Source organism: Phoenix dactylifera, chromosome 8 (genome assembly GCF_051530095.1).
Source record: "Phoenix dactylifera cultivar Ajwa chromosome 8, Ajwa_hap1_PhDact_Kaust_v1.1, whole genome shotgun sequence".
NCBI lineage: Eukaryota > Viridiplantae > Streptophyta > Magnoliopsida > Arecales > Arecaceae > Phoenix > Phoenix dactylifera.
In genome coordinates, this window is record NC_143197.1 from 20,274,289 (window position 1) to 20,418,467 (window position 144,179).

General features: G+C 40.2%; 4 protein-coding genes and 1 long non-coding RNA gene across 12 annotated transcripts; 4 read left to right on the forward strand and 1 right to left on the reverse strand.

Moving 5' to 3' along the window:
- Window positions 1–8,191: 8,191 nt before the first annotated feature.
- LOC120110103 (uncharacterized) lies at window positions 8,192–41,518 on the forward strand. Its single transcript, XM_089924941.1, has 6 exons — window positions 8,192–8,286; window positions 37,830–39,445; window positions 39,590–40,130; window positions 40,212–40,523; window positions 40,609–40,708; window positions 40,790–41,518. The coding sequence occupies exons 1-6, from the start codon at window positions 8,192–8,194 to the stop codon at window positions 41,516–41,518; spliced, it is 3,393 nt and encodes a 1,130-aa protein (XP_089781067.1).
- LOC120110104 (uncharacterized) lies at window positions 41,298–42,534 on the forward strand. The gene is made up of 3 exons (XM_089924942.1): window positions 41,298–42,045; window positions 42,147–42,270; window positions 42,367–42,534. The coding sequence occupies exons 1-3, from the start codon at window positions 41,699–41,701 to the stop codon at window positions 42,532–42,534; spliced, it is 639 nt and encodes a 212-aa protein (XP_089781068.1). The 5' UTR covers window positions 41,298–41,698.
- Window positions 42,535–54,690: 12,156 nt separating this feature from the next.
- Window positions 54,691–55,106, forward strand: LOC149753019 (uncharacterized). The gene is made up of 2 exons (XR_016396199.1): window positions 54,691–54,723; window positions 54,830–55,106. It is a non-coding gene; the product is annotated as an uncharacterized LOC149753019 (long non-coding RNA).
- Window positions 55,107–74,856: 19,750 nt separating this feature from the next.
- LOC103700489 (tyrosyl-DNA phosphodiesterase 1-like) lies at window positions 74,857–79,212 on the reverse strand. 8 transcript variants are annotated; one of them, XM_039116423.3, is made up of 8 exons: window positions 78,788–78,928; window positions 78,637–78,700; window positions 78,034–78,114; window positions 77,776–77,926; window positions 77,495–77,665; window positions 77,203–77,335; window positions 75,734–75,906; window positions 74,857–75,332 (listed from the first exon to the last, which is right to left on the reverse strand). In XM_039116423.3, exons 5-8 carry the CDS (start codon window positions 77,624–77,626, stop codon window positions 75,033–75,035), a joined length of 738 nt encoding a protein of 245 aa, XP_038972351.3. In that variant the 5' UTR covers window positions 77,627–77,665; window positions 77,776–77,926; window positions 78,034–78,114; window positions 78,637–78,700; window positions 78,788–78,928; the 3' UTR covers window positions 74,857–75,032. The 8 variants fall into 8 exon arrangements, with proteins under 8 accessions (XP_038972351.3, XP_038972350.3, XP_038972348.3 ...); XM_039116422.3 differs by having other exon boundaries at window positions 78,631–78,700; XM_039116420.3 differs by having other exon boundaries at window positions 78,631–79,115.
- Window positions 79,213–112,159: 32,947 nt separating this feature from the next.
- LOC103724206 (cytochrome P450 71A1-like) lies at window positions 112,160–115,144 on the forward strand. Its single transcript, XM_088703013.2, has 2 exons — window positions 112,160–113,077; window positions 114,349–115,144. Exons 1-2 carry the CDS (start codon window positions 112,196–112,198, stop codon window positions 114,964–114,966), a joined length of 1,500 nt encoding a protein of 499 aa, XP_088559139.2. The 5' UTR covers window positions 112,160–112,195; the 3' UTR covers window positions 114,967–115,144.
- The last annotated feature ends 29,035 nt before the right edge of the window (window positions 115,145–144,179 follow it).

Here is a 144,179-nt window from a genome sequence, read left to right on the forward strand (position 1 = left end):
GCTATGCATCAAAGATTTTAGGATCCTACAACCATGACCAGATTCCATTATTCAAATTCCTCACTTTAGTATCCAAAATAAAAAAAAAATCCAAAAGAAATTGACAAATCAATGATGATTTCAGGTTGGCCCAACAACGATAGAACTTTAGAGTTTAGATGGATGAGGTCTGGAGAAGAGCGTGGAGGGATCGAGGGGAAAAGGGGAATCAAAGGGGCTATGAGGAGACTAGGGTTTGATGGAGGGGATTATGGTCCCCAATGGGTCACTAGGGATTTAAGTAAAAAAAAAAAAAAACACTAGGGGCCTACGTACGTGTAGAGTACGTGTAGTATATAGTTTTTGGCTTTACGTACGCCTCGTGAAGTTTTCTTCTCATTACTTATTTTTTTCTCCGAGGAAACATCCACCTCGTCACAAAATTTGTTGTCACATCCGTATCTCATCATTACAGTTGTTGTGAATTGTCAGCTGGGTTTATTTGAAGTTTTTTCTATTTTCTTTCTCCCCGACAACACGTGCCGGCCCGTGGACTTAGTACGGACAGAACTGATTCTTCTTGGACCGGTTACTACGTGCAAGTAAACGAAATAGAATAGTGATTGTGGCAGAACGGGCCTGACGTTGGATCCATGGATTCATATTTAAAAGCTGAAACTATTTGCAGGAGAACCGGTCAAACCAATAAATTGGTATCGCAGTTTTCTTTAGAGTAAATTGCACCGGCCCTTTGGTAGTCACGGACAATTATACATTCCTATCCGATATTTTAGAAATATTCTATTATTTAAATTATACTATATACATAATATATAATTTCCTAATATTATCAATATGACGGATTACAATGAATTAAGAGATTACTTCTACAAGCTTGGCTACACAACCGCCACAATAAACAACTCTCCATGAGCTCCAATAATCTAGACTTATATATCAAATGATGAAACCTACCATCGAAACACATTGAATACGCCTCCAATAGCCTTTTTGACGACAAACACTTTAGAGCAACAGATCACCTCAAACCTCAAATCTCTTCTCTTCTTATGAATAATAGAGGAATTAGAGAATATTTTATTAAGCCCTCTCCAACGAAGTTTAATTTGTCCTCTCCAATAGTCTTTCATTCTCCATAAGATTTCTGGATTTGTAAAATACATAAATATTCATGGTACAACCCTCTTCCCGCTGAGCCCCCTTTTTCCTCGATCCACAGAGACAAAATGTAGGACTGGTGCCAACAGTTCATCACGGAAGAAAGGACTCACCGAGCCGGGATCACTAACTTTTTAGATTTCCTTTTGATAAACCAAGTTATGTGGCTGTAATTATCTAGAGACAAAATAAAGATTTTCATTTCATGATGGTTTTTGCGCCGGATCACATACACCTACATGCACTAAAGCAAATTGGTGTTTAGCCCTCCAATCTGTTATATAGCAAGTGATTGACGTCACAAAATTAGGTAAAAGAGGAAAGTTGGTAGTATCACATGATCATCATATAGAATTAACTCCATAATAATTTTCAAAGGATGCTGTCTAATCATGCAGTAGATTTTGGTGTAAATTAATATTCCTAACCGTACGGGCCAAAAATTGTGGGCTCTGAGACTAGGGGGTGCGACTCATGAGCTAGGGGGATTTGAGAAGGCAGACCATATACCCCAAAGAATACTACTTTGGTTGTACCAAAAAAGAATACTACTTTAGACTACCCAAGTTCTAGTTCTGTCCAGCTCAATCACCTACGAGAGTATCCACTTAAACTTTATGATGGTTGATTGAAGTGTGTAGCATGGGACAGGGTTTAGTTTTCTTTTTTCTTTTTTTCTTTTTCTCTTTTTTTTTTTTTTTGTCAAAATTTTCTCTTTTTTTTTTCAAGACACAGGGATGACCTGAGTCCTGTCCAGCTTGTTTATGAGCTATTTGGCTTCAATCCAAGCCGTAACAACCTCGCTGCCACAAAAGCTGTTTGGCTTTATACTTATTTCAAAAGATGGATTTCTCTCGTTCACACAAGGTATAAGCAATTTTCCCCTGCTTGTGCTGCATGTGTAAAGCATACCTTCACATCAACTGAATGAGAAACTAACCAGAAAAATCTTTCAGGATAAAAAGAAACTGGTAGCAGAAAAGCTACGTGTCACTGACATAATGGGATAGAGATTACGACGCACGATGAATCTACCTATGGCACTACGGGGAATGTCGGAGCTCATGGAAACCCAAGGGTTATGAAGAAAGTTCAAGATGAAGTTGAAGGACTCCTTGGAAACAGAAAAAAAAGTGGAAGAGAGTGACCTTCAACGACTTTATCATATATCTCAGGCTTGTAATAAAAGAAGTTTCTCAGTCGCACCCTCTAGCTGCACTATTAATCCCTCACGAATGTATGTATGATTGAAATATTAATGGATATGATATCCCTAAGAAATCAATGGTGTGCTAAATGCATAGGCTATTGGGAGAGACCCCAATCATTGGCAAGATGCCGAATCCCTTATGCCTGAGAGGTTTGAGGACAATGATCTCAGCTATAAGGGGCAAAACTTCGAACTTATACTATTTGGGAGTGGCCAAAGGATATGTCCCGGCATGCAGTTGGGATTGGTTGCTAGGGAGCTTACCCTTGCAAATCTTTTTTATTGGTTCAATTGGAACTTACCTGATGGAATGAGTAAAGAAGATGTTAGCATGGAAGAGCACTTTGGAATAGTTATTCATAGAAGATCATGTTAAAATCATATGATTGATTAGGACCTTGTCTGATTTATGATTGATTGTGCCAAACTTAATTGGCCTTACAAAATTTTACCTTGATTAATTTATGATTAATTGTGCCAAACTTAGTCGACCTTACCAAATTTTGTCAGCCTCCTACTGCTATAAAAAGGTTGCTCCTGTACATTGTAACAAACAATCAGAAATACAATTCTCTTCTCTCATTCTTCTTTTTCAACAGAATATCGGAGATAAGCGAGAAAAAAAACATCCTTCTCGTTGGTGGATTTTTTTTTTTCCATGAAGAGGACTGCGAGCAAGCTTGTCCAACCGGCGGCAACCCTGGCCAGATTTCATCCGCCACAATCTTTCTCCGGCCAACGCAATTCATCGGATCCCAGGCTTCCGCATTGAAAAAAAAAGAAAAAACTCGTCGCTGTAATCTAGATCTTGCATTCAACTTCTTCTCGTGTTCCGTGGCCTTGCCATTAAATTGTCCATACCCTTTTCTCTCTCTCTCTCTCTTCTATTAAATTGTCCTCTCTATATTAAAACCATACAGAACTCATCCTCTCGTTCTCTCTCACTAACTCTTCCGTCCTCTCTGTATTAAAACCATCTGTCTGCTTCCATTCCAACCCCTAACTCGGCCGGAATCCGTCGCCTCCTCTCCTCTTCATTCTCCTTCCTTTTCCTCGAGAAAGATGAGTGGTGGCGCCTCTCCCGCGCCAGAGCCCCCATGCTGCTTCCCCCTCTTCCTCCTTGCCCAATCTCGAGAGGGGAAGCTATCGCAATCGCCATGGCTCTCCTCGTAGAGAAGACCTCCTCCGAGTGCAAGTGCAAGGTGAAGGACCTCTCCCAGGCCTTTAGTTGCCTGGAGATCGCCACCACCTGGTATTGCCTTCGGTATTACTTTGGATAATATGTTGAATGGGAATTGGATTGTAAAATATGTTATATTACTTTGGATAATTGCAGCACAAATGATGCTGTAATGAAAAGGCTTCGAGATCACTTTTGTTATGCAATGTTGTTTAGTGAGGAGTATAGTCATATTAGATGTTGTGCACATATATTAAATATTATGGTTCAAGATGGAATGAAAATCATTCATGAAGCTATTGAATGTATAAGAGAAATTGTTAGATATGTCTCTGCATCCCCATTTCGAATGCAAGCATTTAATGAAATTGTACAACATATGAGACTTCCTGCTAGAAAAGGACTCACTTTGGATGTTCCTACAAGGTGGAATTCTACTTATGAAATGTTGCATGATGCACTTGGTTATAAAGATGCTCTTATTAGATATGCAAACCAATGACGCATAGAAAAAGGCTTCTATAATTCTTAAATTCTTAGAAGCCTTTCTTGATGCCACTAAAGTATTTTCTGGTTGTAAGTATCCTACATCCAATTTATACCTAAAAGAAGTTTGGGGAATTAGGGCTTTATTGATGGATGAAAGTATCGATACTGATAAAACAATGAAGCAATTAACAAATGAGATGCTAAAGAAGTTTAACAAATATTAGTCTCAGTGCAATAATTTGTTGGTAATTGCTTCTATTTTGGATCCCAGATCAAAGTTGATATTTGTAGAGTTTTATTATCAAAAGGCATTTGAGTTGGAGGAGTGCAAGAAAAAGATTGATGATATTCATGCTTGTCTTTTTAAATTGTATAATGAGTATGTAGATGCAACAAGGGTGCAGCCCTCTATGAGTTCAAGTGAGTGAATATCTAATTTTGGTGGACAAGATGATATAAGTTCCGTTTCTTCCAAAAAGAAATTTGGTATGGATTTTGCTCAATTTAGAAGTCAGAGTTTTTCAAAACGCCCAAAGAGATCTGAGCTAGATAGTTATTTGGATGATGATGTACTTCCTGATTTGGAAAATAAGGAGTTTGACATCTTGGCTTGGTGGAAGAGCAATGCAGCAGTCTATACTATACTATCAAGAATGACTCGAGATGTTCTAACTATTCCAGTCTCCACTGTTTCATCTGAGTCGACATTCAACACTGGTGATAGAGTTGCGGATCAGTATCGAAGCTCTTTGAGCCCATCTACCGAAGAAGCCTTAGTTTGTATCCAAGATTGGCTTTGTAAACAATATGATGAAGGTATATAAATCTTTTAAATTTATCTAATATTTTTTATTTGCTTATTGTACTTATAATTTAAATATTTATGATTGATTTATGTGTTAACAGCAAATTGCTCGAATTCTGTAACGTTGAATGTAGATGACGACACCCTGGAGTGAGCAATGTAGAAGAACTTTTCGATTTTTCTCTATCTGATTGTAAGAGATGCTGCCAACTTATCGCCTTTAAAATTTCTGTTTGCCATCTTGTACATGATATATTTTTCTTGACATCACTAATTGTTGTTTAGTGTTCCAATCATTATTATCTGCACTCTTATTCCTGAAAATTGTTATCACGATCAGGCTGTGTCGGCCTCTCTCCTCTAGCTGCAAATTACAGGTCAAGCATCACAGGTTAATATTTCTTGCATGTTTGCATTGAACTTTTTTTTTTGCTGATATTGACATTTTCTTTAGGCATCTGGCCTGCTATTGTGGTTAACCCTAACTCGTGAATTCATCTAATGGTTTGCTTGAACGTAATGTGCTTGTTAGAGAGCACTGTTTTTTGGGCAACATTCAAGCTGTGAAAGCTTGGAAATGGTAGCCAATAAAATTTGGTGCGTTGAATCCAGCATGGTGAACCAACGTTGAATCAAACGGGTGTGTGATTTTCCTGTGTGCGAACATGATAAATTTGTTAGCAAGCTTTATTCTGCACCCAAGGTTAAGGCAGTTGCAGTCAGAGAACATAGAGGAATGGAAGTGATCCGAGAGAAGTTGGATTGCTTTTATCTTCTGATCCTTGATAGCATTGTGGGTCCTGCGTACACGGCTCCAGACCTGTGAACAATGTTTTGGTTTATGAGACAAAATGGGCTCGGGCTGGGCCCGTGATCGGGCTGGGCCCGTGATCGGGCTGGCCCAATCGGGCTCGGGCCGGGCTCAGGCCGGGCTATGGGGACTAGGGGTTTGAGAAGGCAGACCATACACTCCAAAGATTGTGGGCTCTGAGACTAGGGGGTGCGACTCATGAGCTACGGGGATTTGAGAAGGCAGACGCTACACTCCAAAGAATACTACTTTGGTTGTACCAAAAAAGAATACTACTTTAGACAACCCAAGTTCTAGTTCTGTCTAGCTCAATCACCTACAAGAGTATCCACTTAAACTTTATGATGGTTGATTGAAGTGTGTGGCATGGGACAGGATTTAGTTTTCTTTTTTCTTTTTCTTTGTTTTTTTCAAGACACAGGGACGACCTGAGTCCTGTCCAGCTTGTTTATGAGCTATTTGGCTTCAATCCAAGCTGTAACAACCTCGCTGCCACAAAAGCTGTTTGGCTTTACACTTATTTCAAAAGATGGATTTCTCTTGTTCGCACAAGGTATAAGCAATTTTCACCTGCTTGAGCTGCATGTGTAAAGCACACCTTCACATCAACTGAATAAGAAACTAACCAGAAAAATCTTTCAGGGTAAAAAGAAACTAGCAGCAGAAAAGCTACGTGTCACTGACATAATGGGATAGAGATTATGACGCACAATGAATCTGCCCATGGCACTACGGGGAATGTCGGAGCTCATGGAAACCCAAGGGTTCCGAAGAAAGTTCAAGGTGAAGTTCGAGGACTCCTTGGAAACAGAAAAAAAAGTGGAAGAGAGTGACCTTCAACGACTTTATTATATATCTCAGGCTCGTAATAAAAGAAGTTTCTCAGTCGCACCCTCTAGCTGCACTATTAATCCCTCACGAATGTATGTATGATTGAAATATTAATGGATATGATATCCCTAAGAAATCAATGGTGTGCTAAATGCATAGGCTATTGGGAGAGACCCCAATCATTGGCAAGATGCCGAATCCCTTATGCCTAAGGGCTCGTTTGGTTCGCAGGAAAAGGAGGGGGGAAGGTGTGGTCAACGGAAAAGTAATGAAATGCCTCTTGTTTGGTTGGAGTTTTCAAAGGAGCGAGATGGAAAAGTTGTATTCCCATTGGAATATGATTCCCACATTTCATGGGAAAGTCTTTCCCATGAGAAACATGGGAAAGTTACTTTCCCATGAGGTGGGAATCACTCCTTTTTTATTTTTTTCCAAAAAAACCCTTCAGCATTAAAGAAGCATTAAAGAGGCATTAAAAATCTAATTTTTATTAAGGGCATAATAGGAATTATGCATAACTTTCCTAGGAAAGTGGATGGTCAACCAAACATAAGCACTTTGGAAATTTGTCACTTTCCCATGGTTAACCAAACATGCCAAAAGTATTTTCCTAGGTATCCTCTTCCTAGGAATCTGATTCCCAGGAATCATATTCCTAGGAGGGAAAATACTTCCCGCGAACCAAACGAACTCTAAGAGGTTTGAGGACAATGATCTCAGGGGCAACACTTCGAACTTATACTATTTGGGAGTGGCCAAAGGATATGTCCGGCATGCAGTTGGGATTGGTTGCTAGGGAGCTTACCCTTGCAAATCTTTTTTATTGGTTCAATTGGAACTTACCTGATGGAATGAGTAAAGAAGATGTTAGCATGGAAGAGCATTTTGGAATAGTTATTCACAGAAGATCATGTTAAAATCATGTGATTGATTAGAACCTTGACTGATTTATGATTGGTTGTGCCAAACTTAATTGGCCTTACAAAATTTTACCTTGATTAATTTATGATTAATTGTGCCAAACTTAGTCGGCCTTACCAAATTTTGTCACCCTCCTACTACTATATAAAGGTTACTCCTGTACATTGTAACAAACAATCAGAAATACAATTCTCTTCTCTCATTCTTCTTTTTCAACAGGATATCGGAGATAAGTGAGGAAAAAAACGTCTTCTCGTTGGTGGATTTTTTTTTTTTCGGTGAAGAGGAGGAGTGCAAGCAAGCTTGTCCACCCGGCGTCAACCCTGGCCACATTTCGTCCGCTACAATCTTTCTCCGGCCAACGCGATTCATTGGATCGCAGGCTTCCGCATTGAGAAAAAAAAGGAAAAACCCGTCGCCGTAATCCAGATCTTGCATTCAACTTCTTCTCGTGTTCCATAGCCTTGCCATTAAATTGTCCTGACCCTTTTCTCTCTCTCTCTCTCTTCCATTAAATTGTCCTCTCTATATTAAAACCATACAGAACTCATCCTCCCTTTCTCTCTTACTAACTCTTCTGTCCTCTCTATATTAAAACCATCTGTATGTTTCCTTTCCAACCCCTAACTCAGCCGGAATCTGTCGCCTCCTCTCCTCTTCATTCTCCTTCCTTTTCCTCGAGAAAGACGAGTGGTGGCGCCTCTCCAGCGCCGGAGCCCCCATGCTGCTTCCCCCTCTTCCTCCTTGCCCAATCTCGAGAGAGAAGGGGAAGCTATCACCATCGCCATGGCTCTCCTCATAGAGAAGACCTCCTCCGAGTGCAAGTGCAAGGTGAAGGACCTCTCCCAGGCCTTTAGTTGCCTGGAGATCGCCGCCGCCAGGTATCGCCTTCGGCACTCTTTATGCCCAGATCTCGGCCCAGAAGAACCATGATCCCCGATGGACCTTCATCTTTCCTGGTGCCAAGCCATCTCCCCACCGCAGCTTCTCGAAGGAGGTTGCAGTCCTTAATCAGTTCATTGGTGACCTCGGTTTGGGTGGTAAGGCTTATGTGATAGGCGATCCAGCAGTGCCCAACTGCAAGTGGCATTAATATTATGCAGCCCAGAAGCCTGAACTGCCCATGGTTACTCTTGAAATTTGCATGACTGGACTGAACAATGAGCGGGCATCGATCTTCTACAAAAATTCAAGGGATGGACATTCCTATTCTGCTAAGGAGATGACAAAGCTACAATTGCTATCATTGTGACATGCTGCAATTTCTTGACCTTGTTTTACATAGTTTTTGTTTCGCTCCACACGGTGCCAGTTTCTCCGAAGATGAGGAAGTTAAGCTTCTCGAGCACCCGCTTTCGGTGCTTATGTTCCTCCGGAGATGAGGGAGTTAAGCTCCTCGAGCGCCCACTTCGGATGCTTATGTTCCTTCAAAGATGAGGAAGTTAAGCTCCTCAAGCACCCGCTTCTGGCGCTCATGTTCCTCCGGAGATGAAGGAGTTGAAGTCCTCGAGCACCTGCTTTCAGTTATCCTATTCCTTTAGAGACGAGGGAGGTGCTCCTCGAGCACCTGCTTCCGATGCTCCTGCTCCTTCCGTTGCCCCATGTTCCTCCGGAGATGAGGGACTTAAACTCCTTGAGCACTAGCTTCCTGTGCTCCTATTCCTCCATGGAAGCGGTGGCGACGTGCGCCACACCGTACCGGTAAAAGCTTGGGGGATAAACATGGCAGGCACGGTTTCGCTCCAAACCTAAGCAGAAGCACGCTGAATCATGCCATTAGAAGTTTAGCGGGTAAACTTGGAAGGCGAGGTTCTACTCCAAACTCCAGCAGCAGTACGCCAAACCATACCGTCAGAAGCCTGGCAGGCAAATTTGGCAAGCACGATCGTGCTCCAAATTCCAGCAACAATGCACCAAACTATACCGTCAGAAGCTTGGCGGATAAATATGGCAAGCGCGGTCCTGCTCCAAACTCCAGCAGCAGCGCGCCATACCGAACCATCAGAAGCTTGACGAATTAACTTAACAGGCACGATCTAGCTCCAAACTTCAACAGCAGTGCACCACACCATACCGTCAGAAGCTTGGCGGATAAATTTGGCAGACGCGTTCCCTCTCTTGATCATAGAGGCGTACATCTACATGGCACCGCCCCAGTCCTCAATCTTTGGCTTTATTTGTTGCCCCTGGCTCCTTCATCATTCAGTTAGAGGTCTCTTCCTCTTTTTTTATGGTACTTTTGTCTACGAGCATCGTTGAGCTTCGATTGTCTTCTCTCTGAGATCTGTCCTCAATGCGGATATCTTCACCAAAGCTTATCCTCCTAGCATCTTTCAATTTTTTATTTCGAAACTTAAGTTGGTGTCTACTTTACCACGTTGAGTTTGAGAGGGATGTTAAAATCATATGATTGATTAGAAATTTGAATGATTTGTAATTGATTGTGCCAAATTTAATTCGCCTGACTAAATATCACCTTGATTAATTTGTGATTGATTGTGCCAAACTTAGTCAGTCTTACCAAATTTTTTCAGCCTTCTAGTACTATATAAAGGCTGCTCCTGTACATTGTAACAGACAGGCAGTAATATAATTCTCTTCTTTTATTCTTTTTTTTCAACAACCTCTTCTTCTGGTGGCAACCCTGTTAGATGTATGCCCTAGAAGCCAATCTGGCTGACACATTATTAATTCTAGGACATAAAATTTGTACATGACTTTATTATTATTGAATAATAAATGGGCATTCTTTTCATTCATATTGTTTATGTGTCTATGAATCATCCAAGGAATTAATAAGATGATGATACATATTCTCAAGAGTTGAGAATTTGAGCCATGTATCATTGGTGATTAATTTCTAAATGCTCCTGATCAATGGATCATCACGAGGACGGTGATCGATCCGATCAGTGCACACATCGCTTTCCTTATGGATGGACGAGACTCGAGTCCACAGTGTGGGGACACTGAAGTGATAGTGCAGGTGCTTGTTAGAGAACAAAGGTACTGAGCGTGATCAAGACAAGAAGTCACTTGGATGTCTATCCACTCGTCAGTGACTTGCTTGATGTTGCAGTAGTGTGACTGGTCCTTTGACCTGCGGTGCTTCGGCTATTCACAGTGAGGTTATTGTAGTTTGACTGCACATATACATGGTCTCTAGTCATATGGGTCCTTGTTGTGTAGATTGGTTGCAGTAGGTTCACTGTAGGAGTAGGGTATGCACTTACATGGAATCTATCGATCTTGATAGATGAGGAGAGATCCTATGTGATTTATAAGACTGAGTTCCAAGACCTTGGCCAAGACAGTAATATACAGTGGAGAAAGAGTTTTCCACTATCGAACTCAAGTCAAATAAATCTAGACATATGACAGACGACAGGGTTTGACGAGTTATCCGTGACCTCCGGTCTGTAGGGATCCACGATAGAAGGACTGTATCATATGATAACTGCACCTAGAGGTTCATCATTCTATTCTGCTGGGTAGCCACTACATACTGCTAGGTGTCACTGGTGGATGGTGAGACTCACAGGGATCATCTCGATGGTCGATAATCCCTAGTGAGTTGAGTTGGAATTGTTTCAACCCATTGAAAGAAGTTTTCAATGATATTGTGATAAAGATCGCAATATATCTCACTACCAATCAGAATAGAACCTATGGGGTCACACACATTAGAGGTATTGACCGATCCGATGGTTGAATGTTATTAGGAATCACAAATAATCAATTAGATTGATAAATGGATAACCCACTAAGAGTTAGTGGTTAGAAGAAGGAATAATTGCAATCGGATTGCAATTTAATTTAATTAATTGGACTTGATCATGAGTCCTACTTGGAGTGGGATTCATGGAGTCCTAATTGGATTAGAATTTCAAATTAAATTAGAGTCCTACTTGGAATAGGATTTCTAAAGTCCTAATTGTCTTAGGGCTGAAATTTGGACAAGTCCTAATTAGATTAGGATTTTCTTAAGTCCTAATTAATTTTAATTTTAATCTAATTAATTAAATGACTCCTAATTGGATTAGGATTGAAGAGTTCAATAGAGTCATGGTTTCATTAAATCCTAATTAGATTAGGATAAGGAGGAAATTGAAATGGGTTCATACAAATCCTATTTTGACTAGGATTGGACTCATGCAATGCACCCAAATTAAAATACCCTTTAATTGGTTTAAATGGCAGATTAATATGGACTTGAGGGATGGGCTTATGCCCCTCCTCTTGGGCATTGCGTGGGAGAAAAAGGAGGGGCGCACGCCCCTCCTAGGTGGCATGAAAAATGAGATAAGGATGAGCTCCTAAAAAATAGGAGCTCATCTTTATCTCTTAATATTTCAAAAGGGAAGCATGGGATTTCGGCCAAGGAAGAAGTTTTTCTCCTCATTCCAGCCGTGAGCACGCTCCTCCATCTTCCTCCTTTGAGCCACAATCAAGAGAAGAAAAAGAAAAGCCTAAGACGCCCTCTTCCTTCTTCATCTTGGTTCCAAAAGGAAGAAAAAGAAAAAGGCTGCAGGGCTTTGTTCTTGTTCCTTTGGTTCTTCCTTCTTCTTCCTCCTCTCAAGCCAATCAAAGGTTGATTCAAAGGAGAGGACTTCAGCCATCCATAGCCATCTCTGCAAGGGAGCTAGCACCCCGGTGAGATCCAAATGCTTCAATCGAGTCAGTACTTTGTGTGGATACCTGTAGAGGCCGGACGCGTGTGCGGCTTCCATTGAACCCTCATCAAATACCATGTAAATCAGATTTGCGGAGACCATCTACCCGCACAAGGTGAAGATCTGATCTTCTTAATGATTTTAAAATGGTTTAAAATAATTTAATTCTAATCTATCTACAAACGAAAGGTTTTTAAAATACATTCATGCGATGAACGGATCCCGCATATGTTTTTCCGCTGCAATCTGAAAATTATTTCAAAATTTTCATGGCATATGAGGGATGCTAATAGTGGTATCAGAGCCATGGTTATGTAGATTAAGATTAGAATTAAATTTTTCAAGGCATTTTAGATCTGAAATTTAAGGGATTATGCTTGCTGAAATTTATGGATGCAGAATTTTTAGCTTGCTGATTTTTCTGCATACTAATTATTGGATGCTTGGATTAATGATTCTAATGCTTTGATAATATGATTACAAATATTTAGAATCATATCTTGCATAATCAGCAAGTCATGAGATGAAATAATCAGTTAAATATCAGATCTGAAAAATAATTTTTATGCATGTGATGCGTATGGTGATGATTATGGATGGACCCTTTGAATGTGCTGAAATATTTTGCGATATTCTATGATGGATGTAATTTTAATTTTCAGATGTCTGCATGCATCTTACATTCATGTATTAGAGACCTGCGTGTCTCATGAAAAAGGGTTGTAATTTATTATTTTATTTTTATTTAATTTTTAAAGCAATCTGGGATGTAATCTGTGATGTGTGTTGCACGTCGATGGTTGATTGATATGTACATCAACAAGCTCAACATGCACGGATCGAGATCAAGGGTTGATTGAAGATGGATCAAGGAGTTGATCACAATTGGACCTAAGGGATCAAGATCGAGTCAAGAGTTGAAGACAATCAAATCGATTGACGTGCATGTGCTTTTAAAATGACCCCATCCTGGATCCATAATCATCACCATTTAATTTTATTTTGATAAATGCCTGGATGTTTAATGCTTATGTCTATGCGGGTAGACTTATATTTGCATGAGATGTGAATACGCGATCGAGTGAGACCTAAATCGAAACCTCCCTAATCAGTCGAGGGTGAACCAACATGAGTTACTCATATTAGATTAATTGATCTAATTGGTGTCTAGGCAAGCCTATAAGGTGGTTACTTAATTAGGACCTTACTCTCTGAGTAAGGGGAGCCTCCCACCTGCTTACCTGGCCAATTATTCGATTACCTCTTATGAAGAACTCAAGTTGCAAACACTAAGACTTGATTATGCAATATTAAGTCCATAGGTCTTCCACCGTAGTAGAGCTGCTAAGGTCTTTTCGGTGTTGATTTGTCTCGGCTGGACACAATGGGCAAGTTGCATCGGGGGACTGGACCTCTCTATTAGACATGAGATGTTGCGGGGTAAAGGTGGGGTTGGGCACCAATAACTGTTAGATGAGGACCCAATGACGACTTTATTTCTGCGGTTATACGGTGGGTCTGACTTAACTAAGTAATGGGATCAATAACTGTTAGGTGAGGTCTTCATCACTTAGAGACCAAGTACCACTGCAATTTGCTTGAGAAGCATTGTACCAAGAGTTGTATACTCATCCATTTATATGTCACCAATAACTGTTAGGTGAGGTGACATGTAAATCGGTGAGACCGCAGTACCCACTAGAAATCCTAGTCGCGTAGGATTTTCGTTTCTCCATCAGGAGAGTATGAGGGATTCGAGAAAATAGTGGAAGTATATTTGTTTTAAAAGTCCCTAGAACAAATTAAGTTCAAGTACAAAGTCTAACTAGAATCTTTACTCTCTACAGATAATAATGTCAGCTTCAAACCCTTTGACCCAAATCCTTGAGACCTACAGACTGACCGGAACCAACTATAAAGACTAGCTTAGGAACCTGAAAATTGTTCTGAATTGTGAGAAAATAGGGTATGTGCTCGAGAATGATATCCCTAGGCTACCAGCACGTCCTACTGATGATCAGCGTGAGACGCATCAGAAGTGGACTGATGACGACATTAGGATCAAGTGTTATATCATGGCATCCATGACTAACGAACTTCAATGCCAGCATGAGAACATAAAGACTGCTAGGGAAATACTGGCTCAGCTGCAAGAGTTGTATGGTGAGCAGAGTCGCACTGCACGCTTTGAAGTGTCCAAAAGGCTCTTCAAGGCAAAGATGCGCGAGGGGCAGTCTGTCCATGATCATTGTCTGACTATGATCAAGGACCTCGAGGAGCTTGAGAAGCTCGGTATGTCCTTGCATAAGGAACTGCAGATAGATCTGATCCTGCAATCCCTTTCTGATTCATTTGGTCAGTTTATAGTAAACTACCATATGAATAAAATTGAATGCACGAAGACCGAGTTGTTGAACATGTTGGTAACTACTGAAGGGGCCTTGAAAGGTTCAAGGGGCTCTGTTCTGGCTGCTGAGCTGATTTCTGGTTCCAAGAGAAAGTCTACTTGGAAGAAAAAGAAGCCTGCAAAGAAGCACAAGAAAGACAAAAAGCCTAAGAAGGAAGTTCATAAGAAAAAGGTTGATGACAAAGGAAAATGTTTCCACTACAACGTCAACGGCCACTGGAAAAGGAGCTGCCCTTCATACCTCGAGAGCCTGAAGAACAAAAAGGACACACCTTCTGAAGGTATGTTAGACTTGCTCGTAATTGAAACTAACCTTACGGTTTCTTTTACTTCTAGTTGGGTTATAGATTCTGGTTCTAGTGCTCATCTATGCACTACTATGCAGGGTCTAAAGCAAAGTAGGAGGCTGGCGGAAGGTGCAGTGACCCTTCGGGTTGGCAACGGGGCAAAAGTTGCTGCTGTAGCTATGGGCACCTATCCTCTGTGATTGCCGTCTGGATTTAGTTTATTACTTAGAGACTGTTATTATGTCCCTGCTGCTAGCAGAAATTTGATTTCTGTTTCATGTTTAGCACAGGATGGTCATATTATGACATTTGATAAAGACTGCTGTTCTATTTATTTCAGAAATAAATTAGTTGCACGTGGTTTCATGATTGACAGTCTCTATCACTTGCATATTGATGTGTCTGTGAATGTGTCTGAGCAAGTGGTGAATGCCATAGGATCTAAAAGATCCAGAGATGAGATAAACCAGAAGTATTTGTGGCACCTCAGGCTTGGCCATATTGGAGAGGACAGAATGAACAAAATGGAGAAAGATGGGCTTCTCGGCCCATTGACTTCTGAGTCATATCCAGTTTGTGAATCCTGTCTTCAAGAAAAAATGGCTAGATTACCTTTTGTAGGACATGGAGAGCGGACCACTGAAATACTTACCCTGGTACACACTGATGTGTGTGGCCCATTTGATGTGTCAGCTAGGGGTCGTTATTCGTACTTCATTATCTTTACCGATGACTATTCACGATATGGGTATGTGTATCTTATGAGATACAAATCTGAGTCTTTTGAAAAGTTCAAAGAGTTCAAAAATGAAGTAGAAAAACAGACTGGAAAAACCCTTAAGGTTCTTCGATCAGATCGAGGAGGAGAATACCTTAGTGGGGAATTCCGGGATTATCTCAAGGAAAATGGCATAGTCTCACAATGGACGCCTCCGAGTACACCTCAACTCAACGGGGTGTCAGAAAGGAGGAATCGGACTTTATTGGATATGGTTCGATCCATGATGAGCTTCACTGATCTACCTATGTTTCTTTGGAGAGATGCCTTATTATCCGCAATTTATTTATTGAATAGAGTTTCCTCTAAATCCGTTCCTACCACACCGTATGAGATATGGCATGGTAAGAAGCCGAGTCTTGGTCATCTCAAAATTTGTGGATGTCCGGTCCATGTCAAGCGACTACAGGCGGACAAGTTAGAGTCTAGGACCATAAGTGCTCGTTTTATTGGATATCCTAAAGAGTCATTAGGATACAATTTTTCCGTCTCAGAGGATCACAATGTGTTTGTGAGCCGACATGCCGTCTTCTTGGAAAAACAGTTTATCCTTGATAGAGGCAGTGGGAGAAAAATTGAGCTTGAAGAGAGAGTCTCTGAAAAACAACGAGTCATGGATCCTATAGAACCTATTCATACAGAGCTAGTACACATAGTACCTCCTCCACCTCGTAGATCTAGTAGGGTCTCCCATCCTCCCGATAGATACTTAGGTATACTAGAAGAGGACACCGAGGAAATGTTCCTCATGGGAGATAGGGAACATGTACAGGATCCCAATACCTACGATGAGGCGATATTTGATATCGATTCCGAGAAATGGCTGAAAGCCATGAAGTCAGAGATAGACTCCATGTATTCCAACCAAGTCTGGACCTTAGTAGATCCACCAGAAGGTATAGTACCTATTGGATGCAAATGGATCTACAAAAGAAAGATAGGTTCGGATGGAAAGGTAGATACCTATAAGGCAAGGCTAGTGGCGAAAGGGTATAGTCAGCGCGAAGGCATTGACTATCAGGAGACTTTTTCACCTGTAGCCATGCTAAAATCTATTCGAACATTGCTTGCCATTGCAGCGTTTCATGATTATGAAATATGGCAGATGGATGTGAAAACTGCTTTCCTGAATGGATATCTTGATGAAGATATCTATATGAAACAACCTTTGGTTTTCACTTCCAGTGATGGAGATCACAAGGTATGCAAGCTGCAAAGGTCCATTTATGGACTAAAGCAAGCATCTCGAAGCTGGAATACTCGTTTCAATGATGCAATCAAATCGTTTGATTTCATCAAGAACGAAGAGGAACTGTGTGTTTACAAGAAGGTTAGTGGAAGTGTTGTCGTGTTCCTCGTACTGTACGTGGATGACATCCTCTTGATTGGGAATGATGTTCCCATGCTAACCTCGGTCAAGATCTGGTTGTCAAAAGAGTTCTCCATGAAAGACCTTGAGGAAGCATCCTACATTTTGGGGATTAAGGTCTAGAAAGATAGATCTAAGAGGTTGCTTGGCCTATCACAGAAGATGTACATAGAGGAGGTACTGAAGAGGTTCAGTATGGAAAACTCCAAGAGGGGTCTATTACCTCTTAGTCATGGGATTCATCTCTCCAAAAAGATGTGCCCCAACACATCTGAAGAGATTCAATGCATGAGCAGGATTCCTTATGCTTCTGCAATAGGGAGCCTCATGTATGCCATGCTATGTACACGACCTGATATAGCCCTTACTGTGAGTGTCACTAGCAGATATCAGTCGAATCCAGGCGAAGAGCACTGGACAGCTATGAAGAACATTCTTAAGTACTGTTGCCCAGTAGATACAACCCAAGAGGGGGGGGTGAATTGGGTCTTTTAAAACTTTTAAACTACTTCTAGTACTTTTTGATTAATTATGCTAAGTTGTATATATGCGCAGTGAAAGTTAAACTTAGCAACAGTTTGATGTATAGAATGTGACTTGATTAAATATGCTTGCAACTAAAGGATGTCCAGATAAGAGTTAAGCAAGCAGTTTATCTGAGTAAGTGAGTGTGTTAGTTAGACAATAAGCAGAAGCATTACAAACACAACAAACATATAGTGGTTCGGTGCACCCCAGCACCTACATCCACTCTCCAAGACTTCTTGGGAATTTCACTATAATCCTACAGATTACAGCCGGTTGTTTTACAAGCTCACAACCCAACTTGTTGTTTTACGAGGTCACAACGAACTCGGTCGGTTTTCCCAGGCTCACCGACTAGAACCACCCCAGATTGTTTTCCCGGGATCACAATCGAACCCTTACACGTTGGTTTTACCCTCGGCTCACCAACAAACCTAAACCCCGTTGGTTTTCCCTTTGGCTCACCAACAAACCTTACACCGTTGGTTTTCCCTTTGGCTCACCAACAAACCTTTAACCCCTTGATTCAATCCCTTGATTGAATCAAGTTACAAGATATTAAAACAAAGAATAAAAATAAATCAAAGCTTCTTAAACAAGCAAATATAACAATATAAACAAATAGAGTAAAGAGAAGCCCTCAAACGAATTTTGAAGATGGAGGAGCTCGACTTCTTCTTTACTTGACCCTCTTCTGATTTGGCACGAAGTAGAGGATCACCGCGGCAGCACACGGATGGAGAGGAAGCTTTGGGATACACTTGGAAGCTCTTCTTCTCTCTATTTCACTTTGAATGGCCCTTATTGTGCTTATGGGAGATTTTCCTTGGAATCTCTTCCCTAAATGTTTTCTCCCACTTTCATGAGTTCTCCCCTAGCTCTCTTCTTGTTTTTATAGCTTTAGATGGCGTGGAAACAAGAATATAGCCGTTAGAGACAAGAAAAAGACCCGTTGGACACAGTCTGCATTTCCTGACAATGTTACCGTTGGGATCGGAGTCGACTCGCGCGATCAGGAGTCGGCTCGCCTGTTGCAGGAGTCGGCTCGTGCTTTACTGGAGACGACTCGGCCACTGTTCCAAATTTGAATTAAAGTGCATGCCTTGACTGGGAGTCGACTCGTCTTAACCCGGAGTCGACTCGCCAACTTCTGGAGCTGACTTGGCAATTTCGGAGTCGGCTCATCCACTGAAGTCCGTGGATCCAATTTTGAATTTTGTCCTCTCGAGTCGACTCGACTGTCCTGGGAGTCGACTCGAATCTCAGAGCCCGAACTCCCGATCCTCTGTCTTTTGGCTCGTCCAGTCTTGGAGTCGACTCGAACTTCCTTGGAGTCGACTCGGCTCTCAGTTTGCGAAACTTGGTCTTCTGCCTTTTTGATGTGAAGCTGTCTTGGAGTCGACTCGAGCTGTCTGGGAGTCGACTCGAATCTCAGAGGCAGTAACTTGGTTTTCTGTCTGTTGATGGTCGCGGAGTCTCGGAGTCGACTCGCGCAATGCGGGAGTCGACTCGAATCTCAGAGTCCCAAAAACGCTCTCTGACTTTTTCCTTGTGTTCCGCTGAGAGTCGACTCTTGCTTTCTTTGGAGTCGACCTACCAACCATCGGAGTCGATTCGCGTTCCACTGGAGTCGACTCGAATCTCAGACCCGAAAACTGCTCTCTGACTTTTCTGCCTGTGACTCCTAGGAGTCGACTCAAACTTCTCCGGAGTCGACTCGGTAGACATTGGAGTCGACTCGAAATCCTCAGGAGTCGACTCGAAGACTATTCTTTTGAATTTTTCCTTTGATTTTACTCTTCCAAATTGAATCCTTTGAACTTTAAGCTTGGGCCAATAAATTGTAGCTTTCTTCCAACTTGAGAGCTTTGGAGGCCTTCTTGTGTTCTTCCAACTTGCTATGTTCCTTGCAAAATAAATATCTTTCTCCTTGCAACATAAACATTAGTATCTATACTTCAAGGTTTTGTGATCATCAAAATCAATCTATGAATCAATCTTTGGGTCATCAATCTCCCCCTTTTTGATGATGACAAAACTTGGAGTATATGCAATATAAAAGATATTGATTTCTAGAAGTAATACATAGCTAAGTTGCATGAAGTAGAAAACATATATATTTAAAAACATACTTCATGATAATGCTTTAGATTTAATCAGCTTAACACAATCAACATATTTAAATTTTAAGCTGATTTGTATTCAATTCAAAGTAATAAAGCATTCTGAGTATATAGCATATACTTAGATATTTCTCCCCCTTTTTGACATCATCAAAAAGATAGTGAAACATTAAGTACAAAGATCAGAGCAGAACACATCGAGTGTGAATTCAAGAGATTTTTTTAATTTGATACCACAGATAGTTTTCTAATCAAGTGTAGGTGGAATCTTCCTTAGGTTAATTCAAGAAGTACCACAAATGATATTCAAGGAAAAATATGAGTGGAAATCTAACCTCTCTTCACTAAGTATGAAAGCTTGTTCATTTAAGACCTTTTGCCCAATCTATTAAGTATTTTATCAACATGAGAGCAATTTAATCAATTTTCAGCGTAAAAGATCAAAACTTATATATTTGGAAAAACATATCATCATGTTGGATCATTAATTCTTAATGACTTCAAAGTTCTTTTATGATAATAAGAGCATTAGGGCACAAATACCAACATATGAGTTTATGCAATTTTTGATACATCTTTGAGCTCTTTTAAAGACTTTCTTTTATTCCTTTAGAAAATAAGGACAATTTGATACATAAAATAATGAATTGGCACAAAATAGAAGTTCTAAAGAGCAAGCCAATTAAAACTCATTAGTGAGGTTCAAAATAGATTTTCTAAGAGATACTCAAGAAAATTTAATACATTGTTCTCCCCCTGTTTCATTAAATTAGAGGCGCTCAAGATTTGTAATTTGGTTTATGAGTGATGCATAAGATATACTAACCAAATAACACGCCTCAAGGTGTATCATAAAAATTTTCAGATTTAAGTTTCAGATGATACATATTGGAGAGTATTAGGATTACTTTTCATTTAGTATTCTTTCTCTCTCCTTTAGCTATAGATTTATGCAATTAAGTCCAATAAGACCTCTCCTTCTGAAATTTTCTTTCTCCCCCTCAATTGATCATTCCATTTAAGAGTTTAAAATCCTAAGATAATGTTCAATAAGATTGTCAATCTCAAAAATATATTTCAGCTTATTTTCATAAGACTCAAGGTTTGAGACAAGACAACCTTTATAGAACTCATCTCAAGGTATAAACTTATAATTAAAGCAAGTATTGTAACATAAGGAGGTTCATCAAAATCAATCCATAAAAATCAAGGTATGCATCAAAATAAAGTGTCTTTGGGATAGGATACTGAATATCTAAAGCTCCCCCTCAAAAGATGCATTCTTCTTTAATCATTTTAAATTGTTGAATTTCAGATTTTAGTGATAAACGTGAATAACACTGAAATTCTGTAATATCAAGAATGTAGAGTGATCTAGAATTATTCAGAATTTATAGTAATCACTCTTTCTAATCCTTTAAGAACAAGTTATGCTTTCTCCTAATCTTAGAGAAAATGTATAAAAGTATTAATCAGAAAATGATTCAATTGAAGCTCAATTTCTTTCAAAAGCATTTACATTTTCTTTCTTTTAGAGTCATTTGAGTGAACTGAAATATTTCTAGTTTTAAGATCATTCACTCTATTGATATTCTGATGGAAATCTTTTAGAATGTAGGAGAGAAAAACATATAGATGGTCATTGAGGTATATATATTTATAGAACTCAATTTCTTAATCATAGTTTTTCACCAATGTATTCATGAAACACAATAAATCTTTTTAATATCAAAATAAAATCATATATTTAGAAATTTTTGTTTGCAATCAAGATCATCGAAAGACACATCATTTGGACCAATATTAGTACACTTTGAAGATAAGAAATGATATGTTTTGGATGCGTATCGGAGCAATCAACCAAAGGCATCAGAATTAATTCTGTTTTTCTTACATTAAGATTTTATTTAGAAATCATATTGAGTTTAAGCTTGTATACAAAATCAGATTCTGAATTACATAGAATTTTCAATTGAGGCTTTCAAAATCATAATTTGAGATATGTATCTTCCACATTATAGCTCATTTTAAATCATTACGATTGAAAATACATATTTCAAACATATAAGAGCATATTCAGAATCTTTGTATTAAATGTTGAGTTTTGGTACGAATTTGAACATTATATACCAAATTTAGGCAAGTTGAAGGATAGAACAGAATCAATTTATTTTTCCTAAATAGAGATATCCTTCTCTTCTCCTTTATTCAACTTTCAGGTTTTAATGATGATTGTTAACAACCAATCTGAAAATTTCTTTTCAATAATGCCAAACAAAAATTTTATGTAATATTCCAAACATTCAATCAAGTTGTCCAAGCATGGAGCATTACAAAATATTGAGAACCCATAAATCAAGACATCATACATATGCAAAATATATCATGTGTTGAGTCATGCATTAAAATACTAAGAACAAGCATGTCAAGAATCAAAATCTATTCCTTTTCAAATAAACTCCTCCTATTTATATATAATCTTGCACTGATTTCATCCTTAAAGTATGTTTTCAAGTGTTTATAAAATTGACTTGATTCTTCTTATATACTTTTATTAACTTTGTCTTTCATTTTTACTTTCTTATGCTCTATACTCTATTTGCTCCCTATCCGGTGGAGTTGGGAAGGGGCACGAGGTACTACCACTAGCCTCCCTCTTGTGCCATCCCTAATATGCCCTACACCGAATAGTTGGGTCAAATAGTGCCGGGTACTACCACTAGCCTCCCCATTGGCACCATCCCTATGATGAGCAATATAGAAAGGTTAAACTATTTACTTTAAACTCTTCCTCTATTTAAGTGTAATTCATTACGGATTTTATCCCTTTCACAAGTCAAATATATTATGCTTGTTTTGCTTTTCCTTAAGATGAAGTATTTGCCTTTACTTAGATTTTACTTCTCTTGAATAATATCCATTTTCTTTTCTTTATCTCTCTCTCTTTTTGTTATTCTCAAGTAATTTACATGAAAGAGCAGAATAAAGAATTAATCTTATGTATCATATATATGTATATCATGCAAACAATATTTTCATTATGCTCATGGATTCATAACTTCTCACAAGTTATTTTACATCCAAAATTTTAAGCATATACTTGTGTATTTCATGGTTATGATATAGGCTAAGAAATTATTTAGTTTGGGCAAACCATGAAACAGTTTCTAAAAGTATAAGTCAGTCAATACACATATAGACATGATATCAAAAATTAATAATTAAAAAAAAATTTAATCATGCCATCATAAGATTTAAGTTATTGACTTTGCTCAATTAATTTGTGAGAAAGGTATCTAAAATTACCTATTCATTATATATATTCTTCAAGCCAAACTAGATTTCTTACGTGTGAACTTTTTGGCTGAAGAAGATCCTCTCTCTTGTTTGCATGTGAATGCTTAGTGTATCTTACATGAAGATATCCTTCAAGTTGAAATTTCTCATTTTTCTTTCTTGAAGGAAGGTCATTAGTTTCTTTAAGATACAAAGCATTCATCCAACATATATATATATTTTTAATTAGATGACTCAATATGAGATATGACAATAGTTGCATGTTGAGTCACTTTACTCAAGAAATTGCCTAAATATAAGCAAGCACATATCACTTGAACTAAAGAGATAAATTCATTAACCAAGATAGTTCAAGGACAAGCATGTGAGGCAATAGACAGATTTATCAAGGTCAAATCAATTTAGTTTAGATTCTATTTGCTTAAGATAATTATCAATAAGATGTGTTAACTAAGTTTTAATCAACTTATCTTAAACGTTTGTTTCTATCAAAATTTAGATTATGACGTATTTGTTATCAATAAAATATGATTAATTAAAGTTAGATTGAAGTCTTGCACAAGGTCACATAATGAGCATACAATCTGGTCTACTAGCTGTATGATAAAATAATTATTCTATCATGCTTCAATACAGCTTTAAACAATAGATCTACTTTGCTCATCCTTTACAAATTCTACAAGATGGGGTCATAGACATACCTTCTTCATGCCAATCTTCTATCAGAGTTTTCTTGTGGACTAATGTTGGTCAATGAAGATCCCCTTTCTTGTTTGTCTTAATTTGGAGTTTGAGAGAAGATGTTAATTCATTCATCATATATATTTCAAACTCACTTAACATGAGCTAAGTAAAATCTTCATATAACTTTTCATTAGTAGAACCAAAAATTATGTATACTTTGAGCAAATAAGACCTCACAGGTTCTTCTTTTTGATGCATAGATTTATCACGATTACTTTCTATCAAAAAGGTTACTTAAGCTATCATGCTTTTGATGCTTGTTCCAAATCACATATTGCTTTATCATATATGTAATGTGTAATCTTTAAATATGGTGGTTATTTTATTTAGATCTCCTTTTTAATGAAATAACCACATAGGAGTGAATTCTACACATTCATTTGACAGAATATAAAGCTCATGAGGCAAGCAAATGATAGTGGTGATCTTTACTTTTAATCATGCAAGAATCAAGATCTATTACATCTTTTCTTGATTTAGTCTTTTAGTAGTCATCAATTTTTCTTCATTAAGTGCATCTCTGAAAAGCTCAATTTGGTTCTAATTATTAACATGTTTTCAGATTGTTATATGTAAAAGATTAACCATATACATATATAATTTGATTTTAGTATCTTGATAATAAATCAATAGTCTCATAAAGAATAAAATGAATTGATATTTCTGCAACTAAAATCTTTTCATTGAATATTCTATATGCATTGCTTGATGAATGATATCCAAGGATAGACATATCTCTATTAGATTTGGCATTACTTTCAAGAAACCATATCAAGTATAACATATACTACTGATAAATATGAAAGATATGCAATAGTTCATTTTCTATTTTTCAGAAGATCAAAAAGAGTTTTCATCAAAAAAAAATAGATTTAATAGAAATCATATGTATGACAAGCAGTGATGATAGCTTTTAAAAATGACTAACATACACAATTGTCTTTTTCATTTCTTCAAGAAATCTATTAATCCTATTTTACTTATGGTGTCCTTGGTGCTGAAACAATTGTATTCAATATTATTTTCTATGCACAACTTGATAAAAAATTGGTTTTCAAGACTATCCCATGATACTTTTGCAAACCTTTTTCATTTGAACCCTTTTTGTGAGTTTGTGCCAATGCAGAAAATATTTCAATTTACGTGCCAAGAACAAAGCTAGTGTAAGCTTTTGAAAACTTAGTATTGGAAACAACATCATTAGATTTAGAAATTGATTTTGTTTGTTTCCTTAGTTAACATGCATAGCAAACTTTGACCTTTTAGAAGATAATCTAAGTAAGGCAATGACAAGGTCTTTTGAGATTAAGTACATACTAGCATGAGTTGATTTTATATGCCAAAGATGGTTTCTTTAATCTTGGTATTCATAGTGCATATATTCAAAAGCATACCAAGTACACATTATCATTTAAACAATAAAGCCATGGATAAAAACTCTCAATCAAGCATATAGAGAATTTATAGAGTTATTCTTAATAAATTGTTTAATCATTTAGCAACTTATCCAATAGTGAGTAAAGTATACTATAAAATGAAATGATTTGATTATATTTTCAAAAGTATTTTCTATATCACAAAATTGATCAATACTAGCAATTCATATCAAATACTAAAGCAAAAATAATGATGAGATGCAAGGATTACTGATTTCATTATTATTATTATTTCATTTAAAATTACTTTTCATAAGTATATTTTAAGTTTCATTTTTGATGTGTGTCTCGAGCACCCATTTGTATGAAAGTTCTATTTGTTCCATGGGTATCTTGGCACATCTATGTCTACATCCTCATATTTTCATTTTGGGTACCCAAGCTTGCTTGGGTTCTTGAGAGTTAGGACATATGGTTCCTTTTGGAACCCATATCTGTTTAATATTAATAACTTTACCATTTGATTTAATTGTGTTAGAACGATAGGTAAAGTTGTTATGCCCATTCTTTTCGTTTTTGAAATAAGTTATCTTATTTAATGGTTTGTTTGGTGAATTAATAACCTTTTTCTCTAGAGATTTATTGTTAAGTAAAGAAGTCAAGCCAAGTTTTGATTTATCATAAGTAACATATTGGCTTTCAAACATCATTTTTAATCTTTCTGAGCTTACGGTGAATTTGTTAATGCAAGATTTTAATTGATTAATTTCTTCGCTTAAGTTTTGATTTTCTTTAATTAAGCTATGATTTTTCTGAATCAATTCTTCTGAAAATGACCTTAAGCATTCATTTTCAGAATTTAGTTTCTCTTGTATTTCATCATTAGAATTTCTTTCTTTTGAAATTTTCAGATTTAGTTTCTTAAGATTTTTATTCTTTACAGCTAATTTTCTACATTCACCATACAAATCATGAAAAGCATTTAATAATTCATCATAAGAAAATTCTTCTTGAAAATTATTTGATGTAAGAGTAGATTCAGTTTTTACCTTGTCTTCTTGTGCCATAAAGCACAAGTTAGTTACCTCTTGTAGTTTCTTGGAGCTAATATCATCATTGTTGCTCCTAACCTTTATTTTTTGGCTTGACTCTTTCTTGGTCAAGGCTTTCTTCCTTTTTATCTCTTTCTTCCTTTCTTCTTGCTTCCTCTTTTTCCTTGTCTTTAGGAAGCTGATTTGCCTCGGAGTCGACTCGGACCTTATTGGAGTCGACTCGGCTAGCTTGGGAGTCGACTCGGAACTACTTGGAGTCGACTCGTTCACAGGGTCTTCAAGACTGTGTCTCTGCCTTTCAGACTGTTCTTCTCTAGGAGTCGACTCGGACAAACTGGGAGTCGACTCGGCTACTGTGGAGGATTCTGCAATCTCATTGTTAGTACGCAATTGAAGCACATGTGAGCTAATCTGAGATTTATCATAAATAGTTTCTAAAGTATCCCAGATCTCCTTAGCAGATAAGCATGCAGAAATTTCATTAAACTTCGTTTCATGAATAGCACAATATAATATGTTCATAGCATTAGCATTCAATTGTGCTAAGTCCTTTTCATTAATAGTTTTAGAGAGTGTATGAAGGTCATTTATTATGATTTTCCATAAATAATAGTTTTGTGATTGAATAAAAATGCGCATGCGTGCTTTCCAATATGTGTAGTCTATGCCATTAAACAGTGGAGGCCTATTAATTAACTGTCCCTCTCCTAGAAAACTATCTATTTGAGTTGTCATGATCTTTGGCTCTTGATCGTGAGATCAATAATTAATCTTGAGCACCTGCTCTGATACCACTTGTTGCCCAGTAGATACAACCCAAGAGGGGGGGTGAATTGGGTCTTTTAAAACTTTTAAACTACTTCTAGTACTTTTTGATTAATTATGCTAAGTTGTATATATGCGCAGTGAAAGTTAAACTTAGCAACAGTTTGATGTATAGAATGTGACTTGATTAAATATGCTTGCAACTAAAGGATGTCCAGATAAGAGTTAAGCAAGCAGTTTATCTAAGTAAGTGAGTGTGTTAGTTAGACAATAAGCAGAAGCATTACAAACACAACAAACATATAGTGGTTCGGTGCACCCCAGCACCTACATCCACTCTCCAAGACTTCTTGGAAATTTCACTATAATCCTACAGATTACAGCCGGTTGTTTTACAAGCTCACAACCCAACTTGTTGTTTTACGAGGTCACAACGAACTCGGTCGGTTTTCCCAGGCTCACCGACTAGAACCACCCCAGATTGTTTTTCCGGGATCACAATCGAACCCTTACACGTTGGTTTTACCCTCGGCTCACCAACAAACCTAAACCCCGTTGGTTTTCCCTTTGGCTCACCAACAAACCTTACACCGTTGGTTTTCCCTTTGGCTCACCAACAAACCTTTAACCCCTTGATTCAATCCCTTGATTGAATCAAGTTACAAGATATTAAAATAAAGAATAAAAACAAATCAAAGCTTCTTAAACAAGCAAATATAACAATATAAACAAATAGAGTAAAGAGAAGCCCTCAAACGAATTTTGAAGATGGAGGAGCTCGACTTCTTCTTTACTTGACCCTCTTCTGATTTGGCACGAAGTAGAGGATCACCGCGGCAGCACACGGATGGAGAGGAAGCTTTGGGATACACTTGGAAGCTCTTCTTCTCTCTATTTCACTTTGAATGGCCCTTATTGTGCTTATGGGAGATTTTTCTTGGAATCTCTTCCCTAAATGTTTTCTTCCACTTTCATGAGTTCTCCCCTAGCTCTCTTCTTGTTTTTATAGCTTTAGATGGCGTGGAAACAAGAATATAGCCGTTAGAGACAAGAAAAAGAGCCGTTGGACACAGTCTGCATTTCCTGACAATGTTACCGTTGGGATCGGAGTCGACTCGCGCGATCAGGAGTCGGCTCGCCTGTTGCAGGAGTCGGCTCGTGCTTTACTGGAGACGACTCGGCCACTGTTCCAAATTTGAATTAAAGTGCATGCCTTGACTGGGAGTCGACTCGTCTTAACCCGGAGTCGACTCGCCAACTTCTGGAGCTGACTTGGCAATTTCGGAGTCGGCTCATCCACTGAAGTCCGTGGATCCAATTTTGAATTTTGTCCTCTCGAGTCGACTCGACTGTCCTGGGAGTCGACTCGAATCTCAGAGCCCGAACTCCCGATCCTCTGTCTTTTGGCTCGTCCAGTCTTGGAGTCGACTCGAACTTCCTTGGAGTCGACTCGGCTCTCAGTTTGCGAAACTTGGTCTTCTGCCTTTTTAATGTGAAGCTGTCTTGGAGTCGACTCGAGCTGTCTGGGAGTCGACTCGAATCTCAGAGGCAGTAACTTGGTTTTCTGTCTGTTGATGGTCGCGGAGTCTCGGAGTCGACTCGCGCAATGCGGGAGTCGACTCGAATCTCAGAGTCCCAAAAACGCTCTCTGACTTTTTCCTTGTGTTCCGCTGAGAGTCGACTCTTGCTTTCTTTGGAGTCGACCTACCAACCATCGGAGTCGACTCGCGTTCCACTGGAGTCGACTCGAATCTCAGACCCGAAAACTGCTCTCTGACTTTTCTGCCTGTGACTCCTAGGAGTCGACTCAAACTTCTCCGGAGTCGACTCGGTAAACATTGGAGTCGACTCGAAATCCTCAGGAGTCGACTCGAAGACTATTCTTTTGAATTTTTCCTTTGATTTTACTCTTCCAAATTGAATCCTTTGAACTTTAAGCTTGGGCCAATAAATTGTAGCTTTCTTCCAACTTGAGAGCTTTGGAGGCCTTCTTGTGTTCTTCCAACTTGCTATGTTCCTTGCAAAATAAATATCTTTCTCCTTGCAACATAAACATTAGTATCTATACTTCAAGGTTTTGTGATCATCAAAATCAATCTATGAATCAATCTTTGGGTCATCAAGTACTTAAGAAGAACTAAAGATTTGTTCTTGGTCTTTGGAGGAGCATCGGAGTTAAAGGTAGAAGGATACATAGATTCAGACTTTATGACTGATATTGATGAGTCTACATCTGGATATGTGTTCTTGTGCAATGGTGGTACGGTAAATTGGAAGAGTTCCAAACAACCGATCATTGCTGATTCTACCATGAAAGCTGAGTATATCGCCGCCTCTGAAGCTGCAAAGGAATTCTTCTGGTTCAAGAAATTCATTGCAGAGCTAGATGTAATGCCATCAGATGCCATCACACTCTACTGCGATAATAATGGCGTCATAGCTCTTGCTAAGGAGCCAAGGTCTCATCAGAAGTCCAAGCACATAGAGCGGCACTTTCACCTTATACGCGACTACCTCGAGAAGAAATATGTCGAGGTGCAGAGAGTAGACTCCACGGACAACGTGGCAGACCCGCTCACTAAGCAGCTAAGTCAGCAGAAGACTGAAACCCACCTTGAGAAGATGGGACTTAGATATATGGCTAATTAGCTTTAGTACAAGTGGGAGATTGTTAGATGTATGCCCTAGAAGCCAATCTGGCTGACACATTATTAATTCTTGGACATAAAATTTGTACATGATTTTATTATCATTGAATAATAAATGGGCATTCTTTTCATTCATATTGTTTATGTGTCTATGAATCGTCCAAGAAATTAATAAGATGATGATACATATTCTCAAGAGTTGATAATTTGAGCCATGTATCATTGGTGATTAATTTCTAAATGCTCTTGATCAATGGATCATCACGAGGACGGTGATCGATTCGATCAGTGCACACATCGCTTTTCTTATGGATGGACGAGACTCGAGTCCACAGTGTGGGGACACTGAAGTGATAGTGCAGGTGCTTGTTAGAGAACAAGGGTACTGAGCGTGATCAAGACAAGAAGTCACTTGGATGTCTATCCACTCGTCAGTGACTTGCTTGATGTTGCAGTAGTGTGACTGGTCCTTTGACCTGCGGTGCTTCGGCTATTCACAGTGAGGTTATTGTAGTTTGACTGCACATATACATGGTCTCTAGTCATATGGGTCCTTGTTGTGTAGATTGGTTGCAGTAGGTTCACTGTAGGAGTAGGGTATGCACTTACATGAAATCTATCGACCTTGATAGATGAGGAGAGATCCTATGTGATTTATAAAACTGAGTTCTAAGACCTTGGCTAGGACAGTAATATACAGTGGAGAAAGAGTTTTCCACTATCGAACTCAAGTCCAATAAATCTAGACATATGATAGACGACAGGGTTTGACGAGTTATCCGTGACCTCCGGTCTGTAGGGATCCACGATAGAAGGACTGTATCATACGATAACTGCACCTAGAGGTTCATCATTCTATTCTGCTGGGTAGCCACTACATACTGCTAGGTGTCACTGGTGGATGGTGAGACTCACAGGGATCATCTCGATGGTCGATAATCCCTAGTGAGTTGAGTTGGAATTGTTTCAACCCATTGAAAGAAGTTTTCAATGATATTGTGATAAAGATCGCAATATATCTCACTACCAGTCAGAATAGAACCTATGGGGTCACACACATTAGAGGTATTGACCGATCCGATGGTTGAATGTTATTAGGAATCACAAATAATCAATTAGATTGATAAATGGATAACCCGCTAAGAGTTAGTGGTTAGAAGAAGGAATAATTGCAATCGGATTGCAATTTAATTTAATTAATTGGATTTAATTAATTGGACTTGATCATGAGTCCTACTTGGAGTGGGATTCATGGAGTCCTAATTGGATTAGGATTTCAAATTAAATTAGAGTCCTACTTGGAACAGGATTTCTAAAGTCCTAATTATCTTAGGGCTGAAATTTGGACAAGTCCTAATTAGATTAGGATTTTCTTAAGTCCTAATTAATTTTAATTTTAATCTAATTAATTAAATGACTCCTAATTGGATTAGGATTGAAGAGTTCAATAGAGTCATGGTTTAATTAAATCCTAATTAGATTAGGATAAGGAGGAAATTGAAATGGGTTCATACAAATCCTATTTTGACTAGGATTGGGCTCATGCAATGCACCCAAATTAAAATACCCTTTAATTGGTTTAATGGCAGATTAATATGGACTTGAGGGATGGGCTTATGCCCCTCCTCTTGGGCATTGCGTGGGAGAAAAAGGAGGGGTGCACGCCCCTCCTAGGTGGCATGAAAAATGAGATAAGGATGAGCTCCTAAAAAATAGGAGCTCATCTTTATCTCTTAATATTTCAAAAGGGAAGCATGGGATTTCGGCCAAGGAAGAAGTTTTTCTCCTCATTCCAGCCGTGAGCACGCTCCTCCATCTTCCTCCTTTGAGCCACAATCAAGAGAAGAAAAAGAAAAGCCTAAGACGCCCTCTTCCTTCTTCATCTTGGTTCCAAAAGGAAGAAAAAGAAAAAGGCTGCAGGGCTTTGTTCTTGTTCCTTTGGTTCTTCCTTCTTCTTCCTCCTCTCAAGCCAATTGTTCGTCCGATTCCTGCCTACCTAAAAATATGCTAGACATATCGTTGTTAGAACCGACGAACAAAAGTTAAATTTAAATTTTTACTCTTACCTTTCCTACTCGAAGAATAGTGGTAGTAAGAGGTCGATCCACAGGGAGGCAGTTGGAGTTACATAAAAATTAGAACGTTCACTCGGATTCAAAATCGAGTTTCGAATAACTAAAGAAAAATATTGTTATGAGGATGTTGAATATTTTCTAATTGAAATTAATAGAAAGACAGTTACTTAAATTCGAAAAGCATTTATTTAATTAATTAAAGAAGAATTTTTGCATAAATTAAAATGGATGAAAACAGTGCTTAGGGAGATTGAAGCCTGGAACATAGACTGCATGAAAGAAGATTTCATATATTGCAACTAAAACGAGAATTCTTGAATGCATAAAACAAACTGCAGGAATTAAACTTAACCTAAAATATGAATTGCATAACAGAAAAATTAATGGATTGCATAAAAAGAAAAATTAAAAGATTTCATAAAAAGAAAACAGAAATTAACTTGAACCTAGAACAGGGATTGCATGAAAAAATTTTGCTAGATTTCATAAAAAGAAAACTGATTACAAATAAAAGTAGAGATTAGAGGCCTAATACTCCTCCTATTTTACAAATAAAATAAAGAAAAGAAAACAAGAAAATCACTTCTCCTTCCTCTCTCTCTCTCTCTCTCTCTCTCTCTCTCTCCCATGGTGGAATACTAATTTTTATTCTTCTCTTCTTCAAAACAGAGCTCCCCTGTTTTTGGCCCAACCGATGGCCTCCCCTCTCCCCTGTTTCATGGCCCCAACCGAGCGCCGCCCTTGGACCCGCCGACCACTCGCCGAGAGCTCCCCTCCTCCTCTCGTTCTCCCCTTTTTATAGATCGCCACAGCATGGAGAGGAGGAGAAACGGAAGCGGGATCTCAGGGAGGTGGATCGGCCGGCGTGATCCGTGGATGCAGACGCTTGGGATTTCAAATCTGGAAGAGATGCGGAATCACCGGAAGCTCTGTGGACGCCGGATTGGAAGCGGGTGTGGGATCCTTTCTTCTCCCTGGTTTCCGCACGGGATGAAGCTATGGATCTTTGAAACGGGCAGCCGCAAATCGGTGCTGGGAGGAATCGATCCGTGGATGGCGCCTTGGATCATTGCGGCTCGGACGTGATGCCTGGCGGCGGAGGAGCTGGAAGGAGGCGTTCACGGCTTGGATCAGGGCGCTGGGACGTGGAAGAAAGGAGGCAGTGCGGGATGATGGCGTTGAAGACGAGAGGAGGCATTCACGGCGTGGATCCTGGCTGGAGCTGGGAGGAATCGCGGAGGAGATTGATGACGGACGCTGGGGCGCTGAAGAAGAAGATCTCGGGTGCTAATGTGGGATGCTTCGATCACGGAGAAGGAGGTCGTGAGGATGGATACGGACGGGATCTTGGGCTTCTTCACAGGCTGCTGGGACGCTTGCAAATGGGATTCGCTGGGAGGAGCTGGAGTCTCTGGTGATCGCACGGACCGCGGGATGAAGCTGGGCGTGGTACGGATGGCTTGATTTGGGAAGGAGCTGGGCTGTTGCGGAAGGAAGGAGGCATGGAGGGGCTTGAACCTTTGGCTTCACGGCTAAAGGGATTCCTTGAAACGGACGGCTGCGATGATGGCGTGATCCGTGGCTTGCTAGGAGGACTCGTTGATGATGCGGACGGAGTGGATTTATTTGGGATATTGATGATTGGCTGGGCGGATGGCCGAGAAGGAAATGATCGCGGGGCCTTGATGCGGGACTGACTTGGTAGGTGACCTGATGGATGACGCAGGATTTCATGCTTGTATGGCAGCTGGGGAATTTGTTGAGCTCGGGCTGCCGAGCATTGGGCTCAAACCCAATGTTATTGGGTCTCTTGGATTACTTGCACTCAAACACAAATACAACGTTAATTAGTTAATTTTATTATTAATAATTAATTATAATACTAATTAAAATGGTCTGATGATTGCACTTTTGTGCTCTCATCACACCCCCCAACTAGCTTATTGCTAGTCTCTAGCAATTAACAAGCAAATGATAAAATGAGGGCACAAAAAGATGTAGTCTAACTTATGACTTTTTCCTTTTTTTTTTTTAAGAATTGAAGCTAAATACACAAACTAATATATGTACCCATTTTCGTAGGGAGTCACGATTGCACTTAGCACGTGCAACAAGCCTTTAAACCCCTAGGTTACCCTAGTGGACGAGTGTTGTCTCGTGAGGGTTTGCAGTGAAGTTACCCACAAACTTCATTAGTTAGGAATTTCCAATTTTTAACTCGAAATTTGAACAAGTATTACTGTATGAACTTAGAATTGCAAAGACAATAAAGACTTATTGCTATCATATTTAAGCAGACTCTAACTAAAGTTTCATTACTCCCTATCTATCTGCTAACAAGTCAAGAATGTAGTGAGGTGCAAGATAGTATCATATAAATGAGTGGCTTTCACTTACTTCCAACATGATCACTCTAATTTTCAAGACTTATAGAGTTAAATGGTAATGAACACCCCATATTTATTTATTTATTATATATATATATATATTTTATCAGACTGAATGCTAAGAAGAATGACTTGTGCAATATCTAGCCTTATTAAGCTTTCTAGCTAACCCATGTAGCGAGTGTTAGGCCAATGACTCCCGATCCAGATGGCTCAGGGCACTAGATGTAGAGACATCCTAACAGGCTTAATAACTCAAGTTAACTAGGCTTCAAGGCCAAATTAGTCACTCAGAGTTTAATCTCAATCATCCTCACCTTTTTACGCGAACACTCGCTGCTTGCCAGGCAAGAGGCCCGGTTACTCAGTGAGAAGACTTAAAATAAACTCATTATTATTTTTTTTTCTTTTTTTTTGTTTTTTTTTTAGGATGTTCATCACACATATAACTTTATATTATCCCGAAGATTAAAAGTATCTATATTAGTCGTAAGTTTACATACCCCACTATTCATGTGCTTACGTGTAGGTGCTAACTCATCTTGTATCATGTTAGCAGAAGATAGGTGGGATGAAAACTTAAGCTAGAATTGCTATAATATTCCTTAACTCAAAACTATTATTAAAGCAATTCCTAGTTTGTACAGCCAAAAAGATTAGAGTTTGAGTTAAAAATTTGAACTCCCTTTTTTTTAATTTTTTTTAATTTTAATTTTAATTATTATTTTTTTTTGCATAAAAATCAAAAATATTCTCTCCCCCACACCTAAATCTAACATTGTCCTCAATGTGAAAGAAAATTTAAAACAGTAATAGGATAGAGGAGAACTTACCTGATATGGGTGGGTAAAGTGACAATTGGGGCCAAAAACCCCCAAACCTGCATGTTAGCAAATTTTTTATTATTATTATTTTTATTAGTATTTTTCTTATTTATAATATTTACATGTTGGGTTGCCTCCCAAGAGCGCTAAATTTTTTGTCTTCAGCCGGACAAAATGTAAATCCTCCTTTTTTTTTCAACCATTATCTAAGAATGGTTTTGGAAGAGTCTGATGAAGAACAGTCGGCTGATGACGATCTATGCTCACACTACCAGAAAACACGCGTATAGTGACGGAAAATTAGTGACGGACTGTTATCAGTCACTATTTGTGACTGATTAGTGACCGCCAGAAATTTGGTCACCGTGGTGTAAACTTAGTGACCGATTAGTGACAGACCGGTCACAGAATGCGCGGGTAGGATGGGCGCCAAACCTTAGTAACCATCATAGTGATGGGATATCTGTCAGCAAAATGATAACCGAAATTGCAACCCCGCAGTGACAAATTCAGCCGTCACAAATATCGTAACCCAAGTATTTATAAATTTTTAAAAGATTATTTTTGGCGGTGACAGGTTATTGACAAAAATTTCCGTCACCAAATTTAATTTTTAATTCCATAAATATTAAAAATATTATTTTTGAGTAAATCTAAATTAAAAAAAGATAAAAGGAGGAAAATCCAACATGAAACTAAGTATGCCCGCCGTTTCGCCCAAATTTCTTCGATAACTCAAATTCCAAACGCTCTCCAGAAAACTCAAATTCCTTCTCATTTTCAAATCTCATGGTGTTGGCCATGACTCATTTGTACCCCTATTGCAACTTTCCTGCAATGGGATTGGATTTTGGAAGAAGGTCTCGAATTTTTTTTACCATGCTTTATAGTTCAAAAATATTTTTTCCAGCAAGTTCCGTCCAATCAGCCTTCTTCCAATCAACCTTATAGATAAAAAATAGTTCAATATGAAATTTGGCTTGCACACCGACTTAGTCCAAAAATAATTCAATATGAAATTTGGCTTGCAGTCCCGTCCCGATTTGGAGCTGGGTGACAGGGTGAGCCTGGGACTCGAAGCATTTTGTCTCGATTAAAAGATTGGCGTGGTTAGGGATTTGGCATCGCGGCTTCCTATCTCCTCTCCTCCCCTCCACCTCCGGCCTCTCCTCTCCGGCTCCCCCTTGCCGACGGCGACCACGGCAACATCACGCCTCCCGATTGCGGCTACATCACCTCGTCGACGCCCCCTCCTTCTTGCTCGTCGGCTAGGATCTCTTCTCGGAGTTAAACCCTAACCTACCGAGGGTTTCATTGTCTCTTTGCTCGGCGCCTGTGTTCATCTCCTTCTCGCCCGGGACGAGATCATCGCGGCTACGTCACCCCGTCGACGCTCCCCTGTTTCTTGCTCGTCGGCTAGGGTTTTCAGAACCGGTTCTTCCCGGAGGTAAACCCTAACCCCATTTCCTTTTACCCCATGATAACAAAATAAAAGAAACGAAGAAGAGGAAGAGGAAGGGGGAAGGAACCTACCGAGGGTCTCCCCCTGTGGATCTGGCGCCGCGCTTGATCGCCGTGCCTTTCGATTATATACATGATCCTGTGTTTACATCTCTTTGTGTTCATCTTCATCCAGTCATTATATACATGATCCAAGATTCCAAATGTGGATGTAAATGTATACATTTTAATCTCCTTTCTGAGATGCTGTGGTGAAGCAGGGTTTTTGAGATGCTGTGGTGAAGCAGGGTTTGTTTCCCTTAATTCCCTGTTGATGTTTCGTTTTAGCAGACGAATTTTTTGATTAATAGTGTCTGTTAAGTTTGGAACCGCAAAATCTCATGTTGTGACATGGAGCAGCAACTATTTCTTTTTTTTTCTTCCCTTTTTTCTTTTTGAGAAATATGAAGCAGCCAGGATTTAGAGAATATATGTTCTTGGGGGTTCTTCTAAATAAACAGATCTCACTCTTTGAAACAACTTCAACTGAAAAACTGATGAAATCATTGACTAAAGGCTTGTGTTTCCAGCTGCCAAGGATTATAGTAGTACTTTGTTTCAAGAGTTTCAACATCAGATATTGTGGTTCCAATGGTCCGATACTATTAGCTCTCAATGATTAATCTCCATTTTTTTATTGTTCATGTGAAAATATTAAGGGAAGAGTTGTGTATCATTGGTGCAATTTTTTTTCCTCCTAAATTTGAATCTACAGTAACCTCTAATTTAATGTAATATAATTGAATGTATTTTATTTACTTGGACCTTTGTAGGAAATCTAATCTTTGTGTATTGTGATATATTTGAGCTTTCCTATGAATATCATTCGTCAAGCACCAAACTTGGGCCCATTAGAGATCTAATACTTAAAAAAGAGTATCAATTATTGATTCTTCATCAACTTGCAAAATTTATTTTCATAATTGTTGAATAGTACTTCAAAGCATGCCAGTCATGATTCTTATGACATTGGTTTACATTTTTGAAAATTTTCTCAAAACTTTAACTTGACTCTGTAAAGTTCATGGATTTTAATTTCTTCGTCATGTTATTCATTTTTACAATCATTGTTCATCTGCAAGGAAAAATGGAAAGTGGTGGAAAATGGTGTTGCTTCATGGTTGTGACTTATTTCTAGTGTGCAATCAAGAAGGTGGTCAAAAAAGCTTGCTAAGAAGTGCCATGCTTTCCTAGCATCAGAGGCGATCATGTATATTGACATTTGTTCTATGTGAAGCAGATAGTATTCCATATGTAAATTTGGATGATTTGACTTGTATTCCTTGTCTTTGTAAAGATTAAATGCTTTTTGAATATTGCTGGTATTAGATGAATGAAGAGATAACTTGTAAAGATTAATTCGTTATGTTCAGCTTTTTATAAAGATTGAATGCTTTTTTAATGTCAATGATGCTAGGACAAGATTGAATGACTTATTTTTGTCATTCTTATGATAACTTCTCATCTTCATAAATATCATACCAGTTTTTGTTTCTTTTACATTTTTTATGATCTTGCCTTTCGTGTTTTTTAATGGCCCGATTTTTAATATTTTCTAGGCTTTCTAATGTTGTTTTATTTTTTTGATTTCTAGAGGAACTATGTCAGTTGATCGTAATTGGATGTACCACCGACTTAGTGAAAATGGTTATATAAGAGCTGAGTTCTGTGATGGAGTTAAAGGGTTCCTTGAGTTTGCATTTACTCAGTTAGAGTATTGTAGTGGTGATAAGATTAGATGCCCTTGTATGAGATGTGACAACCAGAAATTTCTTAACCGTGATACGGTCAATGTTCATCTGTTGAGAAAGGGGTTTACACCGGGGTATTCAACATGGTTTGCACATGGGGAGTTACTTGGTGCAGTTGCTCCTGTAAGTACAAGTGCAGTAGAAGCATCCACATCAATGGATGTTGGTTGTGAACATGGTCAGCAATATAGAACCATGGTGATGGAAGCTATGGGTCCAGAAGAGGAACTCCATTTGAGTAGTGCACTTGAAGTTAATCATGAGGAAGAGCCAAATAAGGATGCTGCAGATTTTTATTCTTTGTTGAAAGATGCAGAAGTACCTTTATGGGAAGGGTGTAAAAAATACTCTAAGTTATCTGCTATTACTCAATTATTAAATTGCAAGTCTGAATTTAATATGAGTATATCTTGCTATGATCGAATCATGAAAATAGTGAAGAATATGTTGCTGGAAAGTGAGAAGCTGCCCCTTGATTTCTATCAATCAAAGAAGATGCTTTGGAAGTTGGGGTTGGAGTATACAAGTATTGATGTTTGTGAGAATAATTGTATGCTATTCTATAAGGAAACAGAGAATTTGATTGAGTGTACTATTTGTGGTCATCCTCGATATAAAATCAGAAGAAATGATGGTGGTGGTAGGAGAAAAGATGTTCCTTATAGAAGGTTGCGATATCTTCCAATAACACCAAGACTTCAGAGGCTTTTTATGTCAAGCAGAACGGCTGAAAACATGTCATGGCATGTAAAGGGAGGTGATTCAGATGAGATGGTGCATCCTGCTTGTGGGGAGGCTTGGAAGCACTTTGACCGCATTCATCCATCCTTTTCTACCGAGCCTCGTAATTTGAGACTTGGGTTATGTACAGATGGTTTTAACCCTTTTAGCCAATCAGCTCGTCCTTATTCCTGTTGGCCAGTTTTCGTAACAGTTTACAATCTTCCACCATCAATATGTATGAAACGACCCTACATTTTTCTAAGTTTAGTCATTTCTGGACCTAAGAGCCCCGGCAAAAGTATCGATGTCTTGCTTAGGCCTTTGATTGATGAACTTAAAATATTGTGGGAAGTAGGGGTCACCACTTATGACATTTTTAGAAAAGAGAATTTTCAAATGAAGGCAGCTTTATTGTGGACTATCAACGATTTTTCTGCATATGGCATGCTTTCAGGATGGAGTACACATGGAAAGTTGGCATGCCCGTATTGTATGGAGAACTCAAAAACTTTTACACTACAACATGGTGGGAAGACTTCTTTTTTTGACTGCCATCGTCAATTCTTGCCCATGGACCATGCATACAGATACCAAGTTGATGGTTTCTTCAATGGTAGAATAGAGACAGACCCCCCACCTCCTCGAGTGTCTGGTGAGGAGTTGAAAAATAGGGTCTCTGCCTTGCCTAATGTAACTTTTGGTTCGAAAGCTCCTAAGCACACCATTCCTGGATTCGGTAAAGATCATAATTGGGTGAAAAGGAGCATATTTTGGGAGTTGCCCTATTGGCATACACTACTTATTCGACACAATTTAGATGTCATGCATATTGTTTGAAATGTGTTTCTCAATATATTTTACACTTGTATGGATGTAAAAGGGAAGACTAAAGATAATGTGAAAGCAAGGCAAGATTTAGAGCTGTATTGCAAGCGTCCCAAGTTGAGGATTCAATTTGTTAATGGAAAGCTAGTTAAGCCTCCAGCTTCCTATGTATTGTCCAAAGACCAAGCAATGGAGGTCTGCGAGTGGGTGAAAGGGTTAAGACTCCCTGATGGATATGCTTCAAACATATCGAAGTGTGTTAACCTGGATGATTATAAGTTTTACGGGTTAAAAAGTCACGATTGTCATGTTTTCATGCTGAGATTGCTTCCAATTGCATTCCGTGAAGTATTGCCAGCACCAGTGTGGGATGCATTGACAGAATTAAGCTGTTACTTTAGAGATTTATGCAACACAACTTTGCGTGTCCAAGATATGGAGGTTCTTGAGAAAAATATTGTGGTAACTCTCTGCAAACTTGAGAAGATATTTCCTCCTGCATTTTTTGACTCAATGGAGCACTTACCTGTTCATTTAGCTTATGAAGCTAAAGTTGGGGGGCCCGTGCAGTACAGATGGATGTACCCCTTTGAAAGGTAACAATTTCTATAATTTTATTAAATAGTTTTTTTGTATCTATTAAATTTGAGAAATTAACATATTAATCTTATTTATAGGCTTATGCATGATATAAAACAGAAGGTAAAGAATCGAGCATCGATTGAAGGTTCTATTGTCGAGGCTTACATCATAGAAGAAATATCAACTTTCTGTTCGCATTATTTTGAGCCTTCTATACAAACGAGGTTAAATCAAGTTCCCCGTAATGAAGACGAAGGGGAGTTTGATCTCGTGGATCGTCTATCAATTTTTGCTCATCAAGGTCGGCCTTTTGGGAAACCTTTTGGAAGGCATTTAACTACTCTGGAGTTTAATGCTGCTGAATTATATGTTCTTCTGAATTGTGAGGAGGTTCAACCTTTTGGAAAGTAAGTTACACAAGTACTTAATTATAATCATCCTTAAAAATGCATATGGAGTACAATATATGTGATTCTAGCTTTTGTGTTGTAGGTATTTTGATGATTATATCCGGCAATCTTGTCCAAATATAAGCCAAATAGATTTGGAAAGACGACGCGAAATGGAGTTTCCGGCTTGGTTTAGGTCATATGTGAGTACATAATTCATAAATATAATAATAAATTAGACTTTCTCTTGATTTATTCTTACGATATTATTTTTATCATGCTAGGTTAATGACAGCAAAAATCATGTTGATGGGCGCTTAAAGGACCTATCATATGGCCCTGGGAATAAAGTTAAATGTTATAAAGGCTACTTTGTGAATGGGTACAGATTTCACACTAAAGAATATAGAAAGGATAAAAGAACCTTCAACAGTGGTGTGTGCATTAAGGGAAGCAGTTACAATGACTTTGAGAGTGACTATTATGGGATGTTGGTTGACATTATCGAGTTAGACTATTTTGGGGTTGGTAATAAAGTAGTGTTATTCAAATGTGACTGGTATGATAGAGACAAGGGTATGAAAGTGCACCCTCAACATGGCCTCGTTGAGATCAATTACAAACTAAGACTTCCAACCAATGATCCTTTTGTATTAGCTCAACAAGCACATCAGGTGTTCTATACTGGTTACCCAGGTAAGAAGAAGAATCGAAGATTGTGGTGGGCAGTAATTAAGACAAAAGCTAGAGGTAGGTTCACTCCTAGTGTGCCAGAAGAAAATTTTTTTGATTTTTATCAAGAAGAAAACCACAGGATTCCTACCCCAATCTCGATGACAGATGAGCTTGATGATCCAGACATTTTGGTTGGTGTTAACAGAGATGCAGAAGATATTGATGCAGCAGAAATTGAGTTGACAACTAACCAAATGGAAGAGGACTTTGAGGATGAAGAAGAAGATTTTGAAGATGAACAAACCGAGGAAGAGGAGCATGAGGCTGAGGAAGATTAAAATACAACATGCAACTTTGTGAATGCTAATATAACAAATTTTAGACTTATAAATTATAATTGTGCAGACATGAGAAAGAGCAAAGGAAAAGCAACAGGTCCACTGATTGTTCTTTACTTTGATTGGATTTGTTGACATTTACATTGTGAACTAACTACAACTTTTTATTGTTGTGCAGTTATGGCCAAGAAAAAAGGGAAACCAAGAGGTAATGGAAAAGCAGCTTTAATACTGGCTGCTACTCAAGTTCCTTCTCAACCTTCTAGGTTGCCTGAGCGTGTCGAGGATTATCATGATGATGATGATTACATTCCTGATGGGGACATGATTGAAGAGGTGGATACAAATGAAGAAATAAACGATGAAGAAATGAATGGTGCAGTGCAAAATCATGAGGATACAATGAATGAGGATCAGATGAATGATGAACTTGGGATTGATCCACGACAAAGCAATGGCCGAGAACCAACCCTTAAAGCCCCTGTTGATGCAAATGGAAAAGTGATTGTTAGGTGCACAAGAGGAATGTATGAAAATATCACTTTCTTATATCACTAATTTGAATTTATGTGTTTGTTGCATTTAAAGTATTTAATTTATTTTCTAATGAATATTTTTTAAATTGCAGGTTTCTTGATTATGAGGTCAGTCACAAAGCTGTTGCTATCATGCGCCAATTTTTCAATGGTCCGTGGTTGTCATGGAGGGAGGTCCCTACACATGCTAAAGTTGGAATGTGGAACAAATTTGAGGTGATGTAATTAATTTATATTTCTTATCATTAACTTTTGCCCTTGTTACACATGCCAATTAATAAGTCTGATTACTTGCGACCTTTTTTTTGTTAGGAGATACACACAATTCTTCCAGGACAATTGCATCATGTGCATCAAGTTTGGAACAAGCATTGTCAGCAACGGTTGACAACCTCATTAGGGAGGGTCAGAAGCCAAAAGCTTTTGGAAGCAAAAGGAGATTTAAATAAAGCCCGTGATAAACCCCTGTTGCCCAGATAGACAACCCAAGAGGGGGGGTGAATTGGGTTTTAAAATAATTTGGCTATTAAAACTTTTGTGGATAACTAATTAATTCTTTTGCGAGATGATTAATTAGTTTCTATGTGCGGTGAATGAAATGTGAGAGATAGAGAGAGACAAACAATCACAAACACAATGTTTTATAGTGGTTCGGAGCTAACCCTTGCTCCTACGTCCACTCCCCAAGTCTCACTTGGAAATTCACTATAACCCCTTGGATTACAGCCGGTTGTTTTCCAAGCTCACAACCAAACTTGTTGTTTTACGAGCTCACAACGAACTCGGTCGGTTTTCCCAGGCTCACCGACTAGAACCAACCCGATTGTTTTTCCGGGATCACAATCGAACCCTTACACGTTGGTTTTACACTCGGCTCACCAACCAACCTCAATACCCTTGATTCAATCCCCCGATTGAACCAAGCAAAGACAAGATGGAAGTAAAAAGGAGTAACAGAAAAAACAGAGCTTCTCAAAAGCAGATAAATAACAATATAAACAAAAGAGAAGTTAGAAGCCCTCAAACACGTTTGAGTTGGAGTAGAGTAGGGCTTCTTGAACTTCGGGTCTTCTCTTGAATGTCTGGTCGACTTGAATGCAGGAGGAGATCTCTTTCAATGTTGGGAAGAAGTAGGTGGATGCAGTTAATGTTGCTCTTCCCTCTTTTCCGTTGAAAACCAGGTTGTAGAGATTGAAAGCTTGATTACTTTGAGTGGAATGGTTGTTTTCTGCCTTGCTACAGTCTTCTGTGGCTATTTAAGCCATCCCCCACGGAAACTAGCCGTTAGAGACCTTTTTCTGCCCGTTCTGCACACTCTGCACAGCCTGACAATATGTCCGTTGGTGGGTTGGAGTCGACTCGTGCGATCAGGAGTCGACTCGGCTGTAGCGGGAGTCGACTCATGCTTTTCTGGAGTCGACTCGGCAACTGTTCCGGATTTGAATTAAAGTTGCTTCTTCGACTGGGAGTCGACTCGACTTGACTCGGAGTCGACTCGCCAACTTCTGGAGCTGACTTGGCATTTTCGGAGTCGGCTCATCCCATGAAGTCCACGGAGCCAATTTTCAACTTGGCCAACTCGAGTCGACTCGACTGTCCTGAGAGTCGACTCGGCGCTCAGAGCCCGAACTCCCGATCTTCTGTCTTTTGGCTCGTCCAGTCTTGGAGTCGACTCGAACTTCCCCGGAGTCGACTCGGCTCTCAGTTTCCGAAACTAAGTCTTCTGCCCTTTTGGTGTACCGCTGCCTTGGAGTCGACTCGAGCTTTCTAGGAGTCGACTCGGCTCTCAGTTTCCGAAACTAAGTCTTCTGCCCTTTTGGTGTACCGCTGCCTTGGAGTCGACTCGAGCTTTCTAGGAGTCGACTCGGCTCTCAGACACAGCAGATTGGTCTTCTGTCTTCTTTGGGGTCGCGGTTTCTAGGAGTCGACTCGCGTATTGCGGGAGTCGACTCGAATCTCAGAGTCCGAAAAACGTTCTCTGACTTTTTCCTTGTGTTCCTCTGAGAGTCGACTCTTACTTTCTTTGGAGTCGACTTGCCAACCATCGGAGTCGACTCGCGTTCCACTAGAGTCGACTCGAATCTCAGACCCGAAAACTGCTCTCTGACTTTTCTGCCTGTGACTCCTAGGAGTCGACTCATACTACCCTGGAGTCGACTCGGTGAACATCGGAGTCGACTCGCGCAGTTCAGGAGTCGACTCGCTGACAGGTTTTGAGTTGATGCTTTCTGTTCGTCTGTCTGTTCTCAGTCGGAGTCGACTCGTACTGATCCGGAGTCGACTCGAGCTCGTGCCAGTGAACTTGATACGCTTGGAGTCGACTCGTGATACTCTGGAGTCGACTCGAGTCTCAGACTTTGGTTCAAGCTGACTTCTTAACTTATCCAAAATATTATGAACCAAGTCTAGAGACACTTAGACAAGATTTTTACTGAAACACTTAATTGAATTCATTAGTAAACAAGAGATATACTCAAATGCTTTGAGCTCATCAAAATCAAATAGGGTTTTAATCAATCACTCCACAATCTCCCCCTTTTTGATGATGACAAAACATTGAGTATATGTAAAGTGAATTGCTCTATAAACAAGGAAGTAAAATCCATAAATAAATTTAGATGTCTGGTAATTTAATTTATCCAAGTTTGAAAGGTGTGAACAATAAATTTCGGAGTTAAAGCTCCCCCTTTCATTTGGAATTATATAAGCCTTCATATCATGCAATCAATTGTTTGGCTTATATATCTTTAATGATTTAGCTTGCTTAAAATTCAGATTCTCCCCCTCAACATATGCAATCTACTTTGTTTTGATTCATAAGAATTTTTGACTTTTAAATTTTTGGTTTTTAGAGGGAAAATCTGTCAATTTGTTCTTGAGTAGGATTCAGCTAATCTCCGAATATCCCTTGAATAGATTCTGGAGATTACTCCATTAGGAGCCCCAAAAGAGAGATAATGAGCCTCGAGGTACCAAATCCACTTAGAACAAATTTTTGTGTGTTTTAAAAGTTTTTCTTTTTTTTTATATTGATTTTCATTGATTCCTTTTACATATTTTATACATATTTCTCCCCCTTTTTGTCATCGTATCAAAAAGGAGGTAAGCACACACAATCAATCATAGATCAAATGGCACAGAATTGAAGAAGATATGGCTACTCATTGTATTGATTTGTATGTAAATACATTTGAGAATACAATAAGTAAAGCAAAAACAATACATGTCAAAACAAAACACAAAAAACAGCTATGGTCTCCTCGAGGATGTAGCTCCTCCTCTCGAAGATGTATCTCCTCCTCTCGAGGATGTGGCTCCTCCTCTCGAGGATGTGGCTCCTCCTCTCAATCTGCTCTGCTCCATGAGGAGGGTGACTGCATCTGTAACATGCCCGAGCTGAGTGATAATCGACGAAGTGGCTCTGCTATGTGTAGTGGAGAGCTCAGTCACCGACGTCTGAAGTGCGTCCAGCTTGTCGATGAGCACATTCGACAAGCGCTCGGCCCCCTCGGTAGTGGTGTGCATGTCACGTCCTATGTCATCCCGCATCTGTCGAGTGGTGCTCGTGACCTCACTCAGGCTATGGAACTGAGCCTGGAGCAAAGTCCTCATGTTGTAGATCTCTTCCCGCACATGAGCCGTCATGTCAGTCACGGCCGTCAGGGAAGGGACCAACGCTGAAGAGGGAGCGGGAGAGGGAGCAGGCACTGAACCTCGGAGCTCCCGAAGCAGATCATCCCGCAGATCTCGGACTATCTCCTGCCGCAGCTCCTGGAGCTGCTCAGGAGCGATGCGGACCTCTATGGGTGGTGGAGCCGAGGAGGAGGGTCCGGCGGAGGTGGTAGGAGCAGAAGTGGATGGAAAGTCCGGTAAGTCAGGATAGTCAGAATCTGGCTCAGGACTAGGGGAGTGTCTGGTGGTCTGTGTGGTGATGGAGGACTTCCTAACCCATATCCCCTCTATCTTCCGAAACCCCATCCTGTGTAGGGTCCCCGGACGCATGCGATCAGTCCATCGCAATGCGCGAAAGGGTTCCCCCTCAGGGATAGGAATCTCGTACTCCCTAAACAACAGAGTGAATACCATACCGTAGGGTAGGGTGAGCCTAGGTCTGTCTAGTGGCTCACACAGGTATCGATAAATAAGTTTGGGGAAGTTGATTGGGGTGTCCTGAAGCATGTAGAACATGAGAGCTAGGTCTCTCTCAGATACAAAATCAAATCTCCCGGTCTTAGGAAAGATGGACCTAGACAATATACTCAGGAGGATCCGCACCTCAATCGGAAGTGAGCTAGCGGATACCTCGTCTAAGGGTGACTGGGGTGGATGCCCTAGAATGGCCGTAAGGGCCTCAACCCTGTCCTCGGGGTGTGTGGGAGCCACCCCTACTTGTGGAAGGTAGAGGATGTGGGCAATAAGATCCTCCGTAATGAACAGAGGGACACCGGCTACCGTGCCCTCGATACCCCCATCTTCCCGATGGACGGTACCGTAAAACTCTCTAACTAATCCAGGGTAAGTTGGGAGATCTAATGTGAGGAAATACTCTAAGCCCTGGACACGCAATCTCTCACCTATGGTGAAACCCTCCCGGGAGAGATAGTCGAAATCGACATATCTCCCGGTGGTGACGGCCTTCCCGGCGCACGGCCTCGCGGGAACCGCCCTCGGCGGGGAACGAGCCGGAGGTTGTTGCCTCGCGGGATCGTGCCGAGCCTTGGAGCGCCTCTCGGGACCGGCCTCGGGTCGGGACCTCTTTCGGACTACGGTTTTACGCGGCATAAGGACCTAGATTGGGAGGAAAACCCTAAGGGACGGTGAAAGGTTGACGGAAAAGGCTTGGGGACGACCGGGGACGACCTAGGAGTCGGCTCTAGGGCTTGTGAACAGTGGCGGCGGAGAATAGAAGTGTTTTCGAAACGACAAAGTTAGGGTTAAAAAGTCGGATCCCGACTGCGAGTCGACTCCACTGAGTCGCGAGTCGACTCGACCTCGAGTCGACTCCAGAATATGCGCGAGTCGACTCCCCCTCTGCTGCCATCAATCTCGAGTCGACTCCCGCAAATGCGCGAGTCGACTCCCCCTCAGGAGCCGACTCTGAAACTTACTCGAGTCGTCTCTAACTTTGGCACGCACCTAAAAATCATATTATGTTCGTGCCGAATGAGGGAAAATCGCTAAATTATGATCTGATTTGATGATCATTGAAAAGAAACTCTATTTTAACCACAATCTACTCATCAAAATCAACGAATCTAGTAGAAACTACCACTAGGATGGATCAATCACTCCTAATCCCCTCCTAAGCACACTAAACCTCTCTTCACTTAGGGGTTTTGTAAAAATGTCTACTAATTGATCATCAGTACAAACAAATTGTAGTGTCACATCACCATTCAGTACATGATCTCTTATGAAGTGATGTCTTATCTCAATGTGTTTAGTTCTTGAATGCTGAATTGGATTTTTAGTTAGATTAATGGCACTTGTATTATCACAGTTAATAGGTATTTTATCTTGTTTAATGCCATAATCTTCTAATTGTTGTTTGATCCACAAGATTTGAGCACAACAACTTCCAGCTGCAACATATTCAGCTTCAGCAGTAGATAATGCAACCGAGTTTTGTTTCTTGCTAAACCATGAGATTAGGTTTTCTCCTAGAAATTGACAAGACCCGCTGGTACTTTTTCTATCAAGCTTACATCCAGCGAAGTCTGAATCTGTGTATCCTATTAGGTTTAGGCTAGATTTTTTAGAATGCCATAACCCTATGTTCTTTGTTCCTATTAGGTATTTAAAGATTCTCTTTACTGCAATTAGATGTGATTCCTTAGGATTAGCCTGATATCTAGCACACATGCAAACACTAAACATAATATCAGGTCTACTTGCAGTAAGATACAATAAAGATCCTATCATACCTCTATACAGTTTCTGATCTACAGATTTACCTGATTCATCTTGGTCTAATTTGCATGATGAGCTCATGGGGGTGCTGATTGATTTGTTTCCCTCCATATCAAACTTCTTGAGCATCTCCTTGATGTATTTGGCTTGATTGATGAAGATGCCTCCTTCAGACTGTTTGATTTGAAGCCCGAGGAAGTAGTTCAGCTCTCCCATCATGCTCATCTCAAATTCACTCTGCATCAAATCAGCAAATTCTTCACAGAGGCGATTGTTAGTAGCACCGAAAATGATATCATCAACATAAATCTGTACTAGTAGCATATCTTGGTTTTTCTTTTTCAGAAATAGTGTTGTATCTACATTACCCCTAGAGAACTCATGTTCTAGTAGGAATTTGCTAAGCCTCTCATACCATGCTCTAGGTGCTTGTTTCAAATCATAAAGTGCTTTGTTCAATTTATAAACATGATTAGGGTATTGATGATTTTCAAAACCAGGAGGTTGTTCTACATATACCTCCTCATTAATATACCCATTTAAAAATGCACTTTTTACATCTATTTGAAATAACTTGAAGTCCTTAGAGCATGCAAATGCTAGTAATAATCTAATAGCCTCAAGTCTAGCTACGGGAGCAAAGGTTTCATCAAAATCTATACCTTCTTCTTGATTATAACCCTTTGCTACTAGTCTAGCCTTATTCCTTATTACAATTCCATTTTCATCTAGTTTATTTTTATAAATCCATTTTGTACCTATAATTGGATATTCAGAAGGTCTCTCAACTAGATTCCATACTTTGTTTCTAGTAAATTGGTTTAATTCTTCTTGCATTGCATTTATCCAATTTACATCATTTTCGGCTTCTTCTATGTGTTTGGGCTCAAAGTGTGAGACAAAAGCTAGATGGTTATTTAAATTTCTAAGGGATGCTCTAGTCCTAACCGGTTGAGATGGATCATCTAGAATTAGTTCCTTAGGATGCCCATGAGCATACCTCCAAGCTTTAGTTAGCCCATGATCCACAATAGCCTCTTGGCTTGATGATGCATCTTCAATCAATTTTTGATTGTCATCTTGTAATGTCATCTCATTTATCTTTTCTTCAAGAATTTCAGCCTCATCATCAAAATTACCTTTCTTACTAGAGGAAAAATCACTAGAATCATCAAACACAACATGTATGGATTCTTCTATAACTAGGGTTCTTTTATTAAAGACTCTATAGGCTTTACTAGTTGTGGAGTAACCTAAGAATATGCCCTCATCAGATTTAGAGTCAAATTTACCTAGATTATCTTTTCCATTATTATGAACAAAACACCTACATCCAAAAACATGAAAGTAATTAACTTTTGGTTTTCTGTTTTTCCAAAGTTCATAAGGTGTTTTCTTTATAATGGGTCTTAATAAAACTCTATTTAATATATGACAAGAAGTATTAATGGCTTCTCCCCAAAAGTACTTAGGGAGGTTACTTTCACATAACATAGTTCTAGCCATTTCCTCTAGAGTTCTATTTTTTCTTTCCACAACTCCATTTTGTTGTGGTGTCCTAGGTGCAGAAAAATTATGGATTATCTCCTTTTTACTACAAAACTCATCAAATGACTGATTTTCGAATTCGGTACCATGGTCACTTCTAATAGCTATTACTGAGGTATCTCTAGCATTGGTTACTTCTTTATGGAATTTCTTAAAAACAGAAAATGCTTGATCCTTATGTGCTAGGAACATGACCCATGTGTACCTAGAATAATCATCTACAATAACTAGACCATATTTATTTTCACCTAGGCTTGTTGTTCTAGTTGGTCCGAATAGGTCCATGTGTAATAATTCTAGAGGTCTAGAGGTAGAGACACATTTTATGGATTTAAATGAGTTTCTAGATTGTTTGCCAAATTGACATGCTTCACATATTTTATTCTTTTCAAATTTTAATTTTGGCAAACCTATCACGGAATCTCTTTTAACTAGTTTAGTTATTGTGTCCATGCTTGCATGACCTAACTTACGGTGCCATAACCAACTAGCATCATTATCCTTAGTTTCATTAACAACTAAACATTGGTTATGTTTGGCAAGATCTTCAAGGTCTACAACATACACATTCCCACGTCTAATTCCTTTAAAAACTAAACTATTGTCATTTGGGTTTGTTATAATGCATAGTGATGGTTTAAACATAACATCATACCCTTTATCACATAATTGACTAATGCTTAATAGGTTATGCTTAAGACCATCAACATATCTAACATTATCAATAAAAGTAGAAGGGGTAATTTGAACTTTACCAATACCAATGATGTGACCTTGGTTGTTGTCTCCAAAAGTCACAGCACCTCCCTTCTTAGCTTCAAGGGTGAAAAATTGATCCTTGTCACCCGTCATGTGTCTTGAGCAGCCACTATCCAAGTACCAGCAATTTTTGTTGACCTTGGCTGCAAGATACTCCTACACAAGCAAATCATGTAATCTTAGGTACCCAAGTTTTCTTGGGTCCTTCATGGTTAGTCATGTTGGTTCCTTTTGGAACCCATACCCTTTTATTTTTTCCTTTTGTTTTTCCTTTTCTATAATTACACACATTTGCCTTATGTCCTAATTTTTCACAACAAAAACAGGTTATTTTCTTAGTTTTACTTTCTCCTGCTTTAACAAAGAAGTTACTAAGAAGTTTTTGCTTATTTTTAGGTTTATATCCTAAACCTGCTCTATTGAATACTGCACGTTGACTATTAAGTATCATATTTAATTTTTCAGAACTATAAGTAAATTTCTCAACCAAAGGTTTGTATTTTCCAAGTTCTTTAGTTAGAGTTTGTTTTTCTGTTTTTAGAGTATTCAAGTCTTTTATGAGATTTTCGTTTAAGATTTGTTTATTATTTTTAAGTTCTGAAATTTCCTTAGTTAGTTTTTCATTATCTTTACTTAAGGTGTTAGTTTTTTTAATTAAGAGTTGGTTGCTTGTCTTAAGTTCTAGATTTTCTTTGGTGATACAGTCCTTATCCTTAACTAGTTTATCATATTTATGTATGTAAGTTTGATTAGCTAGTTTTAGCTCTTTATTCTTAATGTTTATAGCCTTATATTCAATCATTAGTTCATTAAAAGCATCATAAAGCTCATCAAAAGTAAAATCTAAAGGCAATTCGGACGTTACCTCATTTTCATTGGCCATGAAGCAGAAATTGGCCTTTTCCTCTTGTTCCTCATCCGATGAAGAGGATGATGAGTCAGAGTCGAATAGTGTTGTGACAAGAGCCTTCTTCTTCTTGTACTTGCTCCCCTTCTTCAGTAAAGGGCACTCAGCTCTTATGTGATCCGGCTTCTTGCACTCGTAACACCCAATCCCCTCATTTTCCCTTTCCTTACCTTTGTCCTTGCGGTAGGAATTTGAGGGGCCTCTCCTTTGATGATAGGACTTCTTGTGGTTGATGAATTTTCTGAATTTGCGCACAAGAAGAGCCTCACCATTATCTCCCTCAAGCTCTTCTTCTTCACTACTGCTGCTGCAAGACAAGTCTTTATTAGATGATGTAGATTTAAGAGCTATTACCTTTTTCTTATGGGAGGACTCTTCTTCGCTGTGCTGCTTCATTGTGAGCTCGTGAGTCATTAGGGATCCAAGGAGCTCTTCAAGTGGAAGCTTGTTCAAGTCTTTAGCTTCTTGGATTGCCGTCACCTTGGCTTCCCATGACCTTGGTAAACAGCGAAGAATTTTTCTGACAAGCTCACTGTTAGTATAGTTCTTGCCAAGGCTTTTTAGGCTATTGACAATGTCAGTAAACCTAGTGAACATGCATGTGATTGTTTCATTAGAATCCATTTTAAATAATTCATACTTATGAACCAATATATTTATTTTGGATTCTTTGACTTGATTCGTGCCCTCATGGGTCACTTCAAGTCTGTCCCAAATCTCTTTTGCAGAATTGCAAGTAGAGACCCTATTGAATTCATTTCTATCTAAGGCACAATAAAGCACATTCATAGCTTTAGAATTTAGTTGTGCCTTTCTCATGTCATGTTCATCCCAATCCTTTTCTAGTTTGGGTACCGTGACACCCTCTACATATATGGATGGGATGTATGGCCCATTTACTACAATGGTCCACATCTCATAGTCTTGGGCTTGGATGAATATTCTCATCCTAGCCTTCCAATATGAGTAGTCGGATCCATTAAAGAATGGGGGTCTTTGGGTGGACTGACCCTCAATGTGGGAAGATCCAAATGGGGTTGTCATTTTGATCTTTGACTCTTAGAGTAGAAGAGTTTAGGCTCTGATACCACTTGTTGCCCAGATAGACAACCCAAGAGGGGGGGTGAATTGGGTTTTAAAATAATTTGGCTATTAAAACTTTTGTGGATAACTAATTAATTCTTTTGCGAGATGATTAATTAGTTTCTATGTGCGGTGAATGAAATGCGAGAGATAGAGAGAGACAAACAATCACAAACACAATGTTTTATAGTGGTTCGGAGCTAACCCTTGCTCCTACGTCCACTCCCCAAGTCTCACTTGGGAATTCACTATAACCCCTTGGATTACAGCCGGTTGTTTTCCAAGCTCACAACCAAACTTGTTGTTTTACGAGCTCACAACGAACTCGGTCGGTTTTCCCAGGCTCACCGACTAGAACCAACCCGATTGTTTTCCTGGGATCACAATCGAACCCTTACACGTTGGTTTTACACTCGGCTCACCAACCAACCTCAATACCCTTGATTCAATCCCCCGATTGAACCAAGCAAAGACAAGATGGAAGTAAAAAGGAGTAACAAAAAAAACAGAGCTTCTCAAAAGCAGATAAATAACAATATAAACAAAAGAGAAGTTAGAAGCCCTCAAACACGTTTGAGTTGGAGTAGAGTAGGGCTTCTTGAACTTCGGGTCTTCTCTTGAATGTCTGGTCGACTTGAATGCAGGAGGAGATCTCTTTCAATGTTGGGAAGAAGTAGGTGGATGCAGTTAATGTTGCTCTTCCCTCTTTTCCGTTGAAAACCAGGTTGCAGAGATTGAAAGCTTGATTACTTTGAGTGGAATGGTTGTTCTCTGCCTTGCTACAGTCTTCTGTGGCTATTTAAGCCATCCCCCACGGAAAATAGCCGTTAGAGACCTTTTTCTGCCCGTTCTGCACACTCTGCACAGCCTGACAATATGTCCGTTGGTGGGTTGGAGTCGACTCGTGCGATCAGGAGTCGACTCGGCTGTAGCGGGAGTCGACTCATGCTTTTCTGGAGTCGACTCGGCAACTGTTCCGGATTTGAATTAAAGTTGCCTCTTTGACTGGGAGTCGACTCGACTTGACTCGGAGTCGACTCGCCAACTTCTGGAGCTGACTTGGCATTTTCGGAGTCGGCTCATCCCATGAAGTCCACGGAGCCAATTTTCAACTTGGCCAACTCGAGTCGACTCGACTGTCCTGGGAGTCGACTCGGCGCTCAGAGCCCGAACTCCCGATCTTCTGTCTTTTGGCTCGTCCAGTCTTGGAGTCGACTCGAACTTCCCCGGAGTCGACTCGGCTCTCAGTTTTCGAAACTAAGTCTTCTGCCCTTTTGGTGTACCGCTGCCTTGGAGTCGACTCGAGCTTTCTAGGAGTCGACTCGGCTCTCAGTTTTCGAAACTAAGTCTTCTGCCCTTTTGGTGTACCGCTGCCTTGGAGTCGACTCGAGCTTTCTAGGAGTCGACTCGGCTCTCAGACACAGCAGATTGGTCTTCTGTCTTCTTTGGGGTCGCGGTGTCTAGGAGTCGACTCGCGTATTGCGGGAGTCGACTCGAATCTCAGAGTCCGAAAAACGTTCTCTGACTTTTTTCTTGTGTTCCTCTGAGAGTCGACTCTCACTTTCTTTGGAGTCGACTTGCCAACCATCGGAGTCGACTCGCGTTCCACTGGAGTCGACTCGAATCTCAGACCCGAAAACTGCTCTCTGACTTTTCTGCCTGTGACTCCTAGGAGTCGACTCATACTACCCTGGAGTCGACTCGGTGAACATCGGAGTCGACTCGCGCAGTTCAGGAGTCGACTCGCTGACAGGTTTTGAGTTGATGCTTTCTGTTCGTCTGTCTGTTCTCAGTCGGAGTCGACTCGTACTGATCCGGAGTCGACTCGAGCTCGTGCCAGTGAACTTGATACGCTTGGAGTCGACTCGTGATATTCTGGAGTCGACTCGAGTCTCAGACTTTGGTTCAAGCTGACTTCTTAACTTATCCAAAATATTATGAACTAAGTCTAGAGACACTTAGACAAGATTTTCACTGAAACACTTAATTGAATTCATTAGTAAACAAGAGATATACTCAAATGCTTTGAGCTCATCAAAATCAAATAGGGTTTTAATCAATCACTCCACAACCCCCTAATTGGATCTCTAGAGAAAATTGGAATAAGCTAATTGATATTTGGATCTCCCCAAAATGGAAGAAGAAATCAGAAGCCAACAAAAATAATAGAAACACCATGAAGAATGGTAGCATCTCTAAACACTATGGAGGATCAATCGCATTTGTCAATCATGATGAACGACTGGTACATATCTTTATTCAATTAGATTTCTATAATAATTTTTATATTATTGTTCAATCATCTTGAATTAGCCCATTATATGTTAATAATTTTTTTCTTTTCTCTTTTGTAGAAATTAAAGTTAGGTAGGGAGCCAACAATAGTTGAATCTTTTAATCGGACGCATAAGACAAAGCAAGGTATGGAAGGATATGTAGATAAGAGAAGTGAAGCTGTCATGGTAAGTATAATTTTTTTATGATTCATAAATATTATTGAGCTTGCTCATGTTTATCTCTTGTTTGATCCACCATAATGTTTTTCTCTTCTTTTAAATCAACTGGCAGGCAAAGTATTCAGCTGAATACTCCAAAAAATATGGTGATGCCTCCACCTCAGATGCTCCTCCACGTAATTATGACTTGTGGTTTGAGGCAACTGGTGTCCCAACTCATGGCCATGTCTATGGCTTTAGTCCCCTAGAGGATCTCACTGGAATTATTGGGCAATCATCATCCTCTTCCACCTCTACAAGTCAAGCTCCAGAGCTGTACACTCATGAAGACCTTCTACGTATTCTTGAGCAGGAAAAGAAAAAATGGCAAGAGGAGGTTCTTCAAAAGATGAGAGAAGAGATTGGCTTTGGAACAAGGCATGCAGATCGGGGGTGTAATGGTGATTCTGATTCTGCTGATCATGCTTCATTATGATTGTTTTTGCCTTAGATGATAGGTCCTTGCATTCCTAGGAGGAATGAAATCTCTGTTGATCTTTATGACATATTTTTAGACTTTGATTTTGATGGATTCAGGACATGTTGATGCCAATTTTGAATGACATTTAAAATGACTTTTGCGTAATGTTGAATGCCTTTGCTATTAATGATATTATTATTATTATTATTATGAGCCAATCAATGTACCAAATGTACCAGGTTATTAGATTGTGATCGGTGACCAAATTTTGGTTACTAAATTGTTTACCAAGTATTGTGACGAGCAGTCATAAACTTAGTGACAGGATTTTGGTTAATAAAAATTGATTTGCTCAGCGCGTTTGTAACCAATTAGTGACGGTAAACTTATCACTAGGTCAGTGACGGGATTAATGACAAATGTAGTGACAAAATGTGTGACCATGTCTGTGACGACTAAATTGTCACTAAAGGTTGTGACAGATCAGTGACCAAACTTATGACCGCATTCTGTGACAAAATCAGTGACCAAGTTACCTTCGTCACTAATGCCGCTACTAGATAGTGACGGAAAATACATAATTTCTTAAATTTTTAATTCTTGAATTTGTAACGGCTTAGTGACGGCGGTTCTGTCACGGGAGTTAGTGACGGGAATCTCCGCCGTCACTGATAATTTAGTGACGCGTGTTTTTGTAACCAAGTCAGTGACGGGAGCTCCGGTCACCAATTCCATATTAGTAACCGGAAACACGGTATAGTGACGGGAATCTCCGTCACTATACGCCTGTTTTCTGGTAGTGTCATAAGGAAAATAGAACTAAGGGGCGCATGCTTGACCCCTTCCTCGGAATGGGCAAGGTAAGCTTCTAAAGGGTCCTTATTATAAGTTTGTAAGAAAGTCTCCTGAACCAGACTTTCAATCATGTCAACTTCATTGATTTCTTTGCCGTCTGGTGGTTGTTTACTTATGTTGAAGACATTAAGCTCGACTTTCATGTTGCCAAAAGATAACTTCAGCATTCCATTTCGACAGTTGATCACAGCATTTGCTGTGGCTAAGAAAGGTCTACCTAAAATTATAGGTGTGTGACTGTCTGGATGTATTGCAGGTTCAGTCTTAAGGATAACGAAGTCCACAGGATAGTAAAACTCATTTACTTTCACTATTACATCCTCTACAATCCCCTTGGGGTACTTCACTGTCCTATCTGCTAAGGAAAGGGTAATATTTGTAGGCTTTAATTCCCCCAAACCTAATTTTTGGTACACATAGTAGGGAAGTAGGTTTACACTGGCTCCTAAATCTAATAGAGCTCTCTGGATGATCGTCTCTCCTATTTTTATTTCAATAGTTGGGCAACCAGGGTCTTTGAATTTCGGGGCAATCTGTTGTTGAATGAGAGATGAGGCTTGTGCAGCCATAACAGCTTGCCTAGGAATGCTGGTTTTTCTTTTGATCGTGGTGAGGTCTTTCAAGAATTTTGTATAGGAGGGAATTTGTCGTATGGCATCGAGGAAAGGTATATTTATTTGAACAGTTTTAAAGACTTCCACGATTTCATCAAAGTTAGATTGTTTCTTTGAGTCCTGAAGTCTACTGGGGAAGGGAACCTTGGGTTTGTATGTTTCTATAGGTTCTTCCCTTTTTTCTGGTTTGTCTTGTTCTTGACCTCTCTTCTGAATTGGGTTCTTATCGGATTCATTTTTATTTTCTTTTTCATGTTCAGGAAGTTGGACTTTATTGTCCACTTGCTTGCCAGACCTTAGAGTGGTAATTGTCTGGACTTCATAGGTCGGATTTTCATTGATTTGATACTGACCTCTTTGATCTTGATTTTGTTGTCTACTAGGCTTAGGCACTGGTTGACTAGGTAGTTCACCTTTCTTTCTATCCCCTAGAGAGTTTGCTATTTGGCTTAGACTAACCTCAAGTTTTGCAATTGCTTGCGCATGGAATTGGTTAGTCTGGGCTTGGGCTGTATTGGTCTGTTGTTGTTGCTTGATAAAATCTTGTTGTTGTTTCATCATATTAGCCATCATGGTTTCTAATGGTGAAGATTGCTGTGGGATAGGAGCATTATAGGGAGGTACAGATGGAACCAAATATTGGTTCATTTGTGGTGGCCCTATCCTGGAAAAGTTGTTCTGAAAATCTGGTGGACCACCTTGATACTGAATAGGTTCGTTCTGCTTATATGAGAAATTTGGGTGGAACCTATTATCAGGGTGGTAAACTGGGCTGAACGAATTGGGAGTGGGCTTCTTAAAGGCACTATATGAATTTAGAGCATTTGCTTGCTCGGCCTTTATGGTGGACAGATTAGGGCAGCACTCCACTAGATGCTCTGGACTGTCACACAAGACACACAAACTATATGACTCGTGATCCACTTTCATGACGGGATTTGACTCTTTATATGACCCTGAACTAGTGGACACAGTGAAAGCATCAAACTTTTTGCCTAAATTATTTACTCCAGTCACCAGATTGGATATAACATTTTTGAGATCTGGGTCTACTTTCATTTCATAATTACCTGGTTTTCTAGACCCGAACTCATCTCTATTTACTTCCTCACCATAGCTGCTCCAATTTTGGGCATTTTCAGCTAAGTCAACAAGAAATTTATAGGCTTGATCTGGGGTTTGGTTCATGAACCTACCTTTGTGCATGGACTCGATCATGTTTCTATGTGCCGGAGGTAGTCCTTTATAAAAGAAATGTACTAGATCAGCCTTGTCAAGCCCATGGTGCGGGCACTTGACCAAAAGATCATGGAATCTTTTCCAAAGTTGGGAAAATTCCTCCTCAGATTTTCCTCTAAAAGTTCTGATGGCATCCTTAATTTTTTCAGTTTTTACCATGGGATAGAACTTAGCCATGAACTTCCTAGATAGTTGTTCCCATGATGTGACGGAATTTGAAGCAAAGGAATACAGCCATGCAGCGGCACGATCCTCTAAAGTCATGGAAAACAATCTTAATTTAATACCCTCTTCATCTAAGTTTTGATTTCTAAACGTTTGACAAATTGTCAAAAATTTATTTAAATGAATGTAGGGTTGTTCACTCTCAAACCCATGAAACTTGGGTAACATGTTTATTGTTGCAGCCCGAATCTCGAATTGGGCTGCATTATTAATTGGTAATACTACGCAAGTAGGGGGACTAGCGGATGCAGGAGCGAATAATTCATTCGGAGTTCTAATATGTTCACCCATTGTAGAGATCGACGGTTGGTTTACAGTTCGCAGGTTATGATGAAAAGTTCTGTCAATCTCAGGATCAAATGGGGTTAACTTATCCCTTAATGACCTTCTACCATGCATACATTTTCCACAACTTAATTAGACTCAATTTTTTAAACGAAATCCTAAAAGATAAGAAGAAGGGCTAGACCAAGATGACCACAATCAACACCACACAACAGTTTGACTCTATTAGTCTTAGAGCTAAGTGAGGTTTAGTAGCTTCTTAAATCTAGTTGCACAGAGACTTATCAGGTTAAAAAAGTTCCTGAAATTCTCTCTAGATCAGACAGCTCCTAATCTCCCTTTCAGATTAAGCTTGAGCTTACCAGTTAAGTGATCCAGTAACCAGTGACCAGAAAAGTTCCGGGGTGTGCGGTGGTGCCAGAAGGGATACACCGATACCACAATACCCGTAACAGTTCTCACTGTTGTAAAACTTTCCTAGACATCACCAATTACTAAATCCTCACTGGAGTGGCTTTCAGCCGCTTCTTTCCAAGAGTCTAATTGAGCTCAAAAACCCTAAGACCAACGTCTAATTTGATTTTAATTTAATTTGGCTTAGGATAAGGAGGTCGTGAGGATGGATACGGACGGGATCTTGGGCTTCTTCACAGGCTGCTGGGACGCTTGCAAATGGGATTCGCTGGGAGGAGCTGGAGTCTCTTGTGATCGCACGGACCGCGGGATGAAGCTGGGCGTGGTACGGATGGCTTGATTTGGGAAGGAGCTGGGCTGTTGCGGAAGGAAGGAGGCATGGAGGGGCTTGAACCTTTGGCTTCACGGCTAAAGGGACTCCTTGAAACGGACGGCTGCGATGATGGCGTGATCCGTGGCTTGCTAGGAGGACTCGTTGATGATGCGGACGGAGTGGATTTATTTGGGATGTTGATGATTGGCTGGGCGGATGGCCGAGAAGGAAATGATCGCGGGGCCTTGATGCGGGACTGACTTGGTAGGTGACCTGATGGATGACGCAGGATTTCATGCTTGTATGGCAGCTGGGGAATTTGTTGAGCTCGGGCTGCCGAGCATTGGGCTCAAACCCAATGTTATTGGGTCTCTTGGATTACTTGCACTCAAACACAAATACAACGTTAATTAGTTAATTTTATTATTAATAATTAATTATAATACTAATTAAAATGGTCTGATGATTGCACTTTTGTGCTCTCATCACACCCCCCAACTAGCTTATTGCTAGTCTCTAGCAATTAACAAGCAAATGATAAAATGAGGGCACAAAAAGATGTAGTCTAACTTATGACTTTTTTCTTTTCTTTTTTTTTTAAGAATTGAAGCTAAATACACAAACTAATATATGTACCCATTTTCGTAGGGAGTCACGATTGCACTTAACACGTGCAACAAGCCTTTAAACCCCTAGGTTACCCTAGTGGACGAGTGTTGTCTCGTGAGGGTTTGCAGTGAAGTTACCCACAAACTTCATTAGTTAGGAATTTCCAATTTTTAACTCGAAATTTGAACAAGTATTACTGTATGAACTTAGAATTGCAAAGACAATAAATACTTATTGCTATCATATTTAAGCAGACTCTAACTAAAGTTTCATTACTCCCCATCTATCTGCTAACAAGTCAAGAATGTAGTGAGGTGCAAGATAGTATCATATAAATGAGTGGCTTTCACTTACTTCCAACATGATTACTCTAATTTTCAAGACTTATAGAGTTAAATGGTAATGAACACCCCATATTTATTTATTTATTATATATATATATATATTATCAGACTGAATGCTAAGAAGAATGACTTGTGCAATATCTAGCCTTATTAAGCTTTCTAGCTAACCCATGTAGCGAGTGTTAGGCCAATGACTTCCGATCCAGATGGCTCAGGGCACTAGATGTAGAGACATCCTAACAGGCTTAATAACTCAAGTTAACTAGGCTTCAAGGCCAAATTAGTCACTCAGAGTTTAATCTCAATCATCCTCACCTTTTTACGCGAACACTCGCTGCTTGCCAGGCAAGAGGCCCGGTTACTCAGTGAGAAGACTTAAAATAAACTCATTATTATTTTTTTTCTTTTTTTTTGTTTTTTTTAGGATGTTCATCACACATATAACTTTATATTATCTCGAAGATTAAAAGTATCTATATTAGTCGTAAGTTTACATACCCCACTATTCATGTGCTTACGTGTAGGTGCTAACTCATCTTGTATCATGTTAGCAGAAGATAGGTGGAATGAAAACTTAAGCTAGAATTGCTATAATATTCCTTAACTCAAAACTATTATTAAAGCAATTCCTAGTTTGTACAGCCAAAAAGATTAGAGTTTGAGTTAAAAATTTGAACTCCCTTTTTTTTATTTTTTTTAATTTTAATTTTAATTTTAATTATTATTTTTTTGCATAAAAATCAAAAATATTGGATGCTTGGATTAATGATTCTAATGCTTTGATAATATGATTACAAATGTTTAGAATCATATCTTGCATAATCAGCAAGTCATGAGATGAAATAATCAGTTAAATATCAGATCTGAAAAATAATTTTTATGCATGTGATGCGTATGGTGATGATCATGGATGGACCCTTTGAATGTGCTAAAATATTCTGCGATGTTCTATGATGGATGTAATTTTAATTTTCAGATGCCTGCGTGCATCTTACATTCATGTATTAGAGACCTGTGTGTCTCATGAAAAAGGGTTGTAATTTATTATTTTATTTTTATTTAATTTTTAAAGCAATCTGGGATGTAATCTGTGATGTGTGTTGCACGTCGATGGTTGATCGATATGTACATCAACAAGCTCAACATGCACGGATCGAGATCAAGGGTTGATTTAAAAAGCGTCCGCAAATGTTGACGGGGAAAATTTTTTGCCGACACTTGGAATAAGCGTCGGCAAATAAGAGTCGGAAGTTTTCTTGTTTTGTGTAGTGCACTAACCTAGAAATGTTAATTAATACATTTCCACAAAGGTGGCCCAATTCAGACTTAAATGTGAATCCCTAAGTTGAAAGAAGAGACTACTATATAATTTTTGAAGCGCCTTTCAGTATCAACTTAGGAAGTACACTCAATGCCATTATAAGAAATGTTGTAGAAAAATTGTCTTCAGCAACAGGAGGAACTTTATGAAAGAAGACAATATTCTTGTCCTTATCCCGAAGATAAGATATGTGAGGTCTTTGTCTCCGATATTCTTCTTTGCGATAAAGATCATTCAAGGATTCCTTGAGGATTTTCCAGGAGGTGAAGCTCAAACAAAAAGAGATCGCAGTCTCATCTTTTGTATCCAAGTCATTCAACTGTGCCCAATAGTTTTCATTTGAATTCTGCTTGCAACATATATACATAAAATGTACATACATATGCATACATCCATCCATCCATATATACAAATATATATATATATAGTATCACGCTCCAAATCTGGAACATGATTTCTCGCGCCCTAGATCCAAAGCATGACATGGCCGTACTACTGAGGGGTATGGCCCACAATAACACGAAGCCAAACGTTTCATTTAGTTTTTAAATCCATCTCAAATATAATAGAATAAATAGGAATTCAATTTTATTATTTATTATATAAAAACTAACATTGGTTCAGAGCTTCTAAATCCAAATATAAATACCAAGCTGATAATTCTCAATATTCATAAAATCATTAACTACAAATTCATAGTCAATTTAAAATACTAGAATCCTTCTACACAATTGTCAAGCTTGCTAGCACAAACTTCCCGCTTGGACCATCTTCTATCCCTACATTCGTTTGGAGAGAAAAAAATAAAAATAGAGATATATGAGCGACACAGCTCAATATGTAAGACTTTCACTACCTTACTGGATCAAGCATAAATTTTTTCATGCGAATAAATTATTAAAAAAATAACAAATATTCTAAAATAAGCATTTCATAGTACAGTATATTAAAATAAGTCATAAAGCCAATCATGCATACGTAAATCATTCATAAAACATGGTTCCTGGTGTATAGCGTAAAATCATAAATAATTTATCATTGATCAAATTATTTTTCTCAAACTAAATGCTAAGATCACTATTATACTCGTAATAAGGCCGTAATCGACAAATACCACTTACTATTATCTGTTGGTAGAGTTGTATGCCAACTATTATTACTTGTTGGCAGGATCATATGCCAACTATTATTACTCGCTGGCAGGATCGTATGCCAACTAGTATTACTCGCTAGCACGGTCGTATGCCTACTACTTTTACCTACTAGCAGGATCGTATGCCAACTACTATTATCCATTGGTAGGGTCGTATAAAATTGAATGTTGATCTACCCCATTTTTAGGGGCCATATATAACTTTTTGCCATAATTCTTAAAACAAATCTTCTTAAGTCATATTTCTTGAATCATACATGAATAAAACATTAAATGGCTTTATAAAGTTCATAACCCATAAATAAGTATTTAACAACAGAATAATCATGAAATTATTATTTTCATAACAAAAATATAATTTCATAAATATGGAGTTCATAGTTTATAAATAGTGTTTAACGATAAAACAATCATGGATCCATTAATTTGCAATAAATTATGAGTTTCATAATATCGTATACTTGATCCTTAATTTTAAGAAAACATAATATCATCAACATTTAACATTATTTTCATATTTTCATAATATCAAAAAATAAGTGAAACATTGAGAATTAGTAAGGAGTATAAGCCTTACTTACAAGTTCAAAAACTAGTAAGGAATACAAGATCTACTTTCCTCTTTCATCTTAAACCGTCAAACTTCACTAGACAATTCAGTTAACCCTATTAAAAATATTAAAAACGAGATTAATTTTTATTCGAATAAATAGGAAAGGAGACGGTTGGTTGAATGACACTATTTGGCAGTTCCGGGTGGGTCATGCTTGAGTGATTTGATCAACACTTCATAAGGCAAAGACTCGATCAGGACTAAGGATAATCAATATGGTTCATCAATAGAGGTTTCAGAGATATTCAACAGGGTTGAGGTGATCGGTCCCGTAGATAGCCCAGGCACTAGAGAACTAGGGCCTTTTATAGGGTCAACTCTGGTTCGTAAATTAGGTCAACAGGACCCGATCCTGGGTTCCTTGGACATTCTAGAGAGAGAAAGTAGAGAGAGGAGAGAGAAAGTAGAGATAATGGAGAGAGAAAGAGAGGGATGGTTCTCTCTCCTCTTCTTCTTCTTTCTTTCTTTCTCTTATTTTTTTCTTTCTTCTTCCTCGACAAAATAGAAGAGAGAGGCAAGACGGCTGGTGGTCGTGCTTATATGGTCCGGCAAGACAGCGATCGGAGACATGAGGTGGAGGGTGGCCGGCGGCGGCGACATGCTTGAAAGAAGGGAGCTGAATTAGGAAACCCTATTTTGGATCCAATCTTGGTGATTTGTCAGCTAAAACCCAAGCAAAATTAGCTAAATTGCTGGGAAAATAAGGGAAGCAAGACGAGGTTCATTTACCTTGGTCTGACAAAGCCTCCGGAAGCTTTTTTCTTCGATGAGGAAACAAGGAAGAAGGCTTGGAGAAGAAGCTTGGAATCGGCGACTATCTTTGGCGATTTCGATGGAGGAAAGTTAAGGAGGATGAGGAAAGTTAAATAGGCGACGTCTTCGAGTCCTAGTCGAACTCGGCTTGCCTTGGAAATCCTTCATTCTCGCCGGATTCAGAGGGGGGACAAGATGAGTCTTCTTCCTTTGTTGCTTCGTGCCAGGAAGGATGTTGGGGCCTTAGGCTTGGCCTCTTCAGGCCGGCCCACAAGCCCAAGGAAAGTGTGGGCCAGTCAATGGATCGGGCTAGTCAATTTAAAATACTAGAATTCTTTTACAAAATTGTCAAGCTTGCTAGCACGAACTCCACACCTGGACCATATCTGTCCCTATTAATCCTATTCGCTGTTGTCAGCGACCCGCACCGAAACCCACTCACACCGGCGCCGCCACCGACGTCGGACAAGCAAGGAGAGAAGCGAACGGATAAGCACTCTCTCGCTCCCTCGACACCGGACTCAAGGATCACCACTTCGCTTCCGCTACGAAGGGCAAAAGATTACCCCTGGTATCAGTAGGGTAAAACACTTGAGCACCGCAACGGATTATCAAAGATCAAAGGAAAAAGAAGGAAGAAAAATAGCAAAGCAAACACAAAGATGTAACGAGGTTCGGCTACAAGTAGCCTACGTCCTCCACCGCTCCAAATCTCAATTAGGATGATCTGATTACAGAGATAGCACACGTCCGAATGATCACATGCGATCGATCTACAAGAGATTCACACAGAATTCCCTTTGCACAAGAAGTAAGATCCCAATCCTCTTCTTCTCTAGAACCCTAGCCTCACAAACAAGAGTCTCTCTCAAATATACGGCAAAAACCTTACCCTAGGGCTCTCATGAGTCCTATATATAGTCTCAAGACCTTCAGATGATCATAGCCGTCGAAACGCCAACAAAAACACCAAAAAGAAACTCATCCGTAAGATTTCCCGCGAGCTCGAGTCGACTCGGCTACAGTTCGAGTCGGCTCTGGCACGTCTGGACAACTCCCAGAATAACTGGCACGATCTCCGGTCGACTCGACTGTAGCTCGAGTCGACTCGATGATGCTTCGAGTCGACTCGACTGTAGCTCGAGTCGACTCTGACAGTCCAGACAGAAACATGGTTTTTCGGCCTTTCTTCTCCCGGGTCGACTCGACGGACCTCGAGTCGACTCGACTGTTCCCGAGTCGACTCGACTGTAGCTCGAGTCGACTCCGACAGTCCGCCAGACAAAAAACTATGCAGAATTTATTCTCCTTCAATTCTCTTCATCACCAATGGTCTCCACATACCCCAACAATCTCCCACTTGGAGACCTTGGGTATATCCTCTTGTTACTTGGTTCTCCTCTGTGCTCCCACTGAAACTGGATCATCCTAGTGAAATTGGTACGATGCCTCCTCAACGTCTTCAAGCGTGAAGACCAGCAGAAGCTGAACAACTCCTCAGCTTCTCCACCGTGACGACCTTCGTTAACATATCTGCAGGATTCTGACTTATATGAATTTTCTCCAACTTGACAAGTCCCTGCTCGAGTAATGACCTCACGAAGTGGTACCGTATGTCAATATGCTTCGTCCTTGAATGGAAAGCTGAATTCTTCACCAGATGAATTGCACTTTGACTATCTGAATATAACATGCAATCCTTCTGCTCCTTCCCAAGCTCCTTCATCAAGCCTTGAAGCCATATTAGTTTCTTGCACGCCTCTGTGGCTGCCACATACTCCGCCTCCGTAGTCGACAATGCAACAACTGGTTGTAACCTGGAAATCCAACTGACGGCTCCACTGCCCAAGGTGAACAAGTACCCTGTCGTGCTCCTCCTGCCGTCCAAGTCTCCTGCCATGTCTGAGTCCACAGAGCCCTGTAACCGGATCTCAGAACCTCCATAGCACAATGACATGTGCTCAGTGCCTCTCAGATACCTCAGTATCCATTTGACCGCGTGCCAATGCTCCAAGCCTGGGCAGCTTATAAAGCGACTCACAACTCCCACTGCTTGAGCAATGTCTGGTCTCGTACACACCATAGCGTACATCAAGCTCCCCACTGCCGATGCATATGGGATTTTTGACATATTGAGCTCCTCCACCCGCGTCTTCGGACTTTGCCCTTTTGAAAGCTTAAAGTGGGCACCCAGCGGTGTGCCAACAGGTTTGGCACCCTCCATGCAGAATCTCCTGAGTACTCGGCTGATGTACTCCGCCTGAGATAGTCTGAGGATATGTTTAGACCTATCTCTGCTGATCCGCATCCCAAGGATCTGTTTCACTGCTCCTAGATCCTTCATTGCAAATTTTCTTGACAGCTTCAGCTTCAATTTTGCAATCTCATGCATGCTAGCTCCTACAACTAACATGTCATCAACATACAATAGCAAGATAATGTAAGATGTACCGAAGTTCCGGAAGTAGCAACAGTGATCCTCCTGACATCTTCTGTATCCTATCTCAAGCATGTAACTATCGAACTTGAGATACCATTGTCTGGGTGCCTGTTTCACCCGTGCCAGCTGCAATGCATCCCTCCGGCTGCTGCATATATATCTCCTCATCGAGATCTCCATGGAGAAAGGCCGTCTTCACATCAAGCTGCTCTAAGTGAAGATCCTCTACTGCCACCATGCTCAGCACCGCTCGAATAGAACTCATCTTGACTACAGGAGAAAAAATCTCTGTGAAGTCGATACCTGCTCTCTGCTGAAATCCTTTTACAACCAGCCTGGCCTTGTACCGCTTCTTCCCATCCTGCTCTTTCTTCAGCCTGTAAACCCATTTGTTTGACAGTGCTTTCTTCCCCTTGGGCAGATCCACCAAATCCCATGTTTGATTCTGCTCCAATGACTTCATCTCATCATCCATGGCCAACTCCCACTCCTTCCTGGTATCAACCTCCAATGCTTCCGTAAAGCATTCAGGTTCGCCATTATCTGTGAGCAGCAAATAACTAAGAGTCCCATCATACCTTTGAGGAGGCTTCCCATGAGTACTACGAGTGGACCTTCTTAGTTGTGGAGGGGGTGCCAATGCTTCAGGTTCTTGCTCTGACTGAGTCTTCTGATCAGAATTTGCAGACTCCTCTTCAGGATCCACAAAACACGGCTCAACAGGTTTTGTTTCTGATTCATAGCTCTGCTGCATTTTCTCATTGAATACCACATCATTACTACGAATGATCTTCCTGTGTTCGGGATCCCACAGTCGGTACCCAAACAGTTGACCTCCGTATCCAACGAAAATGCACTTCTTTGATTTGGCGTCTAGTTTGCTTCTTTCACTGGAATCAACATGGACATAACTGGTACAACCGAATACTCGTAAGTGCGCCAAATCAATCTTCTTCGCTGTCCATGCTTCCTCAGGAATCCCAAATTCAAGTTTCTTTGATGGCCCTCTGTTGATCAAGTAGGCAGCAGTGTTAACTGCTTCCGCCCAAAACTGCTGTGGCAATCCAGCATGTATCCTCATGCTCCTGGCACGATCATTAATTGTTCTGTTCATCCTTTCAGCAACTCCATTTTGTTGTGGTGTCCCTGGAACTGTCCTCTGCCTGACGATCCCAGCATCTGCACAGTAGTCCTCAAACTCCCTGCTACAATACTCACCACCGTTGTCCGATCTCAGGCATTTCAACCTCCTTCCTGTCTCGAGTTCTACCATCGCCTGCCATCCTCTGAAGACCCCAAATACCTCTGACTTGTGCTTCAAGAAGAACACCCAAAGCTTCCTGGTAGCATCATCAATAAAAGTAACATAGTACTGAGATCCACCAATGGAAGAAACTGGTGCAGGCCCCCACACGTCCGTGTGCACGAGATCTAGCTTTTCTTGCTTCCGAGGTTTTCCTTCTTTGTTGAATGAAACACGCTTCTGCTTTCCGAGAACACAATCGTCACAGAAGTCCATCTCAACACTCCTGAGACCCTGCAGCTTTCCCAACTGGTGCATCACCTCCAGTCCCTGATAACTCATGTGCCCAAGTCTGCAATGCCATAACTTGGCGTCCACATCTGCTGCAGCAACTCCAATAGAGTTCTCCGTGCCGTTGGCGACATAAAGTGTCCCAACCTTCTTGCCACTAGCCATCGTCAACGAGCCCCTGGATATCTTCCACTGATCAGCTGTGAAAATAGTCTTGTACCCCTGGCTCGCCAACTGTCCAACAGAAATCAGATTCCTCTGCAGTTGAGGCACGTGCCGTACGTCCTCAAGCTCAAGTGAAGATCCAGAAATCAACTTCACTTCCGCGCTTTCCCTTCCTTGTATGGTGCAAGGCTCTCCATCCCCTAGGTAGACTTTGCCGAAGTCTCCCTTCTCATATCCTCCAAGAAGCTTCCGTTGGGATGTAGCATGGAAAGACGCGCCCGAGTCTATCACCCAAGACTCGTCACAGGTAGATAAAGATAGAACGAGGGCATCCATATCACCGTCTTCAGCAAGATTTGCCAGATCCTTGCTGACTCCTTCGGTGTGATCGCCTTGCTTCCCTTTAGGAGATTTGCAGTCCCTCCTAAAGTGCCCCGTCTTCCCGCAGTTCCAGCACTTGACTCCCTTGTTCTGAGGTGCTCGAGACCTGCTGGATCTCGACTTCGAGTCGCTTCGAAATCGACCGTCCTTCTTTTGTCTTCCCTGGTCAGAGGTGTTTAGTACACTTCCAGACGACTCCATAGCTCCAGAAGATTTCCTTCTTGCTTCTTCACTTAGAAGCACTCCCACAACGTCATCAAAGATCAACTTCCCCGTCGCCGAAGAGTTGCTCACCGCCATCACCAGGCCCTTCCAGCTATCAGGCAATCCGGAGAGGATTAGCAATGCCCGAATCTCATCGTCAAAACTAATCTCCACTGACTCCAACTGGGCCGTGAGTCCATTGAATTCGTTGAGGTATTCAGCTATGCTGCCGCCATTTTTCATACGAAGATTAAACAACCTCTTCATGAGAAATACCTTGTTTGATGCTGAGGGTTTCTCGTACATCCGCGACAATGTTGCCATCAACTCCATCGTCGTCTTCTCGTTTTTGATGTTGAATGCCACTTGGGATGCAAGTGACAATCTAATGGTGCCGAGCGTCTTCCGATCGAGGACCTCCCAGTCTTCATCGGACATCTTCTCTGGTTTCTTTGCTCTACCTCCAAGAGGTAAATAGAGATTCTTCTGGTAAAGGTAATCCTCTATTTGCATCTTCCAAAACCCGAAGTTCGTGCCATTGAACTTCTCAATTCGCACCTTTCCTTCATCCGCCATCGCAGAAAACCAATAGCTCTGATACCACTTGTTGTCAGCGACCCGCACCGGAACCCACTCACACCGGCGCTGCCACCGACGTCGGACAAGCAAGGAGAGAAGCGAACGGATAAGCACTCTCTCGCTCCCTCGACACCGGACTCAAGGATCACCACTTCGCTTCCGCTACGAAGGGCAAAAGATTACCCCTGGTATCAGTAGGGTAAAACACTTGAGCACCGCAACAGATTATCAAAGATCAAAGGAAGAAGAAGGAAGAAAAATAGCAAAGCAAACACAAAGATGTAACGAGGTTCGGCTACAAGTAGCCTACGTCCTCCACCGCTCCAAATCTCAATTAGGATGATCTGATTACAGAGATAGCACACGCCCGAACGATCACATGCGATCGATCTACAAGAGATTCACACAGAATTCCCTTTGCACAAGAAGTAAGATCCCAATCCTCTTCTTCTCTAGAACCCTAGCCTCACAAACAAGAGTCTCTCTCAAATATACGGCAAAAACCTTACCCTAGGGCTCTCATGAGTCCTATATATAGTCTCAAGACCTTCAGATGATCATAGCCGTCGAAACGCCAACAAAAACACCAAAAAGAAACTCATCCGTAAGATTTCCCGCGAGCTCGAGTCGACTCGGCTACAGTTCGAGTCGGCTCTGGCACGTCTGGACAACTCCCAGAATAACTGGCACGATCTCGGGTCGACTCGACTGTAGCTCGAGTCGACTCGATGATGCTTCGAGTCGACTCGATTGTAGCTCGAGTCGACTCTGACAGTCCAGACAGAAACATGGTTTTTCGGCCTTTCTTCTCCCGGGTCGACTCGACTGTTCCCGAGTCGACTCGACTGTAGCTCGAGTCGACTCCGACAGTCCGCCAGACAAAAAACTATAAAGAATTTATTCTCCTTTAATTCTCTTCATCACCAATGGTCTCCACATACCCCAACATTCGCCTGGAGAGAGAAAAATAAAAATAGAGGTATATGAGCGACACAACTCAATAAGTAAATTTTTTACTACCATACCGGATCAAACATAAGCTTTTTCATGCCAATAAATTATTTAAAAAATAAGAGATATTCCAAACTAAGCATTTCATAATACAGTATATTAAAACAAGTCATTATGCCAATCATGCATGCATAAATCATTCATAAAACGTGGTTCATAGTGTATAGCATAAAATCATAAATTATTTATTATTGATCAAATTACTTCTCTCAGGCTAAATACTAAGGTAACTATTATACCTATAATAGGGCCGGAATCCACAAACACTAACTACTATTATCCGTTAGTAGGGTCATATGCCAACTACTATTACCGTTGGCTGGGTCGTATGCCAATTAACTACTATTATCTGCTGGGAGGGTCATGCCAACAACTATTATCCACCCGTAAGGTCAGATGCCAACTATTATTACCTGCTGGTAGGATCGTATGCTAACTACTATTACCTGTTGATATGGTCGTATAAGACTGAATGTTGATCTACCCCATTTTCAAGGGCTATACATAGCTATCTCAGAATCTTTTGCCACAGTTCTTAAAAAAAATCTTCTTAAGTCATATTTCTTGAATCATAATTTCTCGAAGCATGCATAAATAAAATACTAATTGGCTTTATAGAGTTCATAACCCAGAAATAAGCATTTAACAGTAGAATAATCATGAAATTATTCTTTTCATAATAAAAATATAATTTCATAAATATGGAGTCCTAGTTCATAAATAATGCAAACAATCATGAATCCATTAATTTGCAATAAATCATGAGTTTCACAATATCGCATGCTTGATCCTTAATTTTAAGAAAATATTATTTTAATATTTTTATAATACCAAAAAATAAGTAGAAATTTGAAAATTAGTAAGGAGTATAAGGCTTACAAGTTCAAAAACTATCAAGGAGTACAAGATTTACTTACCTCTCTCGTCTTACGCCATCAAATTTCACTAGGCGATTCAGTTAACCCTTTAAAAACATGAAAAGCAAGATTAATTTCTATTCGAATAAATAGAAAGGAGACGGTTAGTCGAGTGATAGTGCTCAGCAGTTTCGGGTAGGTCAAGCCTAAGTGATTTAATTAACAAATCCTAGAGTATAGATTCGATCATGACCAAAGTTAATCAACATGGTTCAATAATGGAGGTTTCAAAGACATTCAACAATATTAGGGCGATCAGTCCAGTAGGTAGCTCGGGCATCAGAACAGAACTAGGGCCTTTTACCCACTACTATTGTGCGGTACTTGGTGCCGACCCCACCGACAACTTACAAGCCATCGATACAAGAAGTTGTGCGTCCAGATCCACCCTGACAAGAACTGTTCTGCAACCGCCGACAGCGCTGTCAAACTAGTGAAGGAGGCTTGGGACAAGATATCCAAAATCCACGTCGACGCCTAAAGCGGTGGTGCAAAGAGTTCTGCAGGACCAAAGGCTGGCCAAGGTACCAATACTCTTGCCAAGAATTCCAATGGACCCAATGCTCATCGAGGTACCAAGACTCCTAATAATAATTCCAGCAGTCGAGATGGAGCTAATGCTCATAGAGGTCATAAACTCGTAATACTTCCTGTGATCCCGGAGGACCTACTACTAACGCTAACCGGGGTCCAAGTAATGCTGCTAATACTTCACATGCTTGAGGAGGAGGTAACAAAGTTTGTGGTAGTTCGAATACTACTAATCCTGCTAATGCAAGACGGGGATGTTGGTACTGGGGATTCTCTAATGCTGATGGGCCGAGGAGGGAGGGAGTCGGTCGGCGTGAGCTAGAAATTTAGGGCTGTGGAGGGAGAAGGTTGATCGGGTTTTGTTGTGGGAGGAATGAAGTCCGACGATGCTTATAAGCGTCGTCATATTCCTCTGTTATGCTGACGCTTATAAGCGTTGGTGATTAAATATTCCGACGCTTATAAGCGTCAGTAATGAACCCAGACGCCGTCGCTAAAAAAAAGCGTCGGCGGAAGCTTTTTTACCGACATTTTTTAGAAGCGTCGGCGGTTACTGTCGCAAAAAAAAAAAAATCATCGATGTTTTTAGGGGTAATTAATTCCCCACCCTCCAAAAGACCCCGCTATAATAAAAAGTCCCGGTTGATCGGTCTTAAAATCTTCCGTCCAATATCTTTACCAAGTTTAACTCCCGGTCCTTGAGCTCCTTTTATTTTTTTTAAAGGCCGAAAATGCCCCTGCCCTCCTCATCTCCCATTCCCAGAAGGAGAAGAAAAAGACCCCCCCTCCGCCGACCATGGCCCGCCCCCGCCTGAGCTCCCTCCTGCGGCCGCCGCTGGCCCCGGCTCGCATCCTCCCGAGCTCCCTCCTGCGAACTCGCCCCCGCCCGAGCTCCTTCCTGCGGCCACCGTCGGCCCCGGCTCGCCCCCCCCCGAGCTTCCTCCTGCGGCCCCGCCCCCTCCCACGGCCCCGCCCCCTCCCAAGCCCTCTCCCGCGGCCGCGCCGCTAGGATTGGCCCCACCCCCGCCCCCTCATGAGCCCCCTTCTGCAGCCGTCGCCAGCCGCAACCCGCCCTCCTCCCACGTCCGCCACAGCACGGCCCCTTTTCGGAGCCGCCGGCCTAGCGGGAGGAGAGGTGTTCTCCGCTGCCAGCCGCGGCTACCGCCACCGGCAGCCCCGCCTCCCGCGGCCCCCTCCTGCGGCTGCTGTGGCTCGGCCCCCCTTCCGGCACCGCCGGCTCGCGGGAGGAGAAGAAAGAAGAAAGAAGAAGAAGGGAAGAAGAGAAGGAAAAAAAAAGAAAAAGAAAAAAAAAGAAGAAAAGGAAAGAAAAAGAAGAAAAGAAAAGAAAAAAAGAAAAAAAGAAAAAAAGAAAGAAAGGAAAAATAAAAAAAATAAATAAATGCATCAATATATATATATATGAATGAATAAATAAATAAATAAATAAATAAATAATATATTTTAATGAAACAAAATAATTATAAATAAATAAAGCTGCTGCGGCTGGAACCCCTCCCGCTGCCGCCATGGCACAGCCCCCTTTTGGCGTCGTCGGCCTCACGAGAGGAGAAAGTAGAAAAAAAAAAGAAAGAAAAAAAGAAAAAGGGAAAAACAAAAGAAAAGAAAAGAAAAAGAAGATTTAAGTGTGTGTAGAGAAGGCTTAATTGTGTGCAGAGAACACTTAACTGTATGATGCACATAATTTAGTATTTTCTGTATACAATTAAGTCTTTTCTGTACATACTTAACTGTGTGATGCAGAGAATACTTAACTCTGTGCAGAGAAAGAAAGAAAAAGAAAAGGAAAGAAAAAGAAGAGAAGGAAAGAAAAAGAAAAAAAGGAACGAAAAAGAAGAAAAAGAAAAAGAAAGAAAAAGAAGAGAAGGAAAGAAAAAGAAAAAAAGGAAAGAAAAGGAAAAAAAGGAAAAAAAGAAGAGAAGAAAAGAAAAAGAAAAAAAGGAACGAAAAAGAAGAAAAGGAAAAAAAAAGAAAAAAAAGAAAAAAGAAGAAGAAGAAAAAGGAAAGAAAAAGAAAAAGAAAAAAAAGGAAAGAAAAGGAAGAAAAGGAAAAAAAAGAAAAAAATAAAAGAAAAAAAGAAGAAGAAAAAGGAAAGGAAAAAATACTTAACTGTGTGATGCATAGAACAGTTAACTGTGTGCAGAGAAAATATAAGTGTGTGTGCAGAGAAGACTTAATTGTATACAAAGAATATTTAACTTAACTGTGTGATGTATAAAACACTTAACTGTGTGCAAAGAAAATTTAAATATGTGCAGAGAAAATTTAATTGTGTATAGAGAACACCTAACTGTGTGATGCACACAATTAAATGTTCTCTGTATATAATTAAGTCTTCTCTGCACACACTTAATTGTGTGATGCAGAGAACACTTAACTATGTACAAAGAATATTTAAGTGTGTGCAGAGAAGATTTAATTGTGTATAGAGAATACCTAACTGTGTGATGCACACAGTTAAATATTCTCTGTACACACTTAACTGTGTGATGCAGAGAACACTTAACTGTGTGCAGAAAAGATTTAATTCTGTACAGAGAATACTTAACGGTGTGATGCACACGGTTAAGTACTATCTGTACGCAGTTAAGTATTCTCTGTATACAATTAAGTCTGTGTGCAGAGAAGACTTAATTGTGCACATAGAATACTTACACTACAAAAGAAAGGATATCTCCCGGCGGTTTTTTTGGTCTCTACCGACGCTTTTAAGCGTCGGCAAATTTCCAGCCCACGCACCCCAAAGCGTGGGTCAGACGTCGGGCAGGTGGGCGTGGGTCCGGTTTTTGCCGACGCTAAGAGAAAGCGTCGGCAAAAACAGGAATTTGCCGACGCTAATGAAAGTGTCGGCAAAAACGGTTTTCCCGACGCTTTAAAGCGTCGATAAAGCCCAATCCAGTTTTGCGTTTTCGCCGACGTTTTAAAGCGTCGGCAAAAACTCCTTTACCGACGCTTTAAAGCGTCGATAAAGCCCCCCCGAAGTCGTTTACTAGTTGCTGGCAAAAATGGCTTTCCCGACGCTTTAAAGCGTCGATAAAGCCATACAAAAAACTCACCTTTTATTCACTGCATTAATGACAAAAAACCCAACGTACTGTATCCCTAACCGCTCCCCTTTTATTCACTGCATTAATGACAAAAACTCATGCTGAAAAAGAAACTAAAGAAAAATAAATGGCACCCAAATAAATTGAAATTAAAAAAAAAAAAATACAACGAAAACTAGCATCCCAAAAGAAAAATTACAAAGCCATACATCGAAATCCCAAGGTGCTGGGAAAAAAAATACCAGAGGTATACATCGAAATCCCAAGGTACACATCATCGATCTAATTTTTTAAATTTGTTCCTCCTTTTGGAGCTCAACAGCCCAAAGGAAACGAGCATCCAACAAGAATACCAGAGGTATAAGATGCCAATCTGGTCGCCTAGTATTTGTACATTCATGAACTCCCCTGTGGTGGTGGGGGTGGCAACCGATTTGGTGTGCGACGGCTGCCAGAGTTTGCGTCGCTATAATGCCGGCTGTGACCATTGATGCTGTTGGACCTCGACTCACTGAACGACCCATTTGCTGCAGCATCGAATGCAGACCTCCATTCATCACCCGGGCGACTAGGGGTTCTTGGGCTGCTCTCTGCGAAATATTTCAGTCACAATCAATCAATGATTAGACAGCATGGTCCAAGGGAGTATATATAGACAAATAGCATGCCAAAACTGAATAAGGTTCACATGACTCATTTCATATTTGGATTTAATCGTTTATATGGAACTATAATCCGCAATCAAATAGATTAGGTAAAAAAGAAAAATGCTACTAGTTAGTTGTTGAACAACAATATAGAAGCCAGAAGACTTGGTATATTTACATAATAATTATAAAAATCAAACACCATTTTGAAAGTCCTGAAGACACGGAGTCGCCCCAACGATGTGTTTTGTTTTTTGCTAAGCAAACATCATATGGTCCAGGTAAGACGCAGTCCCCATGGGCTACACCAATGACAAATACGAAGAACTTTAAAATCAGCTTACCTGCTCCAGTGCCACCATCGGACCAGCTAGCAGCAGCTGCACGGTTGTCATGGATGCTAAGCTGGCGAGTAAGTTTAGAGAGGAGAGATGACTGCCTTTGGAACCGTTCTCGCTTACGTTTGACATTTTGGTCCTCTTGGAGAAGTTCTTCAATCCGTGCTGTGCTTTGAGCACTGCCCGTAGCAGATAAGGGAAAAGTTTTGATTAGAAACATTTACTCAGGCAACCTCTACTGAAATTACCAAATATATTTTGGATCCATATTCAGATGAACATCACAGGCAATTAAGTCCAAAAATGCAACGAGTATCATGACCAATGAAGACATCTTTGGATACTGCTCACTTAGGTATGGTCAACTGAGCCTCAAAAATCATTTCTGCTTTGTTATATACTGCTTGATCTTTTTGTTACTCCACCACCAATGAAATCCAATTCTGATTACATTATAACCCTTACCCACTAAGAAATGATAAACCCTAACTGAGAAATAATAAGGAGGCTCTAACCATCAATGCTTGGAGTAAACTCTAACCATATGACATGCCCTGTAGCACTATGGGCACAGCTTTGCTGGATGGCACATCATGTGCACCTTCTATTAGCGCACACAGAGTGAACTTAGAAGTAGAGTTCAGTGGTTTGCATACGAATGTAAATTATAAAGGTCAAAAAAGTTTAGTTTTTTAGTTTACTTCAGCATTAACATAAGCGAAAGGTAATATTTTAGTTTACTTTTAAAGTGAACTAGTAATAAAAGTTACTATCCTATAATAAACCAATAAGCTCTACAATCAACTTTCGAGAAAATGTGCAACTGGGGATAATGTATTGAAGACACAACCTTCTGGATGATATTGAATTCCATCTTCTGTTTTATCACAAGGAAGAGTTAGGTAATTCAGAAAATATTAGTGGACATGGAAAAGTTTTATTGCATCTGAGATGTGACAAGCTTAGAACAAATCGGCATGGTCTGAGCATGAATTGGCATCCAGTTAACAGCCAAAGCTTTTTACATTACCATGCATTAAAATAACCTCTAAACATAGAGACATCCACAAATCTAAATAGCCACTAATCATAGGCAGCAGATTATCTGCACAAAGATGGCAATTAGGTTTCACTTTGTTTTGCAAGCACAGAAAATGATCGCTGTAACCATGTTGTGGAATCCTATTACTCAAAGGAAGATTTTTCTTGATCAATGTGGTCTGTAATATTTGATCCCAAACACTCCAATAAACCAAATACCCTTGCAAATGCATATAGGCAGATGTTAATCATGCCAATCGCATACTTTTGTTCATTTTCAAAACCTTAAAAGGTTTTGCAATATGGGACCCTTAAAAGGTGATCAAGAAACAATATGGGACCCTGACGCTCTATGCACACCATCATTATTTATCAAGAAACTTCATAGTGAGCTACTGATGAATATGGTATGACGAGAAAACAAATTTGTTTACCATCCCAACCTACAAATCCTGAGTCATAGTTGCCTTCGATGGCTGAAGCTGAAGAAGTGTTACCATCACTTGCTCCGCATTCATGACTCCTAGGAATTGGGGTAGGAGAGTTGTCCTTTGGTATCATTCCTCCCTAGTGTAACAAAAGAAAACGGGGGAAAGATGAGCATCTGAATTTAATAAAAAAACTTATTTCAGTAAACAGAGACTTGCAACAATATATTGTCAAAAATAAAACCAATTCAACTTATGACCTGCTCATTTTACTACAAAAGAAGGTTAGCTTCTGAACCTGCTTGTCATTTCCACATGAACCAAGACTACGATCATAAATGTGCATCTTTAGCGGGAAAAAAATGCAGGGGTCAAGCATCTTCATTTGCATACAGCTCAACATGATGTGGCCAAACTTGACCATACACATCTTTCTCAAAATATTGCCTATCCCAGGACCAGGGGATATCTGGATAGATGCAACAGTAAACACAACGAAAAGTTACTTTTCTGTACCACAGAAATATAGCTACGTAACACTAAAAAGCAGAGATTAGCTGCTGCTTGTCATTGCCCAACCTTCAGAGGTGTATGGTTGCGGCGGGAGCTGATATGGCACAGGCAGTCGGATCACCTCCGAAGACGAGTCTATTCCATTATTTCCTTTCCGGCAGAGAGTCACCAGCTTTGTTTTGCACACCTCAGTGTCGCTAAATGACTTGCATTCTCCCTGAATGAACAAGAAAATGGTGGTGTTCACAGAGAGTTAACAAAGGAGCATGACAACATTTCCAGAGTAAAGCTGGAAGCATGGCACACCAGCTCTGTTGGCAATACCTGATTTAAGATCAGGTTCTCTGTGCATGAGAATTCAGAACCACGGTCCTGAATGGTGGATGGCAAGAACAGAACCCCCAACTGCAAAGATTGAGATAAATATGATCTTTAATACAGAATTAGATGGTAAAGATGAAGCAGGAAAAGTGTCTTTTCTTATTTGAAGGGAGGAAAACACCAGCTTGCGTAACATTGAATTTGAAAACACATAAAGTTCATCTATAGTTTCTTATTTTCATGACAAAACAGAACAGACAGAAATGCAACTTCCTTTAATTCAAGAAGGTCTGAAGCCAAAGACAACGCAAAATATCAGGGCTAATGAAGCATATCTATCATGTTCCTCAGACCAACAATATGTCGTACCAAAAGGGGTTTAGAAAAGATAATTGCTTCACAACCCTAATCGAAATCGGAGAAAGACAAAGAGGTTGGATTACCAACAGAAAAAATAAAATAAAATAAAATAAAGAAATCGGGGTCAACAGTGTGAAGGAGGAGAACAATAAATCCAAATTTCGAGAAAATCAAGAATCCAGGAAAAAGGGGAAGGCGAAGAAAAAAACAGAAGAACAATATGAGAGAAGAAGCCGGTACCATCACCTGCCGGACCAAGGTCCAAGAACTGCCTCGGCACGATCCTCCCATCGGTCTTCTCGTCCGAAGCCTGATGAATTATAGATCTCGAAATCAGTTGATCTACTATAGATTTCTTCAGGAATTCATGAATTTAAAGGTCTGGAGGGCAAGTAACAAGCGAGATCTCTTTAGGGCCGTGCTCCATGTCGACGACCATGTAGTCGTAGCCGGCGAGGGTCGGGGAGGAGCGCAGGAGGAAGAGGCCGCAGAGGGTCTCGCCGGCGATGAGGTGGGACTTGAGGATCCGTGGTTCGAGGGAGAGGGGAACGAAGTCGGGATCCAAGAGGCGGCGAAGAGGCGGGCGAAGACATCATCGCCGGAGCCCTTCTGCTTCTTGAATCTGGAGGGGATTAGGGAGGAATGGACGAGGAATGGGGAGGGGGTTCCGTTTTCTCTTCGATCTCTGGAATGGGTTGAGGGTGGACGGCGGTGGCCGGAAAAACGGAAAGAGAGAGAGGGCTTGTTGGGATTTAGGAAGTTGGGGAAATGTTGGCTTCCGACGACGCTTGTTAGCGTCGTCTTAGGCTGGCGACTACACCGACGCCTTTTACAAGCGTCGGCAAAGTTTGACACTAGACCAAAAATTGCCGACGCTTCTGAAAAGCGTCGGCAAAAAAGCGTCGGTAAAACCTCTTTTTCCTGTAGTGTTAATTGCCTTCTTTTTTTCTTTCCTTTTTTTTCTTTTTCTTTTCTTTTCTTCTTTTTCTTTCCTTATCTTCTTTTTTTTTTTTCTTTTCTTCCTTTTTCTTTCCTTCTCTTCATTTTCTTTCCTTTTCTTCCTTTTTCTTTTCTTTTTTTCTTTTTCTTTCTTTTTTCTTCTTTTTCTTTCCTCTTTCTTCTTTTTTTCTTTTCTTCTTTTTTCTTTTCTTTTTCTTTTTTTTTTGTCTTTTCTTCCACTATATCTATCAATATCAGGAAAAGAAAAGAAAAAAAGGAAGAAAAGGAAAGAAAAAGAATAAAAAGAAAAGAACAAAAAAGAGAAGGAAAGAAAAAGAAGAAAAGAAAAGAAAAAGAAAGAAAAGAAGAAAAAAAGAAAATAATGAGTGAGTGACAGTTAGGTTAGTAAGCTTGGTATACAAGTAATATAGCATGGTTAACTTAACTGTGTGCAGAGAAACCATACCTATGTGCAGGAAATAGTAAACTGTGTGCACAGAATAGAAAATTGTATTTCGAGGTTAATTAAGTATGTACCATCATTAGTTAAGTGTGTTTCAAGTTTAATCGACTATGCGCCATGCTAAGGTAAGATTTGGCTCACAGGAACAACCTATATAAAGTGTCTACCACATCATTGTAATTGATTCGAAACATTCTACAAAAATCAAATTGTTTAACTTAACTGTGTGCAGAGAAACCATACCTGTGTGCAGGAAATGGTAAACTGTGTGCACAGAACAGAAAATTATGTTTTGGGGTTAATTAAGTGTGTGTATTAGTTAATTAAGTGTGTTTCAAGCTTAATCGACTATGCGCCATGCTAGGATAAGTCTTGGCTCAGAAGAAAAACCTATATTAAGTGTCTACAACATCATTGTAATTGATTCGAAACATTCTATAAAAATCAAATTGTTTAACTTAACTGTGTGCAGAGAAACCATACCTGTGTGCGGAAACGGTAAACTGTGTGCACAGAACAGAAAATTGTGTTTTAGGGCTAATTAAGTGTGTGTATTAGTTAATTAAGTATGTTTCAAGCTTAATCGACTATGCGCCATGCTAGGATAAGTCTTGGCTCACAAGAAAAACCTATATAAAGTGTCTATCACATCATTATAATTGATTCGAAACATTCTACAAAAATCAAATTGTTTAACTTAACTGTGTGCAGAGAAACCATATCTATGTGCAGGAAACGGTAAACTGTGTGCACAGAACAGAAAATTATGTTTTGGGGTTAATTAAATGTGTGTGTTAGTTAATTAAGTGTGTTTTAAGCTTAATCGATTATGCGCCATGCTAGGATAAGTCTTGGCTCACAAGAAAAACCTATATAAAGTGTCTATCACATCATTGTAATTGATTCAAAATATTCTACAAAAATCAAATTGTTTAACTTAACTGTGTGTGGAGAAACCATACCTGTGTGCAGAAAACGGTAAACTATGTGCACAGAATAGAAAATTATGTTTCGGGGTTAATTAAGTGTGTGTATTAGTTAATTAAGTGTGTTTCAAGATTAATCGACTATGCGCCATGCTAGGATAAGTCTTGGCTCACAAGAGCAACCTATATTAAGTGCCTACCACGTCGTTGTAACTGATTCGAAATATTTTACCAAAATCAGATAGCTTAACTAAACTATGTGTACAAAAACTATATCTATATGGAGGGAACAGTAAACTGTGTGCACAAAATAGAAAACTGTGCTAGGCTATATTAAGTGTTAAAACATTGATTAATTGTGTGCCAAGCTTACTTAAATGTGTGCTATACTATATTACCTGTGTACCAAGCTTACTAACCTAACTACCACTTACTCATTATTTTCTTTTTTTTCTTCTTTTCGTTTCTTCTTTTTCTTTAATTTTTTTTTCTTTTTCTTTCCTTCTCTTCTTTTTCTTTCCTTTTTCTTCTCCTTTTTTTCTTTTCTTTTTTTCTTTTTCTTTCCTTTTTCTTTCCTTTTCTTCCTTTTTTCTTCCTTTTTCTTCTTTTTTTTTTTCTTCTTTTTCTTCTTTTTCTTTCCTTCTCTTCTTTTTCTTTCCTTCTCTTCTTTTTCTTTCCTTTTTCTTCTCCTTTTTTTCTTTTCTTTTTTTTTCCTTTCCTTTTTCCTTTTTTTTTTCCTTCCTTTTTCTTTCCTTTTTCTTTCTTTTTCTTTCTGTCTCTTTCCTTTTTCTTTTTTTTTTCTTTTTCTTCTTTTTCTTTCCTTCTCTTCTTTTTTCTTTCCTTCTTTTCTTTTTTTCTTCCTTTAGTTCATTCATATATATATATATATATATATATATATATATATATGCATGTATTTATTTATTTATTTCCCTTTCTTTCTTTCTTTTCTTCTTTTCTATTTTTCTTTTTTTTTCCTTTTCTTCTTTTTTTCTTTTCTTTTTCTTTTTTTTCTTCTCTTCTTCCCTTCTTCTTCTTTCTTCTTTCTTCTCCTCCTGCAACGTTGCCGGCGTCGGAAGAGGACCGGGCCATGGCGGATATAGGAGGGGGCCACGAGAAGGGGCCAAGCCACTGCCGCCAGCGGTCGCGGCGCCTGCAGCAGCCGCGGCGGCCATAGATGGCCCGCGGAGAATTCTTCTCCTCCCGCGAGGCCGTCGGCGCCGGAAAGGGGTCGGGCCACGGCGGACGCGGGAGGAGGGTAGGTCGTGGCCGGCGACAGCCGCAGGACGCCACGGCTGTCCTTCTTCCTCTTCTTCGGCGCCTCCCCACCGTGGGGCAAGGGTGGGGGTATTCTCGGCGGCGCAGCAAAGCGAGGGGGCTTGGAAGGCGGCTGGGGCGGGGATATTTCCGGCGGCGCTGCCGCGATAGGAGGCTCGGGAGGGTCGGGCCGTGGCCGGCGCCGGCGCCGGCCGTGGCGGGCCCAACCCTTTTTTTTCCTCTTCTCCAGTGGGATGGAAGATAAAGCAATAGGAATTAAAATATTCTTTGAGGGCATTTTCGTCTCATAATAAAGTATTGAAATATGGCTGGACTGATTGTTAAACAACCAGTCAACAGGGATTAAATGTTAAAGACCGGTCAATAAATGTACCAGTGATCAATTATCCCATGTTTTTATCTAGCGTCAGCAATATAGAGGTGGCAAAAAACTTTTTTTTTGTAGTGTACCATAATTTCCCTCAGTATTACCATTGTGGTACTCATACTTCATCCACCAATGCATCCACTGGTTTTGGTTCTATCAACGTGCTATGTCCAAATTGTGGTAGGCAAGCCATGAACTTGGACGAAGATGGCCTGGCAATAAGATGCAATCAGTGCAATATTTTAGCGATGCGCGAAGAAAAGGATTGTCGATTCAGATGGCCTAGCTCGGGAAAATGGCATCTCCCCTCGCAGGCCCATACGAGAAATTATTAAGCAGTCCACCGCATCACATATAGACTTTTGCATCATCCATGGACATTTGCTCCCCTCCTTAAACACTAACCATGGTTAAGCATGGTTAATTTAGGGGGAAAATGGCATCTCCCCCCGCGGGCCCATACGAGAAATTATTAAGTAGTCCACCGCGTCACATGTAGACTTGTCTGCATCATCCATGGACATTTGCTCCCCTCCTTAAACACTAATTACCATGGTTAACCATGGTTTAGGGGGAAAGGAAATCCTATTCGGGACGTTCTACGAAGCCTCTCACGCTGAAGAAGGCCTTGGAGAGGAGGCCGGCGGTCGCTGCGAAAGGAAAATAGATAAGGCTAAGGAAGAAAGAAATAATACTTTATTATAAGGCTAAGAAAAAAAATATATTTTATTATAAGGCTTGGAGCAAGATACAGAGATTTATTTTATTAAAATCTTGCGGGGCTTATCAGCCTTTCTTGGTTCCCATTGAAAATAGCTAACCAGTTCCTAGATTAGTGAAGGAAAACTTGGGGGGCTTATCAGGCTTTCTCGGTTCCCATCGAAAATAGCTAACGAATTCGTAGATAAGAAAACTCCATTTCATTTCTCTCTTCCCACAAGTCCAGCATATAGTCATGAACAGAAGAAAGCAGACCCGTTGATCGGAAGATAAATGCTGTGAAGAGATGAAGGACCATAGCCAAAGTTCTCCAATCATAAAGTAAACTCTATTGCCTCTTGCCAGGAATATTGTAACAACATAGGTCCTCAACTAAAATAGTTCGCCAAAAAATATTAATTAAATTTTTTTGGCCCTGCATAAGTACGAAAATTTATTCAGTACATAGTCGATATGAGATCAACCGCATCCTCACACAAAACTTAACATGCTCGTCTCTTTATTTCTTTATGGCTCTAGAGTTCACAAACTCTCGAAGGGTCGCTAAAGAGAGAGCTCCCCTGAAAAGACTTGGCGTTTAACGCAATGGAGTCTTTGCTCTCTCTCTCTTAAATTACTCATGTCTCCTCTGATTCCCAATAGCTGCATTCTTGTGCGTCAAGACCACCTGGCCGAGCCCGAGGCTTCCTCCTGGCCCTTTAAGGCTCCCAATCATCGGCAATCTTCATCAGTTGGGTGAGCATCCACACCGCTCGCTCCGGCTACTCTCAGAAGTATGGCTCCCTTATGAGCCTAAAGCTTAGTTTCATACCAACCATCATCGTATCCTCACGGGAGATGGCCTCTGAGATTCTGAAGACCCAAGATCTCATCTTTTGCACCAGGCCTCCCCTCGTCGCCTTCAAGCGACTCTCTTATGGTGGACGAGATATGGGATTGTCACCCTACAGCGAACAGTGGAGACAACTGAGGAAGATTAGCATGTTAGAAGTCTTCAGTGCAAAGAGGGTGCAAGCCTTTCAGTCCATAAGGGAGGAAGAAGTGAACACCCTAGTACAAACTCTATTAACGCAATCCTCGAGTGGTCCTGTCAAATCTTAGTGAGATGTCTTTCTGCCTCTTTAACAATATCACCACTCGAGAAATCTTCGGCAGGAGGATTTCGGGTGATGGTGACTGTTAGATTTTTATTAAATAATGATTAAAGTTTTCATACTTAAAATATATATATTATACATATATGTTAATAAGGGAGTTTGGCTTGGTGGTTGGTGTGTTGTTTGAGTGGGGATGAGATAACAGGTTCGATTCCCATTCCCTCCTTTTTATTTCTATCACGTAAAGCTTGGTTTTCTTGTGCTCGTTGGGATGTTCCCTCCTTGTCCGAGCCGAGCTCGGTTCTCTTGTGCTCGTTGGGCCTGTGCTTGTCCGAGCCGAGGTTCTCTGCAGCCGAGCTGGGCATGTGCTTGTCCGAGCCGAGGTTCTCTGCAGCCGAGCTGTGCCTGTGCTTGTCCGAGCGAAGGTTCTTTGCGCATGTGCTTGTGCTCGCTGGGCCCTACCCCTGCTCGTCCAAGGTTCTGTGTGCCTGTGCTCGTCCAACCCACCTCAACTGAAGCGCGAAGAGCCGAGGCCGAGGTCGGACCACAGGTGTGATGAGCCCAGAGGAGCCGAGGTCGGACAACGGGTACGATGAGCCAAGAGGTGCGTGGGCCGTGCCTCGCACCCATAGCACGAGGAGCCACGTCGCTTCCTCGTTAGCACCTCTTCGCAACCAACCTCGCATTCGCTGGCCATACTCCCAGTGTTTTTTCAAACTTTCTTACCGGTTTCGACCGTTGGATCGTTTTTGGGTCGCGTCTGTCCCGAAGAAGTCTATAAATAGACCTCTTCGGATTAGACAGTATATAGAAAATTGAAAACAGAGAACTTCTATTCTTCCTGTTTGCTGTTTTTCTTTCAATCAACGGGCTTGCTGCATACTGATTCTGGGTTCGAAGGCTTCTTTGATCCGTGCAAATCATTGAGGCAGAAGGAACAGTGCGAGAGGCTGTTGTATCTCAGGAGTAGAACGCCATCTAAGCCTAGTGCACTGTAAGGCGGCGAAATCTACTTCAAGGAAAGTGACCAACATACCACGCCTCAGCATCTCGGGTTCCATTTTTCCACTTTCTCTATTTATTTTCTCTAAGCCTATTTCTGCCTATTATTTATTGAAGTAGAGTATTATAGATTTAAAATTTTCTGGGACAGTATATTCCCAACATTCTTGAAGTAGATTCTCCTACATATAATAGGCTAGTACTTAGAGTTACCCCAATGGCCAATGCAAGTGACCCGGTTCCTCCTGAAAAATTTAATGGAAATAACTTTAAGCGTTGGAGACAGAAGATGGAAATCTTCTTAACCACACTTGGGTTATTTTCCATAATCTTTGACTCTCCTCCAAATGAGGAAGAGAATGAACCAGCTAGAACTTGTAATTTGGAAGAATTTAAGAAGAAAGACTACCTGTGTAGGGGAAGGATTCTGTCCTATCTTACTGATCCCTTTTTGATGTCTACTGCACTTTTAAAACCTCCAAGGAGATTTGGGATGATCTTAATAAGAAATATGGTATCCAAGATGCCGGAATGGACAAGTATGCTGCTAGTCAATTCCTGTCTTATAAGATGGTTGACACCAAGCCCGTAGTTGATCAAGCCCACGAGTTAACAGTAATTTATCATGAATTAGGCTTAAGGGGAATGGGTATAACTGAGAGCCTTCAAGTTGCTTGTACCATTGACAAGCTCCCACCTTCTTGGAAAGACTTTGGGTTATCCCTGAAACATAAAATCGAGGATATGACAATGAAAACTCTATTGTCTGCCATTAGGATCCAAGAACAACACCTTGAGAAAGATAATGAGCAACTCATGAATCCTGAGCTTCTAACCAAGGTGAACTTTGTAGAAGGCCAGAATAGGACCCATAAGTTCAAGAACTCCAAATTTGAAAAGGGTGGACCTAGAAACAAAAGAAAACTTATGAAGCCAAAACACCATATCAATAAGAATGATCGGAAGCCGATTTGCTACAATTGTGGGAAACTCGGTCATATGGCTCGAGTATGCCGGATGAAGAAGAAGAAGTATCAGAACTATGAACATGCGCCTTCTCAACCTGCAAATCCACAAACCAACATGGTGCTATCCAGTACTGGTCCTACTAGTACTGATGATCGGTATGTAACTTTAAGTCCAGAATTAAATTTGGCAATTTGCTCTACCGATTGGTTAGTGGATACAGGTGCGAATGTTCATATGTGTACTGATCATACCCTTTTTACTACTTATCAGGTCCGGAGTGGCCTAACAGTAACTATGGGGAACTCCACCTCGGCACGAGTGCTTGGAACTGGAAAAGTACTTCTAAGGCTTACGTCTGGAAATGTGCTTACACTATTTAATGTGTACCATGTGCCCGATGGAAGGAGGAATCTGATCAGTGGATCTCTTCTAAATATAAGTGGTTATTCTTTGTTATTTCAATCTAAGAAAGTGATTATAACAAAGAATGGAACATTTGTAGGCAAAGGCTATGAGTGTGATGGCTTGTATGTAATAAATAATGTATCTTTGGATTTTCCTTCTAATAACAATAATAAAATTGTGCTTTCAATATGTTCTTCATCTCTTTGGCATGCTAGATTAGGACATGTGAATAATAATACTATTAAAAGAATGATTAGCTCTGATTTATTACCTAATATTTCATTAAATGAAAAGGAAAGGTGCCAAATTTGTGTTCAATCTAAACAACCTAGAAAACCATTTAAAATAGTAAATAAAAATTCAACTTTATTAGAATTAATACATTCAGATGTATGTGATCTAAATCGAACTTTGACTAAAGGGGGTAGAAGGTATTTCATTACCTTCATAGATGATTATTCTAAGTATTGTCAAGTTTATTTAATGAAATCTAAAGATGAAGCATTTGAGATGTTCAAGACTTACAAATCTTTAGTAGAAAATCAACTTGACAAGAGAATAAAGATTCTCAGGTCAGATAGAGGAGGAGAATACACCTCTAATGACTTGAATGAATTCTGTAGAGTTAATGGAATTCTACATGAAGTTACACCTCCCTATTCACCTCAGTCTAATGGAGTGGCTGAAAGAAAAAATAGGACTCTGCAAGATATGGTAAGATCTTTGCTTGCCAACTCAGGTTTACCTGAGGTTTGGTGGGGGGAAGCAATGCTTACTGCATGTTTCCTGCTTAATAGGGTTCTATTTAAAGGTTCTAATAAATCTCCTTATGAACTTTGGAAAGGAAGAAAACCTAACCTAAATTTTGTAAAAGTTTGGGGTTGTTTGGCTAAGGTTAATATTCCTTTAATCAAGAAAAGAAAATTAGGACCTAATACTTTTGATGCTGTGTTTCTTGGTTATTCTCTTAATAGCGTTACTTATAGGTTCTTAGTCATTAGTTCTGATATTAATGGCATAGATAAGAATACTATAATTGAATCTAAAGATGCTTTTTTCTTTGAAGACATTTTTTCATTTAAGGATAAAATAGAAAAGCATTTAAAGATAGATCTAATGATGCATCTTGTAGTTCGCCATCTAATTCTCTAATTATTCCTAATAATGAAAATAAAAATGAACTTAATGATATTAATGAACTTGGTAAAGGAAAAAGAATTAGGAAAAAGAAAGATTTTGGATCTGATTTCTATATCTTTATGGTTGAAGATGATCCTAAAACTTTTAAAGATGCTATGAACTCATTAGATTCTATGTTTTGGAAGGAAGCTATTAATAGTGAAATGAATTCACTTATGACTAATAAAACATGATTTTTAACTGACTTACCACCTGGTAGTAAGGCTATAGGTTGTAAATGGATATTTAAGAAGAAATTAAGACCTGATGGTTCTATTGAAAAATATAAAGCAAGATTAGTTGCTAAGGGCTTTTCTCAGAAAGAGGGTATTGACTACTTTGATACATATTTTCCTGTAACTAGGATAACCACAATTCGTACTTTAATTGCACTGGCTTCAATCCACAATTTGATAATTCATCAAATGGATGTCAAGACTGCCTTCCTTCATGGTGATTTAGAGGAAGAGATCTATATGGATCAGCCAGAGGGATATGTGGCTCAAGGACAGGAAAGAAAAGTTTGTAGGTTAGTCAAATCCCTCTATGGTTTAAAACAAGCTCCTAAGCAATGGCATAGGAAATTTGATAAAATAATTGTTTCTTATGGCTTTAAAGCAAATGAATCAGATAAGTGCTTATATTCAAAGTTAGAAAATGATTCATGTATTATCTTGTGTTTATATGTTGATGATATTTTAATTTTTGGTACTGATATGAATATGGTGACTGATATCAAAACTTTCTTGTCTAATAATTTTGATATGAAAGATTTAGGTCAGGCAGAGGTAATTCTTGGTAACAGAATTACCAGAATACCTGATGGTATAATCTTTGATCAATCACAATATATTGAGAAAATATTGAAGAAATTTGATAAGTACAACTGTAAACCAGTGAGTACACCTTATGAGCATGGTTTGAACTTGAAGTGCAATAAAGGTGATCCAGTGGCCCAAGAGAAATATGCTCAAATTATTGGGACACTGATGTATGTTGCAAATACAAGTAGACCTGACATTTCTTATGCTATAGGAAAGCTCAGTAGGTTTAATAGTTGCCCTAGTCTTAGTCACTGGGAAGCACTGGATAGAGTACTTAGATACTTGAGAGATACCATGTATTATGGTTTACATTACTCAAGATTTCCTGCTGTACTTGAAGGATACAGTGATGCTAGTTGGATCACTGATTCAGTGAATCGAAAAGGAACTAGTGGATACATATTCATGTTGGGTGGTGCAGCTATTGCTTGGAGATCATCCAAACAAACTGTGATCACAAGATCCACTATGGACGCTGAGATTGTAGCCTTAGATTCTGCAAGTCAAGAAGCAGAATGGTTTAAGAATCTTATGTCTGAAATACCTATTATGGAAAAGCCTATACCTGCTATCTCTTTGTTATGCGATAATGAAGCTGCAATTAATACTTGTAGAAATACTGAGTATAACAAGAGAAACAGAAGACACATTAGTGTGAGACATAAGACTATTAGATACCTAATTAAAAATGGTATCATAACTTTGGAATTTGTTGGATCTAAAGATAATCTAGCAGATCCTTTAACTAAAGGACTGGCTAGAAGCAAAATCATAGAAACATCAAAGGGGATGGGACTGAAACCCATAAGGAATCATTGACAATGGCAACCCAACCTATTCTGACTGGAGATCCCAAGATGAAAGGTTCAACGGGAAAAACAAGTTGTTTAATGATTAGTTAGCACTATTATAAAATGACTTATGTCATTTGGTCTCTCCCTGTGATGTGAGTGCTAAATACAGCAGAGGTATACGGAAGAGTTTAAAACTCTGAATGAGTCCGAGTCTATGGCAAGGTGCCGTGCTGCGAGCACCCTTGGAGGACTTACCTATGTGAGTGTGACTGTGTGGCCGCAGTCTATGGGGATAAGGGTTTAACCCCTAGAGCACTCATGAAACTGAGATATTGGTGCATAAGGCCAGAAAAAGCACCACCTATAATGAATCCAGTATTTGTATTTGTCATGGGTGAAGTATATAGAAATCTGAACCAAAGGATTTGGTTCAAAGCTTTTTAGCTACCACTATACCTTTCAGATGAAAATATACTTTCACTAGGTAAAGGTTCAAAGCCGCAAGCTACCTTTATTGAAGTCGTGACATAAACAAGCCCGGTTTGACTATTTTTTTTTATTTTATAAAGTTTTGAAAACATTTTAATCAGGTGGGGGAATGTTAGATTTTTATTAAATAATGATTAAAAGTTTTCATACTTAAAATATATATATTATACATATATGTTAATAAGGGAGTTTGGCTTGGTGGTTGGTGTGTTGTTTGAGTGGGGATGAGATAACAGGTTCGATTCCCATTCCCTCCTTTTTATTTCTATCACGTAAAGCTTGGTTTTCTTGTGCTCGTTGGGATGTTCCCTCCTTGTCCGAGCCGAGCTCGGTTCTCTTGTGCTCGTTGGGCCTGTGCTTGTCCGAGCCGAGGTTCTCTGCAGCCGAGCTGGGCATGTGCTTGTCCGAGCCGAGGTTCTCTGCAGCCGAGCTGTGCCTGTGCTTGTCCGAGTGAAGGTTCTTTGCGCATGTGCTTGTGCTCGCTGGGCCCTACCCCTGCTCGTCCAAGGTTCTGTGTGCCTGTGCTCGTCCGACCCACCTCAACTGAAGCGCGAAGAGCCGAGGCCGAGGTCGGACCACAGGTGTGATGAGCCCAGAGGAGCCGAGGTCGGACAACGGGTACGATGAGCCAAGAGGTGCGTGGGCCGTGCCTCGCACCCATAGCACGAGGAGCCACGTCGCTTCCTCGTTAGCACCTCTTCGCAACCAACCTCGCATCCGCTGGCCATACTCCCAGTGTTTTTTCAAACTTTCTTACCGGTTTCGACCGTTGGATCGTTTTTGGGTCGCGTCTGTCCTGAAGAAGTCTATAAATAGACCTCTTCGGATTAGACAGTATATAGAAAATTAAAAACAGAGAACTTCTATTCTTTCTGTTTGCTGTTTTTCTTTCAATCAACGGGCTTGCTGCATACTGATTCTGGGTTCGAAGGCTTCTTTGATCCGTGCAAATCATTGAGGCAGAAGGAACAGTGCGAGAGGCTGTTGTATCTCAGGAGTAGAACGCCATCTAAGCCTAGTGCACTGTAAGACGGCGAAATCTACTTCAAGGAAAGTGACCAACATACCACGCCTCAGCATCTCGGGTTCCATTTTTCCACTTTCTCTATTTATTTTCTCTAAGCCTATTTCTGCCTATTATTTATTGAAGTAGAGTATTATAGATTTAAAATTTTCTGGGACAGTATATTCCCAACAGTGACTGCACGAGCAGCAAATACCATCCTCTCCTAATTGAGATGATGTCTTTACTGGGAGGGTTTTTTTTAGGGGACTTCTTTCCTTCGATGAAGTGGTTGGATGTGCTCACCGGGACGAGAGCGAGGCTCAAGAGGAGCTTCCTTGCCATGGATGAGTTCCTTGAGGAGGAGATCGAAAAGCACATCCATGGTGGAGGAAGCCCAGATGACTTCATTAGTGTTCTCGTCGGGCTTCAGAAGGATTTAAGCCTTGGATTCCCCCTCACTAGGTATTGAAGTATAAAGCAGCAGATCAGCTTCAGTCTCAACCTTAAGCTGCATTCAAAGTGAAGTACAGGAGCGGGAAAGGCTGAATGAACTTCTTTCGAGCTTCTTCTCCTCTTTTTCTCCTCCTTCTTTTCTGTTCTTTACTGTGTCCTGTATTGGTATTCTGTTTTTTCAGTTTTTAGCCACGTTGTTTGCTGAGCTGGAATCTTTTCAGCTGAACTGGCAGGACGTTAGTCAGTTACCATAGTTTGTTAGTTAGTTATAGTCTCATCCAACTCTATATAAAGCCTACCTCTGTAAACAGCTAAAAGAGAGGAAGAGAAATGAAGGAATTTCCCATGGTTTGAGCTCTCTGTTTTCCTTTTTCCACACACTTTCTTACATGGTATCAGAGCTATGAGAGTTATCAGCCATGGCGGAAATTCCAAGAAATACAGAGCACTCCCCAACACCCAATTCCATTCAAAACCCATCATCAAATTCATCAACTACTTCCAGATTTTTAAACTTCAGTGACCCTGCAAATCCTTACCGATTAGAGAATGGTGATAATCTTGGAATGACTCTAGTTGCAGATCTTCTCACCACAGATAATTATGCTACTTGGTCCAGGGCGATGCGTAGAGCCTTGAGAGCCAAGAACAAGCTTGGATTCATTAATGGAGCCATTCCCAAGCCCACGAATACTGAGGATCCATTATTTGAAGCTTGGGAACGATGTAATGATATGGTTGTGTGGAGTGATTGATTAAAACCCTATTTGATTTTGATGAGATCAAAGCAATTGAGTATATTTCTTGTTTACTAATGAATTCAATTAAGTGTTTCAGTGAAAATCTTGTCTAAGTGTCTCAAGACTTGGTTCATAATTTTTGGATAAGTTAAGAAGACAGCTTGAACCAAAGTCTGAGACTCGAGTCGACTCCAGAGTATCACGAGTCGACTCCAAGCGTATCAAGTTCACTGGCACGGGCTCGAGTCGACTCCAGATCTGTACGAGTCGACTCCGACTGAGAACAGACAGAAGAACAGAAAGCTTCAACTCAGAACCTGTCAACGAGTCGACTCCCAAAGTGCGCGAGTCGACTCCGATGTTCACCGAGTCGACTCCAGGATAGTAAGAGTCGACTCCAAGAGGAACACAAAGAAAAAGTCAGAGAGCAGTTTTCGGGTCTGAGATTCGAGTCGACTCCAGTGAAACGCGAGTCGACTCCGATGGATGGCAAGTCGACTCCAAAGAAGGTGAGAGTCGACTCTCAGAGGAACACAAGAAAAAGTCAGAGAGCAATTTTCGGACTCTGAGATTCGAGTCGACTCCCGCAATATGCGAGTCGACTCCAAGACTCCGCAACCATCAACAGACAGAAGACCAAGTTACTGCCTCTGAGATTCGAGTCGACTTCCAGACAGCTCGAGTCGACTCCAAGACAGCTTCACATCAAAAAGGCAGAAGATCAAGTTTCGGAAACTGAGAGCCGAGTCGACTCCGAGGAAGTTCGAGTCGACTCCAGACTGGACGAGCCAAAAGACAGAGAATCGGGAGTTCGGGCTCTGAGATTCGAGTCGACTCCCAGGAGTCGAGTCGACTCGAGTGGATCAAATTCAAAATTGGATCCACGGACTTCAGTGGATGAGCCGACTCCGAAATTGTTAAGTCAGCTCCAGAAGTTGGCGAGTCGACTCCAGGTCAAGACGAGTCGACTCCCAGTCGTGAAGGCAACTTTAATTCAAATCTGGAACAGTTGCCGAGTCGACTCCGGAAAAGCTTGAGTCGACTCCCGCTACAGCCGAGTCGACTCCTGATCGCGCGAGTCGACTCTAACCCACCAACGGACACATTGTCAGGCTGCGCAGAGTGTGCAGAACGGGCAGAAAAAGCTCTCTAACGGCTAGTTTCCGTGGGGGTTGGTTTAAATAGCCACAGAAGACTGTAGCAAGGCAGAGAAGAACCATTCCACTCCAACTAATCAAGCATTCAAGCTCTGCAACGTGTTCTTCAACGAAAAAGAGGAAGATCTGCATTTACTGCATCCACCTACATCTTTCCAGTAATTAAAGCCTTCTCCTCCTGCATTCAAGTCGACTACTCACTCAAGAGGAGACCAGAAGTTTAAGAAGCCATTCCTCTTCTCCAACCTAAAAGTGTTTGAGGCTTCTTAACTTCATTTATTGTTCATATTGTCTTTTATCTGCTTTTGAGAAGCTGTATTTTTCTGTTTCTTCTTTTTATTTACACATTGTATTTGCTTGGTTCAATCGGGGGATTGAATCAAGGGGATTGAGGTTGGTTGGTGAGCCGAGTGTAAAACCAACGTGTGTAAGGGTTCGATTGTGATCCCGAGAAAACAATCGGGGTGGTTCTAGTCGGTGAGCCTGAGAAAACCGACCGAGTTCGTTGTGAGCTCGTAAAACAACAAGTTTGGTTGTGAGCTTGGAAAACAACCGGCTGTAATCCAAGGAGGGTTATAGTGAATTCCCAAGTGAGACTTGGGGAGTGGACGTAGGAGCAAGGGTTAGCTCCGAACCACTATAAAACTTGGTGTTTGTGATTGCGTGTCTCTATTCTTCTTCCTTTCATATCACTCACAGCACATAGTATTAATTAAATAACTTACACTAGTTTTAATTACTTATCCACATCGTTTTAAATACCCAAATTATTTTAAAACCCAATTCACCCCCCCCCCTCTTGGGTTGTCTATCTGGGCAACAAGTGGTATCAGAGCCTAAACTCTTCCACCCAAGAGTTAAAAGATCAAAATGACAACCCCATTTGGATCTTCCCACATTGAGGGTCAGTCCACCCAAAGACCCCCTTTCTTTAATGGATCCGACTACTCATACTGGAAGGCTAGGATGAGAATATTCATCCAAGCCCAAGACTATGAGATGTGGACCATTGTAGTAAATGGCTCATACATCCCATCCACATATGTAGAGGGTATCACGGTACCCAAATTAGAAAAGGATTGGGATGAACATGACATGAGAAAGGCACAACTAAATTCTAAAGCTATGAATGTGTTTTACTGTGCCTTAGACAGAAATGAATTCAATAGGGTCTCTACTTGCAACTCTGCAAAAGAGATCTGGGATAGACTTGAAGTGACCCATGAGGGAACAAATCAAGTTAAAGAATCCAAAATTAATATATTGGTTCATAAGTATGAACTATTTAAAATGGATTCTAATGAGACAATCACTAGCATGTTCACTAGGTTTACTGACATTGTCAATGGCCTAAAAAGCCTTGGCAAGAACTATACTAACAGTGAGCTTGTCAGGAAAATCCTTCGGTGTCTACCAAGGTCGTGGGAAGCTAAAGTGACGGCAATCCAAGAAGCCAAGGACTTGAACAAATTACCACTCGAGGAGCTTCTTGGATCCTTAATGACGCACGAGCTAACCATGAAGCAACACAACGAGGAAGAGTCCTCCCACAAGAAAAAGGTAATAGCTCTGAAATCTACTTCATCTAACAAGGAATTATCTTGCAGTAGCAGCAGTGAAGGAGAAGAACATGAGGAAGATGATGGTGAGGCACTTCTTGTGCGCAAGTTCAAAAAATTCATCAACCACAAGAAGGCTTATCATCAAAGGAGAGGCCCCTCAAATTCCTACCGCAAGGACAAAGGTAAGGAAAGGAAAATGAGGGGATTGGGTGCTATGAGTGCAAAAAGCCGGGACACATCAGAGCTGAGTGTCCCTTACTAAAGAAGGGCAGCAAGTACAAGAAGAAGAAAGCCCTTGTCACCACCCTATCGGACTCCGACACATCATCTTCATCATCGGATGAAGAACAAGAAGAGAAGGCCAATTTCTGCTTCATGGCCAATGAAAATGAGGTAACTTCCGAAACACAGCTTGATTTTACATTTGATGAACTTTATGATGCTTTTAATGAATTAATGATAGAATATAAGGCAATAAATCTTAAGAATAAAGAACTAAAAATAACTAATCAATCATACCTACATAAATACGATAAATTAGTTAAGGATAAGGATTTAATCACCAAAGAAAATATAGAACTTAAGACAAGCAACCAGCTTTTAACTCAAAAGACTAATACCTTAACTAAAGATAATGAAAAACTAACTAAGGAATTTTCAGAATTTAAAAACCATAAACAAATCTTAAACAAGGATCTAACAAACAAACTAAATGATCTAAAAACAGAAAATCAAACACTAACTAAAGAACTTAACAAATATAAACCCTTAGTTGAAAAATTTACATATAGTTCTGAAAAGTTAAATATGATACTCAATAGTCAACGAGCAGTATTTAATAAAGCGGGTTTAGGATATAAACCAAGAAATAAACAAAAACTTCTTAGTAACTTCTTTGTTAAAGCTGGAGAAACTAAAACTAAGAAAATAACCTGCTTTTGTTGTGGAACTATAGGTCATAAAGCAAATGTGTGTAATTTTAGGAAAGGTAAATCAAGAAGAAAAATTAAAAGGGTATGGGTTCCAAAAGGAACCAACTTGACTAACCATGAAGGACCCAAGAAAACTTGGGTACCTAAGTTGACATGATTTGCTTGTGTAGGAGTGTCTTGCAGCCAAGGTCAACAAAAACTGCTGGTATTTGGATAGTGGCTGCTCAAGGCACATGACGGGTGATAAGGATCAATTTTTCACCCTTTAAGCTAAGAAGGGAGGTGCTGTGACTTTTGGAGACAACAACCAAGGTCACATCATTGGTATTGGTAAAGTTCAAATCACCCCTTCAACTTTTATAGATAATGTTAGATATGTTGATGGTCTTAAGCATAACTTGTTAAGCATTAGTCAATTATGTGATAAAGGATATGATGTTATGTTTAAACCATCACTATGCATTATAACAAACCCTAATGACAATAGTTTAGTTTTTAAAGGGATTAGACGTGGAAATGTATATGTTGTTGACCTAGAAGATCTTGCAAAACATAACCAATGTTTAGTTGTTAATGAAACTAAAGATAATGATGCCAGTTGGTTATGGCACCGTAAGTTAGGTCATGCAAGCATGGACACAATAACTAAACTAGTTAAAAGAGATTCCGTGATAGGTTTGCCAAAATTAAAATTTGAAAAGAACAAAATATGTGAAGCATGTCAATTTGGCAAACAATCTAGGAACTCATTTAAATCCATAAAATGTGTCTCTACCTCTAGACCTCTAGAATTATTACACATGGACCTATTCGGACCAACTAGAACAACAAGCCTAGGTGGAAATAAATATAGTCTAGTTATTGTAGATGATTACTCTAGGTACACATGGGTCATGTTCCTAGCACATAAGGATCAAGCATTTTCTGTTTTTAAGAAGTTCCATAAGGAAGTAACAAATGCTAGAGAGTCTTCAGTCATAGCCATTAGAAGTGACCATGGAACTGAATTCGAAAATCAGTCATTTGAGGAATTTTGTCGTAAAAAGGGGATAACCCATAATTTTCTGCACCTAGGACACCACAACAAAATGGAGTTGTGGAAAGGAAAAATAGGACTCTAGAAGAAATGGCTAGAACTATGTTATGTGAAAGTAACCTCTCTAAGTACTTTTGGGGAGAAGCCATTAATACTTCTTGCCATATATTAAATAGAGTTTTATTAAGACCCATCATAAAGAAAACACCTTATGAACTTTGGAAAAACAGAAAACCAAAAGTTAATTACTTTCATGTTTTTGGATGTAGGTGTTTTGTTCATAATAATGGGAAAGATAATCTAGGTAAATTTGACTCTAAATCGGATGAAGGAATATTCTTAGGTTACTCTACAACTAGTAAAGCCTATAGAGTCTTTAATAAAAGAACCTTAGTTATAGAAGAATCTATACATGTTGTATTTGATGACTCTAGTGACATCTCCTCTAATAAGAAAGTTAATTTTGATGATGATGTTGAAATTCTTGAAGAAAAGATAGATGAGATGGCATTACAAGATGATAATCAAAAGTTGAGTGAAGGAGCATCATCAAGCCAAGAGGCTATTATGGATCATGGGCTAACTAAAGCTTGGAGGTATGCTCACGGGCATCCTAAGGAACTAATTCTAGATGATCCATCTCAACCGGTTAGGACTAGAGCATCCCTTAGAAATTTAAATAACCATCTAGCTTTTGTCTCACACTTTGAGCCCAAACACATAGAAGAGGCCGAAAATGATGTAAATTGGATAAATGCAATGCAAGAAGAATTAAACCAATTTACTAGAAACAAGGTATGGAATCTAATAGAGAGACCTTCTGAATATCCTATTATAGGCACGAAATGGATTTATAAAAATAAACTTGATGAAAATGGAATTGTTATAAGGAATAAGGCTAGACTAGTAGCAAAGGGTTATAATCAAGAAGAAGGTATAGATTTTGATGAAACCTTTGCTCCTGTAGCTAGACTTGAGGCTATTAGACTATTATTAGCATATGCATGCTCTAAGGACTTCAAACTTTTTCAAATGGATGTAAAAAGTGTATTTTTAAATGGGTATATTAATGAGGAGGTATATGTAGAACAACCTCCTGGTTTTGAAAATCATCAATACCCTAATCATGTATATAAACTGAACAAAGCACTTTATGGTTTAAAACAAGCACCTAGAGCATGGTATGAGAGGCTTAGCAAATTCCTATTAGAACATGAATTCTCTAGGGGAAATGTAGATACAACCCTATTTTTGAAAAAGCAAAACAAAGATATGTTATTAGTACAGATTTATGTTGATGATATCATTTTCGGTGCTACTAACAATCGCCTCTGCGAAGAATTTGCTGATTTGATGCAGAGTGAGTTTGAGATGAGCATGATGGGAGAGCTGAACTACTTCCTCGGGCTTCAAATCAAACAGTCTGAAGGAGGCATCTTCATCAATCAAGCCAAGTATATCAAGGAGATGCTCAAGAAGTTTGATATGGAGGGAAACAAGTCAATCAGCACCCCCATGAGCTCATCATGCAAATTAGATCAAGATGAATCAGGTAAATCTGTAGATCAAAAACTTTATAGAGGTATGATAGGATCCTTATTGTATCTTACTGCAAGTAGACCTGATATTATGTTTAGTGTTTGCATGTGTGCTAGATATCAGGCTAATCCTAAAGAATCACATCTAGCTGCAGTTAAGAGAATTTTTAAATACTTAATAGGAACTAAGAACATAGGGCTATGGTACTCTAAAGAATCTAGCCTAAACTTAATAGGATACACAGATTCAGACTTCGCTGGATGTAAGCTTGATAGAAAAAGTACCAGTGGGTCATGTCAATTTCTAGGAGAAAATCTTATCTCATGGTTTAGCAAGAAACAAAACTCGGTTGCATTATCTACTGCTGAAGCTGAATATGTTGCAGCCGGGAGTTGTTGTGCTCAAATCTTGTGGATTAAACAACAATTAGAAGATTATGGCATTAAACAAGATAAAATTCCCATTAATTGTGATAATACAAGTGCCATTAATCTAACTAAAAATCCAATTCAACATTCAAGAACTAAACACATTGAGATAAGACATCACTTCATAAGAGATCATGTATTGAATGGTGATGTGACACTCCAATTTGTTTGTACTGATAATCAATTAGCAGACATTTTTACAAAACCCCTAAGTGAAGAGAGGTTTAGTGTGCTTAGGAGGGGATTAGGAGTGATTGATCCATCCTAGTGGTGGTTTCCACTAGATTTATTGATTTTGATGACTAGATTGTGGTTAAAATAGAGTTTCTTTTCAATAATCATCAAATCAGATCATACTTTAGTGTTTTTCCCTCATTTGGCACGATTATAGCATGATTTTTAGGTGCGTGCCAAGGTTAGAGACGACTCAAGTAAGTTTCAGAGTCGGCTCCTAAGGGGGAGTCGACTCGCGCATTTGCGGGAGTCGACTCGCAAAGATGGCAGCAGAGGGGGAGTCGACTCGCATATAGTCGGGAGTCGACTCGAAGTCTACAGGCGCATAAGGAGAGTCGACTCGCGCATATTCTGGAGTCGACTCGAGGTCGAGTCGACTCGCGACTCAGTGGAGTCGACTCGCAGTCGGGATCCGACTTTTTAACCCTAGATTTGTCGTTTCGAAAACACTTTTCTCTCAAGCCGCCACTGTTCAAAAGCCCTAGAGCCGACTCCTAGGTCGTCCCCGATCGTCTCCAACCCCTTTTCCGTCGATCTTTCACCGGTTCTTAGGTTTTTCATCCCTTCCTAGGTCGACCCCCGGTCGGTCCCAAGCCTCCTCCGTCGACCTTTCTCCGTCCTTTAGGTTTTTCATTCCGTCTAGGTCATAATGCCGCGTAAGACCGTTGTCCGGAAGAGGTCCCGACCCGAGGCCGGTCTCGAGCGGCGCTCCAAGGCGCGGCACGATCCCGCGAGGCAACCATCTCCGGCTCGTTCCCCGCCTAGGGCGGTTCCCGCGAGGCCATTGGCCGGGAAGGCCGTCACCACCGGGAGATATGTCGATTTCGACTATCTCTCCCGAAAAGGGTTCACCATAGGTGATAGGCTTAGGGCACAGGGATTAGAGTACTTCCTCACTTTAGATCTCCCCACTTACCCTGGCCTTGTTAGAGAGTTCTATGGTACCGTCCATCGGGGAGATGGGGGTATCGAGGGCACAGTAGCCGGTGTCCCTTTGTTTGTTACGGAGGATCTTATTGCCCACATCCTCCACCTTCCATTAGTAGGGGTGGCTCCCACACACCCTGAGGACAGGGTTGAGGCCCTTACGGCCATTCTAGGGCATCCACCCCAGTCACCTCTAGACGAGGTTTCTGCTAGCTCACTTCCGATTGAGGTGAGAATCCTTTTGAGTATACTGTCTAGGTCCATCTTCCCTAAGACAGGGAGATTTGATTTTGTAAATGAGAGAGACCTAGCTCTTATGTTTTATATTCTTCAGGACACCCCGATCAACTTCCCCAAACTCATATATAGGTATATGTGTGAGCCCCTAGATAGACCTAGGCTCACCCTCCCATACGGCATGATATTCACCCTTCTGTTTAGGGAGTACGAGATTCTCATTCCTGAGGGGGAGCCCTTTCGCGCATTGCAATGGACTGATCGCATGCGTGCAGGGACCCTACACAGGATGGGGTTTCGGAAGAGAGAGGGGATCTGGGTTAGGAAGTCGTCCCTCACCTCACAGACCACCAGACCTTTCCCCAGTCCTGAGCCCGATTCAGACTACCCAGACCTTCCAGACCATCCAGATCTTCCATCCACTCCTGCTCCTACCACCTCCGCCGGACCCTCCTCCTCAGCTCCACCCACTCAGCCTATGGAGGTCCAGATCTCGTCTGAGCAGCTCCGGGAGCTGCGGCAGGAGATAGTCCGAGATCTGCTCCAGGAGCTCCGGGGTGCGGTGCCTACTCCCTCTCCTGCGCCCACATCTTCCGCATTGGTCCCTTCCCTGACAGCCGTGACAGACATGACGGCTGAGGTGCGGCAAGAGATATACAACATGAGGACCTTGATACAGGCCCAGTTCCACAGCATGAGTGAGGTCACGAGCACCACTCGACAGATGCGGGATGACATCGGCCGTGACATGTCCACCACCACCGCAGGGGCCGAGCGCTTGTCGAATGTGCTCATCGACAAGCTGGACGGACTGCAGAAGTCAGTACTCGAGCTGGATACGACACAGAGCAGGGCCATCCAGGCCATCATTCGCCAGCTAGAGAACGTGACCAATGCGGTCCAATCACTCGTGGAGCGCATGCCTCGAGGAGATACATCCTCGAGAGGAGGAGCCACATCCTCGAGAGGAGGAGATACATCCTCGAGAGGAGGACCTACATCCTCGAGGAGATCGTAGCTACTTTTTGTATTTTGCTTTGACATGTATTGCTTTTCGTTACTTATTGTATTCTGAAATGTACTTACATACAAATTAATACAATGAGTAGCCGCATTTTTCTTCAATAATGTGCCTTTTGATCTATGTTTGATTGTGTGTTCTGTTTACCTTCTTTTTGATATGATGACAAAAAGGGGGAGAAATATGTAAAAGGAAGAAAAATATGCATAAAATATGTAAAAGGAATCAATGGAAATCAATAAAAAGATAAACTCTTAAAACACACAAATTTGTTCTAAGTGGATTCGGTACCCCGAGGCTCATTATCTCTCTTTTGGGGCTCCTAATGGAGTAATCTCCAGAATCTATTCAAGGGATATTCGGAGATTAGCTGAATCCTACTCAAGAACAAATTGACAGATTTTCCCTCTAAAAACCAAAATTTCAGTTCAAAAACTTCAAAGCATTAAAAAGGAAATTCAAAGAATCAAAATAAAGTAGAATGCATATCTTGAGGGGGAGAATCTGAATTTTAATCAAGCAAAATCATTAATGATATATAAGCCAAACAATTGATTGTATAATATGAAGGCTTATATAATTCCAAATGAAAGGGGGAGCTTTAACTCCGAAATTTATTGTTTCACTCCTTTCAAGCTTGGATAAATTGAATTACCAGACATTTGAATTCATTTATGGATTTTATTTCATTGTTTATTGTGCAATTCACTTTACATATACTCAGTGTTTTGTCATCATCAAAAAGGGGGAGATTGTGGAGTGATTGATTAAAACCCTATTTGATTTTGATGAGATCAAAGCAATTGAGTATATTTCTTGTTTACTAATGAATTCAATTAAGTGTTTCAGTGAAAATCTTGTCTAAGTGTCTCAAGACTTGGTTCATAATTTTTGGATAAGTTAAGAAGACAGCTTGAACCAAAGTCTGAGACTCGAGTCGACTCCAGAGTATCACGAGTCGACTCCAAGCGTATCAAGTTCACTGGCACGGGCTCGAGTCGACTCCAGATCTGTACGAGTCGACTCCGACTGAGAACAGACAGAAGAACAGAAAGCTTCAACTCAGAACCTGTCAACGAGTCGACTCCCAAAGTGCGCGAGTCGACTCCGATGTTCACCGAGTCGACTCCAGGATAGTAAGAGTCGACTCCAAGAGGAACACAAAGAAAAAGTCAGAGAGCAGTTTTCGGGTCTGAGATTCGAGTCGACTCCAGTGAAACGCGAGTCGACTCCGATGGATGGCAAGTCGACTCCAAAGAAGGTGAGAGTCGACTCTCAGAGGAACACAAGAAAAAGTCAGAGAGCAATTTTCGGACTCTGAGATTCGAGTCGACTCCCGCAATATGCGAGTCGACTCCAAGACTCCGCGACCATCAACAGACAGAAGACCAAGTTACTGCCTCTGAGATTCGAGTCGACTTCCAGACAGCTCGAGTCGACTCCAAGACAGCTTCACATCAAAAAGGCAGAAGATCAAGTTTCGGAAACTGAGAGCCGAGTCGACTCCGAGGAAGTTCGAGTCGACTCCAAGACTAGACGAGCCAAAAGACAGAGAATCGGGAGTTCGGGCTCTGAGATTCGAGTCGACTCCCAGGACAGTCGAATCGACTCGAGTGGATCAAATTCAAAATTGGATCCACGGACTTCAGTGGATGAGCCGACTCCGAAATTGCTAAGTCAGCTCCAGAAGTTGGCGAGTCGACTCCAGGTCAAGACGAGTCGACTCCCAGTCGTGAAGGCAACTTTAATTCAAATCTGGAACAGTTGCCGAGTCGACTCCGGAAAAGCTTGAGTCGACTCCCGCTACAGCCGAGTCGACTCCTGATCGCGCGAGTCGACTCTAACCCACCAACGGACACATTGTCAGGCTGCGCAGAGTGTGCAGAACGGGCAGAAAAAGCTCTCTAACGGCTAGTTTCCGTGGGGGTTGGTTTAAATAGCCACAGAAGACTGTAGCAAGGCAGAGAAGAACCATTCCACTCCAACTAATCAAGCATTCAAGCTCTGCAACGTGTTCTTCAACGAAAAAGAGGAAGATCTGCATTTACTGCATCCACCTACATCTTCCCAGCAATTAAAGCCTTCTCCTCCTGCATTCAAGTCGACTACTCACTCAAGAGGAGACCAGAAGTTTAAGAAGCCATTCCTCTTCTCCAACCTAAAAGCGTTTGAGGCTTCTTTACTTTATTTATTGTTCATATTGTCTTTTATCTGCTTTTGAGAAGCTGTATTTTTCTGTTTCTTCTTTTTATTTACACATTGTATTTGCTTGGTTCAATCGGGGGATTGAATCAAGGGGATTGAGGTTGGTTGGTGAGCCGAGTGTAAAACCAACGTGTGTAAGGGTTCGATTGTGATCCCGAGAAAACAATCGGGGTGGTTCTAGTCGGTGAGCCTGAAAAAACCGACCGAGTTCGTTGTGAGCTCGTAAAACAACAAGTTTGGTTGTGAGCTTGGAAAACAACCGGCTGTAATCCAAGGGGGGTTATAGTGAATTCCCAAGTGAGACTTGGGGAGTGGACGTAGGAGCAAGGGTTAGCTCCGAATCACTATAAAACTTGGTGTTTGTGATTGCGTGTCTCTATTCTTCTTCCTTTCATATCACTCACAGCACATAGTAATTAATTAAATAACTTACACTAGTTTTAATTACTTATCCACATCGTTTTAAATACCCAAATTATTTTAAAACCCAATTCACCCCCCCCTCTTGGGTTGTCTATCTGGGCAACAGGTTGTTTCTTGGATCCAGAATTCTATTAGCAGCATACTCAAATCAAGTGTAGTTTTTGTTGATGATGCTTCAGAGATATGGATGGAGCTCCTGGAACGGTTTTCTCAACAAAATGGACCAAGAATTTTTCAATTGAAGAAAACTCTGGCTGGGTTACAGCAGGAACGTGATTCGGTGAGCATCTATTACGGTAAGCTCAAAACTCTGTGGGATGAGCTTTCAGTATATGATCCAATGCCTGAATGTAGTTGTGGGAAGTTGAAAATATTGCTTGATCGGTACCAAAGAGATTGTGTTATACAATTTCTAATGGGTTTGAATGATTCTTTTACTAATGTGAGAGATCAGATCATGCTATTGGACCCTTTACCTCCTGTGAACAAGGTGTTCTCCTTGATTCAACAACAAGAAAGGCAACACCAAATGACTTCTAATATACCTTCTCCTGATTCCATGGCTCTAGCTACTAGAAAATTCAATGGCAATGCTAAACCTATTTCAAAATTTACAACTACTCAAAAAAGGGACAGACCTTTTTGCACTCATTGTAATGTTCAAGGACATCTACTGGAGAACTGTTTCAAGGCTGGAAATGCTGAAACTCCCTTTTGCACACATTGCAAAATGACTGGTCATGTTGTTGAGAAATGTTATAAAATCCATGGGTATCCACCAGGCCACAAATTCTTCAACAAAGGAAAGAGTCCTGTAGTTTTTGCAAATCAGTCGAGCATCTCTGCTCCTGTTGGTCAGGATGAAGAAAATGATACCAAAGTGGCTTTGACTAAGGGGCAATATCAGCAGCTACTAACCTTGCTTCAGCACAAAGATTCCTCCACTGCTCCTCACTCAGCCAACCAGATCCAGTCCATTGTCACCCCTGCATCACTTACTCCAAATGTTTCCAAAATGTCTGGTATTTCCATTTGCTTTTCCACCTACACACACAAGCCATCAACTCCTCATGAAACTCCTTGGATAATAGATACGGGTGCCACAGATCATATGATCTGTGACACTGAACTTTTTTCCACTGTGACGGCTATTGTTTCTTATTCAGTTAAATTACCCAATGGTATTGAAGTACCAGTGACACACATTGGTACAGTCAAGGTGACAAGTACTATCATCTTGAAGGATGTGTTATGTGTTCCATCATTTTCCTTCAACTTGCTTTCAGCTAAGAAAATTGCAGAATCTCTTAATTGCTGTCTTATCTTCTTCTCTAATCGTTGCTTCCTTCAGGACCTTTCATCTTGGACAACGATTGGGATGGGTGAAGTGAGAAATGGCCTATATCACCTGCTGAGGATGGAAGTTGCTTCTTCAATTTTAGTAACTACTCTTTCAAAGCTTTCACATAAAGATTTTTCTGTCTCTGCATCTATTATGAATGACAGATCAGTTTCTGACCTTTGGCATTGCCGCCTTGGTCATATTTCTGTTTCACAATTACGGCTTATTGATGATCCAATTGTAAAAGATAAAATGTCTTCTATCAATGAATTACCTTGCTGTATTTGTCCCATGGCAAAGCAGCATCGAATTCTTTTTCCTGTTAGTCAACACAGATCTTCCATTTTATTTGAAATTGTGCATTATGACATATGGGGACCTTGTTCAGTGGCTGCTTATGATGGTTCTAGGTATTTCCTAACTATTGTTGATGATTTCTCTAGAAGTACTTGGGTCTACTTACTCAATACCAAATCCGAAACTAGGCAGTGCTTAGAATTTTTTTATAATTTGGTTGAGACCCAATTTGGAGTGAAGATCAAAATTTTAAGGAGTGATAATGGAGCAGAATTTCAAATGCATGGGTTTTTTGCCTCTAAGGGGATCATTCATCAAAGAAGTTGTGTTGAAACACCACAGCAAAATGGCATTGTAGAGAGGAAGCATCAACATTTGCTCAATGTGGCCAGAGCTTTGAGGTTCCAAGCAGGAATTCCACTTCAATTTTGGAATGACTGCATCATGACTGCTGCCTACATTATAAACAGAACACCCACCCCCTTGTTAGCCAACAAAACTCCTTTTGAACTGCTCTTCAATGCCAAACCGACCTATGCACACATGAAAGTCTTTGGTTGCCTTTGTTTTGCTTCTACTTTGTCCCATGGTCGAAAGAAATTTGATCCAAGAGGCAGAAAATGTGTATTTTTGGGTTATCCTTTTGGTGTTAAAGGATATAAAGTTCTTGATATAAATAGCAATACTACTTTTCTCTCTCGAGATGTAGTCTTCCATGAAACTATTTTTCCTTTTCACACTATTTTCTCCAATTCCAATTCTGAACAAAATACATCAGAACCGGTGTTTCCTATGTTCAATTTTGCTCCTCCTCCTGATATTCCACATACTGTTCCACAAAATGACATTGCAGCCACTAATAGGACCCCTTCTCCTTCTGATACTCAGTCCCCTTCAATAGTATTAGAAAAGATACTCACTGATACTCCTCTGATACTCAATGATAACATTACTTCTGACTCTCCACATGTTGTCCAAACTGAACCTCTTGATCACATTGACCCTACTATTCCTCGAAAATCTACTAGAATTCGAAAAGCACCTCAATATCTGCAGGATTATCACTGTCAGCAGGTCAATCTCACTTCACCAGCCTCTTCGTTGGACAAGATGCAATCTTCTTCTTCTTCTTCAGGTACACTTTTTTCTTTAGCTAATTTTTTGTCATATCAGCATTTTTCTCCAGCTTTTCAAGCTTTTTCTTCCTCCATTTCCACTCACCTTGAACCTCAAAGCTATAAGCAAGCAATTCAAAATCCTGACTGGTGCAAGGCTATAGAAGCAGAAATTATTGCTCTTGATTTGCCTCCAGGGAAAGAACCCATTGACTGCAAATATGTTTACAAGATTAAATATAACTCAGATGGGACTGTGGAGAGATATAAAGCTAGATTAGTGGCAAAAGGATACACTCAACAGGAGGGGATTGACTATCATGAGACTTTTTCCCCTGTTGCCAAGCTAGTCACAGTTCGATGTCTTCTTTCTATTGCAGCAGTAAGAGGATGGCATTTGCAACAGTTTGATGTCAACAATGCTTTCTTACATGGAGATTTAGAAGAGGAGATTTATATGAAGAGGCCACCGGGTTATACAAAAGGAAAACCTCACCAAGTTTGCAAACTCCTCAAGAGTCTTTATGGTCTCAAACAAGCTTCTCGGCAATGGTACTCTAAATTTTCTAGTTCTCTTCTTGATTTTGGTTATACACAATCAAAGGCCGACTATAGTCTTTTTACTAAGAAGGATGGCAATATTTTTACAGTTTTGCTGGTATATGTTGATGATATTATTGTGGCCAGCAATTGTTTAGATTCAATTTCTGTTCTGAAGCAGTTCTTAGATGATAAATTTAAGATCAAAGATCTCGGGTCCCTTAGATATTTTCTTGGCATAGAAGTTGCTCGATCATCTAAAGGGATTCACATCTGTCAGAGAAAGTATGCACTTGATATCTTAGCAGACTCTGGTACATTGGGGTCTAAACCTCTCAAAATTCCCATGGATCAAAACTTGAAACTTAGCAAAGATACAGGCCAACTTCTCTCTAATCCCACTATTTATCGACGGCTTATTGGTCGGTTATTGTATCTGACTATAACAAGACCAGACATTAGTTATACTGTTCAAACTCTAAGTCAGTTTATGGATAAGCCTACCACAACACATATGGCTGCTGCCCACAAGGTTCTCAGGTACCTCAAAATAGCTCCTGGTCAAGGCATTCTGTTCTCTTCTTCATCTACATTACAATTGCAAGCATATTGTGATTCGGATTGGGGTTCATGTCCTGATTCTAGACGATCAGTGACTGGCTATTGTGTATTCTTGGGAAGTTCTCTGATTTCCTGGAAGTCCAAGAAACAATCTATTGTTTCTCGCTCTTCTGCAGAGGCAGAGTACAGGGCCATGGCCACTACTTGTTCAGAATTAACATGGCTGCGTTACATTTTACATGATCTTCAAGTTCCTCATCCACAAGCGGCCACTCTTTTTTGTGATAATCAGGCTGCACTTCACATTGCAGCCAATCCGGTGTTCCATGAGCGCACCAAACACATCGAATTGGACTGTCATTTGATTCGAGATAAGATTCAAGAAGGCAGCATCCAAACCTTTCATGTTGGAACACAGCAGCAGCTAGCTGATATTTTTACCAAAGCTTTGCCGTTCTTTCTTCTTCGATCCCAGTTATCCAAGATGGGAATAGTCAATCTCTATTCTCCATCTTGCGGGGGGGTATTGAAGTATAAAGCAGCAGATCAGCTTCAGTCTCAACCTTAAGCTGCATTCAAAGTGAAGTACAGGAGCGGGAAAGGCTGAATGAACTTCTTTCGAGCTTCTTCTCCTCTTTTTCTCCTCCTTCTTTTCTGTTCTTTACTGTGTCCTGTATTGGTATTCTGTTTTTTCAGTTTTTAGCCACGTTTGCTGAGCTGGAATCTTTTCAGCTGAACTGGCAGGACGTTAGTCAGTTACCATAGTTTGTTAGTTAGTTATAGTCTCATCCAACTCTATATAAAGCCTACCTCTGTAAACAGCTAAAAGAGAGGAAGAGAAATGAAGGAATTTCCCATGGTTTGAGCTCTCTGTTTTCCTTTTTCCACACACTTTCTTACACCAGGGATCATATCAAAGGCATCCCCATGGTTAGTACCTTTGCCTCACTTCTTCCTTTACTTTGTAGAGCATACAGAGTGCTATGAGTTGTTCTATAAACCTACATGTGCAGAGTATACAATTGTGCTATCATCTTCGAGACATCTGATAAAATTGGAACATAATGGTAATAGTAATAGCATCATCAACAACCACCTCAATAAATCATATATTAATTAAAATTATAATGAAATAAGCCTTGTGGTAGTCACATATATTGGTAGAATCTTTGTTTTTCAAAACCTAGTGATGGATCATTCCGTATCAACTGAGGCAGGTTAAGCCAGAAGCTCATCGGATCATTTGATTACAGCAGCTGATCAGGCATCTAGTGTCAGATAAAATTGGAACGATCACCGTATATGGTGCTTTGTTCCCATTTTTTGATAGTCATGCACGGCTGCACTTTTAATGCCAATAAATCCATGATCTGAAACATTGGACCATCAAATTATTAGATGAGTGTCAAGGCTAGGGATGTTATAATCAAATGGATCGAAGACGTAGCCATCAAAGATTCTCCGCCTTTGATATGGTGTAATTCATACATGCAATTACTTGCCCACTAAATCTTCACTAAATCATGCCTTACCAACCGGAGAGGATAAGAATCCTTTGGGGTCACAAAGTGACACTCAAGTGAGTGAAGGTCTCCCTAAAGAACCAGAAAATTAAGATTGCATCAGCAAAAAAAATCAGGTTAGCTTTCCGTTTGGAGATTCAAAAGTCAGCACAGCACAGAAGGGCACATGCTAATTATTTGGCAACTTCCGAGTGGGACATGCAAGGTGTGGTCCCTAGAGGGGATTAGAAGGGATTATATGAGAAAAACTAGTTCAGCTCTCTATGTCATACTTTTGATTGTTTTTATAAAACGCGCACTACCTACAAATTCTGCACAATGTAGTTAATAATGATGCATAAATAATTTGTCCTATTCTAAATGCTATTATTTTTCTCTCTTACACCTGAGCACTATATAACTACGATAAATATGCATGCTTGTTTCTACTTGTCCATGCAAGTATATTTACAACAGGGAAATCATGCTATATTGATTTCCCAAAGAAAAATCTCAAAAAATTACTCTATATTGATGTGATAATCACTTCCATACTTGGCAGAATGTGTTTCTTGGTGGATCGGACACCTCTGCATCTACCTCAGAATCGGGAATGACTGAGCTCATGAGGAACTCAACAGTGATGAAGAAAGCCCAAGATGAAGTTCGAGGACTCCTTGGAAATAAAGGGAAGGTGGAAGAGGGTGACATTCAACAACTACATTATCTCAAGCTTGTAATTAAGGAAGTTCTTCAGTTACACCCTCCCGCTCCATTGCTACTCCCTCGAGAATGTATACAAGATTGCAAGATCAATGGATATAACATTCCTAAGAAGGCAAGGGTGCACACAAGATTGGCTTCGAGACATCTTATCTCATCTTGCAGGTTCAATTTCTACAACATTCATAAATTTTATCATGTACCAGTTGTACTAGTGCTTTAAAACTTTGAAATTTTTAATTTTGTTTTTTTTTCTTTTGTAGATATTCCCCCTCCTCATACAAAATACAAGCTTGAAGATTACGAAATAATAGATGGAAAGAAGAAAGAACTTATCAGTTGAGGCGTGATTTCACTGTCCTTAAGAATAGATCGCGCCCCTCAGAGAATGAATCTCGGTATAGCAGGTCATGGCGGCCTATCCTCCAGGATACAATAACTGGATTACTCCAAGTGTATACTCGCGGATGCAGTGCTCAGAACCGCTCAGAGAATGAATCTCGGTGTAGTAGGTAATGGCGGCCTATCCTTCAAGATACAACAACTGGATCGCTCCAAGTGTACACTTGGAGATGCAGTGCTCAGAACCGCATAGAGAGTATAACACAGAAAACCCTCCCAGGAACATAGAAAACGGAGAGAGGAAGATTATCGGATTCGCCAATTTTGCCTTGGACCTCTATTGGGCTCATACGCTCGTAGACTACTTACTTTCTTTGTTTCATCAAGTTAAAATGTTGAATACTATATAAAAACCTTTTGAGTTTTATTTCTTTCCAATGTGGGACTAAAAAAAGTACACTAGAGGAAAGACAAAAGATAAAGAAGGACAGACTTGAAATTTTGAAATATTCCAACAATTTGTACTACACAATTAAAGCTTCACAAAATTAGGCAAAAGAGAAAAGTTGATGGTATCACATGATCAGATAAAATTAACACCACCATAGATTTCAGAAGTAGCTGTCCGACGTTGCTGCAGATTTTGTTGTAGATTAGTCACCCATAGTTGGGGCCGGAAAATGAGGGTTCACGAGTACATATTGGTTACTACGAATGGGTTTTCACGGCACGAAAAAAAAAGCATGCGTTGTAGTCGTGTAGAGTACATGTAGTATATAGTTTTTGGCTCTACGTACGCCTCGTGAAGTGTTCTTCTCATTACTTATCTTTTCTCCGAAGAAACGCTCACCTTAAAGCAAAAAAAAAAAAAAAAAAAGAAACGTTCACCTCATCACAAAATTTCTGGTCTCATCCACATCTCATTATAGCTGTCGTGGATTGTCAACTGGGTTTATTTTAAGTTTTTTTTGTTTTCTTTCTTCTCGACAGCACATGCCGGCTCGTCGTCTTAGAGCGGACCGAACTGATTCTTCTTGGACCTGTAGCTATGTGTAAGTAGCGAAATAGAATAGAGATTATGACGCCCAGCGAACCTGACTTTTAAAAGCTGAAATTATTGGTCCGGGAACCTTTCAAACTAATAAATTGGTATCTAATTAGTTTTCTTTAGAGTAAATTGCACCGGCCCTTTGGAAGTCAGAGACAATTATATATTCCTATCCAATATTTTAAAAATATTTTATTATTTAAATTGTACTATATATATATAATATATAATTTTCTAACATTACCAATGCGACTGATTACAATGGATTGTACGCTACCACCATAATAGAGAATCTATGAGCTCCACCTTTCTAGACAAACACGTCCAATGATAAAACCTACCATCAAATCAAATTGGATTACACCTCTAATAGCCTTTTTCACAACAAACGCTCAAACCTCAAACCTCTCCTCTTCTTATCAATAAAAGAGGAATTAGAGAATAATTTATTAAGCCCTCTCTAATAGCCTTTCATTCTCCATATGATTTTTGGATTTGTAAAATACATAAATATATTAGATTTCCTTTTGATAAACCAAGTATTGTGGCTGTAATTGTCTAGAAACAAAAAAAACATTTTCATTTAACGATCGTATATGCGTCAGATTACATACACATGCATGCATGAAAACAAATGAATAGAGTCCTATAGTTGTTTAATATTTAAATTTGAAGTTATGTGCATTGCGTTAGCCAATTAACCTTGATCCATTTCAAAGTTTCTCTTTTTCATCCCTTATTTTTTTTAATCACAGCTGGTTATTCATCTTTCATGTGCATAATGGGAATTCATCGGCGATTTTTTTTCCTAAACCATGGTTAACGAAGGTTCGTGTTAAAGTCGGGGTCAGCTGTCCGTGGGTGACGTGGCCGTTCTCAAGTCTCTTTATTTCTTTATGGCTCTAGAGTTCACAAACTCTCGAAGGGTCGCTATAAATACGAGGAAGAGAGAGCTCCCCTCCCAAGACTAGGCGTCTAACGCAATGGAGTCCTTGCTTTCTCTCTTAGCTTACTCATGTCTCCTCTTATTCCCAATAGCTGCATTCTTGTGCGTCAAGGCCACCTGGCCGAGCCCAAGGCTCCCTCCTGGCCCTTTAAGGCTCCCAATCATCGGCAATCTTCATCAGTTGGGTGAGCATCCACACCGCTCGCTCCGGCTACTCTCGGAGAAGTATGGCTCCCTCATGAGCCTAAAGCTCGGTTTCACACCAACCATCATCGTATCCTCACGGGAGATGGCCTCTGAGATTCTGAAGACCCAAGATCTCATCATTTGCACCAGGCCTCCCCTCGTCGCCTTCCAGCGACTCTCTTATGGTGGACGGGACATGGCATTTTCACCCTACAGCGAACGGTGGAGACAACTGAGGAAGATTAGCATGTTAGAAGTCTTCAGTGCAAAGAGGGTGCAAGCCTTTCAGTCCATAAGGGAGGAAGAAGTGAACACCCTAGTACAAACTCTGTTAACGCAATCCTCGAGTGGTCCTGTGAATCTTAGTGAGATGTCTTTCTGCCTCTTTAACAATATCACTACTCGAGAAATCTTCGGCAGGAGGATTTCGGGTGATGGTGACTGCACGAGCAGCAAATACCATCCTCTCCTAATTGAAATGATGTCTTTACTGGGAGGGTTTTTTTTAGGGGACTTCTTTCCTTCGATGAAGTGGTTGGATGTGCTCACCGGGACGAGAGCAAGGCTCAAGAGGAGCTTCCTTGCCATGGATGAGTTCCTTGAGGAGGAGATCGAAGAGCACATCCATGGTGGAGGAAGCCCAGATGACTTCATTAGTGTTCTCGTCGGGATTCAGAAGGATTTAAGCCTTGGATTCCCCCTCACCAGGGATCATATCAAAGGCATCGCCATGGTTAGTACCTTTGCCTCACTTATTCCTTTACTTTGTAGAGCATACAGAGTGCTATGAGTTATTCTATAAACCTACATGTGCAGAGTATACAATTGTGCTATCATCTTTGAGACATCTGATAAAATTGGAACGTAATGGTAATAGTAATAGCATCTCAACAACCACCTCAATAAATCATATATTAATTAAAATTATAATAAAATAAGCCTTGTGGTAGTCACATATATTGGTAGAATCTTTGTTTTTCAAAACCTAGTGATGGATCATTCCGTATCAGCTGAGGCAGGTTAAGCCAAAAGCTCATCGGATCATTTGATTACAACAGCTGATCAGGCATCTAGTGTCCGATAAAATTGGAACGATCACCGTATATGGTGCTTTGTTCCCATTTTTTGATAGTCATGCCCGGCTGCACTTTTAATGCCAATAAATCCATGATCTGAAACATTGGACCATCAAATTATTAGATGAGTGTCAAGGCTAGGGATGTTATAATCAAATGGATAGAAGATGTAGACATCAAAGATTCTCCGCGTTGGATATGGTGTAATTCTTCACTAAGAATGGATGGCCCGAGATGATAAGAATCCTCACCAACCGGAGAGGATAAGAATCCTGTGGGGGTCACAAAGTGACACTCACAGGATAGAACTATCTTGTCTCCTCACCAACCGGAGAGGATAAGAATCCTGTGGGGGTCACAAAGTGGCACTCACAGGATAGAACTATCTTGTCTCCTCACCAACCGGAGAGGATAAGAATCCTGTGGGGGTCACAAAGTGACACTCCTGAGTGAAGGTCTCCGTAAAGAACCAGATAATTAAGATTACATCAGCAAAAAAATCAGGTTAGCTTTCCGTTTGGAGATCCAAAAGTCAGCACAGAAGCGCACATGCTAATTATTTGGCAACTTCCGAGTGGGACATGCAAGGTGTGGTCCCTAGAGGGGATTAGAAGGGATTATATGGGGAAAAACTAGTTCAGCTCTCTATGTCATACTTTTGATTGTTTTTATAAAACGCACACTACCTACAAATTCTGCACGATGTAGTTAATAATGATCCATAAATAATTTTGTCCTATTCTAAATGCTATTATTTCCCGCTCTTACACTTGAGCACTATATAACTACGATAAATATACATGCTTGTTTCTACATTGTCCATACAAGTATATTTACAACATTAAAATCATGCTATATTGATTTCTCAAAGAAAAATCTCAAAAAATTAGTCCATATTTGATCTGATGATCACTTCCATACTTGGCAGAATGTGTTTCTTGGTGGATCGGATACCTCTGCATCTACCTTAGAATCGGGAATGACTGAGCTCATGAGGAACTCAACAGTGATGAAGAAAGCCCAAGATGAAGTTCGAGGACTCCTTGGAAATAAAGGGAAGGTGGAAGAGGGTGACATTCAACAACTACATTATCTCAAGCTTGTAATTAAGGAAGTTCTTCGGTTGCACCCTCCCGCTCCATTGCTACTCCCTCGAGAATGTATGCAAGATTGCAAGATCAATGGATATAACATTCCTAAGAAGGCAAGGGTGTACATAAATGCATGGGCCATTAGTAGGGATCCTCGGCATTGGCAAGATCCAGAAGCCTTCATCCCTGAAAGGTTCGAGGACAATGATATCAATTTCAAGGGGCAGCATTTTCAGTTCATACCTTTCGGGAGTGGTCGGAGGATGTGCCCAGGCATGTCATTAGGTGTGACTGCCGTAGAGCTTGCACTTGCCAATCTTCTTTATAGGTTCGATTGGAACTTGCCTAGTGGAATGAGCAAAGAAGATATTGACATGGAAGAGGAATTTGGTTTGGTACTTCGCAGGAAATCACCTCTAATTCTAGTGGCAACCCCAACATCTTTTGTTACCTAGGGCCTCCTCCATGAACCAAGCAATCTTATCTTCACTCTCATGGTTGATTGCAGCTTTATAGGAGGATGGATCAATAAATTTATCAACTGATTCGATCTTGATCCCTATATAAGGGAATGTAGTAATCCCAGAAGTGTATAATGAATTGAATGAAATTCTTCTCTCTCTCTCTCTGAAACTTCTCTCTGAAACTTTCCCAGGCTCGTTCACTGTAGCTTAGAAGCTCTACAGCTTTTGCCCAAACTCTTCGAAAAGAAAAAAGGATTGTATTATGAGGAAGGTCAATTGATGCATATATTTATGTATTTATGTGCGTATATTTTTAAGTATAGAATCAACCAGCTATTTTATACTGTTGGGGTCTGTATTTAGTCTAAAAGTTTAATGTGTTTGATTCCATATCCAAGCCATTCATTTTCAAGTTTCGATCTGGTCTGGATCAAGTACCAGGCCTATTTTTGGAGCGACGGACTAATTGGTACATCGAGATATTTCATTTCTACAAGCAAGGTAGTTTAGAGAGAGAACTGTAAGTTCTTTTTTTAACGGGATGCAGCTGATTGATCAATCATACAAATATATAATTCCAATTATCTTCCTAGCATGACACGGCTATGCTCCAAAGACGTTAGAGTCATCCAGCCATGACCAGATTCAATTATTCAAATACCTTGCTTTAGTATCCAAAATAAAAAAAGAATCTGAAAAGTCCATGATGGTTTCAGGTTGGCCTCTTCCTTAGAGACTATAGAAGATCCATAGCCTGCCACGCCGGTAAGAACTTGCAGAAAATATCTATGGCATTTTGCTGAGAAACTTTTAAGTATCATATATATATTCTCCAAAATGTATTAGAAAAGTAATAGTGATGTCTCTTAGCTCACTTTTTTTTGAAAAAAAAAATTCTAATTATTCTTGTTCACTAAGAAACTAATAATCTATCATATATGACAAAAATAGAGGCTCGGTTTGTGCTGAGCTTTCCATTTATTATATGAACATCTGTATTACTATTATAATTAATATAATTCTTTAGTTTAGATAATAATTAAGATCTTATATCTATTTTATTTTCTGTTATCTATTCTATTATATCTATTCTATATTGCATTTCAAAAATAATTAAGAAAAGGAGAAAAAACTATATCCCACACATTAAAAAATTATCCAATTTGAAAACAAATGATCATCTCAATTGGGAATCCTATAATCAAGTGATGGCTTTTGGATGTTTGGCATATTATTTAGCTTTCTGATGTGGCAGATCTTGCACTTGGATCCGGTCCAGCCCTATTTGTAGCAGCCAAAATAATTCATATCAAATTTGTTGATTCTTTTGGATCACTTGTCCACCACTGCCACCGTCTTCACCACCACTATAGTTATTTCCTTCACTATAGGGGCCGCTGTTACCACCACCCCACCATGCAGCATTGCTATCTTCACTACCCTACCATTGCCATTGCCATCTTGCCGGATCATAGAGACCCCATACAACTATCAAACACACCTCCGCACTATCATTGATGTCTCCGCTATATAGTGGATACCTCGCCCAACATCACTACTACGGTCGATACCATTGTTGCCACCTTTGCTGTACCATCGTTGCCCCAACAAGAACATTGTTAACACCTTCATTGCCTACATTGCTGCTACCATCAGATCTGCTACCATCATCATATATATATTTTTAAAAATATTTGATTGCATCAAATATATTTATATTCTTATAAATTTAAAAATAAAAATATTTTTTTTATCTCTTTGTTTTGAAAACGAAGAAAAGGGGGAAAAAAAAAAAAGGTGACGCCAGGCCTCCAACTAAGATGCTAATTAGATAACTTTAGGAGCATGATGAATAGAGTCCAATAGCTGTTTAAAATTTAAATTCCAAGTTGTGTACTTTAGCCAATTAACCGTAATCCAATGCGAAGTTTCAATCTTTCATCCCTTATTTTTAATCGCTGCCTGTTACTCATCTTTCACGTGTACAGCGCGTGCAAAAATACTGATTTGAATAAAGAAATGCCATAAATGTTGTAGATGCGCTACACAATTAAGGCTTCACAAAATTAGGCAAAAGAGAAAAGTTGATAGTATCGCATGATCAGATAAAGTTAAGGCCACCATAAATTTCAAGAATAGCTATCCGACGATGCTGCAGATTTTGTTGTAGATTAGTCACTAACAGTTGGAGCCGGAAAATGAGGTTTTCACGACACCACAAAAAAAAAGAAAAAAAAATGCATGCCTTGTAGTCGTTTATTTTTTTTGTCACATCCACATCTCATTACAGCTGTTGTGGATTGTCAGGTGGGTTTATTTTAAGTTTTTTTGTTGTCTTTCTTTTCGACAACGCATGCCGGCTCGTGATCTTAAGAACGGACAGAACTGATTCTTCTTGGACCTATAGCTATGTGTAAGTAACGGAATAGAATAGACACTATGACGCACAACGAGCATTGACTTTGCAGCCATGGATCCTTTTTTAAAAGCTGAAATCATTGGTAGGAGAACCGTTCAAACTAATAAATTGATATCGCAGTTTTTTTTAGAGTAAATTGCTCCGGCCCGTTGATAGTCACGGACAGTTATATATTCCTATCTGATATTTTAGAAATATTTTATTATTTAAATTGTACCATATACATAATATATAATTCTCTATATTATCAATATGACGGATTACAATGGATTAGAGAGATTTCTACGAGCTTGGCTACACAACCACCACAATAATCAACTCTTCATGAGCTCCAATTTAGTAGACTTACACATCAAATGATGAACCTACCATCGAAACACATTGTATACACCTCCAATAACCTTTTTGACGACAAACACTTTAGAGCATCACCTCAAACCTCAAACCTCAAACCTCTTCTCTTCTTATTAATAAAAGAGGAATTAGAGAATATTTTATTAAGCCCTCTCTATATGGCAAGTGATTGACGTCACAAAATTAGGTAGAAGAGGAAAGTTGGTAGTGTCACATGATCATCATATAGAATTAACTCCATAATAATTTTCCAAGGATGCTTTCTAGTCATGCAGTAGATTTTTTGCCACAATTTTGGCCAAAAATTGTGGGCTCTGAGACTAGGGGGTGCGACTCATGAGCTACGGGGATTTGATAAGGTAGACCATAAACTCCAAAAAAATACTACTTTGGTTGTACCAAAAAAGAATACTACTTTAGACTACCCAAGTTCTAGTTCTGTCCAGCTCAATCACCTACAAGAGTATCCGCTTAAACTTTATGATGGTTGATTGAAGTGTGCGGCATGGGACAGGATTTAGTTTTCTTTTTTTCTTTTTCTTTGTTTTTTTCAAGACACAGGGATGACCTTGAGTCCTGTCCAGCTTGTTTATGAGCTATTTGGCTTCAATCCAAGCTGTAACAACCTCGCTGCCACAAAAGCTGTTTGGCTTTATACTTTATTTCAAAAGATGGATTTCTCTCGTTCATACAAGGTATAAGCAATTTTCACCTGCTTGAGCTGCATGTGTAAAGCATACCTTCACATCAGCTGAGTAAGAAACTAACCAGAAAAATCTTTCAGGGTAAAAAGAAACCAGCAGCAGAAAAGCTACGTGTCACTGACATAATGGGATAGAGATTACGACGCACTATGAATCTGCCCATGGCACTAGGGCTCGTTTGGTTCGCGGAAAGCATTTTCCTTCCTAGGAATATGATTCCTGGGAAACAAATTCCTAGGAAGAGGATGCCTAGGAAAGTATTTTTGGCATGTTTGGTTGACCATGGGAAAGTGACAAATTTCCAAGGTGCTTATGTTTGGTTGGCCATCTACTTTCGTAGGAAAGTTATATATAATTCCTATTATGCCCTTAATAAAAATTAGGTTTTTAATGCCTCTTTAATGCTTCTTTAATACTGAAGGGACTTTTTGGGAAAAAGTAAAAATGAAGTGATTCCCGCCTCATGGGAAAGTAACTTTCCCATGTTTCTCATGGGAAAGACTTTCCCATGAAATGTGGGAATCACATTCCCATGGGAATACAACTTTCCCTTCTCTCTCCTTTGAAAACTCCAACCAAACAAGAGGCATCTCATTACTTTCCCGTTGACCACACTTTCCCTCCTTCTTTTCCCGCGAACCAAACGAGCCCTACGGGGAATGTCGGAGCTCATGGAAACCCAAGGGTTATGAAGAAAGTTCAAGATGAAGTTCGAGGACTCCTTGGAAACAGAAAAAAAAAGTGGAAGAGAGTGACCTTCAACGACTTTATTATATATCTCAGGCTCGTAATAAAAGAAGTTTCTCAGTCGCACCCTCTAGCTGCACTATTAATCCCCCACGAATGTATGTATGATTGAAATATTAATGGATATGATATCCCTAAGAAATCAATGGTGTGCTAAATGCATAGGCTATTGGGAGAGACCCCAATCATTGGCAAGATGCCGAATCCCTTATGCCTGAGAGGTTTGAGGACAATGATCTCAGCTATAAGGGGCAACACTTCGAACTTATACTATTTGGGAGTGGCCAAAGGATATGTCCCGGCATGCAGTTGGGATTGGTTGCTAGGGAGCTTACCCTTGCAAATCTTTTTTATTGGTTCAATTGGAACTTACTTGATGGAATGAGTAAAGAAGATGTTAGCATGGAAGAGCACTTTGGAATAGTTATTCACAGAAGATCATGTTAAAATCATGTGATTGATTAGAACCTTGACTGATTTATGATTGGTTGCGCCAAACTTAATTGGCCTTACAAAATTTTACCTTGATTAATTTATGATTAATTGTGCCAAACTTAGTCGGCCTTACCAAATTTTGTCAGCCTCCTACTACTATATAAAGGTTACTCCTGTACATTGTAACAAACAATCGGAAATACAATTCTCTTCTCTCATTCTTCTTTTTCAACAGGATATCGGAGATAAGCGAGGAAAAAAACGTCCTTCTCGTTGGTGGATTTTTTTTTTTTTTTGCGGTGAAGAGGAGGACTGCGAGCAAGCTTGTCCACCCGGCGTCAACCCTGGCCACATTTCGTCCGCTACAATCTTTCTCCGGCCAACGCGATTCATTGGATCGCAGGCTTCCGCATTAAGAAAGAAAGGAAAAACCCGTCGCCGTAATCCAGATCTTGCATTCAACTTCTTCTCGTGTTCCATAGCCTTGCCATTAAATTGTCCTGACCCTTTTCTCTCTCTCTCTTCCATTAAATTGTCCTCTCTATATTAAAACCATACAGAACTCATCCTCTCATTCTCTCTTACTAACTCTTCTGTCCTCTCTATATTAAAACCATCTGTATGTTTCCTTTCCAACCCCTAACTCAGCCGGAATCTGTCGCCTCCTCTCCTCTTCATTCTCCTTCCTTTTCCTCGAGAAAGACGAGTGGTGGCGCCTCTCCCGCGCCGGAGCCCCCATGCTGCTTCCCCCTCTTCCTCTTTGCCCAATCTCGAGAGAGAAGGGGAAGCTATCACCATCGCCATGGCTCTCCTCATAGAGAAGACCTCCTCCGAGTGCAAGTGCAAGGTGAAGGACCTCTCCCAGGCCTTTAGTTGCCTAGAGATCGCCGCCGCCTGGTATCGCCTTCGGCATTCTTTATGCCCAGATCTCGGCCCAGAAGAACCATGATCCCCGATGGACCTTCATCTTTCCTGGTGCCTAGCCATCTCCCCACCGCAGCTTCTCGAAGGAGGTTGCAGTCCTTAATCAGTTCATTGGTGACCTCGGTTTGGGTGGTAAGGCTTATGTGATAGGCGATCCAACAGTGCCCAACTGTAAGTGGCATATATATTATGCAGTCCAGAAGCCTGAACTGCCCATGGTTACTCTTGAAATTTGCATGACTGGACTGAACATTGAGCGGGCATCGATCTTCTACAAAAATTCAAGGGATGGACATTCCTATTCTGCTAAGGAGATGACAAAGCTACAATTTCTATCATTGTGACATGCTGCAATTTCTTGACTTTGTTTTACATAGTTTTTGTTTCGCTCCACACGGTGCCAGTTTCTCCGAAGATGAGGAAGTTAAGCTTCTCGAGCACCCGCTTTCGGTGCTTATGTTCCTCCGGAGATGAGGGAGTTAAGCTCCTCGAGCGCCCACTTCGGATGCTCATGTTCCTTCAAAGATGAGGAAGTTAAGCTCCTCAAGCACCCGCTTCTGGTGCTCATGTTCCTCCGGAGATGAAGGAGTTGAAGTCCTCGAGCACCTGCTTTCAGTGCTCCTATTCCTTCAGAGATGAGAGAGGTGCTCCTCGAGCACCTGCTTCCGATGCTCATGCTCCTTCCATTGCCCCATGTTCCTCCAGAGATGAGGGAGTTAAACTCCTCGAGCACTTGCTTCCTGTGCTCCTATTCCTCCATGGAAGCGACGGTGACGTGCGCCACACCGTACCGGTAAAAGCTTGGGGGATAAACTTGGCAGGCACGGTTTCGCTCCAAACCTTAGCAGAAGCACGCTGAATCATTGTTAGATATATGCCCTAGAAGCCAATCTGGCAGGCACATTATTTTCTCTGGGACATAAATTTGTACTTGACTTTATTATTATTGAATAATAAATGGGCATCTTTTTCATTCATATTGTTTATGTGTCTATGAATCGTCCAAGGAATTAATAAGATGATGATACATATTCTCAAGAGTTGAGAATTTGAGCCATGTATCATTGGTGATTAATTTCTAAATGCTCCTGATCAATGGATCATCACGAGGACGGTGTTCGATCCGATCAGTGCACAGATCACTTTTCTTCTGGATGGACGAGACTCGAGTCCACAGTGTAGGGACACTGAAGTGATAGTGCAGGTGCTTGTTAGAGAACAAGGGTACTGAGCGTGACCAAGACAAGAAGTCACTTGGATGTCTATCCACTCGTCAGTGACTTGCTTGATGTTGCACTAGTATGACTGGTCCTTTGACCTGCGGTGCTTCGGCTACTCACAGTGAGGTTATTGTAGTTTGACTACACGTATACATGGTCTCTAGCCATATGGGTCCTTGTAGTGTAGATTGGCTGCAGTAAGTTTACTGTAGGAGTAGGGTATGCACTTACATGGAATCTATCGGCCTTGATAGAAGAGGAGTGATCCTATGTGATTTATTAGACTGAGTTCTAAGACCTTGGCCAGGGCAGAAATATAAAGTGGAGAAAGAGTTTTTCACTATCGAACTCAAGTCAAATAAATCTAGACATATGACAGACGACGGGGTTTGACGAGTTTTCTATGACCTCCGATCTGTAGGGATCCACGATAGAAGGACTGTATCATACGATTGCTGCACCTAGAGGTTCATCATTCTATTCTGCTGGGTGGCCACTACATACTGCTAGGTGTCACTGGTGGATGGTGAGACTCATAGGGATCATCTCGATGGTCGATAATCCCTGGTGAGTTGAGTTGGAATTGTTTCAACCCATTGAAAGGAGTTTTCAATGATATTGTGATAGAGATCATAATATATCTCACTACCAGTCAGAATGGAACCTATGGGGTCACACACATTAGAGGTATTGACCGATCCAATGGTTGAATGTGATTAGGAATCACAAATAATCAATTAGATTGATAAATGAAAATCCGCTAAGAGTTAGTGGCTAGAAGAAGGAATAATTGCAATCGGATTGTAATTTAATTTAATTAATTAGATTTAATTAATTGGACTTGATCATGAGTTCTACTTGGAGTAGGATCTTTGGAGTCCTAATTGGACTAGAATTTTAAATTAAATTAGAATCCTATATGGAATAGAATTTCTAAAGTCCAAATTGTCTTAGGGCTGAAAATTGAACAAGTCCTGATTAGATTAGAATTTTCTTAAGTCCTAATTAATTTTAAATTTAATCTAATTAATTTCATGACTCCTAATTGGATTAGGATTGAAGAGTTCAATAGAGTCATGGCTCAATTAAATTCTAATTGGATTAGGAATTGGAGGAAATTGAAATGGGTTCATAAAAATCCTATTTTGACTAGGATTTGACTCATGCAATGGACCCAAATTAAAACCCCCTTTAATTTATTTAAATAGCAGATTTAAATGAACTTGAGGGAGAGGCCCACGCCCCTCCACTTGGGGTGTGCGTGGGAGAAAGAGGAGGGGCGCACGCCCCTCCTTGTTAGCCAAAAGAAGAGATAAAGATGAGTTCCTAAAAAATAGGAACTCATCCTTATCTCTTAACTAATTAAAAGGGAGCATGGAATTTCGGCCAAAAAAAAAAGAATGTTTTTCTCCTCATTCCAGCCGTGAGCACCCTCCTCCATCTTCCTCCTTTGAGCCACAATCAAGAGAAGAAAAAGAAAAGCTTGGGACGCCCTCTTCCTTCTTCATCTTGGTTCCAAAAAGGAAGAAAAAGAGAAAGGCTGCGGGTCTTGTTTTCTTCTTCCTAAATCCATCCTTCTTCTTTTTCCTCTCAAGCCAATCAAAGGTTGATTCAAAGGAGAGGACTTCAGCCATCCATAGCCATCTCTGCAAGGGAGCCAGCACCCCGGTGAGATCCAAAGGCTTCGATCGAGTCAGTACTTCGTGTGGATACCTGTAGAGGCCGGACGCGTGTGCGGCTTCCACTGAGCCTTGATCAAATACCACGTAAATCAGATTTGCGGAGACCATCTACCCACACAAGGTGAAGATCTGATCTTCTTAATGATTTTAAAATGGTTTAAAATAATTTAAATCTAATCTATCTACAAACGAAAGGTTTTAAAACACGTTCATGCGATGAACGGATCCCGCATATGTTTTTCCGCTGCAATCTGAAAATTATTTCGAATTTTCATGGCATATGTGGGATCCTAACAGTGGTATCAGAGCCATGGTTATGTAGATTAAGATTAGAATTAAATTTTTCAAGGCATTTTAGATCTGAAATTTAAGGGATTAGGCTTGCTGAAATTTATGTATGCAGAATTTTCAGCTTGCTGATTTTTCTGCATACTAATTTTTAGATGCTTAGATTAATGATTCTAAAGCTTTGATAATGTGATTACAAATATTTAGAGTCAAATCTAGCATGATCAGCAAGTCATGAGATGGAATAATCAATTAAATTACAGATCTGAAAATAATTTTTTATGCATGTGATGCGTATGGTGATGATCATGGATGGACCCTTTGAATGTGCTGAAATGTTCTGCGATGTTCTGTGATGCATGTAATTTTAATTTTCAGATGCCTGCGTGCATCTTAAATTTATGTATTAGAGACCTGCGTGTCTCAATGAAAAGGGTTGTAATTTTATTTTTATTTTTATTTAATTTTTAAAGCAATCTGGGATGTAATCTGTGATGTGTGTTGCACGTCGATGGTTGATCGATATGTACATCAGCAAGCTCAACATGCGCAGATCAAGATCAAGGGTTGATTGAAGATGGATCAAGGAGTTGATCACAATTGGACCTAGAGGATCAAGATCGAGTCAAGAGTTGAAGACGATCAAACCAATTGACGTGCATGTGCTTGTAAAATGACCCCATCCTGGATCCATGATCATCACCATTTAATTTTATTTTTGATAAATGCCTGGATGTTTAATGCTTATGATTATGCGGGTAGACTTATATTTGCATGAGATGTGAATACGCGATCGAGTGAGACCTAAATCGAAACCTCCCTAATCAGTCGAGGGTGAACCAACATGAGTTAGTCATATTAGATTAATTGATCTAATTGGTGTCGAGGCAAGCCTATAAGGTGGTTACTTAATTAGGACCTTACTCTCTGAGTAAGGGGAGCCTCCCACCTGCTTACCTGGCCAATTGTTCGATTACCTCTTATGAAGAACTCAAGTTGCAAACACTAAGACTTGATTATGCAATATTAAATCCATAGGTCTTCCACCGTAGTAGAGCTGCTAAGGTCTTTTCGGTGTTGATTTGTCTCGGCTGGACACAGTGGGCAAGTTGCATCGGGGGACTGGACCTCTCTATTAGACATGAGATGTTGTGGGGTAAAGGTGGGGTTGGGCACCAATAACTGTTAGGTGAGGACCCAATGACGACTTTATTTCTGCGGTTATATGGTGGGTCTGACTTAACTAAGTAATGGGGCCAATAACTGTTAGGTGAGGTCTTCATGACTTAGAGACCAAGTACCACTGCAATTTGCTTGAGAAGCATTGTACAAGAGTTGTACACTCATCCATTTATATGTCACCAATAACTGTTAGGTGAGGCGGCATGTAAATCGGTGAGACCGCAGTACCCACTAAAATTCCTAGTCGCGTAGGATTTTCGTTTCTCCATCAGGGAAGTATGAGGGATTCGAGAAAATAGTGGGAGCATATTTGTTTTAAAAGTCCCTAAAACAAATTAAGTTCAAGTACAAAGTCTAACTAGAATCTTTACTCTCTACAGATCACAATGTCAGCTTCAAACCCTTTGACCCGAATCCTTGAGATCAACAGACTGACCGGAACCAACTATAAAGACTGGCTTAGGAACCTGAAAATTGTTCTGAATTGTGAGAAAATAGGGTATGTGCTCGAGAATGATATCCCTAGGCTACCAGTACGTCCTACTGATGATCAGCGTGAAACGCATCAGAAGTGGACTGATGACGACATTAGGGTCAAGTGCTACATCATGGCATCCATGACTAACGAACTTCAATGCCAGCATGAGAACATAAAGACTGCTAGGGAAATACTGGCTCATTTGCAAGAGTTGTATGGTGAGCAGAGCTGCACTGCATGCTTTAAAGTGTCCAAGAGGCTCTTCAAGGCAAAGATGCGTGAGGGGCAGTCTGTCCACGATCACTGTTTGACTATGATCAAGGACCTCGAGGAGCTTGAGAAGCTCGGTATGTCCATGCATAAGGAACTGCAGATAGATCTAATCCTGCAATCCCTTCCTGATTCATTTGGTCAGTTTATAGTAAACTACCATGTGAATAAAATTGAATGCACTAAGACCGAATTGTTGAATATGTTGGTAACTACTGAAGGGGCCTTGAAAGGTTCAAGGGGCTCTGTTCTGGCTGCTGAGCTGACTTCTGGTTCCAAGAGAAAGTCTACTTGGAAGAAAAAAAAGCCTGCTAAGAAGCAAAAGAAAGACAAGAAGCCTAAGAAGGAAGTTCACAAGAAAAGAGCTAATGACAAGGGAAAATATTTCCACTGCAACGTCGACGTGTTGGGAACCCGCCCATGCCGCTGATATTTCAAAAAATTCAGATGGCAGCGGAATCGGCATAAGCGGGATCGATGTTCATCGCATGAACGTTGTTTCATGAACCGTTCGTAGTTAGATAAGATTATAACTTTTTAAACCTTTAGGAAGATCAGATCTTCACCTTGTGTGGGTAGATGATCACCGCAAACTGAAGTTCGTGGTCTAGGATGAAGGTTCGCTTGAAGCCGTTCAAGTGTTCGGCCTCTACGGGTATCCACACGAAGCAGTGATCCGATCAAAGCTCTCTTGTCTTCCCGGGGTGCTAGCTCCCTTGCAAAGACTTCTTTTGATGGCTGATTTCCTCTCTTTCAATCAACCCTTGATTGTGCATGAGAGGAGGAAGAAGAAGGATGAAGAAGAGGAAGAAGAAGAATCCCCACGCAGCCTTCTTTCTTTTCCCTGCGTTGGAAGGAAGAAGGGAGGAAGAGGATGCCGCCAACACCTTTGGCTTTTATCTTCCTTGCTTGCGGCTGAACCAAGAGGAGAGGAGAGGGAGGCGTACGGCAAGGAGGAAGAGGACTTCTTCTATGCCCTAGGTGCCGCCCACAAGTCCCCTTTTTATAGACATGTGGAGCTCCTAACATTTAGGAGCTCTTGATGTCTTTCCTAAGAGGGGGCGCCGTCTCTTCTCCCTTCTCCACGTGGAAAGGGGAGAGGCTTATCCTCTTCCTCATGGTAAACCCTAATCCATATTAAGTAGGGATTGGAATGCCCTAATGTGGTCAAGCCCTAATTCAATTAGGCTTAGCCCAAGGGTGAACCAATTTGGATCCAATCTAGGTAAGTCCTAATCCAATTAGAACTTAAATCAATTTTGACTCAATTGAACTCTTCAATCCTAATCCAATTAGGAGTCTTATTGATTCATTAGATTAATAATTAATTGTGACTTAAGAAACCCTAATCCAAATTAGGACATATATAATTTTAGTCCTAATTCAATTAGGACTCTATTTGAATCCGAAGTCCTAATCCGATTAGGACTCTAGGAATCCTACTCCAAGTAGGAATCCAATTTTGATTCAAAACTCCTAATCTCATTAGGATTGCAGGAATCCTATTCCAAGTAGAAATTCCAGTCCTACTCCAACTAGGATTCCCAGTCCTAATCCAATTAGGACTCTAGGAATCCTACTCGAAGTAGGACTCTTGTTTCAAGTCCAATTAATTAATTTCCTTTGTTCCTTCTTCAACTGAATATCAACCGAATTGATTACTTGTGATTCATAATCACTTTTCAACCATCGGATCGGTCAATACTTCTAGTGTGTGTGACCCCATAGGTTCTACTCTGACTGGTAGTGAGATATATTGTGATCTCTATCACTATATCATTGAAAACTCCTTTCAATGGGTTGGAACGATTCCAACTCAACTCATTAGGGTTTATCGATCATCGAGATAATCCCTGTGAGTCCCACCATCCACCAGTGACACCTAGTAGCATGTAGTGGCTACCCAGTAGAATAGAAAGATGAACCTCTAGGTGCAGTTACCATGTGATACAGTCCTACTATCGTAGATCCCTACAGGACGGAGGTCATGGACAACTCGTCAAACCCCATCGTCTGTCATATGTCAAGATTTATTCGACTCGAGTTCGATAGTGGAAAACTCTTTCTCCACTTTATATTACTGCCCTGGCCAAGGTCTTAGAACTCAGTCTAACAAATCACATAGGATCACTCCTCTTCTATCAAGGTCGATAGATTCCTTGTAGGTGCATATCCTACTCCTACAGTGAACCTACTGCAGCCAATCTACACTGCATGGACCCATATGGCTAGAGACCATGTATGTGTGTAGTCAAACTACAATAACCTCACTGTGAGTAGCCGAAGCACCGCAGGTCAAAGGACCAGTCACACTACTGCAACATCAAGCAAGTCACTGACGAGTGGATAGACATCCAAGTGACTTCTTGTCTTGGTCACGCTCAGTACCCTTGTTCTCTAACAAGCACCTGCACTATCACTTCAGTGTCCCTACACTGTGGACTCAAGTCTCGTCCATCCAGAAGAAAGTGATTTGTGCACTGATCGGATCGATCACCGTCCTCGTGATGATCCATTGATCAGGAGCATTTAGAAATTAATCACCAATGATACATGGCTCAAATTCTCAACTCTTGAGAATATGCATCATCATCTTATTAATTTCTTGGACGATTCATAGACACATAAATAATATGAATGAAAAGATGCCTTTTATTTATTCAATAATAAATAGTCAAGTACAAAATTATGTCCCTAGAATTAACAATGTGTCAGCCAGATTGGTTTCTAGGGCATACATCCAACAATCTCCCACTTGCACTAAAGCCAATCAGTCATATATCTAAGCCCCATCTTCTCAAGGTGGGCTTCAGTCTTTTGCTGACTCAGCTGCTTAGTGAACGGGTCTGCCACGTTATCCGTGGAGTCTACTCTCTGCACCTCTACATATTTCTTCTCAACATAGTCGCGTATGAAGTGGAAGCGTCGCTCTATGTGCTTGGACTTCTGATGAGACCTTGGCTCCATAGCTAGTGCTATGGTGCCAATGTTATCGCAGTAAAGTGTTATGGCATCTAATGACATTACACCTATCTCTGCAATGAACTTTTTACCAGAAGATTTCCACTGCACCCTTAGATACGGCTTAACATTCAGTTTCTAAGGTAGAATCTATAATAATCGGTTGTTTGGAACTCTTCCAATTTACTGAACCACCATTGCACATATTCTGATGTAGACTTTCTATCATCAATATGTGTGCATCCTTCTACCTTCAACTCTGATCTTCTCCCAAAGACCAAGAATATGTCCTTAGTTCTTCTCAAGTACTTAAGACTGTTCTTCACAGCTATCCAGTGCTTCTTGCCTGGATCTGATTGACATATGCTCGTGACATTCACAGCATGTACTATATCAAGTCATGTACATAGCATGGCATACATGAGGCTCCCTATTGCTGATGCATAGGGGATCTTGCTCATGCGTTGAATCTCTTCAGATGTGTTGGGGCACATCTTCTTGGAGAGATTAAATCCATGCCTTAGGGGTAAGAGACCCCTTTTAGAGTTTTCCATGCTGAACCTTTTCAGCACTTCCTCTATGTACATCTTCTGTGATAGGCCAAGCATCCTTTTAGATCTATCTCTATAGACCTTTATTTCCAAAATATAGGATGCTTCCCCAAGGTCTTTCATGGAGAACCTTTTTGACAACCTGACCTTGACCGAGGTTAGCATGGGAATATCATTCCCTATCAGGAGGATGTCGTCCACGTACAGTACGAGAAATACAACAGCACTACCACTAACCCTTTTGTAAACACATGGTTCCTCTTCGTTTTTGATGAAATCAAACGTTTTAATTGCGTCATTGAAACGAGTGTTCCAACTCAGAGACGCTTGCTTTAGTCCATAGATGGACCTTTGCAGCTTGCAGACCTTGTGATCTCCATCACTGGAAGTAAAACCCAAAGGCTATTCCATATAGATATTTTCATCAAGATATCCATTCAGAAAAGCAGTTTTTACATCCATCTGCCAGATTTCATAATCATGAAATGCTGCAATGGCAAGCAATGTTCGGATAGATTTTAGCATGGTTACAGGTGAAAAGGTCTCCTGATAGTCAATGCCTTCGCGCTGACTATACCCTTTCGCCACAAGCCTTGCCTTATAGGTCTCTACCTCTCCATCCGAACCTATCTTCCTTTTGTAGATCCATTTGCATCCAATAGGTACAATACCTTCTGGTGGGTCTACTAAGGTCCAGACTTGGTTGGAATGCATGGAGTCTAACTCTGACTTCATAGCTTCCAACCATTTCTCGGAATCGATATCAGATATCGCCTCGTTGTAGGTTTTGGGATCCTGTATGTGATCCCTATCTCCCACTAGGAACATTTCCTCGGTATCCTCTTCTATTATACCTAAGTATCTATCGGGAGGATGGGAGACCTTACTAGATCTACGAGGTGGTCGAGGGACATCGTGTACTGGCTCTGTATGAATGGGTTCAATAGGATCCATGACTCGTTGCTTTTCAAAGACTTTCTCTTCAAGCTCAATTTTCCTCCCACTACCTCTATCAAGGATAAACTGATTTTCCAAGAAGATGGCATGACGGCTCACAAACACATTGTGATCCTCTGAGATGTAAAAATTGTATCCTAATAACTCTTTAGGATATCCTATAAAACGAGCACTTATGGTCCTAGCCTCTAACTTGTCTGCCTGTAGTCTCTTGACGTGGGCCGGACATCCAAATCTTGAGATGACCAAGACTTGGTTTCTTACTATGCCATATCTCATACGGTGTGGTAGGAACGGATTTAGAGGGAACTCTATTCAATAAATAAATAGCTGAAAATAGGGCATCTATCTAAAGAAACAAGGGTAAATCAGTGAAGCTCATCATGGACTGGACCATATCAATAGAGTCCAATTCTTCCTCTCTGACACTCCATTGAGCTGAGGTGTACCAGGAGGAGTCCATTATGAAACTATACCATTCTCCTTGAGATAATCACGGAACTCTCCATTAAGGTATTTACTTCCTCGATCTGATCGAAGAACGTTAATGAGTTTTTGTGCTTATTTTTCTACTTCATATCTAAGCTTTTTGAACCTTTCAAAAGTTTCATATTTGTGTCTCATACACATATCCATACCGTGAGTAATCATCGGTAAAATGAAGTAAAAATTACAACCCCTAGCCTGCTCATCGAATGGGCCACACACATCAGTGTGCACTAGGGTAAGTATTTCAGTGGACCTCCCTGTGTCCTATAAAGGATAATTTGGCCATCTTTCCTTGAAGGCAGAATTCACAAATCAAATATGACTCGAAAGTCAATGAGCCCAAAAGCTCATATTTCTCCAATTTGTTTATTTTGTCTTCTCTTATATGGCCAAGCCCGAGGTGCCATAAATACTTTAGATTTATCTCATTTTTGGATCTATTAGATCCTATGGTATTCACTGTTTACTCAGATATATTCACAGATACATCCATATATATGTGATAGAGACTGTCAATCATAAAACCATTTTGAATCAATTTAATTTTCAAATAAATAAAAATTTTTCTGTGCTAAATAAAATACAGAAATCAAATTTCTGCTAGCAATAGGTAACAGTCCCTAAGTATCCTGAGCATATCTGACATACCTTCTGAAGGTCTGTCACCCTTCATGTTCTTTATGCTTCCCATGTATGTAGGACAGTTCCTCTTCCAATGGCCGTTCATGATGCAATGGAAACACGTTTCCTTGCAATTGGCCTTTTTCTTGGAACTTCCTTACTTGGTGTTTTCTTAGTCTTTTGCTTCTTCGCAGGCTTCTTCTTCTTCCAAATAGACTCTCTTTTGGAACCAGAAGTCAACTCAGCAGCAAGGACATTGCCCCTTGAACCTTTCAAGGCTCCCTCATGTAGTTACCAATTTATTTAACAATTCTATTTTAGTGCATACAACCTTATTCATATGGTAGTTTACTATAAACTATTCATATGAAACTGGAAGGGATTGCGGGATCAAATCTGTTTGCAATTCCTTGTGCATGGTCATGCCAAGCTTCTCAAGCTTCTCTAAGTCCTTTATCATGGTCAAACCATGATCATGGACAGACTGCCCATCGTGCATCTTGGCTTTGAAGAGCCTCTTGGACACTTCAAACCGAGCTGCGTGACTCTAATCACCATACAACTCTTGCAGGTTATTTAATATGTCCCTGGCAGTCTTCATGTTCTCATGCTGGCATTGTAATGCATTGGACATGGATGCCATTGTGCAGCACCTAACTTTATTGTCATTGTTCGTCCACTTAACAAGCGTCTTACGCTGATCAGTGATCGGATGGATTGGTAACACGGGGATTCCATGGTCTAGCATATACCCGAATTTCTCACAATTCAAAACTATTTTTTTGAAATTTGTTGAGCCAATCTTTATAATTGGGTTTGGTCAATCGGTTGGTCTCAAGAATACGGGTCAAAGGGTTTGAAGCTGACATTGTATCTGCAGAGAGTAAAGATTCTAGTTAGACTTTTGTACTTGATCCTAATCTGTTCTAAGGTCTTTTAGAACAAATATAACTCCCACTATTTTCTCGAATTCCTCACACTCCCCTGGTAGGAAAACAGAAATCCTACGCGACTAGAGTTTCTAGTGGGTACTGCGGTCCCACCAATTTACATGCCACCTCACCTAACAGTTATTGGTGACACATAGATTGATGAATGTACAACTCTTGTACAATGCTTCTCAAGCATGTTGCAGTGTAACTTGGTCTCTAAGCCATGAAAATCTCACCTAACAGTTATTGGTCCCATTTCTTAGTTAAGTCAGACCCACCGTATAACCGTAGGAATAAAGTCGTCATTGGGTCCTCACCTAACAGTTATTGGTGCCCAACCCCACCTCTACCCTACAACATCTCATGTCTATAGAGAGGTCCAGCCCCCCGATGCAACTTGACCACTGTGTCCAGCCGAGACAAATCAACATCAGAAAGGCCTTAGCAGCTCTACTACAGTGGAAGACCTATTGACTTAATGTTGGTTAATCAGGTCTTAGTGTTTGCAACTTGAGCTCTTCATAAGAGGTAATCGAACAATTGGCCAGGTAAGCAGGTGGGTGGCTCCCCTTACTCAGAGAGTAAGGTCCTAATTAAGTAACCACCTTTCATGCTTTCCTAGACACCAATTAGATCAATTAATCTAATATGACTTGCTCATGTCGGTTCACCCTCGACTTGATTGAGGAGGTTTTGATTTAGGTCTCAATTGGGTTTGCTACATCACATGTAAACCTATCTACCCGACTCGCATTCACATCACATGCAAACGACACATCACAGGCAGTTATAATCGCAGCATCAAATAAAGTTAAACTTTAAATAGGTGATGATCATGGATTCTAATTAGGTCGTATTACAAGTACATGCACGTCAATCGATCAACTGGTCTTCAACTCTTGAATTGGTTCCAAGCCTCCTTGATTCGATCCTTAATCAACTCTTGATCCAATCGCCATCAACCGCTTAGATCACCTGTTCATCTCATGCCTTGTCTTCAACTTGATCGTTGACGTACATCACATCACAGAAATACAACCAGATGTAAAATAAAAATAAAAATAAATTACATCTCCTTTTAGGAGGCACGCAGGCCTCTCAAAACATCAAATAAGATGATGCAAGCATCTGAAAAATTACATGACATTGCAGATCACATCGCAGGTCATTACATTTGATACCAAAAGGGTTTGAATCCTATGATCATCACCATATGCAACAATTATAATTTTCAGATCTGAAAACTAACTGATTATATCATGACATAGGTTGCTGATCATGCTAATCATGATTCTAATCTTTGTAAATCCATTAACAATGCAATTAGAATCATCATTTTATCACATAAAAATCAGCATGCAAAAATCAGCACCCCTGAAAAATCTGCATGCAGAAATTTTCAGCATGCATGATCATTCAATTTTCAGATCTAATAAGCCTTTAGATAATTAATTCTTACCTTAATCTACAAAGCCTAGGCTCTGATACCACTGTTGGGAACCCGCCCATGCCGCTGATATTTCAAAAAATTCAGATGGCAGCGGAATCGGCATAAGCGGGATCGACGTTCATCGCATGAACGTTGTTTCATGAACCGTTCGTAGTTAGATAAGAATTAAAACTTTTAAACCTTTAGGAAGATCAGATCTTCACCTTGTGCGGGTAGATGATCACCGCAAACTGAAGTTCGTGGTCTAGGATGAAGGTTCGCTTGAAGCCGTTCAAGTGTCCGGTCTCTACGAGTATCCACACGAAGCAGTGATCCGATCAAAGCTCTCTTGTCTTTCCGGGGTGCTAGCTCCCTTGCAAAGACTTTTTTTGATGGCTGATTTCCTCTCTTTCAATCAACCCTTGATTGTGCATGAGAGGAGGAAGAAGAAGGATGAAGAAGAGGAAGAAGAAGAATCCCCACGCAGCCTTCTTTCTTTTCCCTGCATTGGAAGGAAGAAGGGAGGAAGAGGATGCCGCCAACACCTTTGGCTTTTATCTTCCTTGCTTGCGGCTGAACCAAGAGGAGAGGAGAGCGAGGCGTACGGCAAGGAGGAAGAGGACTTCTTCTATGCCCTAGGTGCCGCCCACAAGTCCCCTTTTTATAGACATGTGGAGCTCCTAACATTTAGGAGCTCTTGATGTCTTTCCTAAGAGGGGGCGCCGTCTCTTCTCCCTTCTCCATGTGGAAAGGGGAGAGGCTTATCCCCTTCCTCATGGTAAACCCTAATCCATATTAGGTAGGGATTGGAATGCCCTAATGTGGTCAAGCCCTAATCTAATTAGGCTTAGCCCAAGGGTGAACCAATTTGGATCCAATCTAGGTAAGTCCTAATCCAATTAGAACTTAAATCAATTTTGACTCAATTGAACTCTTCAATCCTAATCCAATTAGGAGTCTTATTGATTCATTAGATTAATAATTAATTGTGACTTAAGAAACCCTAATCCAAATTAGGACATATATAATTTTAGTCCTAATTCAATTAGGACTCTATTTGAATCCGAAGTCCTAATCCGATTAGGACTCTAGGAATCCTACTCCAAGTAGGAATCCAATTTTGATTCAAAACTCCTAATCTCATTAGGATTGCAGGAATCCTATTCCAAGTAGGAATCCCAGTCCTACTCCAACTAGGATTCCCAGTCCTAATCCAATTAGGACTCTAGAAATCCTACTCGAAGTAGGACTCTTGTTTCAAGTCCAATTAATTAATTCCCTTTGTTCCTTCTTCAACTGAATATCAATCGAATTGATTACTTGTGATTCATAATCACTTTTCAACCATCGGATCGGTCAATACTTCTAGTGTGTGTGACCTCATAGGTTCTACTCTGACTGGTAGTGAGATATATTGTGATCTCTATCACTATATCATTGAAAACTCCTTTCAATGGGTTGGAACGATTCCAACTCAACTCATTAGGGTTTATTGATCATCGAGATAATCCCTGTGAGTCCCATCATCCACCAGTGACACCTAGCAGCATGTAGTGGCTACCCAGTAGAATAGAAAGATGAACCTCTAGGTGCAGTTACCATGTGATACAGTCCTACTATCGTGGATCCCTACAGGACGGAGGTCATAGACAACTCGTCAAACCCCATCGTCTGTCATATGTCAAGATTTATTCGACTCGAGTTCGATAGTGGAAAACTCTTTCTCCACTTTATATTACTGCCCTAGCCAAGGTCTTAGAACTCAGTCTAACAAATCACATAGGATCACTCCTCTTCTATCAAGGTCGATAGATTCCTTGTCGGTGCATACCCTACTCCTACAGTGAACCTACTGCAGCCAATCTACACTGCATGGACCCATATGGCTAGAGACCATGTATGTGTGCAGTCAAACTACAATAACCTCACTGTGAGTAGCTGAAGCACCGCAGGTCAAAGGATCAGTCACACTACTGCAACATCAAGCAAGTCACTGACGAGTGGATAGACATCCAAGTGACTTCTTGTCTTGGTCACGCTCAGTACCCTTGTTCTCTAACAAGCACCTGCACTATCACTTCAGTGTCCCTGCACTGTGGACTCAAGTCTCGTCCATCCAGAAGGAAAGTGATCTGTGCACTGATCGGATCGATCACCGTCCTCGTGATGATCCATTGATCAGGAGCATTTAGAAATTAATCACCAATGATACATGGCTCAAATTCTCAACTCTTGAGAATATGCATCATCATCTTATTAATTTCTTGGACGATTCATAGACACATAAATAATATGAATGAAAAGATGCCTTTTATTTATTCAATAATAAATAGTCAAGTACAAAATTATGTCCCTAGAATTAATGTGTCAGCCAGATTGGCTTCTAGGGCATACATCCAACACGACGGCCACTGGAAAAGGAACTGCCCTTCATACCTCGAGAGCTTGAAGAATAAAAAGGCAGACACACCTTCTGAAGGTATGTTAGATTTGCTCGTAATTGAAACTAATCTTACGGTTTCTTCTACTTCTAGTTGGATTATAGATTCTGGTTCTAGTGCTTATTTGTGCACTACTATGCAGGGTCTAAAGGAAAGTAGGAGGCTGGCGGAAGGTGCAGTGACCCTTCGGGTTGGCAACGGGGCAAGAGTTGCTACTGTGGCTGTAGGCACCTACCCTCTGCAATTACCGTCTGGATTTAGTTTATTGCTCAAAGACTGTTATTATGTCCCTGCTGCTAGCAGAAATTTGATTTCTGTTTCATGTTTAGCACAGGATGGTCATGTTTTGTCATTTGACAAAGACTGCTGTTCTATTTATTTCAGAAATAAATTACTTGTACGTGGTTTCATGATTGACAGTCTTTATCACTTGCATATTGATGTATCTGTGAATGTTTCTGAGCAAGTAGTGGATGCCATAGGATCTAAAAGATCGAGAGATGAGATAAACCAAAAGTATTTGTGGCACCTCAGGCTTGGCCATATTGGAGAGGACAGAATGAACAAATTGGAGAAAGATGGGCTTCTCGGCCCATTGACTTCTGAGTCATATCCAGTTTGTGAGTCCTGTCTTCAAGGAAAAATGGCTAGATTACCCTTTGTAGGACATGGGGAGAGGACCACTGAAATACTTACCCTGGTACACACTGATGTATGTGGCCCATTCGATGTGCTAGCCAGGGATTGTTATTCATACTTCATTACCTTTACCGATGACTATTCACGATATGGGTATGTGTTTCTTATGAGATACAAATCTGAGTCTTTTGAAAAGTTTAAAGAGTTCAGAAATGAAGTAGAAAAACAGACAGGAAAAACCCTTAAGGTTCTTCGATCAGATCGAGGAGGAGAATACCTTAGTGGGGAATTCCGGGACTATCTCAAGGTGAATGGCATAGTCTCACAATGGACGCCTCTGGGTACACCTCAACTCAACGGGGTGTCAGAGAGGAGGAATCGGACTCTATTGGATATGGTCCGATCCATGATGAGCTTCACTGATCTACCTATGTTTCTTTGGAGAGATGCCTTATTATCCGCAATTTATTTATTGAATAGAGTTCCCTCTAAATCCGTTCCTACCACACCGTATGAGATATGGCATGGTAAGAAGCCGAGTCTTGGTCATCTCAAGATTTGGGGATGTCCGGCCCACGTCAAGCGACTACAGGCGGACAAGTTAGAGTTTAGGACCATAAGTGCTCGTTTCATTGGATATCCTAAAGAGTCATTAGGATACAATTTTTACATCTCAGAGGATCACAATGTGTTTGTGAGCCGACATGCCGTTTTCTTGGAAAAACAGTTTATCCTTGATAGAGGCAGTAGGAGAAAAATTGAGCTTGAAGAGAGAGTCTCTGAAAAGCAACAAGTTATGGATCCTATAGAACCTATTCATACAGAGCCAGTACACGTAGTACCTCCTCCACCTCGTAGATCTAGTAGGGTCTCCCATCCTCCCGATAGATACTTAGGTATACTAGTAGAGGACACCGAGAAAATGTTCCTCATGGGAGATAGGGAACATGTACAGGATCCCAAGACCTACAACGAGACGATATCTGATATCGATTCCGAGAAATGGCTGGAAGCTATGAAGTTAGAGATAGACTCCATGTATTCCAACCAAGTTTGGACCTTAGTAGATCCACCAGAAGGTATAGTACCTATTGGATATAAATGGATCTATAAAAGGAAGATAGGTTCGGATGGAAAGGTAGAGACCTATAAGGCAAGGCTAGTGGCGAAAGGGTATAGTCAGCGCGAAGGCATTGACTATCAGGAGACTTTTTCACCTGTAGCCATGCTAAAATCCATTCGAACATTGCTTGCCATCGCAGCGTTTCATGATTATGAAATATGGCAGATGGATGTGAAAACTGCTTTCCTGAATGGATATCTTGATGAAGATATCTATATATAGCAGCCTTTGGGTTTCACTTCCAGTGATGGAGATCACAAGGTCTGCAAGCTGCAAAGGTCCATCTATGGACTAAAGCAAGCATCTCGGAGTTGGAATACTCGTTTCAATGATGCGATCAAATCGTTTGATTTCATCAAGAACGAAGACGAAACGTGTGTTTACAAGAAGGTTAGTGGGAGTGCTGTCGTGTTCCTCGTACTGTACGTGGATGACATCCTCCTGATAGGAAATGATATTCCTATGCTAACGTCGGTCAAGGTCTGGTTATCAAAAGAGTTTTCCATGAAAGACCTTGGGGAAGCATCCTACATTTTGGGGATAAAGGTCTATAGGGATAGATCTAAAAGGATGCTTGGCCTATCACAGAAGATGTACATAGAGGAGGTACTGAAGAGGTTCAGTATGGAAAACTCCAAGAGAGGTCTATTACCCCTAAGACATGGGATTCATCTCTCCAAAAAGATGTGCCCCAACACATCGGAAGAGATTCAACGCATGAGCAGGATTCCTTATGCTTCTGCAATAGGAAGCCTCATGTATGCCATGCTGTGTACACGACCTGATATAGCCCTTGCTGTGAGTGTCATTAGCAGATATCAGTCGAATCCAAGCGAAGAGCACTGGACAGCTGTGAAGAACATTCTTAAGTACTTAAGAAGAACTAAAGATTTGTTCTTGGTCTTTGGAGGAGCATAGGAGTTAAAGGTAGAAGGATACACAGATTCAGACTTTATGACTGATATTGATGATAGAAAGTCGACAACTGGACATGTGTTCTTGTGCAATGGTGGTACGGTAAATTGGAAGAGTTCCAAACAACCGATCATTGCTGATTCTACCATGGAAGCTGAGTATATCGCCGCCTCTGAAGCTGCAAAGGAAGCCTTCTGGTTCAAGAAATTCATTGCAGAGCTAGATGTAATGCCATCAGATGCCATCACACTCTACTGCGATAATAATGGCGCCATAGCTCTCGCTAAGGAGCCAAGGTCTCATCAGAAGTCCAAGCACATAGAGAGGCGTTTCCACCTCATACGCGACTATCTCGAAAAGAAATATGTTGAGGTACAGAGAGTAGACTCCGCGGACAACGTGGCAGACCCGCTCACTAAACAGCTAAGTCAGCAGAAGACTGAAGCCCACCTTGAGAAGATGGGACTTAGATATATGGCTGATTGGCTTTAGTGCAAGTGGGAGATTGTTAGATATATGCCCTAGAAGCCAATCTGGCAGACACATTATTTTCTCTGGGACATAAATTTGTACTTGACTTTATTATTATTGAATAATAATGGGCATCTTTTTCATTCATATTGTTTATGTGTCTATGAATCGTCCAAGGAATTAATAAGATGATGATACATATTCTCAAGAGTTGAGAATTTGAGCCATGTATCATTGGTGATTAATTTCTAAATGCTCCTGATCAATGGATCATCACGAGGACGGTGATCGATCCGATCAGTGCACAGATCACTTTTCTACTGGATGGATGAGACTCGAGTCCACAGTGTAGGGACACTGAAGTGATAGTGCAGGTGCTTGTTAAAGAACAAGGGTACTGAGCGTGACCAAGACAAGAAGTCACTTGGATGTCTATCCACTCGTCAGTGACTTGCTTGATGTTGCACTAGTATGACTGGTCCTTTGACCTGCAGTGCTTCGGCTACTCACAGTGAGGTTATTGTAGTTTGACTACACGTATACATGGTCTCTAGCCATATGGGTCCTTGTAGTGTAGATTGGCTGCAGTAAGTTCACTGTAGGAGTAGGGTATGCACTTACATGGAATCTATCGACCTTGATAGAAGAGGAGTGATCCTATGTGATTTATTAGACTGAGTTCTAAGACCTTGGCCAGGGCAGAAATATAAAGTGGAGAAAGAGTTTTTCACTATCGAACTCAAGTCAAATAAATCTAGACATATGACAGACGACGGGGTTTGACGAGTTTTCCATGACCTCCGATCTGTAGAGATCCACGATAGAAGGACTGTATCATACGATTGCTGCACCTAGAGGTTCATCATTCTATTCTGCTGGGTGGCCACTACATACTGCTACGTGTCACTGGTGGATGGTGAGACTCATAGGGATCATCTCGATGGTCGATAATCCCTGGTGAGTTGAGTTGGAATTGTTTCAACCCATTGAAAGGAGTTTTCAATGATATTGTGATAGAGATCATAATATATCTCACTACCAGTTAGAATGGAACCTATGGGGTCACACTCATTAGAGGTATTGACCGATCCAATGGTTGAATGTGATTAGTAATCACAAATAATCAATTAGATTGATAAATGAAAACCCGCTACGAGTTAGTGGCTAGAAGAAGGAATAATTGCAATCGGATTGTAATTTAATTTAATTAATTGGATTTAATTAATTGGACTTGATCATGAGTCCTACTTGGAGTAGGATCTTTGGAGTCCTAATTGGATTAGGATTTTAAATTAAATTAGAATCCTATATGGAATAGGATTTCTAAAGTCCAAATTGTCTTAGGGCTGAAAATTGAACAAGTCCTGATTAGATTAGGATTTTCTTAAGTCCTAATTAATTTTAAATTTAATCTAATTAATTTCATGACTCCTAATTGGATTAGGATTGAAGAGTTCAATAGAGTCATGGCTCAATTAAATTCTAATTGGATTAGGAATTGGAGGAAATTGAAATGGGTTCATAAAAATCCTATTTTGACTAGGATTGGACTCATGCAATGGACCCAAATTAAAACCCCCTTTAATTTATTTAAATAGCAGATTTAAATGAACTTGAGGGAGAGGCCCACGCCCCTCCCCTTGGGGTGTGCGTGGGAGAAAGAGGAGGGGCGCACGCCCCTCCTTGTTAGCCAAAAGAAGAGATAAAGATGAGTTCCTAAAAAATAGGAACTCATCCTTATCTCTTAACTAATTAAAAGGGAGCATGGAATTTCGGCCAAAAAAAAAAGAATGTTTTTCTCCTCATTCCAGCCGTGAGCACCCTCCTCCATCTTCCTCCTTTGAGCCACAATCAAGAGAAGAAAAAGAAAAGCTTGGGACGCCCTCTTCCTTCTTCATCTTGGTTCCAAAAAGGAAGAAAAAGAGAAAGGCTGCGGGTCTTGTTTTCTTCTTCCTAAATCCATCCTTCTTCTTCTTCCTCTCAAGCCAATCAAAGGTTGATTCAAAGGAGAGGACTTCAGCCATCCATAGCCATCTCTGCAAGGGAGCTAGCACCCCGGTGAGATCCAAAGGCTTCGATCGAGTCAGTACTTTGTGTGGATACCTGTAGAGGCCGGACGCGTGTGCGGCTTTCACTGAGCCTTGATCAAATACCACGTAAATCAGATTTGCGGAGACCATCTACCCGCACAAGGTGAAGATCTGATCTTCTTAATGATTTTAAAATGGTTTAAAATAATTTAAATCTAATCTATCTACAAACGAAAGGTTTTAAAACACGTTCATGCGATGAACGGATCCCGCATATGTTTTTCCGCTGTAATCTGAAAATTATTTCGAATTTTCATGGCATATGTGGGATCCTAACAATCATGCCATTAGAAGTTTAGCGGGTAAACTTGGAAGGCGAGGTTCTACTCCAAACTCCAGTAGCAGTATGCCAAACCATACCGTCAGAAGCCTGGTGGGCAAATTTGGCAAGCACGATCCTGCTCCAAATTTCAGCAACAATGCGCCAAACCATACCGTCAGAAGCTTGGCGGATAAATATGGCAAGCGCGGTCCTGCTCCAAACTCCAGCAGCAGCGCGCCACACCGTACCATCAGAAGCTTAACGAATAAACTTAACAGGCACGGTCTAGCTCCAAACTCCAACAGCAGTGCGCCACACCATACCGTCAGAAGCTTGGCAGATAAATTTGGCAGACGCGTTCCCTCTCTCGATCATAGAGGCATACATCTGCATGGCACTGCCCCAGTCCTTAATCTTTGGCTTTATTTGTTGCCCTTGGCTCCTTCATCATTCAGTTTGAGGTCTCTTGCTCTTTGTTTATGGTACTTTTGTCTACGAGCATCGTTAAGCTTCGATTGTCTTCTCTCTGAGATCTGTCCTCAATGCGGATGTCTTCACCAAAGCTTATCCTCCTAGCATCTTTCAATTTCTTATTTCGAAACTCAAGTTGGTGTCTACTTTACCACCTTGAGTTTGAGAGGGATGTTAAAATCATATGATTGATTAGAAATTTGAATGATTTGTAATTGATTGTGCCAAATTTAGTTCGCCTGACTAAATATCACCTTGATTAATTTGTGATTGATTGTGCCAAACTTAGTCAGTCTTACCAAATTTCTTCAGCCTCCTAGTACTATATAAAGGCTGCTCCTGTACATTGTAACAGACAGGCAGTAATATAATTCTCTTCTTTCATTCTTCTTTTTCAACAACCTGTTCTTCTGGTGGCAACCCCAATATCTTTCATTCGACGGATTTCCTTATACCATTTGTTCTCATATTCTGTTAGACACTTTTAATTGCTTCATACTCAGATTATTAGAGTGGATATTATGCTCCGCTTGAATTTTTGGTGGACCATATTAAATTTTTATGTGTCATTTGTTTTTTCTAATTATTTTGATTATCTATTCTTAGAGTTGCAAGACTTTCCTAATAGAAAAGTAGAGACTTGAATGTGACTTGTAGACTACGAATTTGCAATAATTCTATTACTCCACAGCCATGTGCTAATTCCATGATGATCAACTTGTGCCAACAATCTAGTGAGCATATTTGGAGCACAAATGAAATGTCTTGGAAATATTAATGGATCTCCTTGGTGTAATCATCTCCTAGAGGACACCAATCAGAGATGAGTAAAGAAAAGACTTTAACCTAATCAATCTAGACTCTAGGGAACCTCTAGTTTCAAGGAGGGAGGATAAAAAGTTTCACTTCACCATGTCAAAACAACTTTTCAAAATCTATCTTTCCTAGAAAGTATCTGCAAATTGATTTCTTGAACAAAGAGATAAAGACATGGGTTTAAAGGACATATCAAGAGAATCAAAATTTTACTCAACCTCACGGCTGAAACTACAATGATTCTCATGGAAAGGCTATTCAGCAGATTGGTTGGAAGTCTGTGGAAAAGAGCTAACCATCATTTTCAGGATGAAAGAAAGAAAGCAAAATCAAACCTTGCGAGAGCATGCTTATTGTTATCAAAATCCTCAAGTAAAGCCAATAGATCACTAAGCGTTGGGCCCCAATATATATCTTTGAAAGAAAAACAAGGAAAATTTTTTAGGGTTCGGTGAATTATATGTTTAAAAATAGAATACGGCAAGCGAATAAAAATTTTACTCAACCTCACGGCTGAAACTACAATGATACTCATGGAAAGACTATCCAGCAGATTGGCTGAAAGTCTTTGGAAGAGAGCTCACCATCATTTTCAAGATGAAAGAAAGAAAGCAAAATCAAACCATGCGAGAGCATGCTTATTGTTATCCAAATCCTCAAGAAAAGCCAATAAATCACCACGCGTAGGGCCCCAATATCTTTGAAAGAAAATCAAGGAAAAACTATTAGGGTTGGGTGTATTATATGTTTAAAAAGAGAAATCAATATTGCTGAATTCCTCAAGTTAGAAAAGTGACACTAACCTAGAAATGTTAATTAATACATTTCCACAAAGGTGGCCCAATTCAGACTTAAAGGTGAATCCCTAAGTTGAAAGAAGAGACTACTATATAATTTTTGAAGCGCCTTTCAGCATCAACTTAGGAAGTACACTCAATGCCATTATAAGAAATGTTGTAGAAAAATTGTCTTCAGCAGCAGGAGGAACTTTATGAAAGAAGACAATATTCTTGTCCTTATCCCGAAGATAAGATATGTGAGGTCTTTGTCTCCGATATTCTTCTTTGCGGTAAAGATCATTCAAGGATTCCTTGAGGATTTTCCAGGAGGTGAAGCTCAAACAAAAAGAGATCACAGTCTCATCTTTTGTATCCAAGTCATTCAACTGTGCCCAATAGTTTTCATTTGAATTCTGCTTGCAACATATATACATAAAATGTACATATATATGCATACATACATCCATCCATATATACAAATATATATATATATATATATATATATATATATATATATATATATATATATATATATATATATATATATAGTATCA

What these genes read in the sequence shown, in the direction of transcription:
- LOC120110104 (XM_089924942.1), top strand. Translation starts at nt 41,699, where the DNA reads ATGGCCAAGAAAAAAGGGAAACCAAGAGGTAATGGAAAAGCAGCTTTA. An exon ending in GTTAGGTGCACAAGAGGAAT is followed by an intron (nt 42,046 to 42,146) that starts GTATGAAAATAT and finishes TTTAAATTGCAG; the next exon opens with GTTTCTTGATTATGAGGTCA. An exon ending in GAATGTGGAACAAATTTGAG is followed by an intron (nt 42,271 to 42,366) that starts GTGATGTAATTA and finishes TTTTTTTGTTAG; the next exon opens with GAGATACACACAATTCTTCC.
- LOC103700489 (XM_039116420.3), bottom strand. Translation starts at nt 77,626, where the DNA reads ATGTGTATGGTCAAGTTTGGCCACATCATGTTGAGCTGTATGCAAATG. An exon ending in CATGTGGAAATGACAAGCAG is followed by an intron (nt 77,336 to 77,494) that starts GTTCAGAAGCTA and finishes TTGTTACACTAG; the next exon opens with GGAGGAATGATACCAAAGGA. An exon ending in CGATGGTGGCACTGGAGCAG is followed by an intron (nt 75,333 to 75,733) that starts GTAAGCTGATTT and finishes AATATTTCGCAG; the next exon opens with AGAGCAGCCCAAGAACCCCT.
- LOC103724206 (XM_088703013.2), top strand. Translation starts at nt 112,196, where the DNA reads ATGGAGTCCTTGCTTTCTCTCTTAGCTTACTCATGTCTCCTCTTATTC. An exon ending in ATATCAAAGGCATCGCCATG is followed by an intron (nt 113,078 to 114,348) that starts GTTAGTACCTTT and finishes CATACTTGGCAG; the next exon opens with AATGTGTTTCTTGGTGGATC.
- LOC120110103 (XM_089924941.1), top strand. Translation starts at nt 8,192, where the DNA reads ATGGCTCTCCTCATAGAGAAGACCTCCTCCGAGTGCAAGTGCAAGGTG. An exon ending in GCACACCATTCCTGGATTCG is followed by an intron (nt 39,446 to 39,589) that starts GTAAAGATCATA and finishes TGGATGTAAAAG; the next exon opens with GGAAGACTAAAGATAATGTG. An exon ending in GAGGTTCAACCTTTTGGAAA is followed by an intron (nt 40,524 to 40,608) that starts GTAAGTTACACA and finishes TTTGTGTTGTAG; the next exon opens with GTATTTTGATGATTATATCC.